Source organism: Mytilus trossulus, chromosome 7 (genome assembly GCF_036588685.1).
Source record: "Mytilus trossulus isolate FHL-02 chromosome 7, PNRI_Mtr1.1.1.hap1, whole genome shotgun sequence".
In the NCBI taxonomy this organism is placed as follows: Eukaryota; Metazoa; Mollusca; class Bivalvia; order Mytilida; family Mytilidae; genus Mytilus; species Mytilus trossulus.
Genome location: NC_086379.1, coordinates 57906117 through 58042129, shown reverse-complemented (window position 1 = coordinate 58042129; position 136013 = coordinate 57906117). Strand labels below are relative to the sequence as shown.

General features: G+C 33.0%; 1 protein-coding gene across 1 annotated transcript; it reads right to left on the bottom strand.

The window, feature by feature from the left end:
• Positions 1-52496: 52496 nt before the first annotated feature.
• LOC134727169 (CD209 antigen-like) lies at positions 52497-106656 on the bottom strand. Its single transcript, XM_063591550.1, has 6 exons — positions 106268-106656; positions 93622-93687; positions 90783-90851; positions 63831-63916; positions 54487-54574; positions 52497-52948 (listed from the first exon to the last, which is right to left on the bottom strand). Exons 1-6 carry the CDS (start codon positions 106602-106604, stop codon positions 52725-52727), a joined length of 870 nt encoding a protein of 289 aa, XP_063447620.1. The 5' UTR covers positions 106605-106656; the 3' UTR covers positions 52497-52724.
• Positions 106657-136013: the final 29357 nt, after the last annotated feature.

Below are 136013 nucleotides of genomic sequence, written 5' to 3'. Positions count from 1 at the left end.
TTAATAACTCACTAGTCAAAAGTTAAATCACAAAAATACTCCGAGAAACATTCAGAACGGAAAGCAGATGACAAAATCAAAAACCCAAACACATCAAACAAATGTTTAACAACTATCATAATCCTGATTTGGTAAGACATTTTTTAATAGTAAATATTGGATAAAACCTGGTTTTAAAGCTAGGTAAATTATCAATGATGTGTAATCAAAACAAAGACATAATATGGAAAATGTCACAAATAGGGGTACAGCAGTCAACAGTGTGTTATTATCTTAATCACGATTAACACAAACAAATTTGTAACAAAGAAGCACAATAATTAAGGCATGTAAACAAATCCCATTAACAAGAATGAAAGAATATAAAATTTAAAATAGCACTATAACCAGTGACGGGATATATAAGTACAGATCCACGTCATATATATCAACGAATCACAAAAAGGCGTATACACAAAGTACATAAGCAAAAATAAAGACAAGAATACAAAAGTTATCTGCGAGCAACAACACAATGAAGGATGTATAATTACAAAGACACGTCATATGTTTAAAAGAAACACAATAAGCCATATAGACAAAGCACATTAGCAAAAACGAAAGACAAGAATACAAAAGTTATCTTCGTACAACAACACAATGAGGGATGTATTCAATGTAGGAACAAAACCACATTATATGTTTAAAAGAAATACAAAAGGCATATAGACAAAGCACATTAGCAAATATCAAGTCAATATCCGAAACGATTAAATTAATGGAAAACAACTCCAAAAAAGAATATTATTTATTCATCTGACAATTCTTATGTCCAGTGCTTTCTTTCGTTGCACTTTATCCAAACTAAGATTTTAATGCATCGTTCTCACCTGTAATAGAATGCTTATTTGTGGATCTAATCAGTCAATCAAATGATTTAACTTGGTTTCACATTCAATGTTGACATTCTCTTCGTTTAAATAACTTTACACAAACAATTCACGTGTTATCTATTTCAAGCTAAGGGATTATCTCATAAATACGGATTCAGGGGTAAATTCAGTAAAAAATCTCCTATTGACTTTAATGCTAATCTATGTATGAAAATAAATTTATACCTGATTTACCTTTAGAAATTAAAATCTTTCATATATCATTCATGAAAGTACAAATGTAGCCCTATCTTTTGCAACAATAAAAACATAGGGTCATGCGGCATTTTTGGGCATTCACATGGCCTTGTTTACAAACAATGTAGATTCGCACTGAATTCCCATACTGACCCCCATTACTTTTCAACCCTGACGGGAAAAAAATTAGTACAGTCAGCCTTTTTTTTTTTTTTTTCAACTCTAGTTTTGATCCATCTACCAAAAATTATTTATTACAAACATTATCTGCCAATCAGAAGACCATATAACTTCAGTGTTATACAGAAAGCTCTCCCCTAAATGGGCGGTCCCTGATGACGTATATTTATTTACTGAATTTACCCCTTCAATGAGGTCGAAGTATTCAGTTGCAAGTGAATAAATCATAATCAATGTATTTTTGCTTATTTTGACAAAATTGAACATGGTTGACTACTAAAAAGGAATTATTATTTCACTATTTGTATTTCATTACTGATTGAGCCAAAAAAAAATAATATATTAGGATTTTGATATATCTCGTAGCTAGTGCCCCTTCAATCAGTAATGTGACTTTCATCAACACGTGACAAAAATGTAGACATCCTCATTTCCTACACATATCGAGATAACGGAAGGAAAACTTTGATCTTTAACTGCATGGAATATTGGATACTAGTATTTAAAATCTCATAAGCTAGTTACCCTTTTTAGTCGTACGGGAATTGAGATAACGTCATTGCGGAATATCAATTATTGTCTACTAGTACTACCCTGCAGAATGACGATTGAAACAGGAGTGCAGGCGGAACATGTATCTGGTAAAAGACGTCATAAAGGCGTGCAAAATTGACGATATTTTCCAGTAAAAGACACGAAAAAACCCAGTTGTTGTCATGACACGGGTTATGTTCTTCTCATATATGTTATGATGGTATATTACTAAACCCCTAACGGGATTGTGTCTGATATTCATATAATGAAATCATAAGCTTTCAATCAGTTTGAAGCCTGGAGCAGGCATTTCAGTTAAATGCTAGTAGTCTGTTGTTATTAATGTATTATTATCATTTTGTTTATTTTCTTTGATTACATCTTCTGACATCAGACTCGGATTTCTCTTGAAATTTAAATGTGCGTATTGTTATGCGTTTACTTTTCTACATTGGCTAGAGGTATAGGGGGAGGGTTGAGATCTCATAAACATGTTTAACCCCGCCGCATTTTTGCGCCTGTCCCAATCCAGGAGCCTCTGGCCTTTGTTAGTCTTGTATCATTTTAATTTTAGTTTCTTGTGTATAATTTGGAGTTTAGTATGGAGTTCATTATCACTGAACTAGTATATAGTTGTTTAGGGGCCAGCTGAAGCACGCCTCCGGGTGCGGGAACTTCTCGCTTCATTGAAGACCTTCTGCTGTTGTTTTTTCTATGATCGGGTGTTTGTCTCTTAAACACATTCCCCATTTCCATTCTCAATTTTATCATACTCTTATGTTATGTCTTAGTCATTGCGGTTATGATGGCAGATAAACCGCAACATAATGCAATGTCTTTTTGATGATAGTGATAGATTAGACATTTTTAGTTTATTCCACTTCGTTCTGTTCTTACAGGGTAAAGATGCAGTTTAGTTCGAGAACATCATCTATATAGCAGAAAGTAAAGTTAAAGAATATTGCTAACATCTTTTGTTTATTTCTAAAAAGTTCCTGCCTGAAGTCAGCCTCATACTGGCATTGTCACTATAGATTGAATTTAGAGTATGAACATTTGGGTACAAACATTCAAAGTTTTCAAATTGTTCTCAAAACGAGTCCTATTGAACGCATTGATCTCTGGAAGATAAATTGTATATTTAAAGTTTGAAAGACTAATTGAATGTGGCTTTTTAGCGAAATAAGTTTAAAACAAGATTGCATTCATTTCAGGACTGTTTTACCCGATTTCTGTATCAAGAGAGACATCTGTCCATTTCTAGCGTTCAAATTGTATACTAAGTTTACTTTGCCCACATACTATTAATTGTCAAGTCAACTGATAGTGTATCGTTTATGTGATATTTACGTCACACGACTTGATTAACTATATAAATTCGATAAGTAAGGTATTCAATACACATGCAAGTTTAAAGGTTTATACAGTAGTTCAATTGAATAGGATATTATATGCTTTTCAATGTTTGAATATATGCAAACAGGTACATGTATATATGCAACTTAATAAACAACACATAATATTTTCTTTTAAATTGATCCTCATATAGTCATACCACAATGGCATTTTCAGAAAATATAGCAAAAGATCAAAGTCAGTAGGAACGGTCGTGACTTCAAGACACCCATATCGGTAAGCTATTTCATTGATTTAATTAAGTGTGAATTACAAAGGTAAAAGATACATTTTACTTCGGGACATTTTGAATACTAGTATATGAATGCGAGGAGGTGCGGGTATGAATCAACGACACATAACAAAACCAATTCTTAAGGCTTATGAGGCCAACTTCATTCGGGAACTTCTTGGAAAGATTCAAAAGAAGTTACCAATATCTTTTAAAATTACTTTTCGCTATATTGATGATGTTCTCGTAAATAATTAAAAATTTGGTGTCTACGTTGAACTCATCTATCACATCGAACAAGAGATAAAGGAATTATAACAGATACAGTTAAGTTTGCTTCATATCTTGACATACATCTAGGAATGGACAATGAGGACCGGTTGAAACCAAAACTTGTCGACAAAAGAGATGATTTCAGCTTTCCAATTGTGAACTTGCTATTCCTATGTAGCAACATTCCAGCAGCGGCTGCATACAGAATATATATCTTCCTATTGATACGATATGACCGGGCTTGTATTTCCTTGATAGAGGGTTGCCATTAAAACAACCGTTCCAAGAGGTGAAGTTGAAATTATTCCATGGTGAATATTTCGGACGCCATCACGAGTTGGTTGACCGCTACAAAACAGCCGTAATCATACCACATCTTCTTTTTTTTTTTTTTTTTTTTTATAGTTTCACAGATGATATGGGATATGCAGATTTGTTTTTGTATTCCTATGAAGCAGAATTTATCCAAGGGCTTGTAAAGAAAGGTGAAAAGACATTAGCCCAGTATTCTAATTTAACCTTTCGGTATATTGATGATGTACTGTCTCTTAATAATAAAAGATTCAGTGACTTTTGGTCCTTAATGCTCTTCGACTTCGTACTTTATTTTGGCCTTTTTAACTTTTTTGGATTCGCGCGTCTTTTGTAGACGAAACGCGCGTCTGGCGTAGACTAAATTTAGTCCTGGTATCTATGATGAGTTTATTTACATTTAATATATCCAAGTGAACTTGAAATTAAAGATACTACCGACACAGATAAATCTGCTTCATATTTAGACCTTTTTCTCGAGACGACTACTGATGGTAGGTTAAATATCAAAATTTTTGACAAACGTGATGATTTTAATTTTCCTATAGTCAACTTTCCGATTCTGTGTAGCAACATCCAGGCGGCAAAAGCATTTGGAGTATATGTGTCTCAATTGATACGTTACTCTAGAGCTAGCTCAAAGTACGTTGATTTTGTTGAACTAGGAATACTGCTTTCTAAAAAAAGTTGCTTTTAAAGACAGGGCTATGAATCAATCAAATTAAGGTCATCACTCAAGGAATTTTACGGTCGCCATCATGAGCTGATTGGCCATTATCACAAACGTGTGTTAGAAATGATATCTGATATTCTTCCTCAGTCATAATAACCTTCCATCATTACCGAACTGAACAAAGAAATAACACGACGGGTGCCGTATACGTTGCAGGAAATTCTTACCCTTCCGGAGCACCTAAATTCACTCCCGGTTTTTAGTGGAGTTTGTGTTGTTTCTTAATTATTATTTATAACTGTTGATGTACAATGTAAATGTCCTTTGGTTTTTTGAGTCTTTGTTTACTCCTGGGTTTTGATTGTTACTGTCTTGAATTTTTTAAAGCTTATATTTAAAAGCGATTATTTATTTCTAAAGACCAATATTTCTGTGAAAGTCCCAGAACTATAACAAAACTGACAATCACACTTTCTTATGATATTATACACTAAAAACGTTATCCATTGATTCAGGCATAACAGAGAAAAAAACTGCATTTCATGGAATTTTATATGTCTTTTGGTATTATGAGTCTTTGTTAATTACTCCTTGGTTTTGATTATTATTGTCTACCTTATGTCGTTACTACAATCCAGTCGTACTGTTTTACTATTGCTTAGTCTTGAGTTTTCTATGTTGTGTCTTGTGTATTATTATTTGTATGTTTGTCATTATCTTTGTTAGCCTTGGCTTTGTCAGTTTATTTTGGATTTATGTGTTAGAATGTCCCTCTGGTATCTTTGGCCACTTTTAATTTTAAGACTAATATAAAAAAGAAGATGTGGTATGATTGCCAATGAGACAACTATCCACAAAAGACAAAAATGACACAAACAGTAACAACTATAGGTCACCGTACGGCCTTCAACTATGAGCAAAGCCCATACCGCATAGTCAGCTATAAAAGGCCCCGATAAGACAATGTAAAACAATTCAAACGAGAAAACTAACGGCATTATTTATGTAAAAAAATGAACGAAAAACAAATATGTAACACATAAACAAACGACAACCACTGAATTACAGGCTCCTGATTTGGGGCAGGCACATACATAAATAATGTGGCGGGGTTAAAACTGCTATTTGTGTACTTTGATATATTCTTGGTTACTCACCAGGCGTTGCATTAAACACTCCATGAAAATAAGAAAATGGAAGGATTTGTAAATGATGCACAGATGTTTTAAAATGCTTGTCCTAAGAGCGGAATTGTGTGTCAGCGAGTGTATATTTGCATCTTAAATTAATTTTAAAGACTACTTAAACCGATACCAGACATCACCCCTGAATTAGTTTAGTGCGATATAGTACCCTGACCGTCAAACACCGCGTACTCCGAGTTGTATAAACAAAGATATACAACAAAATTAATGTTCAGATGGCTTGGCATTGTATATCCAAATAAATGTTTTAGGCGTGCACTACAAGTACACATAAACTTTAGTGTATCCATGCTTTGTGTTCAAATGTATTTTTGCAATCTGTGCATTTTGTAGTCTTTTACGATTCGTTATCCCCTTTTATCATTCCGAAACTATTTGAGCATTGCTGAAATTCTGATAAACATATTTTGTAATATATTCTTCTGAACGTACACAGCTTACTAAAATGGCATACGTAAATATTTTAAAGTGGACGGTTAAGTATAAAACGAAATGACGTCATGTATGAAAAAAAGATCACTTGGTATAATTTCATTATGTTATCGGATCCATTGTATTAGATTAAATTCAAATGGAAGTTATTTATTATAACTCTACATTATGAGAATATATTTCTTTCAGGCTTCATTAAAAGCCATTTATGGAAATTTGTGTAATATGTCAAGACGTAATCACCGACGAAACAGTCTGTATACCATGTGGTCACAAGTTTTGTAATAGTTGTATTATACAATGGAATCTACAAAACAATACATGTCCATATTGTAGAACTCGTGTGATCTCTCTCTTATTATCTGTCAGTATATATAATTGGTTAAGACGTATATTAAGTAAGTATATGTTGCTTTGTAATTAAATTGAAACCTCACACATTTATGATTAGGGATGCTAGAGTTATCTCTCTTCCTCTGTAATTAAAGTTGAACTTGGACACTGAACAATAGGATTCGTATGACATGAAAAACTTAAATCCAGCAAAATACTTTCCACGTCAAGTATGGTTAACTATATGCACATGTGTTTGTTATTTGAAAATCTGAGTATATATAGTTACAAAGTAATAAAATAGCTTAGACTTCAGTGGCGGATCCAGGGGTAGGGTTCAACCACCCTTTTTTTGGACGATTAATCCATTTGAATGGGATATATAGTTGTAACCCCCCGTTTTTGGTCCTGGGTTGGGAACCCCCTTTTGAAATGGCTGGATCCGCCCCTGGACTGTCAAGGCTAATATGATCTTTAGTATGTTTTTCTCACTGATCTTTATTGTTTAAATTCCCAAAGAAAGAGATGTGTTTAGGAAGACATAATTATCAGTTCAGTGACACTTAATAGAAGGAGTATGATAAATCGGGTGCAATATTTACCCAACATGGTGTGTTGTATAATTACAAATTCGGATACTTTATTCCAAGACTAAGAACTTGAATATTATTTAAGCTATAATGAAAACTTAGGAAGAATCAGCTGTAACTGATTAAAGGATTTCTTTGTCCACCCGAGCATATATGAATACAGAAAGCATCGCTTATAGTAGTAGACTATGTTATTATCAAAACACACGTTGAACGCTCTTCGGATATCATTCATTGAGATTTTTATTCCTGTGTATTTTGTGAGATTCATTGATTTGTTGTAAACTTTCTGTAGAGCGAGATATTTTATTTATTCATTTTGAATATACTTCAAGTTTTCACATCTAGTAATTTGCTTCTTCGAATCATGTACAGGATATTTTTTTAAATGATTGAAGTTTTTCCGAATAACATTCTTTAAGTTTGGCGACAAAATGATCGGAGTGTACATAAACCAGGAAAACAAAAACTCAATGTCAAATAACGGGATTGCAGGTTCACTTTCATCGTAAAAAGGTTATTAACTGGATTTTACAGCCAAAACAAACTGAAATTAGCGCCCTTTTCATTTCAAGGGGTCAAATTGGTTGTAAATATATGCTTAGAGGAACAAAATAATACGTAATACAATTGTTAATTTGTTACCTGTTTTATTCTGTTATAATTTATGGTGGAATGATATCTAACGTATATTAATGATAACGATATTGACCTTTGATTAAGAACTGAAAAAGATTCTCTTCAACTAAAATACCGTATTAGGGGAATACTTTCAAAACTAAATTCTTTGATTAGTAAAATTTGAGCTGTACCCTTTTATCATAAGGTTTCTTCTCTTTCCGTACATCATCCATTGGTATTAGTTTCGTTACAATCAAGGAAGGGATAATTAATGGACGGACAAAAGCATTCATTTAAATCATTCTATTATCGTTCAAAAAGATCTGACGCAGTATTGTGTGAATACACTCATCATGAGAATCCGAAAACTGTTTTCGTTCTTTACAACCTTTTATCCTGAAATCTGCATATAATTAGACATATTTATATAGTGTTATACGCATACGTACACTTGTTTTTATCTTTTTCAGACATGGTTTACCGACGTCAATATGCCAATGAATCTTTAATCAGTAATCCGGCCATCATATTTCTTATAACATGCGCTGTTCCATTTTTCTTAGTATATGGTGATATGGGCATCCGATACATGTATTCCTTAGTATCCAAAGGATTTCAGTACACACTTCAAACCACGAGAAACGTCACCTTTGAGAAAACAGGAATGATGTTCAATGTAACACATGTTTCGGTACAAATATATCCGGTTTTACAAAATGCGGTTGAATGTTTTGAAATATATTTCCACGAGGAGTTAAGTCTGTTTTTTTCCGTTTTGAAATTTATTCAAGAACTCTACCACGTACTCTTACAAATGGCTAATTTAATAAAAGATGGACTCTTCAATGAATTGTTACAACTATATGAATTATTATCTCTTATTGCAACTGATTTGTATCACTGTTTAAAAGTAATAATATCTTATGTGGTTTACCTAGTGGTTGACGTGGTTTATGGATTATTGGATGTTATAAAAGTGCTATGGGAATTTGTGAAAAATGTGACTCCAGTAGTTGGTTGTTTTATAATTCATGCTTGCATGGTTGGATTACGCATGCTGATTTATTACAACATAACGCGTTTTTTACTCACCTGCTAGATTATATAGTTAATGCGTTTATCTGTTAAGAAGGTTGTTTACTTGCACGATCTTACAAATGGTTATTTTGCAGGAATAAAGAAGGTAGAATTTCGAGGAAAACGAAGATCCTCTTCTACTTCAATGATCGTTTAGGAAATGTATGCACTAACGGCGATTGGTATTCGTCAGACAATGTTGCAACCAAGGTTAGGCGTTCGTATGAAAATTCCGAATTGTACAATGCAATTTCCATATAATATATATTCCATATACTTGTACATAAATATCATAAGTATATTAATATATAGTTGTGGTCGATGTTATGAGTGATTTTTTGAATTTTGGTACTTAAAATGTATTCGTCTTGTTTTATTGTTATTACTACGTTGTACATGTTGTATGTGTGACAGGAAATGTGATATATTTTAACTAATCGATAGTCGTTCTTACGATATAACCACATGTAAAGTTGGGTTACTGCTACCATTGCTGTCTGTATTCATGCATGCTGTACGGACAAAGTTATTATTGACTCTTATTAGTTCTGTTTATAATTTCGATTTCACTCTAGGCGATTTATTATGTATTGAACAACAGCTTCAATCTGAATGGATTGTTTAGTTTGAAGCTGTTGTTCAATACGGTCGATGCCACTGCTGGTATCACCAGCCCAGTAGTCAACACTTCGGTGTTGACATGAATATCAATAATGTGGTAATTTTTATAAATTTCCTGTATACAAAACTTTGAACTTTTTGAAAAACTAAGGATTTTCTTATCCCAGGCTTTGATGAGTCTTATGTAGACGAAACGCGCGTCTGGCGTATAAAATTATAATCCTGGTAATTTTGATAACTATTTACACCACTGGGTCGATGCCACTGCTGGTGGACGTTTCGTCCCCGAGGGTATCACCAGCCCAGTAGTCAGCACTTCGGTGTTGACATGAATATCAATTATATGGTCATTTTTTGTAAATTTTCTGTTTACTAAACTTTGAATTTTTCGAAAACTAAGGATTTTCTTACCCCAGGAGTAGATTACCTTAGCCGTATTTGGCACAACTTTTTGGAATTTTGGATCCTCAATGCTCTTAAACTTTGTATTTATTTGGCTTTTTAACTATTTTGATCTGAGCGTCACTGATGAGTCTTATGTAGACGAAACGCGCGTCTGGCGTATAAAATTATAATCCTGGTAATTTTGATAACTATTTACACCACTGGGTCGATGCCACTGCTGGTGGACGTTTCGTCCCCGAGGGTATCACCAGCCCAGTAGTCAGCACTTCGGTGTTGACATGAATATCAATTATATGGTCATTTTTTGTAAATTTTCTGTTTACTAAACTTTGAATTTTTCGAAAACTAAGGATTTTCTTACCCCAGGAGTAGATTACCTTAGCCGTATTTGGCACAACTTTTTGGAATTTTGGATCCTCAATGCTCTTCAACTTTGTATTTATTTGGCTTTTTAACTATTTTGATCTGAGCGTCACTGATGAGTCTTATGTAGACGAAACGCGCGTCTGGCGTATAAAATTATAATCCTGGTAATTTTGATAACTATTTACACCACTGGGTCGATGCCACTGCTGGTGGACGTTTCGTCCCCGAGGGTATCACCAGCCCAGTAGTCAGCACTTCGGTGTTGACATGAATATCAATTATATGGTCATTTTTTTGTAAATTTTCTGTTTACTAAACTTTGAATTTCTCGAAAACTAAGGATTTTCTTACCCCAGGAGTAGATTACCTTAGCCGTATTTGGCACAACTTTTTGGAATTTTGGATCCTCAATGCTCTTCAACTTTGTATTTATTTGGCTTTTTAACTATTTTGATCTGAGCGTCACTGATGAGTCTTATGTAGACGAAACGCGCGTCTGGCGTATAAAATTATAATCCTGGTAATTTTGATAACTATTTGTACTTGTTTGGGTTTATAAATATTTTGATTTGAGCGTCACTGATGAGTCTTATGTAGACGAAACGCGCGTCTGGCGTACTAAATTATAATCCTGGTACCTTTGATAACTGTTAGTTGCCCCCTAGTGCTTGTGAATTTTTCACTTCCGCCTGTTCCTTTATATTCTTACTATAGCAAGCCTCTTTAAAATCGTGGTTTCTCATAATCGGATTAGTTCCCTTGTTTTACAATGAAAGTGCAACCAATTTCTTATATAAATTGACTCTCAACCGACGCAACGACGGATAGCTTGAATAAACGATTGTTAGCTATGGTTCGATACCACTTCTATAGGCACTACTTTAGTATACACACGTATATATAAACGCATTGTCAAGTTTCCATGTTGGTCTCTTTGGTAAAGCCTATTCAAAGTCCACTCCATAATTAGTAACTATTTTGATCTGATTGTCACTGATAAGTCTTATGTAGACAAAACGCGCATATGGAGTATTACTTATAAGCCTTGTAACTATTTACACCACTGTGTTGATGTAGTCCATTCAATCTAGCATAAATTTGACCCTAACTGGAAAGTAATTGCAACAGAAGATTTCAATCTTTAGCTTTATACCCCAAATATACACAGAAAAAAGTCCCATAAAATCTAACTTGGGGAAGACTAAAAAAAAATCACCTATGGAGATTTGCTTTGAAAAGGGAGATAACTTCACCGCTTCTATTCATCAGAATGTATTGATTCTTGATTTTTTAGCTGTCTTTAAAGTATAACAAACAACTTTAAAGGTGTTATTACATATTTTTTCAAGCTATAATAAGTTGATCAATTATTGAGTTTTTTAACATGTCAAGGTAAAGAATCTAAAATTTAATAAAAATAATTAAGCATGCATTATTCTGTTTGTGGTTTAAAGTTTCTTTAGATAATTAAGTTGCTGAAAAAATATAAACAATACCAAATTTTCACATTTTTGTTTCAAAATGGTCATAAAGCTTAAATTTGCAATTTCTTTAATGAAAAATGCACGAAAAAAAATAAAACTACCCATAACACTTCGGTTTTGTACATTTCATGAGCAGAAGATTATATAATTTAGTCAAAAACAAACTTATAACCCCATCAAAGTATCATACTTTACATTAATTTCACGAAAATCAACCAAAAACTGACCAAAAAAAGAGTTATCTCCCCTTCCAATGTTAGAAATGCTGAGTTTGAGTTTTCCTCCAGTTAGATTTTATGGGACTTTTTCTGTGTATATAAAGGGCTAAATGCTATAGATTAGAACTAAAACATTTTCTGTTGCAATTAGTTTGAGGTTAAGTCATAGTTTGACTGGAATTATGCTTCTGTTGGTGGACGTTTCGTTCTCGATTGTATCACCAACATAGAAGTCAGCACTTCGGTGTTGACATGCATATCAATCACAAGGTCATTTTTTTTTTTAAATTTTCTGTTTACAAAAGAAAACATTTTTTAAAATACTAAGGATTTTCCTATCCCAGGCATATATTACTTTAATTGTATTTGGCACACCTCTTTAGATCTTTTGATACGCAATGCTCTTCAACTTTGTACTAGTTTGACTTTATAACTTTTTTTATCTGAGCGTCACTAATGAGTCTTATTATGCGAAACACGCGTCTGACGTATCAAACTGTAAGCGTGGTACCTCTGATTACTACTTACACCACTGAGTATATTTGTGGATGTTTCGTCCTCGAGGATTTTATCAGCACAATACCTCAGTATTGACAATTATATGGGCTTTCTTTATAAATTACCTGTCTACAAAAGTATAATGTTTTCGAAAAACTAAGGATTTTCTTATCCCAGGCATAATCTTAGACGTATTTGACACAAATTTTTGGAATTGTGCGTTTTCAGTGCTCTTCAACTTTGTACCTGTTTTGCTTAATAAATAAAGGCAACAGTAGTATACCGCTGTTCAAAACTCATAAATCCATGGACAAAAAACAAAATCGGGGCAACAAACTAAAACCGAAGGAGCATTAAATATAAGAGGAGAACAACGACACAACACCGAAACGCAACACACAAGAAACGGACCAAGCATCAGACAAAACATCACGAGAATAACAAATATAACATCAAAACCAAATACATGAATTTGGGATAGACAAGTACCGTGCCACGTCTTATCTTAATATCTCAAAAATAAGAGAAAACACAAACGACTCAACGTTAAAATGCAACGCACACTGCTTAAAAACTATTTTGATCTCAGCGTCACTTGTGAGTCTTATGTAGACAACGTACATCTGGCGTGATAAATTATAAACCTGGTACCGCTGATAACTATTGTAACGTTTTGTTTTATTTCATGTGTTAGTGTGTCTTCAGATAACTCTATTCAAAATGACACTGGTGTGAAAAATAATGAGATGATATTTGACATAATGTCTCTTTTGAATTTGGAACTTATTTACGCACAGCATATAATGCTTACTTAATATTTTTGGATTCTGAACAAAATAACATATGCTTGTATAGAATACTTGATATCTGGCGTACGTGATGTAGACCGTTATGTCCAATTCAACACATTATTACTAGATTAAGAGACATCTTGCATTCCCTAAATCCTTCCTATAATTTGTATCCAAATTCACTTTATATTTATGATGTAGATACTTGTTTTGTTTCGTGGGTCTCTATCTCTATCGTGTTATACACGTATTTTACACCTTGAAAGATTGTTATTTATTTTTAAAATGAAATGCAGTAAAAAATATAGTGTGTGTAAATACAATATCAAACACAAAGGTTAAGGTTCATTCATTATCTTTCTGTGTACATGTAGATATTTAAATCAACTGAAAACAATATTCACGTTTACGTTTACTTTTTTTTACCTATTTCTGGAAAAAATATAGGAAAGATCGAAGTCCAAAGCAACATTGGTATTTGATAAATCGAACTTCTGTAAGGTATATCAACCAGAATTATTCTGTGTTTTCATATATTACGTACGGATTATACCGTTTTAACTGGTTTGGAGTTGGAAAGTTGAATAGTTTTCCACGAGTTATCAAAACGTAAATATATGTGTGTGCTTTTCTTCTTTTTTTTAATATATTACATGATATTATATATAATACCTAACCAATGGTATCTGCAATTTTTATTTTGATTGATTAATGTGTCCTTGTTTAAAAAATTAAACATTTGCATTATGTTCGTGTCCTTCAATTATCATTATGCAGTATGCTGCCTCATTTTTTAAAAAGTCATGGTCACTGAGGAGGTTGGACTCTACAACTGCATGATATATACATGTACATATATGTATATTGGTTTTTCTTTCTTTTTTATTTGTATGATGTATTGTAAAATTATTATGTTGATTTATGAATGCCGTAAACCTATATGGGTAAAAATGTGCATTTATGCAATAAACTGATTTAAAACATCCGGTATGAATAAGGCGGATTTTGTATACCCAAAAGCTAATATTTAAATGCTTATATTTTAGCACACATCATGTATCAATAATATTGCTTTTTTCACAATATGAACAAACTGTCATGTTTAACTGCATGTGCCGAATCTAATTCTTTGTCAAGTATGAGTACTCACATTTTTAACAGTCTGAACCAAGGCTAATATATGTCAAGTATTGATATTTAAAAAAAGATGTGATATGATTTCCAATAAGACAACTCTACCCAAGAGACTAAATGACACAGAAACCATAAAAAAGCACATTTTTTAGCACCATGTACCAAAGCTAATTTTTTTAAAGTATGAGAAAGCACATGTTTTACTGCCTTCAAAAAAAACGGGAGGGAGGGTGGGACAATTTTTCGATATGATTACCCTGACAAATTCTATTGTAATGACTAGGAAAAAGAATTCACTTTTAAAAACTAAAAGATGAAGTGAACACAAATTAAATCAGTTAAGCGAAATTATCAAACGATCGGCCAAAGGGGAGTAACTAGAATATATTTCACATCGTACTAGTTGGTTTAAAAAAAAACCAACAACCAGTTAGTGTTTGTTTATTTTCACAATATCTCACAAATAGTTCAGAGGCGACTCAAATATTGAATAGTGTCAAATAGACAATACTATAGACGTTACGCACGATATTGCGTCCCAATTGGTAACGTCAAAATTTGACGTTTTACGTCGGTAATCGAGTATACTTTGTTCGTTTTGATTGTAATCATTTTTGATCGATATGGATACTTCAAAGTCTTGAATATGTATGAAATATTTGCTACTGTTAGATACGCAATCAAAGGAACTTTTCGGACTTCTGATTCGGCTTGTGTTGTATTTTTCTTTATATTTATTGTAACTTTTATTTGTTTGCTCTTTTCTTTTTAGTTTCTTTATCTCTTTACAATATTTAATTCTCTCTGTCTCGGATATGAAATTCTTCTTTTTCTGTAATTAATATTTTACCTCTTTATTGAAAAATTACCAAATTTTTTTTTTTTTCATTTTAGATAATTATTCATTTTCTATTTTATTATAACTTCTTTTATATATTGCAGTTCTTATCGTGGTTTCTATAATTCTATCTATTTTCGAAATTTGTAATTTGGTTATTTTGTATTGTCCTCTGATATGATCTTAAAACATAAAATCGAACCGTACTTGTTATTTAAAAAAAACCAATGAAATATCGTTCATATATCATATGATAATACGAACTGCTTTAAAATTCGATGGCCTAGGAGGATGATTGGCCTAATTAATGAGTTCATATAAAGTGATAAAAAGCATGGTAATTTTAAGATACGCTCGTGGCGAGATTTGTTCGACTCCGATCCTAATCGACAGTTATTGCAACTATTTTAACTTAAGGTCGCCTGATGTCCGGCTTCTCCTACCTTTGATGACAGGTCAATAAAATACAACAAATGTCGCTTATACATGATGTGGTGTTTAACACCAAAACAAAGAACAAACTTTTAGAAATAATTTGAAACACATATATGTATAGCGTCCCGAATCGAAAACGTTCAAAACGTAAAAAAATTGCTCAGTGGACAAACTTGCAAGACATTTGATTTGTTAAAAAACGAAGTCATTTCGACTTAACAGCTTATCAAAAAGTATGTTATCGTAATGTGGAGTGAAAGCACAATTACGAAAAACCACTGTTTTATATGCTACAAATTGAATATTTAATAAAATGACGTTGAAACTGACAGTGTTTATGCAAAAAGCGGCGAAATTCGACATTGGACAATCTTGCAAGACATTTTCACAAGGCCAATACGTTTTTATTTGTGGTGCGAGTGCTGTAAAATTCCGGATTTAAAATGGTCTATCTAAGCACATTTGTAGGAACAATTTACAAAAACAAAATTTTATATCATCTGATATTTTAAAAAGCGATAAATTTTTATAACTTACCATTTTCAGAAACCTGACCATGGCGAGGAATATTCATTTTTGAAAAAATAATTTTTTACCGTTCGATCAACACAAAAAACAGCAATGGTGTCATAAATTATATTAGACGTTTATCATTCATGCGAATTTTCGCGGATTTTAAACTTTTTATTAGACCACAAAAATTCCTGCAAAAATTATTTTGCGAATAATTTGTTACGTCTGACACGCATATTTTTGACGTTTTGGTAATATTTGTATCATTATTTGAAACTATTATGAAAAGTTAAAGAATATTTTTAATATTTTTGGAAACAGTAATGATACCTAATCTATGGATATAACTTTCATAAAGCTGAACTAGTTAGTTTTCATAGAAGAGCTATTTATCAAATTGCTCTGTCGCATTTCACGGCATTGACGCAATAACGTGCTTAACGTCACAGAATAATCTAAGACTAAGATAAAAACCAACAGTAAATAACACATGGTCGATTTAGTCTAACTTGGTAACGTCACAGCATTTGGCGGGATTAATCTCTTTCAAAATTTGCATTGACTTCTGCTTTGCATATGTAGATAATATATAGTTAACCAATAAGACAAAACAAAAACGTGCATAGTGCATTTACCAAAAGAACTACCACGAGCTTAGCCAGAGAAATAAAAAGGCTCATGATTTGAAACAGTATTTATATGTCATTTTTGGTCTATTGTGGATAGTTATCTCATTGGCAATCATACCACATCTTCCTTTTTATATTTATAGTTTTTATGATATATTGTGTATTAAAGCTCACCTAGGCCGATTAAGTTTTTCTCCTCACTTATCGTCCGTCGTCTTTAATGTTTACCAACATTCCCCCTTCTGAAACAAATGTGGCAGATTTCACTAAACTTTTCCACAATCATATGGTATCTAGTTAATCAAATTGTGTCCGATGTCCAACCATCAGGGCCGACAAGGCTCCAACAGAACAAAGGGATAAAATGCAAGTTTGATCCATAAACGGCTATTTTTAGCGTTTTATATGAATTTAAATGACAATGGTCTTTTTCCTATAAAATCTAAAAACAATAATAGATAAAAAGAAACTTTAATTAACAACTAAAAACCATTTACATTGATGTTAGTTGGTGCAGATCTAACTCTGTATGAGCAGTTCATGTGACACCGTATGTTATCTTTCCTCTCAGTTCAGTATTTTTGTGATTTTACTTCTTTTATGAAATAAACATAAGTGTACATAATCCCTTTAGACTTGCCTAATTATCCACACAAGCACATTTAGGAAGGTGTACTTTGCCACTCAAAAAAGAAGATTTTACTTCATATAAACTTAATTCATGACCGATATCAGTTCCTCGTGTAAAGGTATCTTTTGCTACTTAATGGAAATTATAAATCATAGAATGAAAACGTGTTTAAATGCTTGTTCATTCGTATTCAGGGTTACATGATATAAGTTTTCATTAATCGTTTTGAAATATGTGCTAATATAAAGGTCTTCGAATATATCATCTTTTTGAATCTATTTTAAGAAACAGATTTTAACAACAAGTTTACATTTTTGAACTAGAAGCTATACTATAAGATAACTTTACCAATTGAGTTAATGATCAACACTATATATGATATAAGTAAATTATTCAAATTGTAAATAAGTTTTTTTTCAATTTGAATTGTTAGTATTTTAAAATATGAAGCTACGTACTTAGTACAATGTATATGTCTCTTTCAGACTTCGGTAGTTGGGATTTATGGCAACATGTGTAATATGTCTTGAGACCATCACAAATAAAACAGTCTGTATTCCATGTTATCACGAGTTTTGCAACAGCTGTATCCTTGAATGGAATCTTCAAAACAACACATGTCCACTTTGTCGAAAAAATGTGGTTAATGTACAAAAAGTCCCATCTTTTCTCTCTGCAAGTAATCAATTCTAAATAATACATTGAGACGTTTACGAAATTTAAGTAAGTATTGATAACTAGTATGTAAAGAAATGTTCAATAGTCTTAGTTTGCAGAAAAACGGTATATTTGTAATTGTTATTTGACTAAAAGAACATTTTAAGATAGCTTATATCTGAACAGCGCTTTGGTTCTATTTATTTTTTCTACAGCTCCGTGTATATTTATGACAACGTAGCAATTCCTTCTCTTATAGTTTAAACATACATTCCGTTCCTAATGAATTTATTTTTGTCTTTATTATTTTTGTAATTTGATATGAAATGCTTAAGAAATTACATCCTCAAGTGTCGGAAACTTTTAAAATAATCAATAAAACTTATTTGTTTTACACCCAGTTATTTAGTCCTTGTTATATCACAGATCGCTGATGATATCCGGGGGAAATGAGGACGTGGTTGTGGTAACGACGACGGGAACATATCTGTCGTCATTCGTGAATAAGATATTCCATTATTTTCCACCAACTGATAATGGCTTCCAACAAATAGTAAAGGAATAGTTTCAACTTCACCCGTTTAAACTTAAGCGTGGTTTTACAGCTTCCTTGTTAGCGGTGTTATCATCCTTATACTTAAAAGATCTTGATAGGAAATGCAAGCTATTGAATATCGTCAAAAAGAAGGGCGAAAAATACCCGAGGGACAATTAAACTCGTAGACGCCATGAACTGTCAACGCCATGGCTTAAAAGGAAAAAAAGCCCAAGCAGACAAGCAATTTACGTCTGGTTTGTGATATATTGTCGATATCTATTTGTTGCTGATTGGCGATGGTTTTATATATTTGGTCTTGTTTGTTCAATTTATTCGGAGCATTTTTAATCTTGCTATTTAAGCGTAGTCCGTTTTACTTAACCAAACTGTAACCTTCAGACGTCTGTTTTTTTAGATGCAAGGCGGGTTTCTTATGGTGATTATCTAAATTCTACACATATTCAGAGACTATAATACAAAAAGGTTCTCATTAATTTTCAGTGCAAAAAAATAATTTGGTTGCACTTTATTTGTTTCTTTTTTTTGCAATTCCATTTAATACTATGCAAATTATCCCTACCACTACATAAATTAATAATAAGAATTATGTACGTCCAATGGCAAATTAAATAGATATAGGAAGATGTGGTGTGAGTGCTAATGAGACAACTCTCCATCCAAATCTATACTATTAAACGAGAAGACCTCATTTTTGGTGTCGCTTCTCTTCCTTCCACAATACATCAATCATCATGCCTTTGTGTCCTACAGGTAACATGCATAGTCGCATTTGTCATCCATTCTTATGATTATTCAGATTGAGTTATTTTGGGAGAAAAACGACAAAAAAGGAGTCCGGATATGATTCCGTCATCGGACTAACTTTTAGTCATATATTAGATTTCCGGTTTGAAAGATGCACAAATACAACCAATCGTATGATTGATATAACTAAATTAGTCTCGATTACCCAGACGCATATCGTGAATATAGCGTCTGGGGTGATTAACCGGACTTGTCAAATATTTATAGGGGGCGTAACAAATAATTAAATATAGAACATATCTATAAATAGCAGTTCCGTTATCCCCAATATATTTTTTTTTAACAACAGTAAACAGTTAATGTACATGTATATATGACATTCTTGTAGCTCACTCTATGTTGGCCAACTTGCTGATGGGGAAGTTTTAATACAAACTCTTGTCTGCAACTGGATGATTTATAAACATGTAATAAACTAAAAGATCTATACTATAGTCAAAATTAAGCTTTAAATTGGCCGTACTTTATATTCAGATTTCAGATATTTTTTTCGTTGATTTAAAGTTTTACTCTTTTTTTTGTGTCATGGTTTCTATCGAACTAAGTCTTAATTGATCATTTAAAACTACTTTTTACTTTTCGACTGGTTGTGTCACCCCTGGTTTCTAGATTACCTGGGCACCGCAGACGGCGGCACACAAACGCCCGTTTCGTTTTATTATGAGGCCTAGTTACGACCCTGTGTAAATATTAAAGCACTCGTCATAGGCCCATTTTTTTCGTAGAAAAAATGTGGTTGATTATATAGGGAAACACTGTAGCATGAGTGAGTGTAGTTCCCCTCCCTAATAACAAGTTCTAAATCCGCCACTGTTCGTGTATAGAGGATACCAAGCTCTCTGCACGCTTAAAAAGGAGTCCCTAGGTGGACCGTTATACTTTGATCTTTATGTCTGCTTCGATACAATATACCCTTTTTTTTTAGTGAGTCGTAACTTCTCAAAACTGTATCCCGAACAGACTATAAATTAGGACCTCCTTTTTATAAATTTTGTTAACTTCTTTCGTCCTGAACATTATCAATATTTACCACAAGACGATAAAAAGCAACCCAAGATCAAACTATTCTTATATTATTGCACACCTGTTCACTTTTTCTCTGATCTTCATACTATAAAATACCACTATTCTCCATTCTTTGTATTTTATCACATCGTCCTAACTGACATGCATGGAATATTTGTCACTGGACGTTAAGCAACCAATCAGTATATTGTGTCACCGTAAGTCTCTATTCGTTATTTCTTTAACCATTTTTCCTTGTTTTGTCTCATTATTCTCAGTTCCTTCCTTTAAATATTTATCTGATGCACTTACCTTACAAAAAAGCACACATCAAGTTACGTCTATGTAAAGAAAAACATCTCATACAAATACTAAGATTGCATATGTAGAAAAACTTCCTTAATAGGTATAACTGGCAGATCAGCGAGATCACTGGTCACACAATGAGCCAACTCAATTTCCATTTACAAAATTAACTGATCTTAAAACTGCAAACGACAGATTAGTCTAAATGTTGTTCAACTATTACACCAATAATTGCCTAATCCTTTTGGGAAGAAAATATTTAGGAACAAAGCTTCACACAAAACCACTGTCATGACTGTGCCATTGTAGCCCGTGTCCATGGAGAAATACAGAACTTAACCAGTCAGTCATGAAACCCAATACTCTTTGAATGCATGTTTGAATCATGCACATGAGTCTACTCACATGTAAAAGATGGAATGGGATTTACCCCACACTGCATAGTAACTTGTGAAAAAAAGATAACAACTCAAAAGTGTATTTTACTTCTCTAACTGTTGTAATTTCCATCATGTATAAGCATGCAAAAAAGGACAGCTTCTCGTGAACTATAAATTCTGCATGCTGTAAACCTTTTATATAACAATAAGGAAATTGGTATGATTGCTAACGAGCCAACAACCCAGCAGAGTTCAAATGACATAGATATACGCAAATGTGAACACTGCATGGCCTTCAATATTAAGAAAAATCCATACCATATAGTCAACTATAAGAGGGCCCGACATGAAAATGAGATACGATTCAACCGTAAAAACTAACTTTTTAATTGTTCATATGATTTTTAATTTGTTAATACATATCTAATTTCCATAACATTTCTGACAACAACGTGATTCTCGATATTTGTTTCATTTAATCAATATACGTCTGTGTATTTTATTCGCTTTGTGGCGTCTGTCAAAATAATGTATACCGAGCATTTTTGGTTCTGTGATCTATTTATACTGATTGAAGCTTCAGTAATTAAAACTAGAGGCTCTAAAGAGCCTGTGTCGCTCACCTTGGTACATTTGTATATGTGAATATTCAACAAAGGACACAGATGGATTCGTGACAAAATTGTGTTTTGGTGATGGTGATATGTTTGTAGATCTAACTTTACTGGACATTCTTGCTGCGTACATATATCCCCATCTATAATGATTGGCCCAGTAGTTTCAGTTAAAAGTGTTAGTAAAAATTTACAAATTTTATGAAAATTGTTAAAAATTGACTATCGATTCGTCTGAAATTTTCAGGGCAGATAGATCTTGACCTGATAAACAATTTAACCCATGCCAGTTTTGCTCTTAATGCTTTTGTTTTTGAGTTATAAGCCAAAAACTGCATTTTATCCCATGTTCGATTTTTAGCCATGGCAGCCATCTTGGTAGGTTGACCAGGTCAACGGACACAATTTTTAAACTAGATACCCCAATGATGATTGTGGCCAAGTTTGGTTTAATATGGCGCAGTAGTTTCAGAGGAGAAGATTTTTGTAAAAGATAACTAAGATTTACGAAAAATGGTTAAAAATTGACTATAAAGGGCAATAACTCCTAAAGAGGTCATTAGAACATTTCGGTAATGTTGACTTATTTGTAAATCTTATTTTGCTGAACATTATTGCTGTTTACAGTTTATCTCTATCTATAATATTTTTAAAGATAATAACAAAAAACAGCAAAATTTCCTTAAAATTACCAATTTAGGGGTAGCAACCCAACAACAGGTTGTTCGATTCATCTGAAATTTTCAGGGCAGATAGATCTTGACCTGATAAACAATTTAACCCATGCCAGTAATGCTCTTAATGCTTTTGTTTTTGAGTTATAAGCCAAAAACTGCATTTTATCCCATGTTCGATTTTTAGCCATGGCGGCCATCTTGGTAGGTTGACCCGGTCACCGGACACAATTTTTAAACTAGATACCCCAATGATGATTGTGGCCAAGTTTGGTTTAATTTGGCCTAGTAGTTTCAGAGGAGAAGATTTTTGTAAAAGTTAACGCCGGACGCAGGACGACGACGACGGACGACGACGGACGCCGGACGCAAAGTGATGAGAAAAGCTCACTTGGCCCTTTGGGCCAGGTGAGCTAAAAAGCTTTCAGTTTAAATCTTGTTTATGCTTATGATATAATGAAAATCCTGTGTATTATATATATACATTTTTTTTTATAATTCTTCACATTTTACACATAAAATCTGTGTCCATAAATCATCATTGGTTTGTCTACAAAAGAAAGTAAATATTAAAATCATATCAATTTTTAGTCACCAGCATAGCATGTATATGAAAATCAAATTGTTTTAAAACATCAAACATCAAAGAAATATATTGTATACAATATTGTCCTTGGGCAAGCTGAATCCGACCGGCTTCAGGATGCAAGATTATCTCGCTGCATTGACGACCAAACCCATTGGTGGCATTTGGATGTTTACTGCTCTTTTGTCGGGTTGCCCAGTGTCTCTTCGACACATTCCCTGTTTGTATTCTCTATCCAAACCATGCATGAATTTTTCTCATTGTTGAAGGCCATACAGTTGCCTATAATTGCTCACATTCAATTCATTTGAACTTGGGTGGATAGTTTTCATAATGATACCGCATCTCATTATTTGTGTAATGTTGAACTTTTGGCAATTTTATCTTCAATTGTGTTTTAGTCTACATGATTAACTCTTCGTCATGATGATGTCTACTTTTCGTTATTTATATCATTTGGTTTACTAGTTGCTCCCTTATTGATACTTTTTTCATTGATGCTGAACATTTTGTTTAACTGTCTTTTGTTTTGCAGAAAATCGAATGTATAAATCATTTTGACCGTTTAGTTTACTGTGTAAAAAATGGCATCTTCTGGATACACTTTGTTTTTCTTTGAATGTGAACATCATTGTGTATCTCTCCTTCCCCCCCCCCCTTTTTTTTTTTTTTTTACACATATCAAGATGCAAATCCCCTTATTTAGATAGATACAACGAACTTATCTTGGATGTAGGTGATATTTCGGCGTCATAGCAGTTTTCCTTCAAGTATTTATAAATTGAACGGTACTACACATCAACCCAAAATGTATTTATAATATACGACTGTTCGAGTGGTCCCATTCAACATAACAATTGACACCTATTGTATAATTATCAACTCGTTTTTGTTGCACGAACATGCATGAAAGAATATAATAACTTGATGTATCAGGTTGCATTGCAACTAATGTTACAGTGCGTGTTGTTATAACATCTTACCAAGGTTGGATGTGCTGGTTTTTCCTTCGCGTCCATGCCCATGTAAGCCATGCTGTGTGGTGTTTTCCATGAATTGTATGTCGTCACAAAAAATATATAAATAGCGTTCAACAACAATCGGTACACTCGGGCTTTGTAATGATATTATCGTAATGTCATTTCTTCCGAAGTCAATAACCAACTTCTTGGTTATTCGTCTTGGACGTTATCTCTAACAACAAGTTAAAAAAGCCGATATTATTCCGAATGTCATAAATTACCATTTTTATATCACTTGTCATCCAGACGCTCTACTTTGAAAAAATAAGCGGCTGGATGATCGAGACTATAACTAAATATGAAAAATGAATAAGCCAATCAGAGCGTTCTCCATAGCATGGGGCACCACAACTATTATACCTCCTTATAGAGATACAAGAATTATTTTAAACTACGATTATGATACTTTAAATATATAGAGACTCTCTGTATTCTGTCTTCTGTTTTCTTTGAAATGTTTACTATTTAAGGGGTCATATACCAGTTGAATATATATATATTAAAATAAGTAAAATATTTGACACAAGTAGAACCAATCGTATGATGGATAACAAAAATGAAGAAAAAAAATAAGCCATTCAGAGCGTTCTGCATATCATGGTGTTTAGATCGCAAGAATCACAACTATTATACCTCCTAAGAGAGGACAATTATTTTTCGCGTTTCATATCATGGTGTTTAGATCGCAAGAACCACAACTATTATACCTCCTTAGAAAAGACAATTTTTTTTCGCGTTTATCTACATGTAAACTACGATTATACTACTTTAATATATAGAGACTATCTGTATTTTGTCAGGGACTTTCTATGTTAGTATAGAAAGTCGGCCCTGATTCTGTCTACTGTTTTCTTTGAAATGTTTACTACTTAAGGGATCATACCACTTGCATATATATTAAAATAATTAAAACAGGCTTAATTTCATCTAAAACTACCTCGACCAAAAACTTTAACCTGAAGCGGGACAGACCCGGACGGAAGGACAGACTAGCCTGAAAACATAATGCCCATAAATGGGGCATAACATTTATTGTTGAAAGGGAAAATAGTGATTTGGCAAAAATAAAAGTAAGGTAGAGATTAAAAGTAGGCGAGCATTTTTCGGGGCGTAGGGATCGTGTGTTTTAAGCTCGGGATTTGGGGATTGGTCCTAACTGGATCCGGGAATATATTTTTCGATTTCATGATTTCGGGATATGCACTTCTTTTAATTCTGCAACTCTGGATTTCATGGTTTTAAGCGCGGGATTTCGGGATCAGGACCCCTCTGACCACCCCTCAAATTAGCCTTAGTCATTTATACATGATTCATATCCTACCATTGACATCTTAATAAGGCTCTCAAAAGAAAAAGAAAAACACGTCCTAGAAGCATATTTTATTAGACTAATAATGGTCTATATATAAGCAGTTAGATTTATTTCATGTTTGAAATGGTGCAAATTGTTAATTTTATTTAACTTTTACCAAAATCAGAATTGTAGCAAAGGAGAAGAAGAATTGTGGTCTGAGGCCAGACACACGAAAATATTTGAATATAACAGAAAGAAAACAAATATCGGACTTTTGAACAAGGGAGAAAGCTTTTGATACCTTTTATGAAATTTCCCATACATACTATCTTTTACAAAAAATCATCCTACAACAGTCCACAAGCTCTATATGCCCGCGGCGAAATCGCGGGTGTGTTCTAGTAACAATTTAAAAAGTAAACAATTATAGGTTAAAGTACTGGCTTCAACATGGAGCCTTGGCTCACACCGAACAACAAGCTATAAAGGGCCCCAAAATTACTAGTGTAAAACCATTCAAACGGGAAAACCAACGGTCTAATCTATATAAAAAATGCATATTTAGGACGGGAACGTGTTAGTTAGAATGAACCTGAACCCTTGTTAGCACAATGGCGATACAATGAGCCTGATTTTTTATCATGATAGTTCACATGATAGAAAAAAATGTTAAACACCTTGACGCATTCTTATTCCAAGCCAAGCCGACCAGTCTTTTCCTCAACTTCGTCCTTAACTAAAAGTTCAGTCTTTTGTTTGACAGGCGAATTCTGAAGGAGTTGAAATTTATAAAAACAAAAGTCTACAAAATAACTTTTTAAGAAAACTGTGGTGCGGATTAATCTTATTTTGAATGTATACTATGTTGCATTATTTTGCCAAGAAAATAATCAAAACGCATAACATATAATAGCTTCTGTGGTGTTATCCTTTTTTAAGGCATTGTTTCATATTTGTTTGTTTTGATAGTGAGCAATATAATAACACAATGTGGGACTGCAGTACCCTTTTTTAAACATTTTTACCCATTATGTCTGTTTGTTCACAAATTGTTGTCCGTATGACATTTTTGGCGACTGTCCAACAAGTGAGAGGTTTAACTAGCTAACAACCCAGATTTAATACAACATTTTCTACATTATAAAATGCCTGTACAAATTCAAGAATATGACAGTTGTCCAGCCGTTTAATTTGTTTCAGCTTGTGATTTTGCAATTTGATTAGGGACTTTCCGTTTTGAATTTTTCTCGGAGTTTAGTTTGTTTGTTGTTGCTTTACTAATAACTCTTTTAAGTCGAGCTGATTGGTTTGTAATAGTCCAAACAATTAGTTTAGATTTTCCAAAACAGGATATGAAAAAAAGGAACATATACATAGAAAAAAGACCCCTTTTGTCTTCCTTTTTACTTTACGCTTAGACCAATAGATATAGCTCTCGATAAATCGAATCACCTTCTTTTTTTCTTTTCAGACACAGCTTTCATTTATCAATATCAGTACCATCTAAGAATGAGCGATGATTCGGCCATCGAATATATTATCATTTTCGCTTTAATTCCATTTAGTTTATGGAGACATGGGCGTCAGATATATGTATGAACCAATGTCCACTGGTTGTCGTTATGGGTTTGAATCAACGAAAAACGTAACACACGGAGCTGCAGATGTTTTTTTCAATGTGACCAATGTTACATGTATGAATAAGCTAAATCAGGATTTTCAGAAAGTTGAAGAATGGGTAGAAACATTTTTCCACGCGGAATTTTGTGTGTTAACTTCCATTTTCAAACTTGTTCAAGAACTTTACATTTTACTGTTACGGATTGCAAATTTGTATACAGATGGAATCCAGAACCTAGTTTTTAATTTATTCAATGGAATATGGGACGTCTTGAAAGAACTATGGGAATTCGTTAACAAAGTTTTACCAGAAATTGGCTGGTTTGTAGCCAATGCTTGCCGGGTAGTATTACGAATGGTGCTTTATTTCCATATGCATCGTTTAGCAATTTATTTGTGGGGATAGAAAAAAAACCCGTACATCTGGTGTAGATTTTGTTCGCAAAACTATAAAAAATATTTATGTTTTAAATTGAGATCAAGAGGCTTTTTTTTAAATCATGCACATATCTTTATATTGGTTGTTTGTTCTATGATTTACATGTTGTAATGTACTTTATATTATTTATGTATGCATTTCTCTGTACTGAGTGTTCTTGTGTTTATTTGTTTGTTTGTTTTGTTTTTGTTTTGAATTTATTTATTTGTTTTTTAATGACACGTAGTGTTGAACTTTAAGAGATATTTTTCAACAATGTCATTTTATTTGGAGGTTTGGCTGTCCATAAAGCTGGTGTTACGAATTTAAAGTTTATGAATATTGTAATATTTTTTCAGTTATGTATATTTTTATTAATTTATCTCAGAACTTACCATTTGACTTTCTTATCGATGAAAACGGCATCGAAAATAACATCTTGAAAATGCGTTGCTATAAGACGCCTCACCTGTAAAATTTCTGTTAGTGTGCTTTCTTCGAGTTCCATGTTACTAGTATAAATCAGATCATCACATTTTCCTATTATGTTAACTTACCTGAAAAAGGTTTGGCAGCGTATATCTACTAGTATGTCCCTTGTCAGTGATATTAAATGTAAACTTAGCCAAAAAGTCAATTAAGTTCATTGTCAAAATTATTTTACACATTTTTGGGGTAACAGGAACGAAAATGGCAGTAACAGGAGAGGCAAGGCAGCAACAGTAAGCAAACAAATATATATGTATATAAATTATTTTTTTTGGAATATCCTAGAGATAAAACACCAGACTATATGTAAATGAACTATCCTCCTCGTCTGATTCAAAGAAACAAATAATCACAGATGAAACATTTTATTTGTTGTTTCGTCGCTTACCCTGAAGTACTGGCAATATCTAGTTGCTCGAAGTCATAAACATGGGTAGAGGTTAGATGTCATTTTATTCTGTGATTAAGTGCTTTTACGACTTTGCTAAGTATGTTGGTCTTTATCTCGTAATCATATTATCATCCGGAACATACATTCAAATTGTAACTGTGCGCTTTCCAATCACCAATCCTACCTTCCGTAACACCATTTTAGAGAAAGTTAACAGTGTAGGAGTGCAACAAAAAAAACCCAGTTTCTTCTGTTTAAACCCTTAGTAAAACCTTTTAAAAAACACAATTAAACATTTGAACAAAAAGCCAAATAGAACATTTTCAATTGTCACTTTAGTCTTGCCAAAGTTTTTTTTACCATTTTCCCGGATCCATTTCATAATTACTCGAAGAGCCTACACCTTTCACATATCTTGACTATGGTGTGCTCTCATTATCTTCACCGACGAACCTGTGAAAAAACAGCTTCAGAGATGATTTCAAGTTCTCCCTTGTTTTTATTTATTTCATCAGGCTTGTTCATTCAAATAAGTGCACAAAGTGGTTTCGAACCCATAAGGCTTAGTTCGTATCGAAACGATCTGATTTCCACATTATGTACAACGGTTTATCGCAATCTTTTTTCAATGGTTGTATTCTCCGATGAAGATCTTTTCTTACATAAAAAGTTTCTGATATCACTTGCCAAAACAAACATCTGCCATATGCCCCCCGTGGAAATCTGGAAATTTCTTATCTGCATTATTGATGGTTGTATTCACCCGAATAAGTTGCTTTTCACAATGTTTTTATTCTGGTCATTGCTCTCAAAAGCCTTTCACAAGAAGTTATTAATTTGATAACTTTTATTTAGAGCTTTCTCTTTTCTGATAAGAATTCTGTTTGGTTTTCATCAGTAGGACTGTGTCGGCATTCACATGAACGTGTTAGGTTGGTTAATGAGTTCACGTTATTTGCTGTTACACTTTAGTAAATCTTTGTTGAGGTCAGCTATTGAAGTACGATGCTGTTATCCGACATAAATATACTTTTCGGATAATTAAGCGATGGATGAAGACCACCGACTAATCGAATACCGTTAAAAGAGGGTCGAAAGATACAAGAGGGACAGTCAAACTCATAAATCGAAAATAAACTGACAACGTCATGGCTAAAAATGAAAACTAAAGAATAAACAACACAAACCCCACCAAAAACTAGAGGTGATCTAAGGTGCTCCGGAAGAGTAAGTATATCCTGCTCCACATGTGGCACCCGTCGTGTTGCTTATGAGCTAAAAAAATCCAGTATATAGTCTAATTCGGTAGGTCACATTTATGAAAAGGAAGAGGATTGTAGTTACGACGTAAGGAACATATCCGATATCATTTGTGAAAAGGTTATTCCATAACGGTCAACCAACTCGTGATTGCGTCCGTAAAATTTACGAAGATATGATTTCAACTTTTCCATTTGGAACTTTTGGTTTGATTGATGTGCCGTAATTAGTTCTACTTTCGTTGATATAATAGTAGTTGTCTCAGTAGAGGTATATGAAGGAATGATGATATTCATTGCATTTTCTATTTCCTCGCCCATTTCTATCCGTGTATACATAGTGTTAAAGGAATCGATTCGTCTATTCAAAATTACATTTACATAAATCATGTATTGGTATTTTTGACCTAATTGTTACAGAATTAAGAAACGAGAGGATTACTTTAACATGCCAGAACAAGGTTTAACCTTCCATTTTTATCTTAAATGCCCTTTACCAAGTCAGGGATATGGCCATTGTTATACTATAGTTCGTTTCTCTGTGTGTAACATTAAATGTTTTGTTTCTGTTGTGTCGTAGTTCTTTAATATTTGATGCGTTTCCATCAGTTTTAGTTTGTAACTCGGATATGTTTTTTTCTCTATAGATTTATGAATTTCGAACAGCGGTATAATACTGTTTCCTTTATTTGAAATGTTTATCAATATAAATTGATGTTGGGTTGCATTTTGAAGTAGTTCACTATCATTAGTTAAAGTGTATAGAGATACCTCATATGGTTTTGAAACATACAGCCTCTACTTGCGCATAAAATTGCATCAGATCAAGTTATGGTCTAAAATTAACTTATTATAATAAATTAAATTAAATTAAAAGAAATATTATTTGAGAAAAACATACTATATTATACAATGTAGTATACACTGATAAGCGTCACTGTGAACAAGGCTTGTCAACTTATAATAAAAGAAAATGTGGTATGACTGTCAATGAGACAACTCTCCATAAGAATGTTCATTAATCAAAATACTGTGAATTGATCAAAGAACATTCGTTGCTCAAATACTATTGAAAAGGACTCTAGACTTGGAAAAACGATAAAAGTTTTATTTAAACATGGAAAGTGTTTACGAAATGGATCTTAAGCTTCCCAACATTAAAATAATTCATAAAATAAAAAATGAGACTTATTTGGTAAGTACTTTTCCTATAAGAACGTTTTTGTCAGCCAAATTTTTCTTTTAAACTGATGACGTGAGAAGGAAATACTCCAAGGATTCGAGTTCATTTGCAAAAAACACAAGGTTTGCGATAAAGGTCATTTATTCAGAAACCATAAAAACATAATACAACTGAATGTTATGAACAATTATGTAATAAACCAAAACTGAATAAATGACAATAATTTGCAAAGGTGGGGAATAAATACCGCCACCCTCAATAACTAAATTACAAAATATATAAACAAATAAATATAGTACAATAAAAGATTGAAATCATCAGCATATGAAATTCAAAATTTTTAATTTAAAAAATAATACCTATGAATATAAATCTGTTAAAGAATCAAGGGAGTAGGTGGGTGGGAAATTAAAAATCTTCACTTTTCTTGAGAAAATTAAAATGGCGTCCTCTAGCATTCAGTGCAATTGCGAGAATGCTGGCTAATCTAAACACATGTGAAGAGATAACATGCGCCTAATCCTCATTGGTCAATTAGATATCGTTAAACAATCATACTAGTAATTCATCTTGACCCTGATCGTGAGATAACCCCACTGATCTCTGCCTGTAATCAAAAACTTACAGACAACCCCATGCAAATTTACAGTTTCATATTACTCTTGATAAGAATAATTTCCTGACAAAAATGTTTTTATGTCCCATAAAATGATTTTTTGTCAGCCAAATTTTTCTTTTAAACTGATGACGTGAGAAGGAAATACTCCAAGGATTCGAGTTCATTTGCAAAATATCTAACACAAGGTTTGCGATAAAGGTCATTTATTCAGAAACCATAAAAACATAATACAACTGAATGTTATGAACAATTATGTAATAAATCAAAACTGACTAAATGACAATAATTTGCAAAGGTGGGGAATAAATACCGCCACAATCCCCAAATCACAGAGTTGGGGAGCCGCCACCCGAGAAACCTTGGAGATAAATTTTATAAGAGTTAAATTGATTGATATAAATGTTTGCTTTCTTTACATCCAAATGCAATCATTTCATTCAAATTAAGACGACATTAAAATGAAAAGAGAAAGAAAAAATATGTGTATAATATAAAGAATAGCTCCTGTCCATGTCTGGATATTAAGGTTATAAGATTATAAAAAAGCAGAGCAAGCCATGTTGACCTCTACCTTTTATGTTTGACAAGTACACATGCCAATGTAAGGCAAACTATTTTGATCCCTCCCTACATTTCCATAGCATTATGAATAAAAATTACAACTTCTTATTGTATTCAACCTATAAAAGGTTATTAAATATATTGAGAAAAAAAAAATTGATAAAAAATAAGACAAAAACGTTGATGTCAATATTTGTGTACGTAATGCAGAATGAAAAACAAAAACATTAATTGAAGACAAAATACATATGCATACATGTTTATACATGCAGATATAAGATAAGCAAAACAGATTTAAAGAACAAAACAATAATCTGTACATTGTTGTAACTATTCAAAACAAATTAATAAAGTGATAGAGCAAGCTCTGTTGACCTCTATCCATCGTCACATAAAAAAGAGTGATTTGCTGGTATTCTTAAAACCTTACTTAACTACTAGAGTGTAGAGCAAGCCCTGTTGACCTCTACTAAGAAAATTACTTTTTGGCAAAGCAAGCCCTGTTGACCTCTGCCCAAGACATGATATAAAAGTGTATAATTTAATATAATTTAATCGTGCGTTTATTCAATGATAACACTCTTTTAGCTGTTTAATAATGCAGCACCTAAGATCCTTGTACCATTCTGGACTTACGGCTTTAAAAATAAAAAGGACTTAACGGAAAACGCCCAATGATGTACCACATGAGAACTGAAAAAGGGGGCTAACTTATAAAATATTAATTCTGCTTTCTATTTCCAAAGTTAAAACCATGTTTCTTGGACCAGCTCAATGATAGTTTCAACAATTTTATATGAAACTGCCGTTTATTCAAGTGGTTTTCCAAAAGTAACATCGATACTTTCTCTTAAATAAAAGATTGGTAGTGAATTAACACGATTAAGCAAACAATCCGCTTTCCTTTTTCTTTTTCTTTTTAGAACCAGACCCAAGTGAAAGCAAATACATCAAGCAATATGACCTCGTACTCTGCCTTTATCACTTTTGCATATGATCGACTTAAGAGTGACCAGCACAGGATTTTCCTTGCACATTTATTGTTGGAGGGAAATGCTAATCTTCTTTAATAAGACTTAGTTATGAATTATTTTTAAACTTAAACCCGTGAATTATTTCTATTTTGACTCCGGTTATAGTCCAGGAAGGATGAAATTGTTCGATTTATTGTTATTCTGAATTGCATGCGACTTCTTACTTTTACGTGGGACTTAAAATTGATCAGTTGTTGTTGTTGGTATACTTGTTATTATTATAAAAACAGGATCATCCTTTACAACTGCCCAATCAAACTTCATCACTCTGAGTACCTCAAGAAATGTTCCATCATATGATTTTGCGATATTATTTTTGCCAATGGGCTAATAATTTATACATATTTAAAATGTGAGAAGATATTCCAGATATTTACATAATATAAAGACATAAATATCACAAGTTGCAGTACACTGATGGATCGACATTATTTACGTACTATGTTAAACCGCCTTTGATTCCAATAGTTGTCAATCATCTTTATCTTCACTGAAATTTGGAGAAAGGATAACTTAGTCTATAAAGTTATCAGCACAACTGTCTTTTTTTGTTTTTAATTCAAATTCAAGCCCAAGGGCAAAATCTTTGTTGAGAAGTACGTAACTGTCTGGCCTAATACAGAATTGTCAATACCTAAAGTTCGATCTTCTCACATTGGGGTTGCTGTGAGCGTAAAATGTGCTGAAACATATCGGTCTGATGTCACAGACGGTTCAAGGGAACAGTGTACAGCGTTTGCTAATGTTGTGAAGGCAACATTTATGTCTCTGTTTTTTGAAAATCCAGGCTGTGTTAAACTAATGTTGAAGCTACACATGATATACAATCTGTAATCTGCCAATGATCAACACGCTATCGGTTATACGAAAATAAAAACCAACACTTTTCCATTCAACTAAGCAATCACCGTCGCTGCCATTTCTTTAGCTGTTGGCTGTGTTATAAATGAGGATAGTGAATTGGGACATCTTACAAAAGTATCGTATGAGCTGTTGATCTTCGTAGACCATTATTATTTCGGGTCTGTTTTCGTCCTTTTCATTGAATCATACAAGCTGCAACTCTAAATCTCTCTGTCACATCTGTAATAGCAGTAATTCCTCTTACCCCAGCTCTCTCATATATCATCTATAAAGGAAACGAAATAGTGGCCCAATAAATAGTATCAATGACAAATACAAAATAACCATACTTGAAAATAACTAATACCATAGACCTCATAATTAACTTAAACAATAAACAATAAAACTGTATGTATAGTTATGGAAACATGTATATTACTATAAAATAAATCAGTGTAATTATTCATAAAAAGGGAGATGTGGTATGATTGTAAATTCAGACGACAACTACCCAACAGTGTCCAAATGAATATAATTAGAGCAACTTTACACCACCGTACAACCATCAACAATGAGAGCAAAAACCATATGTAAAATGATACAAATATAACCACAGAAAACTATATGTATATAATGATACATATATAAAATATAACCTATATGTATAGAGATGTGATACATATATAACCATATGAAACCATATGTATAATGATACATAATATAACTATATAAAACCAATATGTATAATGATACATATATAACCATATAAAACCATATGTATATAATGATACATATATAACCATATAACACCATATGTATAGAGATGTGAAACATATATAACCATATAAAACCATATGTATAATGATACATATATAACCATGTAAAACCATATGTATAATGATACATATATAACCATATAAAACCATAAGTATATAATGATACATATATAACCATATAAAACCATATGTATAATGATACATAATATAACCATATAAAACCAATATGTATAATGATACATATATAACCATATAAAACCATATGTATATAATGATACATATATAAACCCATATTTATAATGATACATAATATAACCATATAAAACCAATATGTATAATGATACATATATAACCATATAAAACAAATGTATTTAATGATACATATATAACCATATAAAACCATATGTATATAATGATACATATATAACCATATAAAACCATATGTATAATGATACATAATTTAACCATATAAAACCAATATGTATAATGATACATATATAACCATATAAAACCATATGTATATAATGATACATATATAACCATATAAAACCATATGTATATAATGATACATATATAAAATGTAAACCATATGTATAGAGATGTGATACATATATAACCATATGAAACCCATATGTATAATGATACATATATAACCATATAAAACTAATATGTATACTGAACATATAAAACCATATAAAACCATATGTATAATGCTACACATATAACCATATAATACCATATGTACATAATGATACATCAATAACCACAGAAAACCATTTGTATAATGATACATATAACCATATGTATATAATGATACATATATAACCATTAGTGTAAATGATACATATATAATCATATAAAACCAAACGTATTAAAGATACAAATTCAACCACAGACTGTAAACTGAAAAATGGTTTGTCTAATGACATGGAATACATAACTAATGATTAAACAAAAAAATAATGTTTTTGGCAAACTTGTACTTAATTAAATGCTAAAACCTCAAAAACAGACGATCTGCACTGCCAACAGCTACACACATATTAATTGTTGGTGTGTATATTCAGATCTATTTATAGAAATCAAACAGAAAATCTTTCCATTTCTAAAACACAAAAAAATAATGTTTTTTACGCGATTTCAGAGTTGAAGACCATAAAACCGACCTTTCGGAATACCTCGACACTTATCACATTCAATGTTCACGTAATCATACATAATATGTAGTCCGTGAATGATGCGAATATCTCGCGCCAATTTCTCTGATGCATTCCCGCTTACTAGATACCACTAATTTTAATAAAGATCGATACAGATATGAATTAAAGTGTGTCAGTGTATTTTGACTCGGATGCCATGTACCTCCACATAATATAAACTTGCAAATTCAACCTGAATTTGGGAATCGTCGAAACCCAAATTTTATCGGCCGTTGTCACTTTCACAATATGTATAACAAGATCATAACTCATGCACAATTGAATGAAAACTTTATAAATACTCAATGAACCATAAACTATAATGCACAAAGCTATAAAATGATTACGTTATAAATGAAATAAAAATATATTAAACTATGCCTATAAATTTATTTCAGATGGCTTTTACCTTTATAGTTATCTCTTATATTAATTGCTTCTGTACTTTCCAACATATGTAATCGTCTGACAAAAACTGCTTTCTGCGTCATTGCAGCATACAACATCGTTGTTAAAATTAAAAATCTTCACTTTTCTTGAGAAAATTAAAATGGCGTCCTCTAGCATTCAGTGCAATTGCGAGAATGCTGGCTAATCTAAACACATGTGAAGAGATAACATGCGCCTAATCCTCATTGGTCAATTAGATATCGTTAAACAATCATACTAGTAATTCATCTTGACCCTGATCGTGAGATAACCCCACTGATCTTTGCCTGTAATCAAAAACTTACAGACAACCCCATGCAAATTTACAGTTTCATATTACTCTTGATAAGAATAATTTCCTGACAAAAATGTTTTTATGTCCCATAAAATGATTTTTTGTGGTTGTCTTTGTTAGATTCAATTGTATGTTTGTTTCAATTTGGTTTTGTTTTATATCTATGATTTATAAACACAACTTTTTTTTGTTATTGGGTTGTTATTGGGTCCAAAATACTATCACGTCAACGTAATAGGTCAGTTTGTGTTTTCTCGAACAATTTTGTCAACGTATCGAAACTATAAGCAATTGTCATACAAGTGGAAGGTTGATAAAGCCGAACATTTAGTTTTGTCAGTTTAAATGGACTTCCTCAGTTTTAAATTTACCTCAATGTTCATTATTTTCTTTTTATCTGACAAACATCATGAAGATTAGTTATGTCTTTATATACTAGTGCAATTCACGACATAACTGCAAAATTGAGAGAAAACATTCATAAACCCTAAAACCATTTCGTATCAGTTATATCTTATGCATTTCTTACATATAAGATATATTAATTCGTTTCTCGTGTTCTTTTTCTCTCTTTATCATTTGAATCACGTGATATATTTGTTGCACGCTTTGATTCAATTTGAACCCACCCGTAGTATCGTGGGTCTGTGACTGAATTAAAGTATATAACTATGCGCAAGCTTTATTTTAGTATAAGTATTGTCATCTGATAAAGTCATGCCGATTATAAGATACACAGTTTTCTCTGCTTTCAAATCTTTCTGTTTAAACCCGTCGAACTGGAACTTATCAATTATTGGTATTATTAATTATTTGGAAAACAAAAGGTCCTGGAATGGAGTATTTTTAAATCAACAGCATTGTCCGATATAAGTTTTAAATAAAGTTGAATTCTTTAATTCGCTGTTTTACGTCATGCCTGCTAAAAAATTTAAAACTACCTATACGCCTTAATTTTAGTCCAGATTTTTAGTATTCGTATTGTTATCTTAGAAAGTCTTACTGATTTAAATACTACAATAGGTAACAATTTGACAATTTAGTAGTGTCAACCCTGTGATTATGACCCGTGTATATAGCATATTAATCCTGAATACACCTTTTGTTGGTGCGCCTGTCAGATGTGGAACGTAGAGATAAGGTAATAGGTAACAGGTGAATATACTATTGGTATCGGTATCGGACTCGACCCGGAACTTCTTAATTATTGGTAATATTAATTACGTGGTAAACAAAAGGGCCTGGAATGGTATAATTATTAATCTACACTTTTGTACTATATTAGTTATATAATATGGTTGAATTTTTTGATTCGTCGTTTTTACGTGATGACGGCTGACAAATTGGACCTCGTTATTTTTGTATTATAGATATAAATGAACTCATCATAGATACCAGGATTATAAAATTAAGTTTTATAAATAAAACTATATCAAACTAATCATTTTGTGTAAACACTGAAACTATTTACAAAGGTTCAATGTTCTTTGATTATCTGTCTTGATAGTGCTTATTTGTTTAAAGGGGCTACGTTTTCATGTGTACATGCATACACATTAACTAGCTGTACTGACGTTAAAGTTCACCTTGACGGACCTATGCCTATTTCCCGAAAACATAGTAATAAATGAAATCGAAAGCAACATTGGTATTTTCATAAATCAAACGTCCAGCTATCGAACGGGAAAAAAAATCTTTGTTAATACATAGGTAAGTATCGCACTCATATTTTGGGGGGAGTTGCACAGTTGAATAAACGTTAACGCCGAGAAATTAATATATCTACTTTTCACAATTTTCATTTAATATCACATTAAATATAAACCAAGTTTCTTTGGTACAGAAATTTGAAAATATTTTAATAGAACGAAATGTACTACAGTACTCATCTTTTGTGGAAGTACAAATGAGAAGAGATGTTGGTATACGTCAACGAGACGTTGATTAGCGACCCAAAAATGTGCATTGTTAATTGTTATTGGTTCAAAAAAGAATGTTATCGTTTTTAATAGTGTCAGATATATACATGATCGGATTGATTATACTTAAAGGCAAGTAAGAATTATTGTGAGTAAAAGTACCAGTACCTATGCTATTTCTTGAGTGAGGTTTTGTTTAACAAGTATATTTTCACAATTGAAAAGTATAACTAGAGTTACAAAAATTATTAAACAGTAAAATAGACCGTACCAACGACTCCTCTCAAACAATGAAAGACAAATAAAACAGCGAATAAGACATGCATGGTCCATGTTGCCTAACTTTTAAAAGTAAAACAAATAAGGTGGAAATAAGTCCATCTAATGTTGCATGAACTTTTCTTTTGTGTATCTAGACCATATGTTGTTAAATTATAATACATCATCAAACGTACAAAGTTCAGATACTTGTTTGTTTTGACTGTCATACAAGTGAGAGGTTTATCTAGATATAAAACTAGGTTAATCCACCATTTTCTGCAAAAAAAATGTCTGTACAAAGGCAGGAATATGACAGTTGCTATCCATTCGTTTGATTTTTTTGAGCTTTTGATTTTTCCATTTGAGTACAGAAACCCGTTTTGAATTTTCCTCGATATTCGGTTATTTTGTTATTTTACTACCTACTAACATGATGAACACTAGGTTGAACAATGAAATTAAAAAGAAGTCTCATAACTTTGGAGAAATAATGTAAAGCAGTCTTTACGTTTTGATAAGATATCGTGTAGTTGATTAAAAAAACAATTTTCTCTAGACTCTGCACAATTTATAACATGTCATAAGGCGTCAGTATTTTTGTGATTTGACTTTTTAAAGGGTTAAATATACCTTGAAAAAAAAATCAAATTGACAATTGATTATTGCCAATTTCATAATGCCAGATTAACATCCTCATATCCCTATCGTAACTTTCATTCTGCAGGTTTGAAAAAGTAAAAGCAGAAATTGCATGTTTGATATGAACTAGTTCTCCTGTCCATTAAAAAAAAAGCACGTATCTGTTGTTTTTATTTTGATGTGAACACTGTTAGACTATTCATTTTCTAATCAATCAAGGTAGTAATTACTTTAAATTATAAAGTCAATACAGGAACTTAATGGGTAACTTAATTTGTTTTATTCAACAGCAAGTTGAACTTTCTGCTGTTTACAATGAAACTTAATTATTTGATAAAAACAAATATGAAATTAATAACCAGGGTTGGTATTTGTCATGTATTAACATCCATCTAGTAAAAGATAATTGGTTCGAATAAATTGATTTTAAGGCATTTTTACTGCGAATTTATAGCATACAGACGACAATACCTACTGTCAACTTTGTAAAAGGACTCGGGGAACAGATGAAAATGTCTAATCACCCGAACATTTAGTTGAATTGGTTGTGTCTAAACTCATTCGTGCAAGCAACCAATAAACGTTAGCATTGGTGTGTGTTTGTGCTGATATAACTCTCTACGGAGAGTTTACATGTATAATACAGTACATAATATTGTTATTAGAAGACACAGTGGTGCACATTATCTTTATAGAATTGCATTATGATTTACATCAGTGCACGCAATTTATCACGTTAACTGTGTAACTTAAAAAAGAACATTTTTTAATGAAAACTTAAATCATCACGGAGGTCAGAGCATTGTGTTCAAATATCCTTAGTTATCTATGGAAAGTCACATGTATAAGTCATAGAATAGAATTTTTTTATAGGTAATGTTGTTCGTATTTACTCTAATATAAAGCAATCTTATAAGTTTTTCTTGATCGTTTAGGACAAAAAATAATAAAAAGGTATTTCATTGAAATCTCTTCTAAACAACTGACTTTAACAACCGAACACGTTTGAACTAAAATTTTCAACTGAGTATTGCACAACACTTTATTTGTTTATCATTAAAACATCAGTATCTTAATTTTACAGGTTCCCTAACATGTCTCTTTCAGGCTTCAGTAGTGACGCTATATGGCAACATGTGTAATTTGTCTCGACATTATCACCAATAAAGCAGTCGGTATACCATGTGGTCATGAGTATTGTAACAATTGTATCCTAGAATGGAATCGACAAAACGACACATGTCCAATTTGTAGAAGAACTGTGGTTAACGTTTAAATAGTCCCGTCCGTACTTTCTATCAGTGAACATAGGGTGAATACTAATTTGAGACATTCACAAAATTCAAGTAAGTATTAATTAGATAATCTTTAATGCAAAATGTCACCAATAAGGGCCATGCAATACAAACTATTAAACAGCTATTTGATTAAATACAATGCAGTACAATGCAATGAAAATACAATATAATAAAACCTATTTTAAAAGTTCAATTATCAAATTTATGTAAAATACACAATCATATTAAGCTTATCTGACATCTGAGTTCCAAAGACTGCTTAATAGGGACTCCAGTATAAGAAAAATGTTCAGTGGTGGGTTGAGAATGTGTTTTAGTTTATTAAATGTATCATTTATGTTTAAATAATGGTCTTTTAGATAAGCCAAAAAAAAAAAACCCTGAAAATGCAATGCTATAATAATGCCACAATACAAATAGAAATGAAATTCGTCGTTAATAATCATTTCATGAAATGTGAGTTTGATAACCTTTGTCAAGATGTGATACATTTGTAATGGTCTGTTAACCATTAAGGGACAACCTCTGTTAGTATTAACATCAGGTGGCCATGGTTATCTTCAGATATCATTCATATTTTGTAATTTTGTAAAATGTTAATTGCAACTTAAAACATATTTAAATTTTTATTAAGAAATCATCAATATTTCAATTCGGCGTATACCAATTTTGTACAAGTATGCGAGGGTATCACCAGCCCAGTAGTCAGCACTTCGGTGTTGACATGAATATCAATTTTGTGGTCATTTTTATAAATTTTCTGTATACAAAAGTTTGAATTTTCGAAAAAACTAAGGATTTTCTTACCCCAGGAGTAGATTACCTTAGCCGTATTTGGCACAACTTTTTGGAATTTTTGGTCCTCAATGCTCTTCAACTTTGTATTTGTTTGGCTTTTTTAACTATTTTGATCTGAGCGTCACTGATGAGTCTTATGTAGACGAAACGCGCGTCTGGCGTATAAAATTATAATCCTGGTATTTTTGATAACTATTTACACCACTGGGTCGATGCCACTGCTGGTGGACGTTTCGTCCCCGAGGGTATCACCAGCCCAGTAGTCAGCACTTCGGTGTTGACATGAATATCAATTTTGTGGTCATTTTTATAATTTTTCTGTATACAAAACTTTGAATTTTTCGAAAAAACTAAGGATTTTCTTACCCCAGGAGTAGATTACCTTAGCCGTATTTGGCACAACTTTTTGGAATTTTTGGTCCTCAATGCTCTTCAACTTTGTATTTGTTTGGCTTTTTTAACTATTTTGATCTGAGCGTCACTGATGAGTCTTATGTAGACGAAACGCGCGTCTGGCGTATAAAATTATAATCCTGGTATTTTTGATAACTATGATAAGCCTCCGGTTTGGCCACCCTATTTTCTCATTTTTAAGTGTTTTTTTTTTTGGTAAGCTACATATTATTTTGAATTATTCCCTTATTATTTTGAATTATTCCCTTAGGTTGGAAGTTTGTTTGGATAAACTTCAAATCCATTAGTTTTTCAATGTTCTCATTCCCGACAGCCTTATATTGTTATGTTTATTTTGATTTGTCTAACTAAGAAATATTTTCATTTGTTTTATTGTTTTTTCAGACAGTGCCTATAGACATCAATATCATCACCGTCCAAGAATGAGCAATGATTCGGTCATTACAAATGTTATTTTGTTCGCTTTAATTCCATTTGTCTTAGTTTATGGCGACATAGGCGTCAGGTATATGTATCCACGGATGTCTACCGGTTGTCGATATGTGTATGAATCAGTGAAAAACTTAGCATACGGAATTGCAGGAATTTTTATCGATATTAAATCTGTTATGAATAAACTAAATCAGGGTTTTGAAAAAGTTATGGAAGGTTTTGAAACATTTTGTCATGCGGAATTAAGGTTGTTTTCTTCCATTTTAAACCTTATTTGGGAACTTTACATTGTTCTGTTACGTATCGCAATTTTGATAACAGATGGAGTCCAGAATCTAGTGATTAGCCTTTTCTACGGAATATGGGATGTTATGACAGAATTTGTGACAAAAGTTCTATCAGAAGTTTGCATGATTCTAGGCAATGCTTGCTGGGTAGTATTACGAATGACGATTTATTTTAATATTAATCGTTTAGTTAGGTACCTGATAGAATAGAAAATAAATACGTATATCTTGTGTTAGTATGTTTCGTAAGAAATCCTATAAAACTATTCTTGTTTCAAATTGAGATCTAGTGGTCGTTCCCTTTAAATCAAGAACATATCTTTATATTAGTTGTATAGTTGCATTTAATGTTTTTGTTGATCTGATTAATTGATATAGTAATACGAAGAGGTGCTGTAGTTGCAAATGAGACCATGCAACTCTCGACACGATACCAAAATATTTATAGAAGTTTGCTTTAATGGTCACAGTAAACCCTTAACAATGGGCAAAACCCGTACCTACCAACAAGCAATAAAAGGCTCAAAATGACAAATTTAACAACAGAAGTTCTCATCTATAGCACTAAGCCCTAAATATAGACAGAAACAAGTCTGTGTATGTAACAATATTTTAGATTTTAACAAGAGAAATTTATGTATTACTGAAACATTATTACACCAGGGTTTTCAATATCACAAACTAGTCAAAGCATTTACTAAATTTTATCATCGGTACAAGGACATCTTTCGTCAATATAGCTCAACATGCAGACTTCTTATACATTCAGGTATTCCACATCCAATATTTTATGGAAATATTCTTTATAAAGCACAAAGGTGTCAGTATTCACCTCAGAAACTAACAAAACCTTTACATAGACTTATTAAGAAGGGACATAGTTACGATACTGTTGTCAGTTCATTAAAGATTGCATATTTTGGCGTTAATATTGATTCACTTATAGGGTTTTTGCATCGGAACTAAACCCATTTAAAAAAAACCGGTTGTTGGCATGACACGGATTATGTTCTTCTCATATATGTTATGATGATATGATACTAAACCACTAACGGGAAGGATTGTACCTGATGTTCATATGATGAAATCATAATCTTTCAATCAGTTTAATCAAAGTCTGGAGCTGGCATGTCAGTTAACTGCTAGTAGTTTGTTGTTATTTATGTATTATTGCCATTTTGTTTATTTTCTTTGGTTACATCGTCTGACATCAGACTCGGACTTCTCTTGAACTGAATTTTAATGTGCGTATTGTTATGCGTTTACTTTTCTACATTCGCTAAACGGTATAGGGGGGCGTGTTGAGATCTCACAAACATGTTCAACCCCGCCGCATTTTTGCGCCTGTCCAAAGTCAGTAGCCTCTAGCCTTTGTTAGTCTTTTATTATTTTAATTTTAGTTTCTTGTGTACAATTTGGAAATTAGTATGACGTTCATTATCACTGAACTAGTATGTATTTGTTTAGGGGCCAGGTGAAGGACGACTCCGGGTGCAGTAATTTCTCGCTACATTGAAGACCTGTTGATGACATTGTGGTGTTGTTTCTATACTATGGTCTGGTTGATGTCTCCTTGACACATTTCCCATTTCCATTCTCAATTTTATGATAAAATCTAACTTGAGGAAAACTCAAAATCAGCATTATTTATTTCCCTTAGAAAATCAACATTGGAAAGGAACGATTACTTCGCAATAATATTTTCCCCAGTTTTTGTAGATTTTCTTAAAATTCATGTAAAGCGTGATAATTTGATGGGGTTATAAGTTCGTATTTCACTAAATTGTATCATCTTCTGCTCGAAACGTACAAAATTTCTACTAAAAATAGGTTAAGAGTTGAATTGAAAAAAAAAAATATCAAGTATCAAGAGTCTGTTAGCTTTCAGGTTCATCATATTTATGTTGCTAATATGGCCGTATTTTCACCACAAATTCTATTCTTGGTGCAGACAAACCTGTGCATCTCGAGAAGTGTTAAGGCATGTCAGCTTCTGGATTATTAACCTTGTAAATGAATTTTATGTTAAAGAAAGTTTAATTTTTTTTTCATTCCTGCAGAAGGTGTAAAAATAACCAATTTTGGGAAAGGTTTGTGAAGCTCCCCTCATATAAACAATGTTGTGAGTTGGGTAGCAATGATTTAAATGGACAAGAAGTGGACAATAGACATCTGCAAACAATAGGTGATTTTGGTTTATTTTGTAATCTCCTACAGACTGGAAAAAATAAACATTGAAAAACATTTTAGATCTTAATTGCCTAAAACGTAGACTACAACTATACGTATCTAGGTCCTGCCATGTCTTAAAACGTTCCTAGATGCATAAGTTTTTCTGTTCTCGTAGTAGATTTTGTGGTGATCAAAAACAAACATATTTTTCAAATCGTTTAGATGAAGCTCAAAATGACACAAAAAGAGAAAAAACAACTAGTGAAATAGCGAGCTACTGCTCAATGACGATAAACCCGCCCAAATATTTCGGTAAACAGGTATAACAATCTCATAAACGACATTGATCTAAACATTTCGTTAACACACTTTTCCAAATTTAAATAACCGTATACATGGTGGCTGAGAACACGATTTACAAGAATTCCGCGATAGTTAAACGAGGGGCGAAAGAAATCATCCCTTTTGCGGACAAGTTTTGTTTTTTACCGACCCTCATTGTCAATTTCTATCTGAAAGTCAAGGTATGAGTCCGGTATCTGTTGTATCCTTTACCTCTAGTTCGATGGGAAAGATACGTTCAACATAGGCACCACATTCTGAATTAAGTGATAGAACCTCATGTTTACAGCGGAAAGTAAAGTTAAGGGATATTGCTAACTTTTTATCTTTTTTCCTAAGAAGTCCCTGTATGAAGTCAGCCTCATAAATTGGAATGCCGACACTCTTTTGAAAAACCCGTCCTCCATACGTAACAAATAAGTTGGCAATGAAAAAATCAAGCATCTTGATAATGTCAGTTTGATCAGTTGATTTAGAATTGTTGTCTTAATTATCTAAAAACAAACCAGATATTTTATTGTGAATGACCCATTCATACTATTCAACGATAGTACCTCATTTTGTGTGTGGTGTCTCTTCCTACCACAATAAATTAATCATCATGCCTATGTGTCCAATAGGTATCATGCATAGTCTCATTTGTCATCCATTCTTATTCTTAATCAGATTGAGTTATTTTAAAAGTAAAACGAATGAAGGAGTCCGGATATTATTTTTCCGTAATCAAACCGTCTTTCAGATAGACAAAACTTCCGGTTTTAAATTGCAATGATTTTCAAAAGAACTCGGAGTGAGAACAATTATTTTCGCGTTTACAGTGGCGGATCCTAAACATTTCTTAAGGGGGAACTACTGATTGACCTAAACAAGGGGGGGGGGTCAGTTATTTTGTATATAATCAACCAATTTTTCTTACGCAAGGGGATGCGGGAACCCCAGCCTCCTCCTCCTTGGATCCGCCTATGGTCCACATATATACTATGATTATACCACTATAATATATAGACATTCTATATAATTATAAAAGAGGCCGCAATGGATAAGAAATTTGTTCTCAATTATCATATGGGGTCATGCTTGGTAAGTATTATGTCTACTCTTTTTTTTCTTTACTATAGCTATTCTAGGAGTTATATCAGTTGCATATATATTGAAATAAGTTAAACATTTGGAAAAAAAATATTCTTGAAAGTGAAAGTAGTGAGAAGGCAAAAATGAAGGTAGGGTAATAATAAGCCTTAGTCATTCCTTCAAAAGTCAAATCAAACCATTGGTATGTTAATATGGCTCTTCTAAGAAAAAGCTTATTTTACTAGAATAATTGTGGTCTTAGGCCAGAAACACGCCAAAAAAATGGAATTAACCGAAAGGAAACAAATAACGAACGCCGGAAAAAAGGAAGATGGCCTTTGATACTTTTTCTAAAATTGGCCAGACATAAAATCTTTTACAAAAATTCATCCTACACCAGTTTGCAAGCTGTAAATGCCCGCGATTCCGCAGGTGTGTTAAAGTTAATATTGTCCAAGATGTTGACTTAAATGTTTAAATTCACATATGAAAGCATGTGTGTCTGAACAAAACCAGGCATGCCATTGATAGACCTCTCGATTTCCCTGAGCTTTTTGTAACGTGACACAATGGTCATTTTTATTTTGGGGCTGTCCTTCTGCCCAATCTGCTAATGATGTGTCTAATAATGTGTTTGATTTATCCCATCTCCATGGCCCGCCATTTGGTAGATTTGTCAGGCCAATCCAATAACGTTCTGCATCTGCTGTGAAAAGATAATAATGTTTTAATTTCCTGTATTTTATTTCACCCTTTTCGGTTGAAAGACCTATTGGTTTTGTTCTGATTATTTTTTTTTCTTCCGCCTAACTTTTTTCTTGTGAAGTATTGATTTTTCAAAAGATGTCGCTTAGATATTTGAAATATGATATCGTATAGTGTTTACGCTTTAAAAATCTAAAATACTTTACTTTGTAAGAGTTATCTCCCCGAACACTGTTTTTTTGTGGTCACTACTCCTTCGCAATCGTAAAAGATTACAACAAATCTATTTTACCAAGTTGCTCGTTACATCTTCAGGATAAAGATTTTAATTTTAATCGAAGCTATCCGGAGACTCCTTATGAGAGTTATCCCCCTTTTGTATATGATATAAGTGAAATGCTTTTTTTTTCTAACTGGAAAACCATAAGTGATAGAGACCTAGGGTCTTTTGATTTAAGATCCTTAGTTCAAAAAAAAAAAAGGAAAACTAGGTCAAGGTCAAAGATTAAGGTCAAATTCTAAATTTTGATTTTGGCTTATTTTCACTTATTTTCATTAACCTTATAAGATATCGACAAATTATTTTTTTACTAAATTGTTAGTTGCGATATGTCGTAACTTATAAATTTTAGTTAAAGGGTGCGTAGACACTACATAGGAGTTAACACCCCTCTTATATTTATAATTATGTGTAAAGTGATATTACTCATGAACCATACATATTAAGGAACTAGTGTCTTTTGATTTGAGATGTTTAGTCTATGGCCTTGAAATTGAGGTCAAGGTCATAGGTTAATTGGACGTTCTAGATTTTGACCTTTGCTTGCAATTAATTTTATACATCATAAAGCCATAGGAACTGACATTTTCACTTGAATTTTAATATTTTCATATCAAAATAGATCCTTATTGGTTGAAAGACCTTCTCTGAACAATTGGTTTTTAATTTATAAATTTTATCTGTTCTAGTATTTTAATATCAATGGCTCGGGCATCACGTAAATAAACTCATCATGGATACCAGGACTTAATTTTGTAATTGCGTAAAATGCTCGTTTGGTCTACGAAAGACTCATTAGTGACGCTCCAATCCAAAAACGTTTAAAAGGCCAAGGTTAAGAAACATTAATTGTAAAATTAAACACATCGTATACAATAAAACTAGTAATGTTAATGTTCTTTACATGACTTTGAAAAGATTTTCCGATTTCCCCCTTCAATATGAGAACCACATTAATAGTACCAAATTAATCTTTTATCTTTATTCACACACAATATCCAAGAAATACCAAAGGAATAATAAGGGGAGAAATCAATCAGGTATGATCAGGTATATAGATAATAAAAAATGAACTTGCGAAGAGCCTTTTGTTTGTCTTGTTAACGTATTCAAGTGGTTCACGTTGCACTGTATGATTTACTTATAAATTGTATTACATATATCTTTCACATAGTTTAAAATTCAATGTCTTTTAACATCCCCCAATAGTGATCACCATGCTTGAAACTGTTTTACTCTTTGACCATTTCACCCAACTAAATGAAACATTAACATTATTTAGTTCTATATCAAGCCACTTGTATCTTGTCGTTTGTTAATACAATAACAAAATGTAAAATATGCCTTAAGTAACAGCATACATGAAATATGGCTTCACCTCGTGTACTGACCAGTAATTGTAGAAATTTGTAAGTACATTGGAACATTAGTTTTAATTTCAACAAGATATCCACCTTGATTACTGCAAAATGTCTGAAAGAAAGATATCTTTAACTTTGAGCAAATAAAGCTGTTATAAAATAAGTCATTAATATATATCAACTAAAAAAAACCCTAAAACATAGTTTTCTTAAAGAGTCCAAAACCCTTAACCTATGCACATCTTCATCGATGGTCACATGCAGCGCTGAAGACGAAATTATTATTGATGACTAAAATCTCCTCTTTGTTGATAAAGTGCTTATAGCATTCGTCTATAAGCTCTTTTGTCCAGAACAAAATAGTGTAAAACCAAATCATTCGACGGCAATTTCTTTTATAATTTACCATGTCTACTGACAATTTTTGGTGTTCACTACAAATCAAGGTCTTGCCTTAAACATTACTTTTTTTCTGTTAATAGTTTGTTTTTGATTTCTGTCTGAATCTTTTCTTTCTGTTGATATAACTATCTTTATAACTGATGTAACAACAGCCACAATAAGGTAAAGATATATTTACAGAATTATACATCCTAAATTAATCAATCGAACACAATTGCATTTTTAAAAGGTTATCAAAGATTATTTTCATAAATAAATTATTTAAAACTAAATTCTTGGTGTTACAAAAGAAGGGTGTCACTTTCAAGAATTTCAGTTTTTTTTATATACAACTAGAACACACCAGTAAATTAAAGTATATAACTACGTGTAAGCCTGATTTTAGCCTGGATATTTAGTATTGGTATTGTTATCTGATAAAGTCATGCTGGTTATAAGATGCACAGTTTTCTCTACTTTCAAAGTCTTCTTGTTTGAAACCGTCGACCTGGAAGTTATATCAATTATTTGTAATATTAATTATTTGAAAAACAATAGGGCCTGGAATGGAATAATTTTTTTATCAACAGCATTGACCAACATTAGTTATAAATAAAGTTGAATTCTGTTTTTCTCTGTTTTGGTTCATGGCGGCTATAAAATTGGAAACTGTAACGTTACACCTTATTTTAAGTCTAAATGTTTAATTTTTGTAGTGTCACCTTTTAAAGTCACACTGATTAAATCACTACAATATGAAACAATGTGACAATGATAGAATCTAGTAATGTCATCCCTGTGATTATGACCGGTGTATATGGCAAATCCTAATTACACCTGTTGGTGGTGCGCCTGTCAGATGCGGAACGTACAGATAAGGTATAAGTAACATGTGAATATTCCTCCTCAATTCTCTTAAAGTTTGTACTTTATAAATATTTGATATGAGCGTTACTGATGAATCTCATGTAGGCGAAACGCGCGTCTAGCGTACTAAATTATAATCGATATCCGTTTGGCTGTGCGGTATGTATTAAGTTCGCAGTCACGTCCTGTCAGAATGGGGACGTTTAATCCGATGTCTCCTGTAAAGAGAGTGCCACGCTTTTTTAGACGTTAAGAACCCTTGCAACAACTCTTCAAGGGCCCGTATATGACCGTTGCAAGGCAAAATTTCTGTCCCTATCCAATATACCCTCATTTTCCAGTGGCAGTCTAAATTTCTCCGACCATCATCCTAAATGGCCTCTATTATGAGAACCTACCTATTGTGTTTATTGTAAACTTGTTCACGTCCTGAATATGCATAGAATATTTGCCACTGGACGTTAAGCAACCAACAATCAATCAATCAAAAGTGTCTGGAGTGGTGTATTTTTTTTTTATCAACACCAATGTCCTTTATTAGCTATACATAAAGTTGAATTCTTTTATTTGTCGTTTTACCTCATGACAGCTGACACATTGGATCTCCTTCTTTTAGTATTATAGATTGTTGTTTCTTAAAAAGTATATAATAATGATGCTTTGTGGTAATTTTCATGCTTGTATCATCATTTGCACAATTCCCTCGATTTTGTCTTCTAATATCTTCCACTAGGAGTTATCAGTTTCACGAGAAAAATCGTTTTCATGTTCATTTTGACCAGGATTTTGTTCAACGCTTTCAATATATAAGGATAAAATGTAACGCAAATAGAAGGAATAAAACATTTATGTTTTGATCAAGGCTTTGGAGAAGCGACAAGGAGACGACGAGAAATGAACAACGACAATTGGTAAGAAGAATTTCCGAAAAACAAAAATTATCTGATCCGGAAAAATGAAATTTACATGAATCAAATAACCCTATGGCTTCCCTGTATTGCTCAATACAGTTACCCATTAGGTAAAGTACAACAAACAATAACATATTTGAAATGTGTTATTGTCTAATACAAGAATATATATGGTTTAGGGGGGGGGGTATCTTGACCGTTTACAAGTTTTTAAATAAGAGGGGGTGGGGCGACCCCAAGGAACATCCCTTTTATTTCATTTGATTTGTTTTATTGTTCCATACAAGAATATATATGGTGTAGGGGTGGGGATCTTGACCGTTTACAAGATAAAAGCACATTCTCAAATTGAAGGGGGTGACCCCCAGGGACTCACCCTTTATGTCATTTCATTTGTCTCATTGTCGTGTGATCATTTCGAAAGACTGCGTGTGTCTATCACTTACAGTTTTCAAGTTATTGTCATTTGAAAATTTAAAAAAAAATCCCTTAGGGTTCTATAGTAAACACCTGCCTTCTTTATAGCCCTCAAAATACCCCAAAATAGAACCCAATGCACAAACGAAAGATTGATAACTCCCCTAGACATGTTATGAAACCCTAAGTAAATCTGACAAGTTCATTTTAAAGTGGCGAGACTTACAAATAAAGAATAGAGAAATTGCCATGTTTGCTATCGATAACACCTTCACATCAACCTATGATGTCTATTAGGGTTGCTCACTCTATTTTGTCTACATAATGGTACTATAAAAAAACGTCTCTTACAAGTGAGATAATAAACTATCTATGAAACAAGGTTCAACTTACTATTTTTGTCGGACAATGCCTATACAATGGCAGGAATATGCCCGCCTTATTTTTACTTATTCCGTAAATTGATAGCGTTTGATTCTTCAAAATTATCTCTCTAGGAGTTCTATTCATTTGTTCAAACGAAGTAACTTTTTCGTATTGTTGATATGTAAACAAAGAGATAAAAACTTACCGATAAACAAAGAAAAAAATACTAATTCACAATGCATATGAACACTACAAACTAAAAGAAATAAAATTCAACAGTCAATTTTCACAGAAGTTCACAAGTTTTTTTAACTTTTTTTCCAAACCATAACTTTATATTTGTATAACCGTTTTTAATTTTTAAAACGATATCTTTCTCCTTTTGTTTTAAAGCAATATTTAAACTTACAGATAAATTCAGACAAACAATTGTTCACAGTTAATACCAATGAAAATATAATTACAACGGACAGGCAATTAAGCCAAAATGATTTCCAACGTTTTTTACAGTCTGTTCTTATGTTGTGCTTAGGCTTATTTTGTTGTTTAGATTGTATCTATGTTTCACTTGTTGAGACTTGGATTTTGCTAATTGTTTTAAAAAGACCTTACGTTGACCTTTAGTTGCTTAAATCCACTTAAATCTTATATATGAAATTGAGAATGGAAATGGGGAATGTGTCAAAGAGACAACAACCCGACCAAAGAAAAAAAACAACAGCAGAAGGTCACAATGTAGCGAGAAATTCCCGCACCCGGAGGCGTCCTTCAGCTGGCCCCTAAACAAATATATACTAGTTCAGTGATAATGAACGCCATACTAATTTCCAAATTGTACACAAGAAACTAAAATTAAAATAATACAAGACTAACAAAGGCCAGATGCTCCTGACTTGGGACAGGCGCAAAAATGCGGCGGGGTTAAACATGTTTGTGAGATCTCATATATATCTATATATTATCGCGAATAAAAATTACAAATATTCTGTGACAATCAATCTTTACTTTTTGACTAATGTCTCTAAATGATTCTATATTACAGAAAGACCGCACAAAAAAGCTACAATGTGGTCTAAAATGGGACTTTGAATGAAATTGTTGTTAATTGAATTCCCAAAAAGGAAAATCGAGCACAAAATCATTCATCAGAATAGTTTCCAAAACTGTTTTTTTCAAACACACTTTTTAATATGTAAATGACACGTTGACCTTTTGATCCTTATCCTTCATGTCCTTCATGTCGATTCAACGCGTAAGTTAATATTGACATATGAAAGCATGTGTGGATGAACAAAACCAGTCATGCCATTGATAGACCTCTTCCTTTGTCTTTTCTAACGTGACACAATCTTCATTTTTATTTTCAGGCTGTCCTTCTTCCCAATCTTCTAATAATGGATCTACTAATGTATTTGATTTATCCCATTTCCATGGTCCTCCATTAGGTCGATTTGTCGCGCCAATCCAATAACGTTCTGCATCTGCAATGATAAATATAATTGGCTTTGATCCTTCCCAAATGAGACAGTTGTACATAGCTAACATTCCTTCTCCTAATCTCGTGCATATTCCTACGGTTTGTTGGTGAATTGAGACAAATAAAATGAGAATGGAAATGGGGAATATGTAAAAGAGACAACAACCCGACCATAGAACAAACAACAGCAGAAAGTCACAAATAGGTCTTCAATGCAGTGGAAAACTCCCGCACCCAGAGGCGTCCTTCAGCTGACCCCTCAACACAAAGTATGAATGTAAGTTGGGGGAAAATCAAAGTACAGTGAAAAATCAAATGTCCCTCCAACTCGATTTTTGTATATTGTGTTGTTCGTTGTGTTGTTCACGAAAATAGTCCCTAGTGTTGACAGTGGGTTACTTGCCATTATTTATATACTCCTACAAGCCCAGTAGTCATTACTTTTTGTGCTGACATGAATTGTCATTGATATGGTTATATTTATAAATTTACTGTTTACACATTTTTGTAATTTTTTTGAAATACTAAGTCTTTTCTACCTCAGGCATAGATTACCTTAGCTGTATTTGGCAAAACTTTTAGGAACTTTGGTCCTCAATGCTCTTCAACTTCGTACTTTATTTGGGCTTTTTTTTTATTTTTTTTTAACTTTTTTGGATTCGGGCGTCACTGTTGAGTCTTTAGTAGATGAATCGCGTTTCTGACGTATATGCTAAATTTGGTCCTGGTATCTGTGATGAGTTTATTTCCAAATGTATTTCTTTATGTTTTTTGCTTCAAATTGTAAGTAGGGGGTGAAATTAAACTGTATACAAATTTAGGTCCAGAATTTTACAGGAAAGTAGTGATTTGGTTTAGCTGAAAAGGGTAATTAGCACTTTGGAAGCTGTCAAAAGTTTTTAAGACACCCTAAACACAAAATTGTCAAAATTTTGAGTTAGAGCCGATGATTTTTTTTATAATTTTGATATAATTTGTCCAAAAGTAGAACAACACACTGGAAAAATTTCATTGAGAAAGCGGGGGTGGGATTTTTTTAATTTTCATTTATGTTCTAAAAGAAATGCACTACGACATAATAAGTGTGGTCTCGGACCAGTAGTAGTTCAACAATTATTTCATTGTTCAATTATCGTGTTGTCTTCTTTTATCCTTAGAATGCTGTGAATCCCCAGTCATCGTTAAATAAGATTGAAAAACTGCAGTTAAACATTTTCTGCCCACATGCATGACATCCATATTGTTAACATCAAAATATATATGAAAGGGGAAATAACTCTGTAAATGATGTTTTTTACATAAACAAAACAACATAATCTTCGGAAAGGATTTTTACCAAGCAGACAAAAAAAAATCCTTTAATAAACGTATGTTTTAACCTTTGCTTAGTATTTATATTTGTTACTATATGGCCATTTCTACAGACTCGCGAAAATACACAAAACCACTTTAAGCCCGTCATTATTTAATACAAAAACAGATTGTGATACTTAATTTTACAAAAATATGTTACTTAATGGAACACTTCAAATAGGGCTATACCTCCTGTACTTGCTAGTAACTGCAAAAACTTGTAGGCAACAGTTGTTTTGATTTCTACAAGATATCCCCTTCGATTTCTGCAAAATGTCTGAAATAAAGATATCTTAACTTTAAACAAAATAACGCTGTTATATAATAACTTTAATATTTAACTAAATAAACTAAAAATTAGAGGTTCTCAGGAGCTCGCACCCTCGATATATGTACATCCTAATCGATGGCCACATACCATTGCTGAATACTTGAATTTTATTCACGACTTAAATTGCTTCTGTGTTTATTATGTATGGCTGATCGTTTTGTATTATTTTCAGTATCTATCAGAGTCTCGGCAATTTTACGTCTAACATAAAAGTGATAAAAAACCTTATTCGACGGCCAATTTCTTCTAAAAAAAAATGGCAATTGGTGGTACTGCAAATTTCAAGATCTTGTCTTAAGGTGGTATGGGAGTATAAATTAAAAATGATTGAATTTGTTCATATTTTGCCAAGTTGTAGTATTTATTGATGTTCAAAAATATAAAAAAAAGATTGGTCACCGCGCATTTTCACAAACTACTCAGTTAATAAAAATCTGGTAAGATTTGTACACATGAGAGCACTCACAATGCAAGTTTCTATATACTAGTAAATAATATATCGGAAGGTTTGTGTCCTGAAACATAACAATATATCTTTCAAATGTACCATAAATTGTGTAAAGCCAGAGTCACCACGGATTCTATTGTCGAAAAACTGATCGAGCATATTAAACATGTGGCAGATGTCCGATAGACAGAGGTTGAAGAACTACGGATACTGTCAAGGAAAAGGTCTCGAGGTGTATCTTGTAGGCTATCTTCCAACTCTCCGTAGTGAGCAGGGGACAACAGTTAAATAAATGTTATGATTGACAATTCATTACATTTGTACAAATGGCTAATGGAAGAGGTCTAAAATGATAAATGAAAAATAACATGAATTGGATTGAGAGTTCTCTTATTTGCACTCATACCAAATCGTCTTTTATCTATTCACCTGTTATTTACCTGTCAAAAAATTGGCGCAAATGAAAAACGCCGAAAAAGACCTTTCTCGCTACATTGAAGACCCATTGGTGGCCTTCGGCTGTTGTCTGCCCTTTGGTTGGATTGTTGTCGCTTTGACACATTCCCTATTTCTTTTCTCAATTCTATTGATACAATTTACGACGAAGATGACAACGACGGATACTAGTACGAATTTGAAGAGCATTTGAAAACTCAAATTCGCCGTTTCAGAATAAAATGCAACATGGTTAATATTATTTGGTGTGCGTTGCGACGCCATCTTCAATTTAACGCCACGTAGGTATAAAATTGATCGCGTTAGTTTTAAGCATTATTGATGATAATGAAATAGTATACACCTATTGACTGGGTGTGGGGGTAATAGCAAGTTTGTTGTCCCTAAGATACCAACTATTGCTCGAGGCAAAGCCGAGAGCATTAGTTGGTATGCGAAGGGACAACAAACTTGCTATTACCTACACAACCAGTCATTAGGTGTTTTATTATACTAAACACTGTCATTAAGTGTTTTTATATACCAAGTTAACTAATTTTCTAAAAGTGTACAAATATCATCTGAAAGAAAAGAAAAAAATGTCACATACATTGACATGCACAAGATGAACTAAACGTTATAACGTTTATAGTTCTTCTTGTATTTGTAAATATTTCATTAAATGCAATCAAGACCAGAGATATTTGTGTTAAATTTTCCGTGCATGTGATAAATTTGAGTACACCAAACGCACATTCACTTTTAGAATACCACGACCGAACCCATATTATGAATAAGGTACTATATTTTAGATCTTTAAAAATGCGCGCGAAGATTACCTCTCTTTTATAATTGCTTCTTTTTTTAACTAAAGTTTTTACTAGAAAATGTAACGGACGAAATAAATGATTTTTTTAGTCTTTTTACATCCTCTGAACTGTACAAATATTTTGAAATAATGGCGAGAAAAAGAGGAACAGACCTGAGTTTCAGAACTTTGAGTCGTGGTGCCAAAATATTTCATGCAGGCTTTGTAAAAGACATGGTCATTTCTCTTCAAAATGTTGCACCTTCAACAAGCTTAATAGTCAGCCACGGACTTTACATTAAAGCTATTATATATGCCTCCTTGAGAAAAGAAACACACGAAGTCCGCATTCAGATAAAGACATATCACCCGCAAAATCAAAACAAAGTCAAGATTACATATGCTGTTTGCTTGTGCAAAGACGGGTAAATGTAATACTAAATCTATGTGTACTAAATACAAAGATCCTAACTTGATACAGACTTCTTTTTCTTCATCATTCTAGATTCACACATGTATACGGTTGCATTTAATGCACTATTTGTCTCATTAAATTTGAAAGAAAACACAAGAATGTAACAAAACAACACATTCCACTGTCACATGTGTAATGCATTGTACTTCTATACACATAGTCATAGAGTACATAAACACATTTTGAATTTACCGCCCAATCAACTTCCGAAAAAGTGGGTTAGCCAATCAGAAGCTCTTTGAACGAGACTAAATATTAGAAGGTGTTAATTAAGGTTTACAAAATTATGACAAGCAGAAATGTAGAATAGATAAGTTGACCAACAAAAACATCGTGAAAAAAGTTACAACGAATTTATAATCTTGAAGAAAGACAACTTGTAAACTCACAAAGTGGCAAACTTCAAGTTGTTTTTTTTCACTGATCTCGTCACGAAATTTTATGAGGAAAATTGATATCAAACTAATCTCACTCGTGGTAAAAAAAAAACCTGTACCCAGACAGCACGGTTCAACGCAATACGACCAGTCATATTTAAGGTAGGGGACAAACTATTGACGTTTCCTAGTTTTCCTGTATTTCAAAAGACTGGATTCGCATCTTTTCATGTCCGATATATAACCCGTTTGATAGCAGGGACACGTCCCGGTGATGTATAATTTTTTTTTCTAGAAATGCACAAAACTGTTTATATATCCGACAAAGAGACACATTATATGAATCAGATATAGGGGAATATATTACCCCTTCCACGGCTGACTTTCCAAAAAAAACATAGCACCAATGATGAGTTTATTTATTTACTATTCAGTTTTCAGTTAAACTGTTTTGCAAGTAATTATTTCTTGTGACCAACGTTTGAATACTGCATACTTAAAATAAGTTAATTATAGACAAAGGCTTAAGTTTAGAGCTAAATATCTTTTTAATGTTTTGGATTTTACATCTGCAGACTAACAAATGCTGTACACTTCCTCGGTTTCATTCCCCCTTCAATTAACAAATCGACCAAACCAAGCACCAGCTCTTCGTCATATTCTCCGTCGTCAATCTCATGAATGTCAGGGTGACCGTCATTGACGTTTTGTTTTGCAATGGGCTCAGGTAGCAATACACAGTTAGGAAAAAAACTTAAAATTGACACTCATAATTTTTAAACACCCTCTTTCCCCTCCTGTCTAACAAAGAAGGCTTTATATGTGTGTTATGCATGTATATACTTGTAGAAAGAAAATCTTCCATAGATTTGATTTCTAATGGTCATAAGGGTGAAATATAAACCCTTTTGAGTGTAACCATGGCAACAATTTGCATTTCTTAGATACAAAATATAGCAAAAAAGGGGGGGTGAACATGTCACAAAAGTCTCCAAAATTTGGTCTAAAGGAAAATTTCAATGAATTACAGTGATACCTTTCCTGAATCCATAGGTTTATATCTATCAAGTGGTTCCAAAAAAATCATATGCTTTCCTGCTCGTTTTTCCATAAAATTAAATTGAAAAGATCGAGCGCAAAATCTTTGTTGATAAACACTACAATAATTTATGGACCTATGAACGGTACGGATAGGAAAATACGGACTGTCAATCATAGAAATGGCCTATAAAACATGCTAAAATCAATCTAAATGTTCATATAAACCCACTAAGAAGGCTATATTATTCTTCAATTATCTAAAAATCAATTTTATTGTACAAAAACTTTCATATTAAAAAATTTCACAGGGGCCATAATGCGAAACTAAACTTCTAACTGTGTATTGCTACCTCAGCAATGTGAAATTCTTCTATGTTTTCCTTTGTGTTTTTTTTTCGATATCATTTACTAGTAAAAGCTGTTTGCAAAATATTTCAATGAGCACTTTACGGTGAGAGAAAATTAGTGACGAATGAACGTTGGAAATTTGTAAGGTAAGCCATGTTTTGTATGTGTATTGAAGCCAATTGAAAAGATGAAATCCGAATTATCCTAGTTAAGAATCTATACGATTTTATTTTACCTATCGCCTATTCTACAAATATGCGGATAGCTGCTATGTGCGTTGTTTTTTTTAGACCTGCTGATTCGTTTTTTTTTTTTATAATTTTAATGGCAAAAGGTGGAACGAGAAGTTGTGCATTCTTTCTTGAAACTGCCTCTGAATGGGACCATGTCGGCCACGTATACCTCGCCTGTTTTAATGTTATCCATTAGGCCGGACTTTTTGAACATTTCAACATCTGTTGTACTGCCAGGGAATAAGTCGGAGATGAAAGATAAGAACACCCATAAAGTACAACCAACTAATACCTTTGCTGTATGACGACTCCAATATTCGGACCAAAATACTGACGGTTTAGAAAGCTCACTAGGCTCATCGACCTCAAATTATGTCTAGTCCAAAATCATAACGCAGTTTGGAATTTTTTTTTAGTATATCAAGCGCATAATGTCTGCAATTCGTCCATTGTAGGGTTCGTATTAATTTTTTGAAAATATTGGTTTGATGTGACAGGCCCATGTTGACAAAATACATTTGTACATGAAACAGTAGATATTGAAACATTGAACAGAGGCAAGAACGGTTCTTGTCGCAGCCTCAATAAATACATTTAAAAACTCTTCTTGTGCTGATAAAGCTTTGTGTCTACCAAAAATTACATCTAAAATCTTCTGGTCGTAAGACAAGTATTGTTTATTGGGCGCACTACGTTTGCGCGCAGCTTTTGATTACATTTGCGCACATTCATTATACAGGTTAACTAAGGTAAAAATATAAATAAAAATTAAATTTAATTATAATTGACTATATATTTTTTTTTATTTTCATAATAAATATGACTATCAATAATTAATTTTGAAAATATTTCTTAATTCAAATTATATATAATTGTTCATATTGAATTATAAAACCGATTATAAGGTGATCATTATAAACTCCGTATTATAGCTTAATATAAATTTATAAATTGCGAATATTTCAGAGTGAAAAGTATTAAACGAATAGTGATCGTTTTTAAATAAGTAAATAATTAAAGTTAGTTGGTAAAATTACACCAAGTCACTAACATGGAGTTTCGACACGTACCTACATGTAAAGTAATGAAACTATCAATACTTTTAACTTTAAGATTAGCTATGTTTTAGCAATTTTAACATTTTATCGGTACACATTTCTAGGATTAAGTGCTTGTGCATAATATAACGGACTTAATATATTCTCACTTACACCTCATCGTTATTGAGTAGGAGACTAAGAATAACGGAATGAGTACATTTACTTGTAAATAATTGAACTAATTTATTATAAATAAATAAGTATTATTACCTGTATTTTACCAGAGTTTACCTGTCAAAAAATGCGCGCAATTGTAATCAAAAGCTGCGCGCAAACGTAATGATTTTGCGCGCAAATGTAATGGTAATGCGCGCAAACGTAATGCCGTGTTTAGGTTTGTCAAATGATGTAAACAGAATCTCAAATATGTGCCTATCAGGTAATCCGGTTAATTATTTTATCTTTGTATTCCTGTTCTTAAAACTATTATATTTGAAGAGTTTATTTCTGAGCATATTTTTTGTATTTGATAAGTTAGTGTTTTCTTGTTTTAATGCTTTTTATAGATCTCCAAAAATGTCCAACCCATTATTTTTTTTTTTTTTTTTGCACCAGCTACGGTAAGCGTTGCGGCGTCCTTAGAAACAAAATGACGGCGCAGGGTACACCAAAGAATATTACCCATGATGCAATAGATTTTGAAACGGCGAATTCCGAAAGTGTCATCTACTAACAAAGATCGGTGTACTGGATAAATAAAAAAAATCAAACATTCTTGTGAAAACATCCCACAGAGACAAATAATTAAAATTATTGATATTTTTTTTTGTAATATCTCATTAAAATAGATACTTTATTTCAACTAGTAAAAAAGGCTGCCAGATGGACAGCAAACCTGATTTTCCTAATCTGTACCCCAGAACAGGATCATTATACACAATAAACGAACTTTTGTAGGGTTCAGAAAAAGTACGCAAAATAATATTCAATATATCACTTTTCGCTACAACTCAACAATGATAAAAGCTTAAATCATGAAAATCAAATTTAACCTTCAGTTTGTCGAAAGGAAAAGGCACATGACATGAATTAGAATTTCAATTGTTTATAACATAACTAAACATATATTATTACCACTAGAAGGGTCTTATATCGTGTCAATACCAGTCCTTTTAGATGAAATACACAAGGTAGTGATTTTTTTTTTATAAATTTAAAAAACTATTTTTTCAACACTTCCCAATAGTACTGCGATTTCGCTGGCATCTTCAAGTTTGACCTATTAGAATCGAAACAATTCCTCTTCTGCTTGCTCTTTTCTCATTTTAACATGAATAGACATAATATTTGACCTTATTATGGAATACCTGTTTCACAAATGATATCGTATATGTTCCTTACGTCATAACTACAATCCCCTTCCCTTTCATGAATGTGACCTACCGGATTTGTAATCACATAAGCAACACGACGGGTGCCACATGTGGAGCAGGATCTGCTTACCCTTCCGGAGCACCTGAGATCACCCCTAGTTTTTGGTGGGGTTCGTGTTGTTTATTCTTTAGTTTTCTATGTTGTGGCATGTGTACTATTGTTTTTCTATATGTCTTTTTCATTTTTAGCCATGGCGTTGTCAGTTTGTTTGCGATTTATGAGTGTGACTGTCCCTTTGGTATCTTTCGTCCCTCTTCTTTTACACCCCGCAAACGCGCCGTGTAAAATTTAAATATCGACGAATATAATGCCTACCCATGTCAAAATGAGCAAATAGCATTACATGAAGGAAAATAATTTAAATGTTACAATACACTTTCGATACGTCTTATAAGATATAAATTGATGTTCGTACGTTTGACAAAAACGTATTTTCAAAATGTGCAGCAGTGGCATTCAAAGGGGCGCATTGCATTTTCGCCAATTTTGCAATCTTTCATTTGCGCCAACAAATAAAAACTTCATTTGCGCCAATTTACAGGTAATTCATGTAGGCAATAACGCAACGTAAAATATTCATAGCTCTTAAAAGTTTCACTCTACAGTAATTCTCTGGATAATGAGTTCAATGCCACAATGATTTCTGAAACTGAGAGTCACTAAGTTTTTTAATTATATATATAGTGTTCACATGTTCGAGGTGTCTAGATGGAAATTTTCAGTTTAGACATACAACAGGAGAATTAAGTGTGTAATATTTTGATGACCACACTTGTAGTTTATTATCAGATCCTACGTTCTGAAAAATGGAGACCAATTCATTTATTGGTAGCCCAAATAAATAAAACCTTGCAAAGCCAGTATAACAACTGAAATGGACTGCAGTTCATGAAACTAGAGGCTCTAAAGAGCCTGTGTCGCTCACCTTGGTCTATGTGAATATTAAAGAAAGGAAGCAGATGGATTCATTACACAATTGTGTTTTGGTGATGGTGATATGTTTGTACATCTTACTTTACTGAACATTCTTGCTGCTTACAGTTATCACTATCTATAATGAACTTGGCCAAGTAGTTTCTGTGGAAAATGTTACCGGTAGTAAAAATTTACAAATTTTATGAAAATTGTTTAAAATTTACTATAAAGGACAATAACTCCTTAGGGGGTCAAATTGACCATTTTGGTCAAGTTGACTTATTTGTAAATCTTACTTTGCTGAACATTATTGCTGTTTACAGTTAATCTCTATCTATAATAATATTCACGATAATAACCAAAAACAGCAAAATTTCCTTAAAATTACCAATTCAGGGACAGCAACCCAACAACGGGTTCTCTGATTCATCTGAAAATTTCAGGGCAGATAGATCTTGACCTTATAAACAATTTAACCCATGTCAGATTTGCAATAATTGCTTTGGTTTTTGAGTTATAAGCCAAAAACTGCGTTTTACCCCTATGTTCTATTTTTAGCAATGGCGGCCATCTTGGTTGGTTTGGCGGGTCACGCCACACATTTTTTTAACTAAATACCCCAAAGATAATTGTGGCCAAGTTTGGATAAATTTGGCCCAGTAGTTTCAGAGGAGAAGATTTTTGTAAAAGATATATAAAATTTACGAAAAATGGTTAAAAATTGACTTTAAAGGGCAATAACTCCTAAAGGGGTCAACTAATCATTTTGGTCATGTTGACGTATTTGCAAATCTTACTTCGCTGAACATTATTGCTATTAAAATTTCAGGGCAGCTAGATTTTGACCTGATAAACAATTTTACCACTGTCAGATCTGCTCTAAATGCTTTAGTTTTTGAGTTATAAGCCAAAAACTGCATTTCACCCCTTTGGTCTATTTTTAGCCATGGCGGCCATCTTGGTTGGTTTGGCGGGTCAAACCACACAATTTTTAAACTAAATACCCAAATAATGATTATGGCCAAGTTTGGTTTAATTTGACCCAGTAGTTTCAGAGGAGAAGATTTTTGTAAAAGTTAACGACGACGGACGCCAAGTGATCACTTGGACCTTTGGGCCAGGTGAGCTAAAAAACGGACGTTCTTTTTTTTTATCAATATGTATGCACTTGAGAAGAGGAATGTTCCAGACATGAATACATCAGGGCCGTCGCTAACAAGTTTGGTGCCAGGGTAGACGTATAACTTTACAATAGTGCATTATGCTTAGAATATAATAACTTTAGTGTGACCTGTTTTCTTTCATGTTTAATTAGGTGTTATGATCACGTTTATTTATAACAGAACTGTGTTTTATTGTGTGGTTCAATATCAACTGATTTCTGAAGAATATATTTAAATGCAAAGAAAAACTTTTATTATGAATTTTTTTTTTTGAAATATGTTTTTAATACTATTTACCAGTAATATTGGCGCAAATGAAACAATATGTATATGAAAAAAAACGAAGAAAAAAAATGCGTTCATTCATCCCATGGAAGTACTATTTCAATATTACTTCCATGTTCAGCCTAATGTTACACGATTACGAATTACTGTGATTTAATATCACATGTATATCCAAATTAATATAAATTAAAAAATATAACCTGTGCGTTTGCAAAATTACTAGAGTGGTTCGATACCCAGTAATAAACACCTTGAAATCGATACCAGTCACATGAACAACCAGGACCTGTGAAATAAACACAATAAAGACGTGTTAGTTTATATAAATAAGATGAAATTTATTTATATGTTATATTTATAAAACATAAACTTAGTAATACTATGAATAAATCCAAAAAGAAAAGTTTGATACATATAAGTTTAATATATGCAATAAAATATCCTTCACTGACACAAAATACATAAACGTAAAGTTTTCTTTTGTATCTGAAACAATAAAAAGTAAAATCACAAAAAGTACTGTACTCCAAGGTAAATTCAAACTGGAAAGTCCCTGATCAAATGGCAAAATCAAATGATAAAACACGTCAAACGATCATATTTCTAACTTGTTCCAGGCATTTTCAAATGTAGAAAATGATGGATTGAACCTGGTTTTATAATGCTAAACCTCTCACTTGTATGACAGTCGCATCAGATTCCATTATATTTACAACGATGCGTAAACAAAACAGACACAATAGGTTAAATTGTCAAAATAGGTGTACAGCAGTCATCACCGTGTCGCAATCTCAATTAGAACAAAAACAAACAAGTATTTGACAATTCAAAGAAGCACAAAAAAATATATTAAAATTTTACAACCACATTCATTGCATACTTATAGAGATATAGGAAGATGTGGTATAAGTTCCAATAAGACAACTCTCCATCTAAGTAACAATTTATAAAAGTAAACCATCATAGGTCAAGGTACGGCCTTCAAAACGTAACTTTGGCTCACATCGAACAGCAAGCTATAAAGGGTCCCAAAAATTACTGGTGTAAACCCATTCGAACGGAAAAACCAACGGTCTAATCTATATTAAAACGAATAACGAGAAACACTTACGAACCATATATACAGACGACAACCACTGAACGTCAGATTCCTGACTTAGGACAGGTGCAAACAATTACAGCGCGTTAAATGGTATCAAACCTTCTCCTTTTTCTGAACCAATTGTATAACATCACAACATATAAATACACACTATAAAATATCAAATGAAATGACTGTACTCAATCAAAAAACTATAAGGGGTTATTAAAGTAAAGTATAAAACCGCTGTGAAATGTTAAAACAATTTAAAAAAAACATCAACTTTGAAAAAAATTAAATCAGATTATAAACAGATAAATGAAAGTTTTGTTTCGTTAAGTATACTTAGGAATACCAAGATATATCTTGTATGTCAATCAAACTAATCTAAAACTTGTTACATGTGGGATAAACATCAGTCATGAAACTATACAAATTATGCTCGATAAAACTCCGTGTTCTTCATGTAAATATGCCGGAACAGTATTTAAGAAGAAAGAAATATTTTTGATGTTCATAGTACGAAGAATTGACAATTTTAAGTACTTCCAAACAATCAAAGCTGGAATATAGACCAGATACATGTTAACATTAAATAACAAAAACGCATTACAAATAGTATCCACAGGTCAAATAAACAAGACAGTACGATTTGATGGAGTAAAAGAAGACATGACTTGTGCAATGCCAAAAATGTATCGACAAGGAGTAGGATAGTTTACAGGAATTTGCCTCTTAATAATTAAAATGAACGTGATCTATACATCCCGTTTGAAACGAATACAAATTTAGTTTTGTTTTAAATTGTCAATGACAAAATCGATATAAGTGCGAATGTAAACTATATTCAAAGACTTAATTACAACATTTGTAAGATAAGTAAAAAGTGGAGCGGCGGAGAGGACAATTTCAGAAATTTAAATTACCTAAATACCTCATGGGATTTTAATAGCTCATTGGAAAGCTGAAATCCTGTACTTTTTGAAAATATGTGTCGTAAATATCAAATCTGTTACAATAATATCGAAAATCAAGGTCAATGGTCATCACTTAAAAAAAACCTACTTTCATCTAGAGAAACAATACATTGATATTTTTCAAAATTAATAATCTATTCAATAAATAATATGAGAAGTATTATGTAGAAACGCGTTAGTTCATATAAAATCTGTTTCATATTTGCACATGACGTCAGAACAACGTTTTATTTAACCTTCTTGGAGGTAGTTCGTGGTATACCGATTTTAATGCCTATTGGAAAACAGGAACATACTATCCTTGATAATTGACATCGACAAATAGCATTTCTTGAATACTTTAAAAGTTAGAAAGTTTTTCAAAGAGTATCTGAAATGCATAGTTAATAAATTGAACAAAATATGCAGTCATGAAACATTTCATTTCAGTTTTCAAGGATTCGACGTGTCACTGAGTTTTCTTAAAATGAATTCAAACTATCTCAATACAAGATTCTTTTTTTATATAATATAGTTATTTCAGTGTTATATATTACTCAATTAGTGCACGCGTGTTGTAGAACAAATTCCTAAAATTGAGACATGACCGTTATGGTATCTATTAATTGATGAGTTTATTATCGTACCAAATGAAACGTCGAAAACATTATAGCAAATTAAAATAAAGTTAATAAATATTACTAATTTCATACCAAATGAAACGTCGAAAACATTATAGCAAATTAAAATAAAGTTAATAAATATTATAAGAACTATTTTCATGATATTTCATCTGTGTCATCAGCTATGTTGGCTGATACTGCCTGGACATTGTTACAACTACCTACATTTTGACAAAAACACAAATCAGTGCACGGAAGACCCTGTTCCTTGCAAACACATGCTGCCTGGCATGTTTCCCCCCTTACATGAACAAATTAGATCTTGTAGAGTAGAAAGTCTGATGCCATTTGTCCCTCAAAGAAAACTGGCTCTAACTTGTCATTTTGCGCAGTTTTCCAACAAAGGCACATAGGGAGTCATTATTTCGGTTGGTTAGATTTACCGACAACCATACTTTCTTTGCCACATTGTACGTAGTACGTGTTGCTTAAATACGAATTCACATGCCGAAAGCTTTATAAGGCTTTTATCTTTATTGATAGCTAACTGATGTCTCCGCAAATTTAAATCGTTGTGATAATTCTTAAATTTGTATTTCGAGTCGTATAAATCAGCTTCAAGCATTCTAGCAGCAACTACAGATCTATCAACATCATCGTACGTTAAAGGCTGCAAGATTCCCGAAACGGCAAAGTTTTGTCCTAAAGAGGTTGAATACCGACTTTAAACCGATTCCAAAAAAACTTGAAGTGGAGTCACACCCACCCAGACCATGAACGACCGGCATAAAAAGACTATAAATGGAGTAATTATGTTATTACAATTTGACACCAGGCACTCTGCGAGAGCAGCACATTTTCTCCGAATGTCATGCGAAATATTCATTGATACTGAAGAAAATGTGTCAAGACTTTGTCAAGAAGCCAAGTAACAAAACTTATCAAACAGGTTGGCAACATTGCTTCTGATATTCCCAACGATTTACTTGGTTATTTGCAGGATAATAACCCCTGGTTATTATAAACATTTTTCATTTTTTTTGTCATAATACTGAGGCTGCTTTATAAAGTACATGCATATCGATTTGTTTGTTGGGTTTGGTGGAGCTACATGTCGGCTTTTATCTCAAGCATTCTAATTCTGCTTAGATGTTATTCGCTGTCGTAACAGCCTCTCCAATGGAAATATCGCTAGCAAATACAATGCTAGATTTATATTGTGCTTGTTGAGCAAAAAAGGCAATGACATCCCTGTAGTACCTCTCAAGTTTAGCATTATGTAAAGAGGAATTACAGTCACTTATTTTATCAGGTAAAAAAGACTGATACCTTGTCAAAAGTGATGACAAAACAAGAGACTTTTTGTCACGAATAAGGTCTCTTGTCTATAATTTAAACTACAGTACTGCTAAATGCCAAATCATACGCAAGATTGATCAGTGGATTCTGGTCTGTATGCCAAGTATGTGGTTAGACATGCTGCATGATACACTGCATTATTGAGCAAACTATCTTGCTCTATTCGATTAATCATTTCATCGTCGCATGCTCTGTAAGCAGCATCTTAAAGATTCTGTAAGCAGCATCTTAAAGATTAACTAACCTTTCAGCAGATGATTTGTATGTAATGTTTTCACCCTTTTATATCTTTTTTTTGCAAATTATACACTTTTATGTATTGTGATATTTTGTTTTCAGGCACCTAACAATTAGATAAATCGGAATCTATATATGGTGGTTCCTTTTTAGCTGATACTGATTTTAAATTCTGCCTAATTGTGTTGCTTTTATAACATAACCTATAATACCTAAATACGGGTAATTCACTTGCTGTTTCATTGCAGAATTCGTTAAAATAACTGAACAAATTATCACGTCTTTTTGCTGCAACAGTAATCAGACTTTTTCTTCCAGATTCTGTTGATGTTTTTAATATTTCACCAACAACAGAATCGCAGATAATGCATTTGTCAACACAAACCCCCACTTTCCTTCTTTTTTTGGCATCTAGCGGGACCAGTTTTAACGAGACTGTTAAATTGTCCATTTGATTGAATAAAAAAAAATTCAAACACACCTGAAAACCAATCGAACCCTACAATGAAATTCACTTTCCCAGTTAAATTCAACAAAAACGAATATACAACAATACCAAACAACATAACTTAATCACAAGACTTTGGAAATCATAAAATGAACAAGAAATATGCTTAAAAATGACTACAAATGACCTAAATCGCTGAATGTGAGACTATAACTAGAAACCACAACAATGTCGGTAAATCTGTGACAAATATTCGGACTTGAAATCTGGATTAAAAGCAGACATTTAGCCAAATATTTTTCTAATTAGGAATAAACTTCAAAAAGTAAATCGGGTCGATTGAAGTATTATACGGCGGCTTCACTGTTGTGCCTTAAAAATATACGTATACTGCACGTGCAAATAATGCTAGATGAAAGACGATGATTTTTAGAGTGTTATTTTCAACCATATTCAGATGCATTAAGCATTATATAGAGGACTCTTTGGAAATGCACTTACATTGTATGATGTTCACGAATAACTGTATTTACCAATTTCATTCACAAATTATTTTCTTGAACGGGTTTGTTGTGAAATTTTACTACCGAATCAACAGTGGGGTATGCGATGCAAGTTGGGTAACGTCAGTAAAGGCTAGTTTAAAAGTCATTTGTAACATAATTGATATTTACGACAAATATTTTTCTAAAGCTGAATAATCGATAAACAATTTTAGACCTTAAATATCCATGAGGTATTTAGGTGATTTAAAATCGTTAACTTAAGCGACTTTTTCAACATTCGCCGCTCCACTATAAATCCTTACGTACAAGTTTGTTTAAAGGTTCAATAAGTTATCACGGACCACATAGTGATTTTCTCGCTTTTAGTACAATATAACCGTAAAATGTAGGATGTGAAAACCCGTTTTTAATAAGTTCAGCCAAATCTTTGTATCTATCAAAGGTACCAGGAATATAATTTAGAACGCCAGATGCGCGTTTCGTCTACATAATAGTTATCATAGGTACCAGGATTATAATTTAGTACGCCATACGCGCGTTTCGTCTACATAAGACTCATCAGTGACGCTCAAATCAAAATTAATTATAAACCCAAACAAGTACAAAGTTGAAGAGCATTGAGGATCCAAAATTCCAAAAAGTTGTGCCAAATACGGCTAAGGTAATCTATGCCTGGGATAAGAAAATCCTTAGTTTTTCAAAAAGTTTAAAGTTTTGTATACAGGAAATTTATAAAAAGACCACATTATTGATATTCATGTCAACACCGAAGTGTTGACTACTGGGCTGGTGATACCCTCGGGGACGAAACGTCCACCAGCAGTGGCATTGACCCAGTGGTGTAAATAGTTATCAAAGGTACCAGGATTATAATTTAGTACGCCATACGCGCGTTTCGTCTACATAAGACTCATCAGTGACGCTCAAATCAAAATTAATTATAAACCCAAACAAGTACAAAGTTGAAGAGCATTGAGGATCAAAAATTCCAAAAAGTTGTGCCAAATACGGCTAAGGTAATCTATGCCTGGGATGAGAAAATCCTTAGTTTTTCAAAAAGTTCAAAGTTTTGTATACAGGAAATTTATAAAAAGACCACATTATTGATATTCATGTCAACACCGAAGTGTTGACTACTGGGCTGGTGATACCCAAAGAAGAACAAAGTTGAAGAGCATTGAGGATCCGAAATTCCAAAAAGTTGTGCCAAACACGACTAAGGTAATCTATGCCTGGGATAAGACAAATTAAAAGATTTGCAAACAGGAAATTTATAAAAATTACCACATTATTGATATTCATGTCAACACCGAAGTGTCGACTACTGGGCTGGTGATACCTTCGGGGACGAAACGTCCACCAGCAGTGCCATCGACCCAGTGGTGTAAATAGTTATCAAAGGTACCAGATTTAGGAAAAGTTTTGAGTAATTTACGGCACAGGCGCTTGGGTCTATGAAACAGATTTTTTTTTTTTTTTTTTTTTTTTATTAAAATATTCAATTTTCTATATTTATAATTCATATCTATCACTTCTGTGCATGTTTCACCAAGTTTCGAGTGATTTAAACGACCCAGAGAAAATACCCAATTTTACTATCCATACTAAGAAACAAAAAGGCAACTAACTCGACGCCATTTTTCTGCTATCTATAAATAAATAGATTGACCTACCTGGATTCCCCAACGATTTCTCTGGGAAAACGTGCCTTCCTTGCCGTCAGATCGCACACATCGTTGATATTTATCAAATTGGTATTGTTCGTAACATTTTTAGTCCATCTCCAGCATATAATGAAAAGATTTAAACTATTTTGACTAATTTCAAATTTACGTGCTCGGAAGTTGACTGTTTTTCCCGAACTTTTGTTAAAGGGAAGTAATATTTTCCCGGACTTTTTCGGAACATCTCTCAAAGTACGTAAGAAAATAACAAAGTGATACGATGACTTCCGAACTAATACTATATGTTAACAAACAGATATGATGAACAACGAACAATATCAAGCCCCTCATTTGATTGTTAGCGTTCATAATCTTTTAATTTTCAAAAATCACACAGTTTTGATTTTATGTTAGAAAGGGGAACTGCAAAATTTGTAAATATTGCCCCCCCCCGTTTTTTTTTTACTTCAGTTAACATGACCCATGTTTTGTAATAATTAAAACAAAGTTAATAACATTTTCGTGGAAAAAAAATATAAGTCAATTTCCTTGCACCCCCCCCCTTTTCCACCAAATAAAAAAAAATATCAGATCAAATGGTCAATGGCTTAATTTTTTTTTGAATTCCTCTCATAAGTCAATTATGTGTTAGTATTTGTATATTCATAAATTATCATGAATCAATGTTTTTATGAGTAACTTCCTTTGGTTGAATTGTCATCATTTCAGACTAAATATGATGACAGATTCTTTTCCGGCAATTGGAAAATTGCGCCATTTTTTGTAAAAGTTCGGAAATCATCGTACCACTTTATTATTTTCATACGTACTTGGAGAGATGTTCCGAAAAAGTCCGGGAAAATATTACTTCCCTTTAACAAAAGTTCGGGAAAAACAGTCAACTTCCGGGCACGTAAATTTGAAATTAGTCAAAATAGTTTAAATCTTTTCATTATATGCTGGAGATGGACTAAAAATGTTACGAACAATACCAATTTGATAAATATCAACGATGTGTGCGATCTGACGGCAAGGAAGGCACGTTTTCTCACAGGGACTCGGTTAGCAGATTAAAATTTTGTAAATCAATGTTTTTAATTTATTTTTTATTATTTCCTGTCTATTTGCATTACTATATTAACGTATTTAAAGTTGCCATCACTATTTCTTTGTTTTCTAGCAATGTGCAGTTTACTATCCATATTCATATACTGAAAAAACCTAAAGGGATCTAAGTCGACATCTTGAATTGCCTTCCCTACTTTAGATAAAAAATAATTAAAAATATTAATAAATTATTATATATTTTACAACAGCCCTCATTTTCTTCCTTCACATGCACATTTTGATTTGTGGATTAACAGAACCCTTACGCAGTTTCAGTTGCATTCGTGTCAGAATATTCAAATTTCCCTGCGAAAGCAACGTAAAACATTCGGAAACTTCCGGGTTGATGCGTTTACCACAACGATAAATCCTTATAAACAGACGAGTGATGTCCCTTTACTTCATACCTACGCCACACCAAGATATCCTTCATATAAATTAAATATCAAATAAAAATGTCTTTGAACAGTTAGTGCATGTGTTGTTTCATTATAAGATTATCCTCCTATCTTTCCGCCCATTGAAAATATCAAATGATTGTCCTAAACTATCGGGTTGTATTTCTGACATCGTCATGATATTTTTCAAATCATGGATTTATGCAGTACAACACTTATATAATCAGAGGAGTATGTATGTATATGGAAAAGGGGCCTTCTGATTGAACTTCATACATGCATGTATGATAAGTTAAACTTTTTCAAAGTATTACTCCAAGTTGACCTACAACCGGCCCTCCCCCCTTTTTTATATCCTGGTACTGTTAGTGAACCTTATAAATCCCATTGAACGTGTCAATATTTTAAGCAGCTTAATTCTTCATTTTATTGATGTGTCTACGAAAAAGTCAATGATTTATGTTACCCCGTTTGAAGAAAGGTTCTATTCGTTAACATGGTTAATAATGTTGCGCTCGATATGTAATAAAAAATCAGGGGACAGCACTCGTCTGTTTATAAGGATTTATCGTTGTGGTAAACGCATCAACCCGGAAGTTTCCGAATGTTACGTTGCTTTCGCCGGAAAATTTGAATATTCTGACACGAATGCAACTGAAACTGCGTAACGTTTCGTCTACATAATAGTTATCATAGGTACCAGGATTATAATTGAGTACGCCATACGCGCGTCTCGTCTACATAAGACTCATCAGTGACGCTCAAATCAAAATTAATTATAAACCCAAACAAGTACAAAGTTGAAGAGCATTGAGGATCCAAAATTCCAAAAAGTTGTGCCAAATACGGCTAAGGTAATCTATGCCTGGGATAAGAAAATCCTTAGTTTTTCAAAAAGTTTAAAGTTTTGTATACAGGAAATTTATAAAAAGACCACATTATTGATATTCATGTCAACACCGAAGTGTTGACTACTGGGCTGGTGATACCCTCGGGGACGAAACGTCCACCAGCAGTGGCATTGACCCAGTGGTGTAAATAGTTATCAAAGGTACCAGGATTATAATTTAGTACGCCATACGCGCGTTTCGTCTACATAAGACTCATCAGTGACGCTCAAATCAAAATTAATTATAAACCCAAACAAGTACAAAGTTGAAGAGCATTGAGGATCAAAAATTCCAAAAAGTTGTGCCAAATACGGCTAAGGTAATCTATGCCTGGGATGAGAAAATCCTTAGTTTTTCAAAAAGTTCAAAGTTTTGTATACAGGAAATTTATAAAAAGACCACATTATTGATATTCATGTCAACACCGAAGTGTTGACTACTGGGCTGGTGATACCCAAAGAAGAACAAAGTTGAAGAGCATTGAGGATCCGAAATTCCAAAAAGTTGTGCCAAACACGACTAAGGTAATCTATGCCTGGGATAAGACAAATTAAAAGATTTGCAAACAGGAAATTTATAAAAATTACCACATTATTGATATTCATGTCAACACCGAAGTGTCGACTACTGGGCTGGTGATACCTTCGGGGACGAAACGTCCACCAGCAGTGCCATCGACCCAGTGGTGTAAATAGTTATCAAAGGTACCAGATTTAGGAAAAGTTTTGAGTAATTTACGGCACAGGCGCTTGGGTCTATGAAACAGATTTTTTTTTTTTTTTTTTTTTTTATTAAAATATTCAATTTTCTATATTTATAATTCATATCTATCACTTCTGTGCATGTTTCACCAAGTTTCGAGTGATTTAAACGACCCAGAGAAAATACCCAATTTTACTATCCATACTAAGAAACAAAAAGGCAACTAACTCGACGCCATTTTTCTGCTATCTATAAATAAATAGATTGACCTACCTGGATTCCCCAACGATTTCTCTGGGAAAACGTGCCTTCCTTGCCGTCAGATCGCACACATCGTTGATATTTATCAAATTGGTATTGTTCGTAACATTTTTAGTCCATCTCCAGCATATAATGAAAAGATTTAAACTATTTTGACTAATTTCAAATTTACGTGCTCGGAAGTTGACTGTTTTTCCCGAACTTTTGTTAAAGGGAAGTAATATTTTCCCGGACTTTTTCGGAACATCTCTCAAAGTACGTAAGAAAATAACAAAGTGATACGATGACTTCCGAACTAATACTATATGTTAACAAACAGATATGATGAACAACGAACAATATCAAGCCCCTCATTTGATTGTTAGCGTTCATAATCTTTTAATTTTCAAAAATCACACAGTTTTGATTTTATGTTAGAAAGGGGAACTGCAAAATTTGTAAATATTGCCCCCCCCCCTTTTTTTTTACTTCAGTTAACATGACCCATGTTTTGTAATAATTAAAACAAAGTTAATAACATTTTCGTGGAAAAAAAATATAAGTCAATTTCCTTGCACCCCCCCCCTTTTCCACCAAATAAAAAAAAATATCAGATCAAATGGTCAATGGCTTAATTTTTTTTTAATTCCTCTCATAAGTCAATTATGTGTTAGTATTTGTATATTCATAAATTATCATGAATCAATGTTTTTATGAGTAACTTCCTTTGGTTGAATTGTCATCATTTCAGACTAAATATGATGACAGATTCTTTTCCGGCAATTGGAAAATTGCGCCATTTTTTGTAAAAGTTCGGAAATCATCGTACCACTTTATTATTTTCATACGTACTTTGAGAGATGTTCCGAAAAAGTCCGGGAAAATATTACTTCCCTTTAACAAAAGTTCGGGAAAAACAGTCAACTTCCGGGCACGTAAATTTGAAATTAGTCAAAATAGTTTAAATCTTTTCATTATATGCTGGAGATGGACTAAAAATGTTACGAACAATACCAATTTGATAAATATCAACGATGTGTGCGATCTGACGGCAAGGAAGGCACGTTTTCCCACAGGGACTCGGTTAGCAGATTAAAATTTTGTAAATCAATGTTTTTAATTTATTTTTTATTATTTCCTGTCTATTTGCATTACTATATTAACGTATTTAAAGTTGCCATCACTATTTCTTTGTTTTCTAGCAATGTGCAGTTTACTATCCATATTCATATACTGAAAAAACCTAAAGGGATCTAAGTCGACATCTTGAATTGCCTTCCCTACTTTAGATAAAAAATAATTAAAAATATTAATAAATTATTATATATTTTACAACAGCCCTCATTTTCTTCCTTCACATGCACATTTTGATTTGTGGATTAACAGAACCCTTACGCAGTTTCAGTTGCATTCGTGTCAGAATATTCAAATTTCCCGGCGAAAGCAACGTAAAACATTCGGAAACTTCCGGGTTGATGCGTTTACCACAACGATAAATCCTTATAAACAGACGAGTGATGTCCCTTTACTTCATACCTACGCCACACCAAGATATCCTTCATATAAATTAAATATCAAATAAAAATGTCTTTGAACAGTTAGTGCATGTGTTGTTTCATTATAAGATTATCCTCCTATCTTTCCGCCCATTGAAAATATCAAATGATTGTCCTAAACTATCGGGTTGTATTTCTGACATCGTCATGATATTTTTCAAATCATGGATTTATGCAGTACAACACTTATATAATCAGAGGAGTATGTATGTATATGGAAAAGGGGCCTTCTGATTGAACTTCATACATGCATGTATGATAAGTTAAACTTTTTCAAAGTATTACTCCAAGTTGACCTACAACCGGCCCTCCCCCCTTTTTTATATCCTGGTACTGTTAGTGAACCTTATAAATCCCATTGAACGTGTCAATATTTTAAGCAGCTTAATTCTTCATTTTATTGATGTGTCTACGAAAAAGTCAATGATTTATGTTACCCCGTTTGAAGAAAGGTTCTATTCGTTAACATGGTTAATAATGTTGCGCTCGATATGTAATAAAAAATCAGGGGACAGCACTCGTCTGTTTATAAGGATTTATCGTTGTGGTAAACGCATCAACCCGGAAGTTTCCGAATGTTACGTTGCTTTCGCCGGAAAATTTGAATATTCTGACACGAATGCAACTGAAACTGCGTAACGGTTCTGTTAATCCACAAATCAAAATATGCATGTGAAAGAAGAATAATTTCGGAAGAAGATGAGGGCTGTTGTAAGGTATATCGTAATTTATTAATATTTTTAATTATTTTTTATCTAAAGTAGAGAAGGCATTCAAGATGGCGACTTAGATCCCTTTAGCTTTTTTCAGTATATGGATATGGATAGTAAACTGCACATTGCCAGAAAACAAAGAAATAGTGATGGCAACTTTAAAAACGTTAAAATAGTAATGCAAATAGACAGGAAATAATAAAAAATAAATTAAAAACATTGATTTACAAAATTTTAATCTGCTAACCGAGTCCCTGTGCGTTTTCCCAGAGAAATCGTTGGGGAATCCAGGTAGGTCAATCTATTTATTTATAGATAGCAGAAAAATGGCGTCGAGTTAGTTGCTTTTTTGTTTCTTAGTATGGATAGTAAAATTGGGTATTTTCTCTGGGTCGATTAAATCACTCGAAACTTGGTGAAACATGCACAGAAGTGATAGATATGTATTATAAATATAGAAAATTGAATATTTTAATAAAAAAAAAAATCAAAAAAAAAAAAATCTGTATCTTAGACCCAAGCGCCTGTGATTTACGGTAACGAAATCCACAACTTAAAAATTTACCAGTGATGCATTGATTAGGTTCGTTAAATCTATGACATCACTATACACACGGGCATAAAAAACGAGTTGGAATATATAAACACCGATTGAGCCAAAGGAACATCGCCGTCTAAAAAAAAGAATATTAACTGTTGCTGTTTATGTTAGATTTATTTAGAGTAAGTTCTTTCGGATAAATTTCGATATGCTATTATATTTAGTGAACTCTTGATTATATAACGAAAATTTTTAATCCAGATAAAGGTATTGTTGAATGTATCAACCAAATGTAACAATAAATCAACCCAAAGAGGATTGAATTATTTGAAGTCATGTAACTGAATGGCAAGATTCACATCAACTCTGAGAAGAGTCGCGTGTATGACGTCAGAATGTAAACGTCACACTAAAAGAAATATAAAATAACTGTGTCGTTCAAAGAATTTTCAAATTTACAATAGACAAATTATAACATAATTGCGGATTGTTTAAATGTACCACAAAAACACAAAAGATCACACGTACAGAACATACCAGCAAAAATGAAAGATAATACAAACACATTGACGGGATGTATAAGTACCGAGCCACGTCAAATTGATATCACCGAAAACAGACCAAACAGTAAAAGTAATATTAGTAATAGAACTAAGAAAAATAATAAAAATATATAACCCGTTATTAAGATGACAGACAACGTCAGTACGCAAAATCTAAACACCAAGACATTATTTGTGAATCTTATACGAATTATATATATATAAACAAGGTCTTGGTACCTTCCAATGCACTTTTTTAGAAAAAAGGACGAGACGTTCGTTAACATACCCCTTGTTCATTAACTTTCTGCTCAGACATCGGTGACGTTTTACAAAGTCTGAGTAGCAAGCTCTAGAATATCGAATAAGTTTACATTAACCATATGCTGGTGAAGTTGGTATATTGTTACTAAGGTGGGGCAGGTATATATATAGTCTAAAAATGAGGCGAAGGAAGCAGTACCTGTTATTTCTTCAATGTCTAGGTCTGGGGAATATATTAATTGAGCCCAATCAGAAAAGTTCGGATTGTAAATAGAAAGAACATTATCAATATATCTGAAAGTGAAATTTATATTCTGGCTTCTTTGATCTTCGTGTTTATGACAAGTATCTGAAGGAACTCCCGATTCATTTGAAAATAAAAAGAGGTCGACAAGGAGAGGCGCACATTTCGTTCAGGAATGACGACAATATGTTGAAACACTCCACCTCGAAATTCAACAAATATGTTGTCGATAAGAAACTCAAATATACTGATCGCTTGTTCCTCTCTATAGCATGTTTAACCTTTTTGCTATTTAATTTAAAAAAAAAATATGCCCATGCTATTACAATGTAATGAATTTAAAGCGTATGCTACCATTTTTATGTTGAAAGGCATTGTGGATTATTTCTTTCATGCGATTTTTTCATTTCACATGGGGAATGGTCTTAAACAGGGCTGAAAAATCAAAATTTTTAATAGAACTAATTAATTTTAAAATAAACAGGCTGTTTTTTGTTGTTGTGTAAAAATGCAGGATGTGACATTCCATCCCCCCTAACAAAAGTCGTAAAAAGCGCGCGTTTGTTGCCAAATACATGATTTAATATTCAGTGGTGGGGACAACCTTTTTTAGGATGATCAATGCGTTTAAATAAGGACATAAAGTTGGACCCCCCTGTTTTGTCCTGGATTTCGACCTGGATCCGCTTGTCTTATTTTAATATATATTCAGGCATAATATACTTTAATTTTTTAAACTGACGTTCGTCTCTAGATCTGTAAGTGTTGTTTGGGAATTAACACGTGTTACATTGTGATCAAATCGCAGCTTACCGCCCACAATTGATGACATTAACATGAATGATTTTCTTCTAGATTTGTTGCTTATTTGGACGTGTATAACATGGATTCTTTTTGTTTATAGGATCAATCGTGTATTTGTGGGTTGATAGGGATTTCATTTTTTAATAAGATTTGAATTTTATTTACTTATTTTCGGTCTTATTTTTATTGAAATTACACGTTAGTATCGTCATTTTTTTACTTTCAGCATTGTCCAAAATACTATTCATATCCATATATTGAAGAAAACATTTATTGACCGAATATTTTCTTTAACAAAGGGGCGGTATGTTTTTTTTTTTGTGTATTAACTATTTACTTTTCAACGCCATCACCCATTTTGTTTGGTTTAAATTAGCACTATTGACGGTATTCGGAAAATCAGGATTCATGCAAAACATTAATTTGTCTTTTGCTTGACCCTAATATTTTTTTTCTCATAAAATTTGGGATCAAAATATCTATTTTAGGAGAAAACAATACCCCCCTTTAGAAGTTAAATGTCTAATCCCTTAGTGTATATGATATGAAAAGTATTTTACTGGATATTGCTGCTAACGTAAATATTTTGTTCAATAAAAAGACAGGAACTAAGTCGGTGAACCAAAAAGTTGAAATCTAATTGAAAGTTAAAGTGCCCATGAACTCACTGATCATGCACGAGTGATACTGTTCATAAAATGTGACCGTGTAACAACTAAAAAGAGTCCTTGTAACTCCCGTTAATGTAATGTTTTTCTATAGCTCTGCAGGGGGCAAAGTCGTTCAAAATGAATCAGTCATGTGAGTGTTGGATCCTGCCGTTAAATAGTTTTGTTTTAAAAAAATCAAACCATCACAAACTACTGACTTAAAAAGTCACTTTAGTGACGGTTCATTATTATGGATACAGAGAGGAAATAACGGCGCACTTAATTTTTAGATATGGTATAAATACAACTTATCGCTATTTGTCCGCCATTACTGGATATCACACAGGTTCACGTACAATTTTGACGTCATAAAACAAAATATCTGACGTCACAATGGAAAAGTGATTGTTGTATGCTTCAAAAGTTCAAGTGGCCGGTCAGGTGGGATTGATAAAGTGTAAATATGTTCAGTTTTGGTTGATGCAGACAAATAATGTTATTAAAACGACTCAGTCTGATATATCGAAACTAGTGAAATTTGTTAACAATTTAATATTTTGAATAAAAAAAGGACTTGTTGATACTTTAAATTGATTTTTTTTGTAGCCATTGTGTTCCAATATTGCTGTCATTTGATTATGCAATCCATTGTGATATGTAACTATAAGTGATTTACTATGCGGCTATATACATATTAAGATTTACATAATAAAGTGTAAATATGGTCAGTTTTGGTTGATGCTGTCACATATGGTCAGTTTTGGTTGATGCTGTCACATATGGTCAGTTTTGGTTGATGCTGTCACATATGGTCAGTTTTGGTTGATGCTGTCAAATATGGTCAGTTTTGGTTGACAATGATTGATGCGGACAAATAATTTTTATATGAGTCAGTCTGAGATATCAAAACTACTGACATTAGTTAACAATTCAATATTCTGACTAAAAAGAGGATATGCTAGCACTACAAACTGATGCGATCATAAGTTTGTTTTCCAATATTGCTTTCATTTATATCAAACAATCCATCCTGATATAGAATATAAGTGATTTACTTTGCGGCTATTAGATTTTACATTATGTACATAATAAAGTGCAAATATGGTCATTTTTGGTTGATGCGGACAAATAATTTTGTTATAACAGTCAGTCTGAGGTATGAAAACTACTGATATTTGTTTATGATGCAATATTTTGAATAACAAGAGGACATCCTGGCACTCTAAATTGATGCAAACGAAATTATGTAGCATTGTGTTCCAATATTTCTATCATTTGCATTATCATGATTATACAATCCATCCTTACATAAAAATATTACAGATTTACTATGCGACGAAATGCGGTGAAACATCAAATTCAGAAAACAATTGTTTTTTTTTTTGTCTTAACTGATCTTTTGAAATAATAGTAGCCACATTTCAATCTTTTTGGTGGCAAAATGTCACATATTGCAAATTTAGAGCCTAAAACTTGAGTTTGTGCTATTTTTAGCTTTTCTAACTCTTAAAATATGCTTTTATATAAAAAAAAATGTCCTATTTTTTTATGAATTCACCAAAAATTGTTTCTGTGGCGTTAAACATCAAACATAGATTGTTTACTTTCCCCAAACTTTTGTCATGAAGATTTAATAAAATGATTTGATTTTTACCCTTACATCATTGCGTCATACTATGCACTTGGCAGATAGCATAGCCTAATGTAAACACTGCAGAAACTCACAAAAATACCATTTATTATTCCAAATGAAATTTTATATCTTAAATTTTATTAACTGATGTAAATAAAAACAGCTACATGACCATGACTGCACTTTTGATCAATTGGTAGTACTTTACTGACACCAGATGAAAAAAAGGGGAATATTCCTTGATACTTCAATACCTTGGATTTTGAACTAAATCCATTGCAACAATTGTTGAAAGTTTTTAACGTAGTAGAACAAACAAGGAAAAATCAGCAAAAACTGATCTTGGTATTGAAAGTTTATGTTCCTGTAGCCCAAAATGAATTTTCAAGTATTTTCTATCAAAGTCATACATTACAGTTAGTTTTCATTGAGCTGAGACATTTTTAATATCTGTCGCATAATGCCCAGAAAGGCTGTTTTAACTACAAATTGACTAAGGTTTAAGAAAAAAGCAAAACAAAAGATTTCTCATAATTTTTTTCGTCTCTTTATGTGTCATACCACCGATTACTCTCTCAAATTTAGAACGTATGTGAAAGTAGGCCTACTCGGACAAAAAAAACAAGTTCATATGATGTCATTGTTCACATAAACTAACCAACAAAGGACAAGGTATGATAAGAGGCGTTTTTGGCCCACCTCCCATATAAGTTTATAAATACATCATTGATAGCCTTAGGATAGAAACTCTTAAAAACTATGATTTTTTTTTATGTTTCGATGAAAGGAAGGTTGCCTGGCAACGGTTTTAATAAAAAGCCAAATTATCACATATGCATTGCTTTCTCATTACACATTAGCATAATTCAAAATAGTATTGTTTGTTTAACAACAACTTGAGTTTGTGAAGGAAAATTCACTCCAATTTCAGTTTAAAAAAATGCTTAGCAACAACCTAGCAACGGTTCGAAAATTTGTAATTTCGGCCATATGAGGTATAAATATAGCAATATCTGAAGATTTAGCTACCAGAAATGGTTTTTCATTCATATATATGCTGTCTGAGTCACCATTATTTTTTCAAGAAAATGATATTGACCATAGCAACATAAAAGTTGCTTAGCAACAGCCGAAACGGATGGAAATCAAATTGAACTACAGAAAACCCTTTATATTTTTAATTGTACAAATTAGAGTAAAATCAGGTTTAAAGAAAGGTTAAACATGCAAGAATAACTAAAAATAAGAAATGAAAGTCAGTCAATTGTATATCATGCTGATAAAAAGATTAGCAACAAAAAGCAGTGCTTAGCAACGATTAAATAGTGTTGTTTTTTTTTTTTTTTTTTTTATACCGCAGTAGGTTTTTTAGTATCATATTTATATCTTATTGAAATTAATATTAAATCATATGCTGTTACCAAAAACAGGGTTGAGATTTCAAAAAAGATTGTTTAACCCCTCAGCATTTAAGTCAGGAACCTCTGACCTTGGTTTAATAGTTTTTTTTATGTTTTTTAATTTTAGTTTCTTGTGTATAAGTTTAGTATGACGCCAAAGATATTACCTTTATCTTCACACTCAATGATATCGGCTGTAGATGTCACCAAGTTCAACCTTTTTGGTATTGAATAAATATTTGAACTAGCTAGAAGAACCTTATCTATTGCATGAGGGACATTTAACTGTAGTACTAGTAGTGCAATTTGTGTCTTCAATAATATATATAGCCTGTGAGAGGGAAAACAAGTTCAACTACCGTTTTTGGTGAATATTAAACAACTACCCTTATTGTTTTTTAAGTAGCAAGAAATATTGACTTATCCAAAAGCCTGACATTTTTAGAATATTTGAAAAATAACAAAAAAACAATAAAGGTATTAAAGCTGCATCTCAAAAACTGTAGGATAACCCAGTGTCGGATCCACTGGCTTCCTGAGAGGGGGCCCGATTTTGTCACGCTTCAGTGATTCCCTCATGTAGGCAACCATTTCATTTCTCAGAAGGGGGCCCCTGCCCCTCCCTCCCTCCCTAAATCCGCCTCTGTAACCGACTATATATATATAGCTTGTACCAAAACAGTAAATGTGTCAATATACCGGACATTTAAATAAAATTTTATTAAAAAAAAATCCAAACCCTGTAGACATATACACCTCTTAGTATTATAGATAAAAAGCTTTTTAGGTCATAAACTGAAGGAGTTAAATAGACGTATATGTCCGGACAAAAACAAACGGACGGATGGATGGATGGACGTAAGGACAGATCTAAATTAACGAACGTGCTCGACATTAAAAAGTAAAATATGTCAAAAGTAATTTCGCTAAAGCATGTTTTATTTGAAAATCCAAATAGGATCTGAGTCAATTGAATGCTACATGTGTACTTTTATTTTATGGTTACAGCTTGTCAAAAGAGTGCTCTGACACATATATAAGAAAAATCATTAGTGTACCGATATATGAAAAGGCTGGCACACATAATTTAGAGATTAATATAAGTTTAGTTAACTTAATTTCAGTATCAACTGCTCTTTACATGGAATTATGTTTATAATTACATTTCATACTTTGGATACTGACGCATATCGTCTCAGTTTAGTACTAATATCACTGGGGTAAAGCTGATGACCGTAACTGCATTCACGGTCATCCCAAGATGTCAGCTGAAAATTAGGTCAGTATTTTTATTGTCTGTTAAAGTGTTTCTACATCATTTTCTTTACAAAGCATACTTTGATACGATGTAAATTTATAAAAGATTCACACGGAAGTCACAAATCTCTACCGAGGAACGTGTATAAAATGGGAATTTGGATTTGAAAAATTCGCTAGGATGACCGTAAATCGTAATCGAGATGACCGTAACAGGATTAGCGATTCATAACAAGGCTGACCGTAATTGGTTAAAAGATGACCGTTAATTGTTAAGGATGACCGTAATTTATAAAGAATGACTAAATTTAAAAGGATGACCATCAATTGAAAGAAATATCCATATTTGAAAGCATTGTTTTTTGTTGAGTTTGTCGCAATAGGGGATCGGTTAGTTCTTTTTAACTATTTGGCGTATTTTGAGTTTATATGAAAATGATAGTAAATAGTATAATCGATGTTGTGAGTAGTTTTGATTTAAATGGACACTAGAGACAATAGACACCTGCAGACAATATGTGATTTTAACTGTGTAACTGAGTGGACCGTATTAAATGAAACTCGTATGTCTGTTTATTTTGCTATCTTCTGCATATTTAAAAAAAATGCAACTCAAAAACCAGGTAAGTTATTTTTTTTTCTCAAACATAGACTTTATATAACTTTTACATATCTTAAGGGTCTGCCATGCTTTAAGGTTTATGTACCCTTCTGTAGCAGTTTTTGTACGATTTTTTTTTTAAAACATCAATTGTATCAAAACTACAGATATAAATGATTAATAGATACAGTCCATTTTAAACATATACTAGGGGAAACTTGATGCAAAACATTATTATTTACTGTTGCATTGCATTTAATAGAAAAAGAGTACTTTGTGGCAAATAAACCAAGATTTTTATAGAAAATCCACAGCCTTTAATGATCTTTAATAAAGAGATTGTTATTATAAAATTTGAAACATAGATTACTCACTTGCTTTTCTATGATGTGCTAGTGTTTATTTTTTACAAAAAGTTCTAACCAACCTTTACGGGAGAAAGGTAGAAAGACCATTCACAATTGGTTTTACATTCGTCTTTTCTCTTTTAATTAAATAAAAATAATAATAAACCTTTTGGACAAATGTAGAGTTCATAAGATAAAAACATTCCCTGTGGAACACCTCTCCGCCCCCCGCTTTTTGTACTGTGTATTTTCAACCCTCGAATTAAGCTTTCCAATCTAATTAAAATTAAAACCTTGCTTTATAACCAATCTGTTCATGTACCGGACCGGAAACTTTCTTTATTCAATACAAAAATCTACAGTGCCGTTAAACACATGCATTTTGTTTGCTTGGAGTATACGCCCCGAAAAGAAAGGAATAGCCTAACTCCAAGATACTATATTCCTGCATCACCTGATTTTTACCACGTGGAGCTTACATTAGAATAAATACCGAATATGGAAAGTGAAACTTCAATTCAAAACATAAAGTCCGAAGGCACAAAAGAGAAAAAAGAAGGGTTTTTTGGCAAAGGGTGCCGGGATAATTTTCTCTGTGTTCAAAATGTACTTGAAATGTTTGCTACTGCCCCTTTTTTGTTCTATAAATTCTAACCCTGAGTTTTCTATCTGCTACTCCATGCCAAGAAATCCTCGCTAAAAATTCCGGTCGACCTCCTACGGCACCCATTAGTATTTAAAGATTTGATTTCATTCAACAAATTAATTTATGACCATATGTCGCTTAGAACAAAGCCATATTCCAAATGGTCAATATTAATCATCCATATAATTTGCACTATGGGGTGTTTGCAGAATTTCAAAAGAGGCAATTTCTTGGCATGAATTTCAAAATACCTCGTGCAGAGTAACTAAAGTCGACCGCACCCTAAAAGGTGTACTTGATTTGGTCCATGTTTTTATTTGTTCTAACCAATAACTACATTAATAACCTTGTTTTAAGGAAATCAATGCTAGCACTGCATGTAATAATCTTATATCTATCGGTCATCAAATTTTTTGTCTACCTTTATGATAATTTTGTCTGATAAATACGTCTTACACCAACACGATTAATTATTTGATACAGAAAAGGTAATACAATTAATACGGATATTTCTTAGAAATGACGGTTATACTATGAAAGTTACGGTCATCCTTTATAAATTACGGTCATCCTTTCGAAATTACGGTCATCATTTTACCAATCACGGTCATCCTTATTATATGTTACGGTCATCTTGAAAATATTTTAAAGATGATTTACGGTCATCTTATCGAATTTTTAAAATCCAATTTCCCGTGTTATACACGTTCCTCGGTAGAGATTTGTGACTTCCGTGGATCTTTTATAAATTCGTATTAATGTATGCTTTGCAAAGAAAATGATGTAGAAACACCTTAACAGACAATACAAATACTGACCTAATCTTTCAGCTGACATCTTGGGATGACCGTGAATGCAGTTACGGTCATCAGCTTTACCCCAGTGAATATAGGCTTTTGTCTACCAACAAGTAATTGTAATATTTTAAATTTAATGTCCTACATTCTGCACCATGCACATTTATTTATCATAGCGCAATGCACATTTAAAGTTTTCATAGAGCTTCCAGCATCCTTTAGTTCAAAAAATAGATTCGATACATAATTTTTTTCTTCTGTAGATGGTTAGATAGAAAACTTCAAAGTTCAAAATATATAAGTTTTGATAAAATGAATTTCTTCAGAACTACAAAAAGATTTTGAATATATTGTGAATTTATTGTAAAATTCATTTGTAAGATTTCGTTGAATATTTGAAAATAATAATGAATAAAAATTAAATCACCATATTTCAAGGGAAACAACTCTGTATTTAGCTGCACAGTGTTAGACTATTCTGATTTACATGGTTCTAATTTCACGTACAACATATTTCTTTAACATGTTTAAGAGAGTGACATGTCTTGATGACTGGACCGGCGTAATACTATCCGTACGTGATATTCTGATCGATTATGTATCCCGGAATAATTTCTTACCCGTGCCGTTCCCTATGACGTATTACAATGACTTGCCAAAATAACGTAAACAATCGGATTATTTTTATGGTATACTAATTTAAGATTTCCAGAAAAACAGGGGTTATTTTAAGTGGTACCTCCTTTCGGGAGCTCTCTTCTTTCTTATATGATTTTTAATGTATGTTGAAAATTGGCATCCAGAAAGGTGACACCTGTCCCATTCAGGATATACCTAGTTTCTATGAAGTTAAACATAAGGTAAAATAATAAGAAAGCTGTGAAAATTGCAAAATTTGGTTGAACAGATAGGGACTTTTAATTGGTGGTATAATATCTTTAAGAGTTACATAAAAGAGAGCAACAGTTACTATGGTCAGTTTTGGTTGATGCGGTCAAATATGGTCAGTTTTGGTTGATGCTGTCAAATATGGTCAGTCTTGATTGATGCAGACAAATAATTTTGTTACATGAGTCAGTCTGAGGTATGAAAACTTCTGACATTTGTTTCTGATTCAATATTTTGAAGAAAAAAATAGAAAATGCTTGCACTCTCAATTGATGCGAATTTTTTTTTGTGGTCATTGATTTCCAATATTGCAGTTATTTCCATACTACAGTCCCTCTTGACCTAAAATTGTAACTGAATTACTGTGCAGCTATATAGATTTATATATATAAAAAAAGCAAATTTGGTAAGTTTTGGTTGATGCGGTCAAACAATTTCATTACACGACTCAGTTTGAAGTATGAAAACTACCGAGGTGTTCCGGGGGTTGGAACCCCCATTTTTTGGACGATGAATGCAATTGAATAGGAGCATATAATTGGAATCCCCCTTTATATTTTTATGTCAAGAGGGACTCTAATATACAAGTTACAGCAAAATTGGAAAACAATTTTGTTCGCATCAATTTATAGTGCCAGCATGCAGGCTAATTATTTGTGTTTTGTTTTAAATCCAGTCCATGAGTTTTACCCACAGATCTGCTATTTTATGGCATGTCCAAAATATGTGTTCAATATCTTCGGTTACTTCATTGCAGAAAGTACATTTATCGCTTTGTTTTATTTTTATTTATGTTTTTATTGCCTAATATTCTGTGTATTATTCTATATTAGAACCAGTGGAGTTTTGAGCTTTTAGTGGAGTAAAAAAACTCAACATATATACCAGGACTAAATTTAGTATATATGCCAGACGCGCGTTTCGTCTACAAAAGACTCATCAGGGACGCTCGAATCCAAAAAAGTTATAGAGGCCAAATAAAGTACGAAGTTAAAGAGAAATGAAAATCAACATTATTAAAAGTTTTGCCAAATACAGCTATGCCTGAGGAAGAAAAGCCTTAGTATTTCTAAAAAATTAAAGTAAATTAAACGGTAAATTAAATATAACCATATCAATGACAATTTCATGTCAGCACAAAAAGTGCTGACTACTGGGCTTGTAAAGACCTATTATGCACACCACCATTTATGTTTTATATAATATACTGATATATAAAATAATATACTGTTATAAAATAATATACTGTTATAATGTAATATACTACTATATATATAATACGTTTCGTCCCCGAGGGTATCACCAGGCAAGTAGTCAACACTTCGGTGTTGACATGAATATCAATGATGTGGTCATTTTTATAAATTTCCTGTTTACCAAACTTTGAATTTTTCGAAAAACTACAGAATTTCTTATCCCATGCATATATAACCTTAGCCGTATTTGGCACAATTTTTTGGAAATTTGGATCCTCAATGCTCTTCAACTTTGTACTTGTCTGGCTTCATAAATATTTTGATATGAGCGTCACTGATGAGTCTTTTATAGATGAAACGCGCATCTGGCGTACTAAATTATAATCCTTGTACCTGTTACCTGGTAACTATTATATGTTGTTTATTGTTTTGTGCCTAAAATAGCATGTACATTCTTAAGTATCTGTTTTATTTATTTAATGTTGTATCTTAAGAAAAAAATACTGCTGCCAAATCCAAACTTCAAGAATTTTTTTTACTTTTTTTTTTATAGGTTTTCTTTTTTTGTTTTTGTTTTGCAATTGTTTTTTATAATTTATTTATTATTTTCTCTTGGCAGTACACCACTAATTCATGGTCCCATTGCTTTCTTTGTTAAATTCTTCCGTTTCAAGCAGGCACACCTCTTTTATTTTAAGTTCAAATAAAGTGGCAATCATTAAATTTCAAAGCAACACTATATGATGTCTTGTACTGAAAAAAATCATCATAACATTAATGGCATATAAGAAAGAACTGGTTCCCAGAACTTAAGATGTACCAAAACATTTATATTTAAAACTGAACTGAAAGGAATTTCCTATATTTATCCTTTACAGTAAAGGTTCCCATCACAACATATACTGGCCTGTCTGTATATTTGAATAAATGAGTTTATGCATCCCTTGTCAAGTGTACAGGTATATGTTAGCAGCAATAAGTGAAATTAGACATTAAGCTTAAATCCTAAGCTAACGCCTAGGCATAAAGTTATTGCCTAAAATTTTCAGGCATTAAGCTTATTTCATGAAATCTGAAGATGATTTTTCATCCTATTGCCGAACATAATTTTAGGCAATACGTAAACTCTGGATATTATGCATATTTGGTGATTTATTCTTGATATAAAGTAGTCCCTAATTATATTTCTAATATAACATGTATAAATATACATTCAATTGACAGATCTTCAGATTTAGTAATTTATTTAGTAGTTTTAGCAGTTAAAACAGAATTAACTCATTCTTTTTTCATGTTTCTGTGGTATTGAAAACTAATCACTGCTCTACAACTTTGTTCTTGTTTGGCTTTATAAATATTTTGATATGAGCGTCACTGGTGAGTCTTATGTAGAGGAAACGCGCGTCTGGCGTACTAAATTATAACCCTTTACAACTTTGATAACTATTTGAAAGATTTAAAAAAAAAAAAAGTGATTGTATGCAAATAAAAAAGGGGGAGAATCTATAGATAACAATAATATGTATTTGAAAATTTGTACACTTCACTAGTCCAGCTGGTTTGAACTGGTCAAAAGTAGACCAAAATAAGATATTATGATTTGATGCTCACATCATTTCCCCCCCTTTTTTTATTGAATAAGTAAATTTTCTTTGTTAACAGTTCCACAACTTGTAATAACAAAATGATTTTCATAAAATTTTCTATCAAGCTTTCGTATTTTTGTGGACAATTTTTCTCATTGGCAATCATACCAGATCTTCTTTTTTATATTTAGGATGAGACTTGGCCCTGTAGTTTGCATCGGTAAAATTATATTTAATTCTTCTTTTTAATCATATTCAAACGTATGTTAATTGCAGTAATAAAATAAAATAGTTACTAAGTAAGTACTAAGTATTTAAATGAAAATGCTCGAGACTTGCCTTTGAACTTTTAAGAATGAAACCGTGACACATAGAATTCATAAGTCCTTAAAAGCATATAATGATTTTACCGATTATATATTTAATTTTTTATTATTTCCAGTTCGTTTGTTCAATTCTTATATAAAACGTAGTTATGTTTTTTTTAATTTATGTTTTGTTTCAAAGAGTTAAAATGTACAATTATAATTATCAAAATTATTTATTACCCTTTAATTTAAAACTAATAATTATTTTCTAATAACTAATCGGTTTTTAAATTAAAGTTGTTGGTTAAACTGTATACACTATTTCAATTGCTATTTTTTTTAACGCCAATACTTAAGACAGTGGTAAGGACATCCTACCTAAAATAACTTCCTCAGAAAGCTTCGATGTGCATGACATGTCGTAAGTTTGTCCTAACTTTCAGAATTTCTGTCCTAAGAATATCTGATAGGACCGATCTCAGAACAGTTTTAGATAAACATGCCCAAGCTGTCATAATGTTTTAGGTAACACATATATTTTTATTTAAATGAATAAATGTCTTTTATTTACTCTCATTTATATTTTAGGCATTAAGCTTAATGCCTGCACACATTTTTCAGGATTTAAGCTTTAATCCTAGGAGTAAGACTAATGCCGATAATCATTAAGGCAATAGACTTACTGCCTAGGCTTTAAACTTAATGCAGAATTTCACTTATTGCCGCTAACATATACATAATCTCTAAAACGTATTAGAAAATTAACAGGCAGTGAAAAAAAAAGTTCAAATGTTAGGTAACCCTAGAGGAAGATGAAGGAAGGAAGGAAGAAATGAAATGTAAAAGAAGATAACCAAAGCTCCCAGAGGGCAATCTTGAAAATAATATTATTATACGCGTTTAACATTTTTACCAACTAAGGACCCTTTTCGAAAAAAATAAGAAATTTGAATTTCAGTTCAACTTACGCTCAATCTTCGTGACTTTCGAATATGTGTCAACCCCACCAGAATACTTTTTGGTTGTCCCAGGTGTATCTACAACGAGATTTACAATGTAAATTATGATTTCAAACATCAATTGAATTTTCCAATGTCAATCGATGTTATAAATTCTACATTTTTAACGAATTACATCAATGACTCATGATATTTCAAATTGAATAGAAACAAATACCTCTTACATTAATTGCTTTCTGATCACAATAATAGTTGACAATGTCATCAAAGGCTACATCCTTTCTAATCATGGTTGAAGGCCGTACGGTGATCAATAGATGTTAATTTCTGTGTCATTTGGTCTCATTGGTAATTATATCACCTCTTCTTTTTTATATAAGTACATCACCAGCTTACTTCTTTGTTATTCCTGAACTAGTCTACTAAATCTGAAGCTTCTTCCTCCCAAAACCCTTTACTAATAGTCGATTACATTACAAGCTACTACTTCTAACTGAATCCTATACTAGTAGATAAAACATCAAAAGCTACCATTTTCTAACCCATTACGATATACACAACTAACTTGTTAGTTGCATTCTGTCTAAACCCCTAAATAGTAGAGCAACACCATAAGCTACGTTCTGCGTACACCCTACACTTGTATACAATTACATCAAAGGCTTAATTATTTTTAAACCAATACTTGCAGTCAACTACATTGTAACCTTCTTTCTGTCTTAACCCTGCATCAGTAGACAACTGAATGCCAAGCTATGGAGTGAATCGTATCCTTACTATCTACTGTTTCAGTATTAATACCAACATTGTCTGCTCCTCCTTAAATGAGGTTAACCCTCTAATACGATGAACATATACATTTCCGAAAATATGTCCCATGCTCATGATAGTCTAAGCTAGTTGAAGCCCGTCTCAGCTCGTTGAAAGAAGCACATAACCTATGACTATGCAGGGTTTCGATCCGACTTATAGAATCTTTAACATGATGTGTTTGTAATGCTAAATCAATATTATAAGACGTGAACAAATTTCTATTAATTGCAATAATTGCTTTCGCTAAGGCTTAACCTTTTCGCAATTTGCCGTGGTTATCACTGTCTGTATTAATTAAAACCTGAAGCGGAACAGACGGACGGACGGACGCACAGACCAGAAAACATAATGCCAATAAATGGGACATAAAAACGGTTTTATATTGGCTTTAAACAGTTAGCTGTATTTACGGCTTCAGAGAGGGAAATTAAGCTGCTGTAAACAATTTAAGACATTCTTCGTCCTTGTCGGTACTATATAATAATAGCATTTTCCAAAGAATATATGTTTTGCATTTTTGTTCAGGCCGTTACGTTGTGTTACTTTGCAGCACTTGTTGGGGGATGAAAGGTGCAAATTAATAAAGTTAACTGTTCATGTAGAATACCTTCTTATACACAAATAAATCTTCCTGGATTTTCAATAAATTTTGCGAAGACACTTTCATGCTCTAACCTTGAAGGTTTGTCAACTCTACATTTAACCAGATTTCTCATCAAATACTTTGTGATGCTTGTTGAGTGGTATTAAATAAGCATTGTCTGCTAAACTCTTTGACGTTATTTTGTAAAAAATCCTTTAACTGTCTGAAACATTTTTTTGCAGTACGCATAACACATTGGATTCTTTAGGCCGCGCGATGATACTTTTTGTGATTCTTTTTTATCGTGCCTGAAATCTTTGTATTTACAAAATATTCAAAACACCAATACGGTCAAACTATCAGAATGCCCAAGGGTATTATTGTACATGAAATTGTAGATAGTCTGTCCGAATTATTGTCATTTTTTTTTTTTTTTTTTTTTAAAGTTTAATGAACTTTTAACAATCTCCGGCGCAGAGTTCATATCCGTTCCATATACGCTATACTGCACTTAATATTAGTGTAGTGTTACAAAGTATTGAACGGAACGGATATGATCTCTGCGCCGGAGATTGGACTTTTACAAGCTTTATAAAAGAACTACTTTTCATTCTTAGTCGCGCATGAGGAATTTGGCCTTTTCGACATCCAGCATAAAAGTATAACTTGATCGTTCCGATTACAAACTATGTTTCTTAAATATTATGTACGGGTTGTAAAGTTTCAGTGTGAGAGTATATGCACGATTTTAATTTAATTGTTACAAATATTTCAACGTATACGATTTAACTACCGGTAAAAAAAGTTATAAAGATAGTCATTTATCACTTGTAAAAAAAGCAGGTGTAAGGTGGGTGCATTCAAAGCAAAAACTAAGGGTCCTTCCAAAAATGTCCCTCGCATAGAAAGGAATTTTCTCATTTCATCCTGTAAAGTGTCAGAATTTACTGGTTTAAAAGGTTATAAAAAAGTAAAGTCACAAAAATACTGAACTCAGAGGAAAATTAAGTTCAGTGGGAAGTTCATAATCACATTGCAAAATCAAATGACAAAATACATTTAAAAACGAATGGACAACAACTGTCATATTCCTGACTTGGTTTAGGCATTTTCAAATGTAGACAATGGTCGATTGAACCTGGTTTTATAGCGCTAAACCTCTTACAAGAAGCTACATTACAATTTATAACGACCAGTCTGAATATTGTAGAAAATGAGATTTTGCATCGCTTGTGAAGGGCAGAATCTCTCTAACATTTTATAAAAAAAACAGGCAGTGAAAAAAAAAATAGTTCTTGTGTAATCTAACCCTAGCGGAAAATGAGGATGTGAAAGAAGGTCATCAAACTCCCTGGGAGCGATTTAGATCACTGAATTATTTTTCGCCTTTAACAGATTATTTTACACTCATTTTCCCCAAAAATTTAAAATATATATTTCTGTATAACTTACGATCAATCTTCATCCTTAATCCCGAATCTGTATCATTAGAATACTTTTCCGTTGTCAAGTACGTATCTAAAATGTATATTCAGTGTTCACTCTTAATTTTAAACCATTACATAAATGGAAACCTATTTAATGAATATTTCTAGTGCATTATATTAATGACTATAATATTTCTAATTGAATTGCACAAATATTATTTGCTTTGTGGACCTACTAGTCAACAATGTCATTGGAGGCTACATCCTTCCTAAAAATATAATAGTAGTCAAGTACATCACAAGCTAACTTTTTTCAAAACCATATACTAGCAGACAACTACAACACAAGCTACTTTTAAACCAAATTCCATTCTCGTTTTTTTGAAATGTTGGTTTTCCAGTTTGAATGGTTTTACACTAGTCATTGGTGAGACCCTTAATAGCTTGCTGTGAGTCAAGGATCCGTATTGAAGACCGTAATTTGACCTTTAATGTGGTATGGGTGTCTTTCGCCATCTTGGATTATAAAAAACAGAGAATCTAAGGTCCATATTTTCTATCAAATTAGCAAAATTTGATGCAAGTATGCAGATTTTTCATGTGTTTTTACATTTAAAAGATCCAATTTATAAGAATATAACTTATAAATATAAATATATGTACAAGTGTAGATTATTTTTGTTTGTTTTTAAATATTTTGAAATTGTCATTTTAAGGGGAGGTAACTCTAAAATAGTGCATTTTCTGTTGGATTGTTCATGGAATTTTCCTGCTTTGTATTTTAGCCGGAAAAAACGCACGGTGACCCTATCTTTTCTTTTGATATTATCAAAGCATTGTTTGAAAGCTATATTTTCCTAATTTATTTTACAATTATATCATTTCGTTTAGTTTCTATTCACAAAATGGTGTTTTTTCCGGTATAATCCATACAAAATGTGTCATTTTGTCACGACCCGTAGCTTGAAAAAATGCACGGTGACCTATCATTTTTATAATATTTTTTAACATGTATCAATAGATACTACATTTTGGCAAAGTATGAACAAATTCTATCATTTTTATTTTAGACTCCCATACCACCTTAATGGTTTACTTTTATAAATTGATGGATATTTGTCTCATTGGCAACCATACCACATCTTCCTATATCCATTTACTTGTGGTCAATAACTTCACAAGTTCCTGTATTCCTAAATCTTATACTAATAGACAATCTAACCAAAGTACTAAAATCTAACTTTTTTCACAACATTAAACTATAAAACAACTATATCACAAACAATTTGTTTTAACCTATGACGTAGCAGACAGCTACATCATTAGCTACCTCCTTTCTCAATTCTATTAAAGTAGACCATTGCATACTAATCTACTTTCTGTCTAAACCATATATCCAGTAGTTTCTGTCTAAATCCTTTAAAAGACACCTACCTACCTTCTGTCTAATAAAATTGAGAATGGAAATGTCAAAGAGACAACAACCGAAGTTCACCAATGTACACTGTACACTAGTTCAGTGGTAATTGACGTCTACTAAACTCCAAATTATACACAAGAAACTGATCATGAATTTAAATGATACAAGAGTAACAAAGGTCAGAGGCTCCTGACTTAGGACAGGCGCAAAAATGCGGTTTGGTTAAACATGTTTTTTGATATCTCAATCCCCTAGACCTCTAGCCAATGAAGAAAAAACAAGTTTGATGTCAGAATTGAAAACAATAGAAAATAACAATAATACATAAATAACAACAGACTACTAGCAGTTACTGACATGCCAGCTCTAGACCTCAATTAAACTGATTGAAAGGTTATGTCTTCATCATATGACTATCGGGCATAATCCCTCCTGTTAGGGGTTTTACCATTATAAAATATACGAGAAAAAACATAACCCGTGTCATGCCAACATCTGGTTTTAGAATAAATGTGTTCAATTCAGATGTAAAGTAGATGTGTCAAGGCGACACGAATGGCCCCGTCCCAAAAAATTGAAAAATCTACAATTTCAATATAAACACATGTGGACACAAACATTAACATGATGGTAGTCTCACATATAAAAAATCAGCTCAAAATCTGGAGGGGAATAGAAAAAAATCCGTATAACTGGTTTTCAATAATTTATAAAAGTCCAAAGCCCGTAATTTCAGCGAAAATAAGCGGAGCGGAACGGAACTTAAGTTTGACCTATAACTCACAGTTAACTCACATACCAACAATCAGCCTAATATCTGAAGTCGTTTAGAAAAAAATCCGAAACTAACAAAACCTTTGAATATACTTATTAAAAAGGGATATAGTTACGATACTGTTGTCAGTTCATTAAAGATTGCATATTTTGGCGTTAATAGTGATTCACGTATAGGGTCTTTGCATCGGAACTAAACAAATTTATTAAAAAAAAAAAAACAGTTGTTGGCATGACACGGGTTATGTTCTTTTCATATATGTTATGTTGGTATGATACTAAACCCCTAACGGGATGGATTGTGCCTGATGTTCATATGATGAAATCATAATCTTTCGGTCAGTTTTATTGAAGTCTGGAGCTGACATGTCAGTTAACTGCTAGTAGTCTGTTGCTATTTATGTATAATATTGTCATTTTGTTTATTTTCTTTGGTTACATCTTCTGACATCAGACTCAGACTTTTCTTGAACTGAATTTTAATGTGCGTATTGTTTTGCGTTTACTTTTCTACATTGGCTAGAGGTATAGGGGAGGGTTGAGATCTCACGAACATGTTTAACCCCGCCGCGTTTTTGCGCCTGTCTCAAGTCAGGAGCCTTTGGGCTTTGTTAGTCTTGTATTATTTTAATTTTGGTTTCTTGTGTACAATTTGGAAATTAGTATGGCGTTCATTATCACTGAACTAGAATATATTTGTTTAGGGGCCAGCTGAAGGACGCCTCCGGGTGCAGGAATTTCCCCCTACATTGAAGACCTGTTGGTGACCTTCTGCTGTTGGTTTTTTCTTTGGTCGGGTTGTTGTCTCTTTGACGCATTCCCCATTTTTATTCTCAATTTTATTTATACAATACTATATATGATGATACCCTTTATGACCCCCGAACACCATTAGTAGATATCAAATAATGTCAACTCTCCCCACTTTCCAATCGGCCCATACTTTATCGCCACTTTATAAATAAAATCGCCCATCTTTTGTTTACCGAATCGCCCTACTTTTGAAAAAGAGTAAAATCAAATTGAACAATCAGTCTGACAACTAACTTATTAACGAAAAAGGTTTTAACCCCACTAAACAAAGCTCTGCCAACTCGCCCCACTTATGTTGACTTACTTTTAGTTCGTATCAAGTCGTCCTGGTGTAGTTGTATGTGTCGTGGCTTGATATGCTAAAGATCTTGAGTTCAAATCCCAGCGTATACCGAAAATCAATTTTAAGTTTTACAGTTGATTTAATATTCCCGCCAAAATGTTACAGATCAAAGGAAAGCATGCAAAACAATGAAACTCAAACTGGGGTGATCTGGTAGGGCCGATCCGGCTCAGATCACCTCTGTTAGAACAAAAGAGCTGGGATGTAACTATAAAACTTACAATTAATGATGCGGAAAAGACTATCTATCAAAATTCGCGTAGAAAAAATCCAGTGTATATGCTGAGATTCGAACTCAAGACCTGAAGCATCTCAAGCCACGACACATACCACTACTCCAGGACGACAGGATACGAACTAACAGTAATTAAACATACTTAAAGGAAGCAAGATCTTTTAATAAGTTGGGCGAGTTGGCAGATTTTTATTCAGCGGGTTTTAAACCTTTTTCGTTAATAAGTGAGTTGCAAAACTGATTGTTCAATTTGATTTTACACTTTTTTTTTTTAAAGTGGCGATATAGTATTATATAAGGTATATTATAATGGTTGTGTAGCGTTCTAAACTAGATTTTATTAATTGTAAATGGTTTTTCGTCTGATATAATACAGCTTGGATGTTAAATAGTTATCCTACTCGGACTTGAAGTGTCAGTGTTAGATCACCCTCTGGCCATTGGGCGATCTTACACTGACACACCGCATCCTTGTGGGATAACTATTACAGAATGTTCTTATGCAAATTAAAACGTAAACTCCGCCTGATCAGTTGAGATAACATTGGTAATATATAAACTCTTAGGGTAAAGATAAACAAACCTTGAAGTGTCCCCCAAACCCGTCATCATCAACGATAACAACAAACAGGTGGATTGGACGAGAAGCATAAAAAGTGCAGTTTCGCCCGTGAACCATTTTTATATAATGAACACAATTAAAACTTCAACCATGAATATCAAAAAATAAATTTGTAAATTTTAGAAAAAAACTGTCACATTTGATTTGTATTCCTATTGATTAAAATTAAGAAAGGAAATGGGGAATGTGTCAAAGCGACAACAACCCGACCATAGAGCAGACAACTTTGTTTTTCACATGAAACACAGAACAAGAAATAACATACAAAAAATGAGATGGCAACTTTTAAAGAAAAGAAAATCCCTCGGGAAAATCCATACAAGTAAGCTGGGAATAATGCACTTTAATTCCAGAATATATTAACAAATAAATTTTTCTTATAGTTGGAATATAAATATTAAACAGCAATCAAACATGAGGTCTGAGGATTACTTTGCTTTAAATATTACATGAAAAAATAATCCATAAAAAGCCCTGAAGCATCAAGAAAGTTACAAATAAAAACGAATGCAAATATTATTTATATCAATTTGCCTTTTTCTGACAACTGTAATAGATGTGCTTTGATGTGCCTGATTAATTCCCCTTAATTTGGACAGATTAATTATTTAGTATTTAAATGTTTATTTTAAGTTAAATTTGATTTAAATATAGTAAGATAAAAGTAAGGATTATTTATTTAACTGTTTTAGTATTTAACTTTTGATGTTTTTATAATGTTTTAAGAATATTCATTTATTTAACTTTTCTTCAGTACCTTTTATGTTAAAGTTCTCCTGATTAATGACAAGTTTAGGATATCATTTGATATTCAGTCGGAGTCGGCCTTGCACAGGCCTCCAAATACTCGCCGGAACTAATATAAGTACTAATCGAGTCTAGAGTTAGCCACCACTTCGGTGCAGTTCGCCAGAGTTAGTCACCCCTTTTTGGTGCAATTTTACCACTTTAAAACACAACGCGAAGCAAATTTACCTTATTTTATTTAAAAGACTAACTCTGGGAACACTCTATTTTTCATTTTACATTTGAAATTACTTTATTTTCGAACTCCGCTTAAGAAAGTTTTCTGACTCCTGTGTTATCCGACTTTGTTTAAATTCATGCAATTATTGTACATTTGTGAATAAAATTATAGTTTCATTTGATTCATTGTCTGTTGTTCAGCCATAATCTGATATCAGGTATCCCAATGGTCGAATAGGGGCGAAGTACTGGCCGCTACACGTCCCGGGAGGTGTCGTCACCGACCCCCTCCGTTACAAATGGTGCCGTGACCAGGATACCTGATCCCGCAGTTTTGGTTTGAATATTTTTATTACATTTATTTTGATTTTGTTCAATTTTTTATTTTAAAAATGATAAAGTTTGAACAGAAACCTTGTACTTTTGACGGTGTTAGTGCCGATGTACAAGATTATTTTATTCAATTTGAAGCAGTTAGTCTTTGGAATAACTGGAATTTATCTGAAAAGGCTCTTCAGTAAGTAATAAACTTAAGAGAAGAAGCACGAACTATTTTACGTCTTCTTACTCCAACTCAGTTGCAAAGCTATGATTTTTTGAAAAGTTTACTTTTTCAACGCTTTCTTCCTAAGGAAAGGATAGCATTTTATAAATTTCAACTGAATAGTTGTTTAATTTTGTCAGATGAATCTGTGTTCGATTTTGGACATAGATTCAAACTTTTATGTCATCGTGCATATCCAGATAATTTTCAAAGTATGCAAACTTATTTTATGGATCTTTTTATTGGAAAGTTAGAGAAGAGAATGGGAAAGTTTGTCCATTTTAAGCATCCTGCAACTTTTGACGATGCTATATTTTTGGCTACAGAGTTTGAGTCTTTTAATTTGACAGTTGAAACTGTTGAATGTGAAATTAAGGAAAGTGAAGAAAACTTCGATTTTAGTTGTTTGAAGTCTGGTTTTGATCAAATTGTCAAAGTTCTTAAAAAGCTGGTTTATAAGAAGTTTAAAGTAAAAAAAATGTTTTGATTGTTTGGTAGTTGGACATATCAGAGCTAATTGTCCCAGTAAAGTTTGTAAAAGTGTCAATTCTGTTCATGTTGTTGAACCAGACAAACCAGTTTCTACTTCACTTCAGAAAGTGAAAAAATCATGCAAAGTTGTCAACAGAGTTCAGAATTTATTTCCATCTGACTTGGTTAGATTTTCATCTGTTTATTTTGGGGATGATAATGTGCAAACTTCTTGTTGCAAGACAGGAAAAGTTAAAGTTTTCATATAGTATGTTTTATTCGTTTTAATTTGTATATTTAGTATTTTACTTATTTTGTCAGTTTATATTATTGTTTAGTAGGTATGGTTTCAAAGTTGTCATTGAATTTGTTGTTTTTCTTGGTCACGTTAATGATCCGGTTATGCCATCAAAACCACCCTCAAAAACGTTGTTTGATTTGATTGTGTTTTTCTTTTGATGTTGGTTTGTTTAGATTGTGGATCAGTTTCTTGTTTTAATAGGTTTATTTATGAGTTTGCTCATTTATTTGGATTTTAACCTTTCTGAACAAGTTTTATTGTTTTAAATTTGTTTAGTTTTGTTATGGTAAAATTGAGAATGGAAATGGGGAATGTGTCAAAGAGACAACAACCCGACCAAAATAAAAAAAAAAAAAAACAACAGCAGAAGGTCACCAACAGGTCTTCAATGTAGCGAGAAATTCCCGCACCCGGAGGCGTCCTTCAGCTGGCCCCTAAACAAATATATACTAGTTCAGTGATAATGAACGCCAAGTGTTCCTTTTGTGACTTTTATAAGTCATGGCAGAAATCTATAGAGTGGCAGAAAGATGGAGTGAAGACAACCAGCTGATAAAGTAAGCAGTTCTTGTTATCAAGAACACCTTTCTTACTTTTTGTACAACGTTTGAACATTGATCATCTTGAACCCGGAATCACATGTTATACGTGATTCCGTGAGATCTACAATGGTGGACTTAACCTGGTACAACGATGGACTTTTTAGAACCCGAAAACACACGTTTAAAGTGTTTTCGTGAGAACAACAATTGGTGGACTATACCTGGTATAACTTGGACAATGCAGATTATCCGTATTAACATTCCGTTTCCGTTTGAATCTAGAACTGGGTTTTATTGACTGCTGTATAACTGTGTCCGTTTACATTTATATTCTATGGACCGTACTTTATAATTTGTGTTTACCGCCTATTCCTGGACATTTATACCGTGTGGAACTTTTCCGATGGTTGGACCGTGTGTTTATATGACATTTTTGTGACATTTATTGACATTTTATGTGCATTGATTTATATTGTTAATTGTTTTCAACACATCTATTTTAAATAGTTCTTTTCCCAAATATTAATTTCTTTAATATTTGTCCTAAGGTGGGAGGATTGTAATAGATGTGCTTTGATGTGCCTGATTAATTCCTCTTAATTTGGACAGATTAATTATTTAGTATTTAAATGTTAATTTTAAGTTAAATTTGATTTAAATATAGTAAGATAAAAGTAAGGATTATTTATTTAACTGTTTTAGTATTTAACTTTTGATGTTTTTATAATGTTTTAAGAATATTCATTTATTTAACTTTTCTTCAGTACCTTTTATGTTTATTTTGGGGATGATAATGTGCAAACTTCTTGTTGCAAGACAGGAAAAGTTAAAGTTTTCATATAGTATGTTTTATTCGTTTTAATTTGTATATTTAGTATTTTACTTAGTTTGTCAGTTTATATTATTGTTTAGTAGGTATGGTTTCAAAGTTGTCATTGAATTTGTTGTTTTTCTTGGTCACGTTAATGATCCGGTTTTGCCATCAAAACCACCCTCAAAAACGTTGTTTGATTTGATTGTGTTTTTCTTTTGATGTTGGTTTGTTGAGATTGTGGATCAGTTTCTTGTTTTAATAGGTTTATTTATGAGTTTTACTCCGGGAACACTCTATTTTTCATTTTACATTTGAAATTACTTTATTTTCGAACTCCGCTTAAGCAAGTTTTCTGACTCCTGTGTTATCCGACTTTGTTTAAATTCATGCAACTATTGTACATTTGTGAATAAAATTATAGTTTCTTTTGATTCATTGTCTGTTGTTCAGCCATAATCTGATATCAGGTATCCCAATGGTCGAATAGGGGCGAAGTACTGGCCGCTACACGTCCCGGGAGGTGTCGTCACCGACCCCCTCCGTTACACAACCATCTATAATTTGTGGATTATGGTCTATTTGTTTCTTTAAAAAGCTTCCATCAAATGTGTTTGGTGTTTTTAATTTAACTAATATGAAATGTATTTCTCTTCTACATGTATCTTCAAAATTAGATAATTGTTCTTAAATAAAAAAATACATCTAAGAATACTATAACATAGCATATAAGTGTGTCATAATCAGTATAGTCCAGAGAGATTGAAAAGGGCAATAAAAATGATGTAAAAAAATGGAAATTCTTTCTAGAAGGCTGCACAAGAATTTAGCATACATATTTCTATTAAAGAAGAAATTTAAAGAAGGGAAACACCAACTTTCCAACGTGTGTTTTAAATAACGAAGAAGAGCAGAGCCTAGTCACATACATAGAATACTGCTATCAGAGAAACTTTTCCATAACACGACCAATGATTAAATTGTTTGTACGACAAATAATGAAAAAGATGGCAACAGAGATGCCCAACCAAAAAGGGACATCCAATAAATGGTATATGAGCTTTTTAAAAAGACACCAAGACCTGTCAATAAAGAAGCCGCAAATAATACATGGAGGGCGCAAGCGAATGGCAAATCTAACTGTAGTGAAGCAACACTTCGATCTTCTTGAAGAAACTTTAAAAAAAGGCTGTAAGTCATACAACTAAACCTATGGTTGCATATAACATAAAAAAAAGTAATAACTGAGACCCTCATGTGGTGGTCTTAGTATTCTCATAATTACAAATGCATTGCCAATGTAATCACGTAATCCCTAATTACTTTTTCAATAATGCACTGTTGTAACATATTTTTTCAAATTAGGAACTGTTGTAAATTTTTTTTACAGGATTTCATTTGTATTTTGGGAACATATATTTTTCTTTTATCTTCTGCCAATGTTTATATGTATATGTCGTGTACAAGTTGCAATTTTGTACAGGTTATAACATGTACAAAAATGTTGTACATGTTTTAACTTGTATAATGCAAAAATACAAGTTATAACATGTACAAAAGTACCTCGTACATGTTATAACCTGTACAAAATATTGCTTAAAAATGGTTTTAACTTGTACAAAATTTAAGACAAATCTTTTGATCTGAGCGTCACTGATGAGTCTTATGTAGACGAAACGCGCGTCTGGCGTATAAAATTATAATCCTGGTATTTTTGATAACTATTTACACCACTGGGTCGATGCCACTGCTGGTGGACGTTTCGTCCCCGAGGGTATCACCAGCCCAGTAGTCAGCACTTCGGTGTTGACATGAATATCAATTTTGTGGTCATTTTTATAAATTTTCTGTATGCAAAACTTTGAATTTTTCGAAAAACTAAGGATTTTCTTACCCCAGGAGTAGATTACCTTAGCCGTATTTGGCACAACTTTTTGGAATTTTGGGTCCTCAATGCTCTTCAACTTTGTATTTGTTTGGCTTTTTTAACTATTTTGATCTGAGCGTCACTGATGAGTCTTATATAGACGAAACGCGCGTCTGGCGTATAAAATTATAATCCTGGTATTTTTGATAACTATTTACACCACTGGGTCGATGCCACTGCTGGTGGACGTTTCGTCCCCGAGGGTATCACCAGCCCAGTAGTCAGCACTTCGGTGTTGACATGAATATCAATTTTGTGGTCATTTTTATAAATTTTCTGTATGCAAAACTTTGAATTTTTCGAAAAACTAAGGATTTTCTTACCCCAGGAGTAGATTACCTTAGCCGTATTTGGCACAACTTTTTGGAATTTTGGGTCCTCAATGCTCTTCAACTTTGTATTTGTTTGGCTTTTTTAACTATTTTGATCTGAGCGTCACTGATGAGTCTTATATAGACGAAACGCGCGTCTGGCGTATAAAATTATAATCCTGGTATTTTTGATAACTATTTACACCACTGGGTCGATGCCACTGCTGGTGGACGTTTCGTCCCCGAGGGTATCACCAGCCCAGTAGTCAGCACTTCGGTGTTGACATGAATATCAATTTTGTGGTCATTTTTATAAATTTTCTGTATGCAAAACTTTGAATTTTTCGAAAAACTAAGGATTTTCTTACCCCAGGAGTAGATTACCTTAGCCGTATTTGGCACAACTTTTTGGAATTTTGGGTCCTCAATGCTCTTCAACTTTGTATTTGTTTGGCTTTTTTAACTATTTTGATCTGAGCGTCACTGATGAGTCTTATGTAGACGAAACGCGCGTCTGGCGTATAAAATTATAATCCTGGTATTTTTGATAACTATTAATGAAGTCAAATATACATTTAAATTCACCAATGCATAAAGAACAACAATACATAGGTCAGAACGTGTCTTTTTCTGTAGAGGACAATGATCTCAAAGTTTAAGAAATATATGATTCATGACTTATTTTGGCAAATGTGTTTTCATGTAATTGTATGTTTTATGCAGTCCATCATTGCTTAAATAAGTGTGACACTATTTACTAAAAGCCTGCATTTCCTCAATGACCATTTCATTAAATACTAGTACAGGAAACTAAAGTCTTCCAAAATTTAAGAACAATGTCTAATAATTTTGGGTAATACTCCTCCCTCTCATTTTATAGCATGCAAAGACTAAAACAATTTCTCATAAAATTATGCTTATTCTGTATAAGCAAGAGAGAGCTGAAATAGTTTTCATTGGACCCCGCTTCATTATCAATATATTTGGAATAAGTTTGGATCTACTCTTCAACATTGTTGGCCTTTAAGTAGCATGACTTATGTAAACACTGGTAAGTTTATAACTCAATTTTTTTTTATAAACTATAAGATCATTGCTTGTGGCTCATGTCATTTTGATGTTTTAAATATATATCCTCTGCTTTTAAAACATGTATTTGTGGCCTTTGTATGTTGTCTGTAGACATATACCCCATTTCAATTTTATTTGTAGACATATCTATCCTGGCTATCCTCTTATGTCTTTAAGTGTCAATTATAATGAAAGTATTTTACTATTGCCTTCAAGGTGGACACTCACATTATAATTCATCAAATAAAGAAAAGATATGTCCATAGATAGTCATAAGAGGATCATAAGGCATGTCCTAAGATATATCTTATGACAGGTCTTAGGAATGCTTAGTAATACCGACCCCTGACCATTAATTGTATCAAAAAAGGACAAAACGCACTAACATAAGGGAATAATAAAAAAAAGTTATGAAAATATTATTTAGGTTAATAACATCTGTTGCGATAATAGAAACATATCCTTATTTTTTCGATTTTGTACAAGTCAAAACCATTTTTGAGCAATATTTTGTACAGGTTATAACATGTACGAGGTACTTTTGTACATGTTATAACTTGTATTTTTGCATTATACAAGTTATAACATGTACAATATTTTTGTACATGTTATAACCTGTACAAAATCGCAACTTGTACACGACATATATATGCAATAGCAATTATAGTATACATTTTGTTTGATTACATTTTTAAAAGAAAGTAACTAATAAAAAGCGCCAAACTATAATAAGGTCACTTTACCCTACATAATACACATTCAAGATTGTTCATACTAAACATCTTTAGCTATCTTTGATAAAAGAAAATCATTTCAAAATGGTCGAAACATTATTTTTGAAATCCACTGTGTTAGACAAAGTTTGCACATCAAAATCATCACAACCTTATACAAAAATGGTCACAGCTTCACAGCACACACCAGCTGTTGTATGTCGTGTTACTTTGATCCCAATTTAAACAAAAATCCAGCAATAGCCTTTTTAAAAAAAAAAAAATTTCAATATCGTGGTAACGTCTTTCAGATTTCCATGGATGAACACTTTTTAAGAAAGTGTCCATGAAAATATTCCATGTGATGTCAATAATTTTTCGTACAATTTTACCAATTACACAATCCCCCTTTGCATTTTTTTCTTCTTTTTTTTTCGGATTCCTTATTGGAAAATAAAATAAAAATAGTTGAAGTCTATTGTGTGTTTCTTACCTCAAAGTAAAATAAATAAATTTACTTGTAAACAATCTTTAAAAAAAGTTAATCATAAAATTAATCTTCCTTTTCAAATCAGATTTTTTTTTAAATTTCATACTACAACCGTTACGATAGTTTAAATGTTCATGTGGTGAAGAAATCAACAGTATCAAATATTATTTCTCCATCTGTTATATCCTCTGATATTTAATGCGTTTCCCCTCAGTTTTATTTTTTTACCCCGATTTTGTTTTTTGTACAGAAATTTACTACTTTTGAACAGCGGTATACTACTGTTGCTTTTATTTAAATTCAAAATAACACTTTACCTAAATTTTCTTGGTTAAGCTCCCCTTCTATATTAGATATAGACGTGGAATACTTCAAAATCAAGAAAACGACAGCACCTGAAATCAAACTTCCAATAAAAAGTCCAACTAAAACTCCAATAACCATTCTTTTGTTACGATGAATCAAACGCGTATGTTGTACATCCCCATTATTATCATTGTTTGCAAGTGAAATTCTAGTCATGACTTGGTCAAGATCTTCATAATGATTATTCAGACCATCGCTATTTGTGTTTGTAACATGACAATGTTGCGTTCCTTTCTTGTGTTTTCCTTGATCATATGGTTCATCGTAAATAAAAGTATTAGCGGCCATCTTTTATTAACGTGACAAGGACTAATGTTAAAAAATGGGAGTGATATCTGAATGTTTAAGTACCTACTATTGTTTATTACAAACTTGAAATAAATAAACAAAGTAGATATATTTAGAAACTGTTCACTTAGTACTATGGTGCATTGTATTTAATTTGGGTTTTCCCGACTGAAACAATAAACTAAAAGCCGTTCTACAGGAAATGCATTTTTGTGTTGTGAACAACAAAACTTGCTTAATTGAGGAAATATAAAGTCGGTCACTTTTAATTTTTGGTTACGAAAGGGAAAATAATAAGACGAAACCTTGAATATAAATTGTGTTTCTCGGATACTCTAGCTGCCCGGATATTCACCATAAAGAAAGGCAAAAGTAGTATACCGCTGTTCAAAACTCATAAATCCATGGACAAAAAACAAAATCGCGCTGTTCAAAACTCATAAATCCATGGACAAAAAACAAAATCGGGGTATCAAACTAAAACTAAGGGAAACGCATTAATCATAAGATAATCACACAGAAACAGTAGCAATAGACAAACTTATGAGAACAACAAACATAACATCAAAACCAAATACATGAATTTGGGATAGATAAGTACCGTGACACATCTTATAGTAATGTGAATTCACACTCAAAACCAAGAGAAAACAAAGTACACCACGGAAACACAGCGTTAAAATGTAACAACAACAGAAACGAACTATAATAAAACAATGACCATATTCCTAACTTGGTACAGGACATTTGAAAAATGGTGGGTTGAACATAGTTTTGTGGCATGCCAAACCTCCCTCTTTTATGGCCATGTGAAATATAACATTAAAATGACAACACAACATTACAGGACTACAATATAAATAAAAAGGAGAACACAATTGACAAAGAAACACACGGATAATAGCTAACCAAAGGCAACAAGTTTAAAATTTTAATACGCCAGAAGTGCATTTTGTCCACACAAGACTTACTAGTGACGCCAAGATACAAAAGTTTGAAAGCCGGAACAAGTACAAAGTTGAACAGCATTGAGGACCAAAATTTCAAAAAAGTTGTGCCTGGGTTTTCTGTTAGGTACCAGAACATCTCTTTTATTTAGAATAATTTATATTTTTGCAAAAAGTAAATTTTATAAAATGACTATACAAAAGATATAATGATAAAACTGAAGTATTAACTAATTACAGGAAACAAACGAAATACATTACAGAACCCGAAAAAATAGACACAGCCGATTAAGTTCAAATCTCATCGCCAAGTGTCGTCATATTTGAAATTATAAAAAATGACGTCACATTTGAATGAATAAGATAGATTTATAAGTTATATTTGAACTAAATACTAATATTACATTTAATAACAATGCACATGGGTCGATGCCACTGCTGGTGGAGATTTATTTCCCCGATGGTATCACAAGCCCAGTAGTAAGACCTTTTTGTGCTGACATGAATTGTCATTGATATGGTTATATTTAAAAAATTTACTGTTTACAAATTTTAATTTTTTTTGAAAAAACTAAGACTTTACTACCTCAGGCATAGATTACCTTAGCTGTATTTGTCAAAACTTTTAGGAATTTTGGTCCTCAATGCTCTTCAACTTCGTACTTTATTTGGCCTGTTTAACCTTTTTGGATTCGAGCGTCACTGATGAGTCTTTTGTAGACGAAACGCGCGTCTGACGTATTTACTAAATTTAGTCCTGGTATCTATGATAAGTTTATATTCAATACTTATAAATAGCAAACTAAGGTAGCAATTGACTTTATTATATAGCTATGTTCGGTTTATTTTGAATTTAACTTCAAACGTAAAACATCGTAAAGATTACGTTGGACAAAATGAAATCTAATAAGTGAAGGCGGCGATTAATTTCCTTTATCATAACACATAAATAAAATAGAAAAGACGTGAACACATTTGGCAAAAACCGATGAAAATTACAAATATTATAATAAACACTTAAACTAAATACATGAATTTGGGATAGATAAGTACCGTAACACGTCTAATAGTAATGCGAATTCACACTCAGCAAAACAGTCACAATCGGGAATAAGTCACGTTTGGTATTAAAGATAAGACCACGTAATGACAAAGCACAATCTACCATGTGGAAAAAATGTCCTTAGCTACATTGTAGTTTGGTCAAAGACACATCCTATGGATCTACCAATTGTTGATTGTGTCCATAAAATGTACGGAGTGTAAATTTTAATCTGTCCTCCTCATAACTTTGTTGGAGCAGTTTCTGCGTAAGGAGCACACTCCTGTATATAAAGTCCGTATAGTGTGAACAAGCACGAGAATAACGTATCAATTGTGATATGTAAACACCATACGAAGGGGATGAGGGTACGTTACTGCTGAGAAATGGGAAATTGATCAATTGGAAGTTGAAATCGTCCCGTTTATCATAGATTTTCGTGTGAAGTCGTCCATCTGCGTCAATATTGAGGAAGATATCAAGGTATGAAGCAAACCTTCTAGTATCAGTAGTATCCTTAATTTCAAGTTCACTGGGATATATGAGATGTAAGTATTGGCTGGAATATGGGTTATTCAATGATAGAACATCATCAATATATCGGAAAGCAAAATTAAAGAACTTCACAATGTGCTTTTTCTTTTTGTCTTTTAGAAGGTTCTTAATGAATTCTGCTTCATATGAGTACAAAAACAAATCGGCCAGCAGGGGTGCACAATTAGTATCCATTGGAATTTCGACTGTCTGTTTAAATGTAAATCCTCTAAACATAACAAATATAATGTCGATCAAAAAGTCCAGCATTTTGATATCATCTTCAGTATATTTTTTGGAAGATTCAGTGTGATTCTTCACAAAATATGAGTTATTGTAACCCAAAACAAGAATTTTTTTATCTACGATTCCCATTTTTATAGAAAAAGCTCTGTTTTATGAGATGGTGAAATCTATCTTTCAACTGAGCATGGGAAATAGTAGTATATAGCGTAGAAAAATGAAAAGTTTTTATGTAGCTGCAAAATTGCAAAGATTGTGATCGAAGATTAAATAGTAGTTAGTTCTTTAGAAAGGTGTGTAGTCGAACATTTTGAAGACCTAGCTATTCATCGTTCTTTATATGGATTTTTGTGTAATTTAGGTATCCAGTATAATGGAGGCAAGCTTTTTTCGTTTTCTTTTATGTTTATACTAAAAGAAACAAGGTCGTATTTATGATTTTGTAAAATTTTGTCCCTGATAAATGATGTTAAAGAATATGTAGGGTTACCAGTAGTTTTATTTATTCCTAGCTCTGTTGTGAGACATTGCAAATAATGTTTTTTTTACATAGACAATATTATTGGAGGCTTTATCTGCTGGAACAACGAGATATTTGTCATGCAAAGAGGATAAGGCATCCACAATATCCGGATTCTTGAAAGGCATGTTTTGCTGATTGATAAATGTATAAATGAAAGAAATTAATTTCCAAGATAAATTCAAGGAGGGATACATTCATAAAACTGACAAACCCAAAAGATCGACTATTTAAGTCAAAGCCACGACTGAAAAACATGTGTCATATTTCTAACTTCGTTCATGCATTACCAATGCAAACGGTGCGTTAATTATATTCATAATAGAAAAACAAAGGATATGGGGTATCCATCCTTGACAAACAACAAATACATGCACAGTAAAACAAAAAGCAACGGAACAGCGCATTTATTGTTTTTGGTGGGGTGTTGTTTATTCTTTAGTTTTCTATGTTGTGTCATGTGCACTATTGTTTTCTGTTTGTCTTTTTCATTTTTAGCCATGGCGTTGTCAGTTTGTTTTTGATTTATGAGTTTGACTGTCCCTTTGGTATCTTTCGATCCTCTTTTATTGCTGTTCTTCATCTCAAAGTTCCATAGCTAGCTCAACCTCCCACTGGAATGCCAGTTGTACGCGGATCTGTTTTTCCATTTTCACTAGGGTCAATAAACTCATCATAGATACCAGGACTAAATTTTGTATATACGCCACGTTTCGTCTACAAAAGACGCTCGAACCCAACAAAGTTGAAAAGGCCAAATAAAGTACGAAGTTGAAGAGCATTAAGGACCAAAATTCCTAAAAGTTTTGCCAAATACAGCGAAGGTAATTTTCGTGCAGTTACGTATCTAAGATGCCGGACGATGTTTCTGGAGAATTTTTCTTTTGTCAATTTTGAAATAATAATGTATTATATAATGTATTTATTGATAATTCAACTGCTACATGGAGATAAATTGTGAGTGATGTACCCATGATTATATATGAATCTAAAGCTTTTTACAAGAAATGAAATGATTTTTTTTTCAGATGGAAAAATATTTCTAAATAGAGATCATCTGATAGGACAAGAAATTTAAGTTGAGTGAACGACAAACTATAAAATTTACAGGGAGGATATTGCGGATGTGTCAAAGCGACCTTCAGACTTATATTCACCAGATAGTCCCTACTGGTAAATTCCAATAGATTGCAGAAGTGGTATATCTAACAAAGAAGAGGGATTTGGACAGACTAACAAATCATAGTGTAAGGAAATATGGTGCTGAAACTGCACAACAATTAGATACACATATCATACAGATTTCTGGCCATAAAATTTTTGACATCAATAAATATTTGATATATTTTGAGTTACCCATCTGAAAATGTAAATGTAGCTGACCGAGCACCTGTTTGTCCTACTTCTACTATCTTTGTAGCTTACCTTATTAACTTGGTACGTCTGCAAATCTCCAGTTTCAAAACTTAAACGTGTTCATTTGTAACAAAAAGAATCAACCGTGCATGAACAATCAAAACATTTTTGTCTCATATTGAATAGTGTTCTGTCACTTTATTTTACGGTTGAAATTATTCGATATGTTGTAGTAAATAGTTATCAAAGGCACCAGTAAATAGTAAATAATAATGTGTATTGAGACGTAAACTGTCTTGTACAGCTTATCCCTGTCAGATTCCTAGATAACTGGATAGTGTTCAACATTTCCCTATCAAGATTGTTTCAGTTCGGCCCTTGCAACATCAACGCTCATGTATGGTTATCGAAATGCTGCTTCTTTTATAATGTTTAAGTCCTTATTGTTTGGATTTACTTTAAGATTGCAATTCAACCCATGGGTGTAATTGATTCAAAGCATTTTATACATGAAACCATCTGTTTCTCCAGGATTAAGATAGAAATGTGATAACGCTTCGTCAAAACGTTGTATGTTAAATTTTTGAAAGTCAGTTCGTGAATTTTACTTGTTTGATAATCCCTGAAAAGTTTTGTAGATGGGGTGTTACTTTTTTGTCTTTTCAGAGTAAATGTTCCGATTTTTATCGTCAATGTCTTGACGTGTTGACGTCCCTAATATCTCAATGATGTTGCAGACGAAAATATAGACCTCACATGATGTTTGAGACGGGAGATAACTGGTTAATGGACTGAATTTATATACTAATCAACGGGGAACAACGCACAAATGATAAATCGATGAGGTATTGCGTTTACAATATCGTTTTAAACATTTCAAGCGGCATATCAGTCAACTCACTTTGCCGCCATCGGGGGTTTGCGGTCACCAAGTGACGGCTTCAAAACTTAACATAATGTAACTATTTACCTAAGATGCGATATAGTCATTTCAAGTGTCATTCCTTCTATTTACTCGAGAGGCGATATAGTCATTTCAAGTGTCATTCCTTCTATTTACTCGAGGTGCAATATAGTCATTTCAAGTGTTATTCTTTCTTTTTACTCGAGGTGCGGTATAGTCATTTCAAGTGTCATTCCTTCTGAAGTACGAGGTTTCTAGGAAATAGTTCAAGATAAAAATATTCAGTAATCCAGCCAAAACTAAAATAAAGCAAAATTAAGCTGTATGTATTTCTAGTATGAAATGAGGACAATATCTGTATAGGCCAATTTTATGTTTTTAATGCTAGCAAGCTCTCTCATAAGTCATCAAGAGCTCCTTTAAAATTAATGCCTGATAGTATGCATCATTAAAATGATTAATAACCGATTTCTCATTTCGCTGAGCTATATCTCCTGATGAGTTTATTTCCTAGATGCAATAGGTTGCACATAATATACCACTAAGTAAGAAAGTAAATATTTCCCCTTCAATTACAAAACTGTTGCTGTTAGTTGGACGTGAAGAGTCAAACCGACTACCTGCAAGAGGTTTGGCAAACAATAAAGAAGTTGAGATTGGAAACTTGAAGCCACACGTACACAAAGAAACGTCTAAATTTTTAGTGGAGATTGTGCTGTCGCTCGTGAACTGGTACGTGTATCTAGATGTACACGGAAGAAATTTCTTGTGCTTGCTTGATTTCTTTTACGCGTACGGATACTTGTATGACTGAATTGCGTTTTTGAAATCAACAATTTCATTGACTGGCCCATTCGCTCAATAAACTCATCATAGATTCCAGGACTAATTTTTATATATACGCCAGACGCGCGTTCCGTCTTCAAAAGACTCATAAGTGACACTCGAATCAAAAAACAATTAAAAAAAGCCGAATAAAGTACAAAGTTGAGGAGCATTGAGATCAATAATTCCTAAAAGTGTTGCCAAATACAGTTAAGGTAATCTATGCCTGAGGTCAATATGTCTTCTTTCGAGATTACCTTGTTGTCTGCTATTGAAGATTACGACGAGTTCGTCCTTATTTCAACTGAAATGAACTAGTCTCAAGCCAATGTATACAGTGGAGAAAAAATTATTTGAGGTTTGCACTAAAGAACAATGCAGATTTATGTTTCGATTTGAGAAACAGGGCATTGATAGACTGCGTGTTGCTTTGGTTATCCCACCAAAAATTGTATGTCACAATGGAACAGTGGCCAGTGACATAGAAGGGCTTTGTATCGTTTTGAGAAGACTTATAGACTTGAAGATATATTTGCAAAAGCCGATGTATGAATTATCTAAAATTCTTGACTTGACGCTAGACATAATTTATGACAATACCAGTCAAAGGCTAACTTCACTTGATCAAGAGTGGCTGTCTGAAGAGTACCATCATACATTTGCAGAGGTCATTTTTTTCTTTCTTTTTTTTTTTTGGGGGGGGGGGGGATTTGAATGCAGGAGACATCACTAGGTTATGCTGCGCATATCATCAGTCCGTGTTTCTTTTAATTGGACATTTGACAAAATCCTTTTCTTATTTTAAATCCATTCAGTAGTTTCAGAGGAGAGGATGTTTGAAAAATTGTTAACGACGACGACGGACGTCAAGTGATGAGAAAATCTCACATTTCCTTTTAGGAAAGGTGAGCTAAAAAAGTATTGTTGAAAGGGTCAATCCCTAAATCCCGACCTTAAAAACACCTATCCCAGAGTACCGATAAAGGTCATATCCACCCTCTTGTGAGGAGGGGGTTTGGATGAAAGTTGAAAAAAAATCTTTTCTTATGTGTTTTGTACCCCCTTAAGGTTACAATACACCATTAGATTTAATGGGCGAAGCCATTATATGAGCATACCATGGTATTCAGAATTAAGAGTATGGCGAATCCTGAATGGTCGATATGTGCGCCCGTTATTTTTTATTATTAGAGATTTCGTGCATTCTGCTTTATACAAAAGGCAAAATTAAAATCATTCCGTAACCCTAAAGGCACTGAGATGACTTTTCAACGCTAGGACAAAACACGTATTTTTAAGGGCAAAATTGATAGGCATGGGAGATAAGTACAAAATACGATAAGAAAAGCAACGCGAACCTATATTTATTTTTTGGACCAAAAAATACTGTCCTAATAACTTTTCTTTGTTTCTAGCAAGGTTTCGTTTAAAAAATCAACTTTCTACAGTCTGTATCTCGAAAAAGGCTAGCATTGTCGCCTATGGGGAAATTAATTGTTTTTTTCAATCGTAAGTGCTCTACATAGCTCGAGCTAATGTTCATTATGTTTATTTGTACAAAAAAATCCCGATTCTAAACATATATTACTTCTTTTACTTACCATAATTATTACATTTTCTCTATTGTTTCTCTATTTTAATACATTTAGAATGAAAACATGCAATTTGGAAAAAAAAGTATAAACTCATTAACACTCTACAATCTACACGAACTTGTTAGTGGAGAGATGTTCCCACCAGTCTTGCCATTTTTATTGGGAAAATCAGAGGATATTACAACATTCTCTATACACTACTGAAGTTTGCTTACTCAAAAATCAGATTCCTTTTAACCATAAAACTTCTTCATTGATAACAATCTGCTGTTTCATGCACATGGAACATTCAGACTCAACAGCAAATAAACACCTCATTTAGTCTTAGATGCATGCTTTTTTATTATTTGTTAATCGCTTTGTAACTGCTAGTACTCTGAGATTGTCATTTTGGTTTTAACACATACAAATATACGGCAACGTCCACACTGTGTTTTTGTTAGATGCATTTCTATGTGTATCCATTTGATGAGTTAAACCTTTTTCAACTGTTTATAGTTCGTTCTTTTTATTTACTGTTACAAAACTGTCCCAGGTTAGAAGAAGGCTGGGATACCGCTAACATGTTTTCCCCGCCTCATTCTGTATGAATGTGTCTGTCCTAAGTCAGGAATCTGTAATTCAGTGGTTATTGTTTGTTGGTGTGTTACATGTTTGGTTTTCGTTCATGTTTGTTTCACATGAATTTGACAGTTAGTTTCTCGTTTGAATGGTTTTACATTTCTTATTGCGGGGCCTTTTATAGCTTACTATGCAGTATGGGCTTTGCTCATTATTAAAGTCCGTACGGTAAATATAGTTGTTAATTTCTGTGTCATATCGTCTCTGGTGAACAGTTGTATCATTGTCAATCATATCCACATCTTCTTTTTCATATCAAACACTACTGTACACGATACTGAACTACCTTGCAAAAATTGCCTCTTATTTGTTACACTTGGAATAAATGTGTTAGGATGTTTATGTTATGTATCGTGCATGCTTTATTGTTTAACTTATGTATTTCGTGTGCTTTTTTTTTGTACTTTCTGCATGGTATCTGCTTTTATGTGTCTAATGTTAAAGTCGTATGTTCGCTTTATAAAATTAATTTATCATTACGTTTGCTATTTATATTTGGTTGTTTATTATGTGTGCTAAAGTGTACCTTTTTAGTAGCATTTATGTACAATTGATTAAAGTGCTTGGAATGGGCTGTTTTAAGACTCGTATCATATTCTATGTTTGTGATACTCCAATGGTACCTACTATACCCATTTGCAAAACAAGTTATGTAAAAATTAACATTTGCTCAAGTATATTTCATATTTATAATTAACATTGAAGGGTAACCTGTAAATAATTGCTAAAAACTTTAAAAACAAATTAATCACTATAAAAACAATCCCAAATTGTGCCACATTTAATTGGTTATCAAAGGTACCAGGATTATAATTTAGTACGCCAGACGCGCGTTTCGTCTATTTAAGACTCATCATTGATGCTCATATCAAAAAGTAAAATCACAAAAATACTGAACTCAGAGGAAAATCAATTTGGAAAGTCCATAATCACATGGTAAAATCAAATATCAAAACGCATAAAAAACGAATGGATAAGAACTGCTATATTCCTGACTTGGTACAGGCATTTTCAAATGTAGAAAATGGTGGATTAAACCTGGTTTTATAGCGCTAACCCTCTCACTTTAATAACAGTCTCATCAAATTCCGCTACATTTACATGATGCGTTAAATAAACAGTCACAATTAATAAAATAGTCAAAATATTGGTACATCAGTCATCATCGTATAACAATTTTAAAAGGAACAATTTAACAGGACACAAAAACATCTACTATCTACGAACACATGGCTTGATTTAAGTGTCTGACGTCAGAAAAATTATAAACGTCACATAATAGTTATCAAAGGTACCAGGATTATAATTTAGTACGACATAAATTTGTCGTTCAATGTGCAAACAACCAATTTTAAAATTTTAAAATATTTTGCCCATTTATGAATGGGCAAAATATTCATAAAGCCAAACAAGTACAAAGTTGAAAAGCATTGAGGATCCAAAATTCCAAAATACGGCTAAGGTAATCTATGCCTAGGATAAGAAAATCCTTAGTTTTTCGTAAAATTCAAAGTTTTGTAAACAGGAAATTCATAAAAATTACCACATTATTGATATGCATGTCAACACCGAAATGTTGACTACTGGGCTGGTGATACCATCGAAACGTCCATCAGTGGTGTAAATAGTAAACAAATGTACCAGGATTATAATCTATTACGCCTGACGCACGTTTCGTCTACATTAGACTCATCAGTGACACTTATATCAAAATGTTTATGAAGCATACAAATGTCTTGAAGGCTGAACATTGACCTATAATGGTTAACTTTGTTTTAATTTTGGAGCCCTTTATAGCTTGTTGTTCGATGTGAGCCAATGATCAGTGTTGAAAGACGTGCATTGGCCTTTAATGGTTTACTTTTTTTTTAATTTTGGGCCCTTTAGAGCTTGTTCTTCAGTGTGAGCCAATGCTCCGTGTTGAAGGCCGTACATTGACCTATAAAACTTTACTTTGTTTTATGTTTGGGGCCCTTTATAGCTTGTTGTTCGGTGTGAGACAATGATCCGTGTTGAAAGCTACTCACTTACCTATAATGGTTTACTTTTTATAAATTTTGGGGCCCTTAATAGCTTGTTGTTCTTTGTGAGCCAATGCTCCGTGTTGTAGGCCGCAATTTACCTATAATGGGGTTTTTTTTACTGTTGGGGGCCCTTTATAGATTGTTATTCGTAGTGAGCCAATGCTCCGTGTTTAAGGCCGTTCATTGACCTTTAATGGTTTACTTTTTTTAAATTGTTATTTGGATGGAGTTTTCTCATTGGCATATTTACTTAAAACTTTACTTAAACTTCCCAAATGTCCCACAAACATCTGCCCGATTCTCCTACAAAATTTCATTACTTTTTTTTACCTGTTTTTTTTTAAAAGTTGGACAACCGATAAGACACCCTACTGTGTATAGAAATAAGCCCCTCCTACTGACCTTATATGGAACTCTACGAACCTAATATGGATTGATTGATTGTTGGTTGCTTAACGTCCAGTGGCAAATATTTCATGCATATTCAGGACGAGAACAACTTCACAATGAATACAATACAGGCCATCTGGGATGATGGTCGGAGAAATTTGGACTGCCACCGGAAAAGGGGGGTATATTGGATAGGGACACAAATTTGCCTTGCAACAGGCCACCTACAGACCCCTCAAAGAGTTGTTGCCAGGGTTCTTAACGGGAAAAGAGCGTGGCACTCTCTTTACACGAGGCATCGGATTTAACGTCCCCCTTCTGACCGGACTTGACTGCGAACTTGATACATCCCGCACAGCCAAACGGACGCCCCACTTCGGCAAGCGTTTTACTGCCGGTCGGGAGAATACCAAGTGACTATATTTCTATACCCGAGTCACCCTTGGGGATTCCTAATATGAAATATAACGGTCTCCACGCGTTTGCTATTACACAAACATGTTCCTAGAATTGTAAAAGGATGTAAGATAGATGTATATATTATGAAGACAAATAAACATTCCCAGAATAATCAACATTTGAATGTCCTTTTTACATAGATACAGAATCATAATGGCATTTAAGATTTTATCCCAATATCATCTTTTAAATAAAATAATTGCTGCTATTAGTAGTTTGTTTATATTGACTTTTTGTGACATGAACTTCTCCGTTTTACATTTTATATCGCTTAAGGATAAAAATATATGTTCTTTGAATATGATTTTACAATATTTACCATTCGAAATCATCTTAAGTTTTGCATTTCCCTTTATAAAGAAAACAGACAATTAATATACAGTAGTACCAAGTGAGCATTTGACCTCAAAGTCTGAAAAATCATTGATTACATTAAATGATAATAATATTAGGGAATATGGTATAATTTCCACTGATGCATATATTCTCATGTGACTTAATAAATTGGATTGGATTACAAAAGTGTGTGCATACTGTTTTACCTCTGTCTATCCATTTGTCAGTCCAATAATCTGTCTGTCAACCCATCCATCCGTTCGTCCGTCCGTCCCTCCCATGAATATTTCTTGTCATAGTTTTCTCATGAACTGCATAACAAGGATTTCTGAAATATGGATTCAGGGTTTATTTAAGTCAGCTTTACAGTGTGATACATCACATTTAGTTTTCAGCTCTGATTTGGTTCTCTCCCTATCGATTAATGAATTTCGAACAGCGGTTTACTACTGTTGCCTTTATTTACAGTGTGATACGTTTTCAGATTCATCACTCAACACCTTCTGGTTTATCTTCAATTATTTGGGCGGTGGTCTCATCATTGAGCAGTACCTCACAGTTTCGATTGTTTATTAATCATCAATCATTAATTCCCTTAAAACAATGAGCAATACATATATATAAAAAAAGATAAAGACTAAACCAATGTGACGCTTTAAACGTAGACCTCAAAAGAATGATTCACCCTCCAACATCGTTGTCAATCTTTCTCAACACAATTTAACGGAATCGGAAACATCTCTTCTCTCTCGAGGCCTTAATTTCTGTCACCTATCTGCTCCTGTCATTGAGACCAAATTGTCGGAAGACCTTGACAATTTTGCCAGAAGTCTACGTATTAAGTAATATTTCGCGTCGAAGGAGGATAAAATAATAAGCTCGGATAGGCAATCAGAAATTTCAGAAAATGAGAACCACTACAAATTGATTAAAAAGAGTTCTTGGATCCCTAAACCGAGCTAAAATGGTACCCTGGAATCATTTATTGATAACTTTAAGTCGGACATTATTAGAAATACTAAAAATAACAATAAACCTTTTGACAATCTCACCAATGAAGAACGAATGAATGCACTGAAAAACTTACGACCTAACAAAAATATAGTCATCAAACCTGCAGACAAAGGCAGTGCAGTGGTTGTAATGGATAAATCTGCCTATCTTCAATAGGAAATTACTGATAGTTTGGTACAAATGCATGACGATGGTTTCATCGAAGACAAATCTCTTGAATATTTGAAACCAGAAAATCCAAAACCGGGCAGATGTTACCTTTAACCTAAAATGCATAAGGCCAATAACGCATGAAGACCTAGTTTCAGCGAACGGTCATCCGACGGAAAAAATATTGGAATTCGTTAACTTTCATCTCACAACAAAGATACTACCGATTATCTTAGAAAAATGCAGGCCTTAAATCCACTCCCCTCAGACACGAATCTTGTTTCAATGGATGTCGCCTCCCTCTACACTAATATTCCACATGCAGATGGCATCGATGCGTGTAAAGAAGTTTGGAATTCCAGACCGGTGAAATATCCACCTACTGAATGCCGGGTCAAAATGCTCACGCTGGCACTTAAGAATAACAACTTCACTTTTGATGAAAATCATCATTTGCAAGTTTATGGTACTGCCATGGGCACCAAAATGACTTCGTCGTATGCCAACACATTTATGTGTAAATTTTCCTGGTTTAGATTTATAGATGATGTGGAAATGAAATGGAATAAAACCGACGAGGATTTAGATACATTTTTTGTACTTTTATCACTCATGCCAAGAACATACATCAAAGTATCAAATTTACTCATGAGAAGTCTAAATCCCAAATCGCATTCCTCGATACTTCAAGTTCGCTCACAGAGGGCATCATATCTACAGATTTATATTCTAAACCTACTGACACTCATCAATATGTGTCCCCTTAAAGTTGCAATCCTGCTCATCTTACCAAGAGCATCCCGTACAGTCAGGCATTAAGAGTCAAGCGAATATGTTCCAACACGTTCTGAAACAACTAAAGACAACTACGTCAACTTGAAACTCGCTTGAAGAACAGGAGCTACAAACACAGAAATATAAAAAAAAAGCTTGCAGAAAGCAAAGTCGATTCCGAAGAGTGAACTATTGGAATACAAAGTTAAAAAGACAAATAAAAGGACTCTTCTTTTTTTTCTTTCTTTACCCTATAGTCTATTGTCATAATTGTTACTGTTGCAATCTCAGATTTTATTTATTACTGCATTTATTTTTAGAAATATAAGTTAAATGGCTTAAATTTTTAAGGACAGTCATTTCGGGGCCTTAAATAGCTGACTATGCGGTTTGGGCTTTGCTCATTGTTGAAGCTTGTAAGATGACCTATAGTTGTTAATTTCTTTGACATTTTGGTCTCTTGTGGAGAGTTGTCTCATTGGAAATCATACCACATCTTCTTTTTTATACTTAAGAATACTAACTTTATATGATATTTCAGTGATCCCCAAAGATTCTCTATAGGATTCATGTCTGGGCTTTCTGGTGGAGTTGTACCCAATGGTTAATGTCATTATTCTGCACGAAAGCCTTTGTAGATCTGCTAACATGTTTTGGATCATTGTCCTGCATGAAACGATGGTCATTTGGATACTGTTGCTGTATAAATGGAACCAGTTTCTGTGTTAAAATGCCCTGGTACACAATACTGTCCATTATTGATGTAAATATATACAGGCCAGTTGCTCCACTCCTAATAATGCCTCCCCCAACATGTACCTAAATTTAATTAAACACTTTAAGTCATATATCTTTTTTTTTTAAATAGAATGTTATACATGTAACATTTTTTTTTAAACATAAATTTATAATTGTTCACTATCCTGACTGCAGAGTAATAGCAAAATCAAATTGTAGATGAAATGCATTACTAAGAACTTTATTGCTGACTAAAAACCTATAAATATTGCAAGACTACATGTATAATCCAGGGGAAGGCTACTTGTTATGTAATCAGTGGTAGAGATGAGCCGCTGGAATAGGTGACTTTTACAAGCTTCATTATATATACACATGGAAAAAAGTATTGCAACACCTTGATTTTTTAAAACTTGAAAAATCAGTCTCTTATTTTGGATGGAATATGATAAAATATTTGTAAAATAATATTGAAACATAGTTAATGATAAAATTGGCTTTAAAACGAACAAAAAATGTATGAAAAAAAGGCTTGATCGAACCAAAGTTTTTATAACAAAATGAAGTGTTTTTTGTACAAAAAAATGCGTTTTACAAGTTTTACTGTAAACGAACTTTACAATGTTAGACATTTCAAAATTAATCTTTAGAAGATTGCTCACATCATGGTTGATCGTTATACGCCAAAGAATTAGTATTTTGTGCGCAGCTTCCATTCAAACGGATAACAGCATCTTAATGTCTTCTGATTCCTGCCATAAATCGACTCATTTGTTGCTAAGCTAGCAGCAACCATTCTTGACGAAGGGTATTGTTTATTTCATGACCTGTTTGAACTGGGGTGTCCTTTCGTGCACTTTACGCCTAATAGTTTCCCATATATGCTCGATATGGTTCAAATTCGGGCTATGATAGGGCCAGGGTAGATAAACCGAATTCCTTTGGAACAATGGATCTTCATCCACGACGTTAATTTCCAACTTTGGCGAGCTCTTCACTATATAGGATACGGGCATCTGTTTGTCTGTTCGTAGGCAAAGGTCCCCGAAATGGTATTTTCGCACGATAACCAGTTGCGATGAGCCGATCTTGAACAGTTCTTGTTTAAAGGCTTCTGTATGGTCGTTATCCTCTTTTTAGGATTGTATTGTTTGCAATGGGTTTCCTTCTAACCAACCTTCATTATGCTTAATTTTCCCTAGCAGATGTTATAGAGGGTCTTCTTGACCTCGAAAGGTCTTTAACGTCGTTTCTTGCCTGATTTTTATTCCTAAAATGACTTATAGTGGAATGGTGATGACCAACAATACGTGCAATTATCACAGCAACACTCCTGCTTCCCTCATGCTGGATATCTGCCATCTTGCTGCAGTTATGAGTTGTGGATGACCAATTAAAAGGTGTCAATAACATAATAACATAATTTTATAAACTTGGTTATTTTAAGTGTTGAAAACAATGAGGATTAAAACCTCTGTTTTAGTGTTTACGAGCATGTGCAGATAAAAACTGATAGAGTCGATATTTATTGATTAAACTCTGTGATATTTAAATAATGTTTAACTAGTTCTATTTCAACAAATTATTTAACAAAAAAATAAAAAGTATTTTTTTAATTTGAATTATAATTTGGTGTTGCAATACTTACAGGTGTATATATATATGAAAAGGGTGCAACATTTAAATTAATATATTAATTCGACAGGGTTTTCAACTTGCCTTGGAGGATTACATGATATCATAAGTGTCGGAAAAATTAAAGAAGTCAGAATCTTTCGGGTGTGGTTAAAACCACAGTTGTGAATGTCAGTTTATCTCTCTATTAATTTTCATCGGTTGAACTATTCTACTAGTGTTGATGCTGTTAATCACATTTTTAACTCTTGCACCTAACTGTGCAAACTTAAATTCAGAAATGTAAACAGGAAATAAGATTACAATTATGAATAGGAATCTCAAAAATGTCAGCAAGTTTTGAAAAGGAACGGCAATTCATATTTTATCCATTTATACAATGTATGTATATGTCTATTTGTTGCTCATAAATATACGACAGGGTACATATTTTGATATACATGTCAGATATACAAAATATATGAAAACGTTGGGATGCGTGATGTGTCAGCTACTCAAACACCCCTACCAAAACATATTATAAGTTATACGGTTAACTACTGACCCCCTACGGATCCATAGAGGGTAAGTAAAATCCATAGGGGTAAGGCCGGAGGCTGAAATCTCCCTGTTGGCATGGATTTTTTCGTCTATAAAGACCAAGTGTCTATCTTGCAGGGTTTTCCTCCTACCAGCTGCATGCCTTTGGTGGATCACTAAGAGTGCCATTTGCACGGAAATGGGTATAAAATTTCCCGATGGCCTCTCTTGAAATAGAAACTCCCTAGTGTCGGATAAAATACTGGAAATCTTCACATATGATTTTCCACTTTGGCGCATATTAACTATTCGCTGTCTCAAATACATTGAAATTCGGTTTACTTTGACGGGAGGCATTTTGCGTGTGGCTTTATCAACGATAATATTAACACTGAATGGCCACTTCAGAGATGCCCTAACTGCAGTGACGTCATTTAGAACTGTTCTACAATCCTGACAGGTTTGGTCAGTTCTACGGTTATAACTGATTTAGTCAGTTCTGCTGACAGTTCTACGTTTAGAACTGATTTGGTCAGTTCTACCTAGAACTGATTCTGACAGTTCTACTTAAATCAGTTCTAGGGTAGAACAGTTCTATGACAGTTCTAATGAGAGGTTAGAACTGATCTCCACTGTACATGTACTTGCACGTGTTGAAAACTGCTAATAGGATTTTGTTCAATTTTTTTGTATGATTGTTTGTGACCAATCATCACTTTTTTAGATTATAAAATGCCTGTAACAATTCAGGAATATGACAGCTGTTATCCATTAGTTTGATGGGTTAGAGCTTTTGATATTTCCATTTCATTAGGGACTTTTGGTTTTGAATTTTTTCCGGAGAGTTCAGTATTTTTTTTAATTTTATCTGTCATACCACTATTTTAACTGGACACATTTAATTGTAGTTTTAAAAATAAAATGGTTATGTATCTTCAATACAATAGGAATAGAGAATATGTCTACATGTATAATGTAGCAATTTGTTTTTAATAAGGTCCATTCCTTTGTTGTAGGCCAAAGGGGTTCGGTAAAAAGGTATTGCCATACCTCCAAACAATCTACGATAGTAGAGGGGCATTATGTTTTCTGGTCTGTGCCTCCGTTCGTTCGTTCGTCCGTCTGTGCGTCCGTTCGCTTCCGGTTAAATTTTTTTGTAGTTTTTGAAGAAGTTGAAGTCCAATTAACTTGAAACTTTATACATATGTTCCCCATGATATGATCTTTCTAATTATAATGCCAAATTATAGTTTTGACCCCAATTTCATGGTCCACTGAACATAGAAAATGATAGTGCGAAGTTCAGGTTAAAATTTTTGGTCAGGGTAGTTTTCGATGAAGTTAAAGTTACATCAACTTGAAACTTAGTACACATGTTCCCTACGATATGATTTTTTTAATTTTTTATTCCAAATTAAAGTTTTGACCCCAATTGTCACGGTTCACTGAACATATAAAATGATAGTGCGAGTGGGTCATTCGTGTACTATGGAAACACTCTTGTTTTTAAATAAGCCATTACTGTTAGGATGTAAATATTTGCACCTTGATGATGCAGCCAATATTTTTAAAATTTGTGTACATGCAACTAGTCTATATGGTACTTTTTTTATGAGGAAAATGAGATCAACTTCGAACTTCAACTAAAGCGAAGAAGTTTTGGACCAGATTTTGCATATTTTTAATCATGTCAGTAAATCATCTTGTTGGATAGATGTCAATGTTAGCAGACTGCTATCAATGGGTTGAACACTTGGGCGGTTTATACCCATTAATTCTCTATCCACATCAGTCTTCTGCTGAGTCAGAATAGTCTATAAATTTTGTTGGTTTTTTCTGTTTCTTGGTATGGTATTGGATGAATGATTCCATTTCTTTCTGGCTTGGTTTCTGTGCCTCATTATCAGCCAGCAGTCCTGGGACATTCTTTTCTAAAGATATCTGACCAGCAGATATCAGGTTGAACGCCCTTTTTCTTATCTGAAAAAGGCAAAATGAATAAAAAAATATTGTTTGTTTACCTAATTACAAGTTGTTTAAAAAAATCTAATTTCTGTTTCATGGATGTATAATTGTACAGTGCAGTTTCATTATGAAACACCATGACAATAATAGCGTTCATTTCTGATTGCTTACAAAACAAAAACAATAAATCCCAAGGGCACAACACTATGACCAAATGTAAGTTGTTTTTCTGTCAATAATTTAATTTTGGATGTAACACGTCTTCCTTAATTGTAAATTATTGTTATGTTATGTTTAATAAAAAAAATCTATGAAATATTGTTCCACTTAAAAAGTTTCCAGTAAGTTGGATTCTAGCTCTATCAGATTTTAATATGTAAGGCAAAATTATTTAAATTCAACCAGAGGTGAGATAGTTTTTACATGAAAATTTGCATCTTAAAATTGTTTTGGAGAGTTGTATATTTTGAATAATATCCATTAACCAAGTCTATTTGGTCTACCAGGACTTTAGAAATGAGACAAACTGAGAAAAAAAATATTGAAGTAGGTTACACTCACAGATCTTACAAAAAATGTAATGTAACCTCTGGTTCTTTCACTGAGTTTGTGTTAGGGGGGGGCTTCCCATACAAATGTAGCAGGTACATGTGTACCTTTAAATTCTATTTTCCAAAACCCAATGCTATCAGCATACATAAGGATTTTTACTATAAGTTGACATCTGTGCCCTGATTTTGCCCTCTGAGTGCTCCAACAGACGGAGGAACGAACATTTAGACTAGTAGCCACTTCTTTATCTGACCTCCGTCATGGGTGAAAGTCCTACCGCAGAAACACACATCTTATTTATTTTACAAACAATAATTGGTTGATTTAAAGATGTCCCTGCCTTAAATGTTAAAACTGGTATACTATATATATCAAATAAAACGAAAATACGTTTGGGAATATAATTTGATACATTTAATAAAATAAACTTGCCTTCCAAACACTCGCCAAATCCGCCACAGGCTCTCTTACAATTCCCCTTTCCATTACAAAGAGTGGTCTCTCTAGCCACCCAGATTTTGGCTGAAGGTAGGTTGACCTCTTGTTGTCAAGCTCGGAAAGTGTCCGTAAGGTAGCCGTTTCCCTCTTTTTTCTATCGTGATATATTTTGACTTGGTCCTCCCTTCCTTATCATCTCCGCTAATTTAAAGGTCTGGATCGACTCGAGATATGTTTTTAATTCGCTTTGGTTAATAATCATGGCCATTTTTTTTAAAGATTGAAGGTGCAAAGATGTCAAAGTCTGCATCAGCAACCTCACGTGACACAAATGTTGAGATTTCAACATCTGGTACGCTTATTAGTTTGGATGCAAACTTGGGTACCTTTATTAGTTTTGGGCATATCAAATTATCATTTCAATTCTTAAACGTACCCTGGGTACTTTGATGTAGTACCCAGGCCGACAACGACCCCTTCAGCGTGAGGCATGTGTAGAATTTTCAATTCTACAGGAAGCTATGGAAGCTATGGGCTTCCAGCCGGACATAGTCTATGTGAGTTAACATACAATTAAACATATAACAATTTCAATTGAAAATATATATAACCAATTTCTTGAATGTTCTTACATTCTTCTCTTGCAGAACATGGACATTGCATATGAATACTTCAATTTATTAGATCACAACAAGGAGGATTTAGATACTGATGAATTGTACGGTCACATGCAGGAGAGGATACGACATGAAAACACACCTTAAGGAAGTCCACAGAGAAGAAGATAGGTTAAGAGTAGAAGATCCTGCTTGCAAGTGTGAAAAAAATCGTCATGGAGAACAGGGGATATTTTGATCTAGGGTTTCTGATATTTAAAGGCAGAACTATTAAGTCAGTTCCGTCTACTGCTTCTTCGACCTCCTCTTGTCCACCTGTTAAGTCCACCATCAATACCTTATATATTGCCACAACCAACACTACAACTACCTCAACTGCTTTGTCGAGCTCCCTTCATACTGTCCCGTATTTTTCATCTCTCATTGCTGCCACATCAAACACATCTGTTTATCAAGAAGGACCAGAGTACACAGTCACCGTGCCTTCCAAAAATCCATCCAGTAATATTATTAATCTTCAAGATTACCGTCACCGGGAAAATGCTCCATCCATAGATACCATACCGCCTCACATTAGAATCATACATTATAACACATAATTCGGTATTGCTGCCAACTCACAATTTACAGATGGATCTTGCCAAACATGCTCGATTATACACCATTAAACATGTTTTGCTGATTGCAGAAAGCATGTATGAAATAAATTAACAGAACTTTCAAGATAAATTCAAGGAGGGATAAAATCATAAAACTGACAAACCCAAAAGCTGGACTATTTAAGCCAAAGCCACTACTAAAAAACCATCTGTCATATTTATAACTTTGACAAAGCAACGGAACAGCGCATTTAATGCTATTCTTCATCTCAAAGTTTCATAGGTAGCTTAGTCTCCCACTGGTATGCCAGTCATACGCAGTTCATTACAACAAAATGCGATCAGCCAAAAAAACAACAACATAATGGGTTAATGTAAAATACGTCTTATACGATATGCATATACATGTATATAAATACTTGAATTTTTTTCTTGATTTACATTTCGATAGACTATTTTGCCGAAACTATGTTTGTTACCATCATTATGTTTTATGCAAGTATGATACGGATCCAAGGGATTATTATGTTCAAGGGGTTCATTCAATTACTAGTATATATTATTTCTATTCTAATGCATACTAAAAAGAAACGATACAATAAAGCTTGGAAAATATATAAATTTGCAAGAAAAAAAACCCGCGACATTTCGTGAATTGACGTCATGGGAAATAAGAATGAAAAAAGAGTATTTCGTTTCTTATTGATTAAAATTTAAAGGAAAATAGAAGCCAATGTACCAAATTTTTTCAATAAAAAATTGCAAATGGTTGGATTAAGAATAATCAGGTTTAAAAGTCCGAAGGATTCAGTTGGTAAGTTCATCGCCTTAGTTAAAACAGCATTCTGTCTTTTTTCAGTTTGAATACTAAACACCTAAGTTTACATCTTGAAAAATGTGTTAAATGTGTCAAATTGAAAATGAGAATCAGCAGCCAAAATTTAGTGAACATACTCACACGCCTCCTCACATTTCATTGTAGTTAATTTCAAATCTAACAAACATCTGTTAATAGTTCATACTTTTTTTTATCATGAAATTTTCTCGATTAAGTTCAAATTAAGTAAAATATAAAAGCAAGATATTGTTGTCAGGTCATTAAAGATTGCATATTTTGGCGTTAATATTGATCCACTTATAGGGTCTTAACATATCTATAATACTAAAATTACGAAGTCCAATTTTTCAGCGGTCATCACGTAATAACGACGAATCAAAGAATTCAACTTTATATTTCACTAATATAGTACAAAGGTGTAGATTGAAAATCACACCACTCCAGGCCCTTTTGTTTTCCACGTAATTAATATTGCCAATAATTAAGAAGTTCCGGGTCGAGTCCGATACCGATACCAATAGTATATTCACCTGTTACCTATTACCTAATCTGTACGTTCCGCATCTGACAGGCCAAACAGTGTATTCAGGGTTATTTAATATGCTATATACACGGGTCATATTCGCAGGGTTGACACTACTAAATTGTCAAATAGCTACCTATTGTAGTATTTTAATCAGTAAGTCTTTCTAAGATAACAAGACTAAAAATGAGGAACAGTTTTCAATTTGTTAGTGGGCATACATGACGTAAAACAGCGAATCAAATAATTCATCTTTATTTATATCTAATATAGGACAATGTTGTTGATTAAAAAATACTCCATTCCAGGACCTTTTGTTTTCCAAATAATTAATATTACCAATAATTGATAAGTTCCAGTTCGACGGGTTCAAACAGAAAGATTTGAAAGCAGAGAAAAACTGTGTGTCTTATAATCGGCATGACTTTATCAGATGACAATACTAATACTAAAATAAGGCTTGCGCATAGTTATATACCTTAATTCAGTCACGGACCCGCGATATCACGGGTGTGTTCTAGTTTATTTAAAAACCAGTTGTTGGCATGAAACGGGTTTTGTTTGTCTCATATATGTCATGATGGTATAATACTAAACCCCTCACTGGGAGGATTGTGCCTGATATTCATATGATGAAGATATAACTTTTCCGTTTAATTGAAGTTTGAGTTGGCATATCAGCTAACTGCTAGTATATCTGATGTTATTTTAAAATTATTGTCAATTTTTTTGGGTTACATCTTCTGACATCAGACTCGGACTTCTCTTGAATTGAATTTTAATGTGCGTATTGTTATGCGTTTACTTTTCTGCATTAGCTAGAGGTATAGGGGAGGGTTGAGATCTCAAAAACATGTTTAACCTCGCCGCATTGGTTTTAGCCTGTCCCAAATCAGGAGCCTCTGACCTTGGTTGTCTTCATTATTCTAACTTTTAGTTTCTTGTGTACAAGTTTGGGTCTAGTATTGCGGTCATCATCACTAAACTAGAATAAATTTGTTTAGGGGCCAGCTGAAGGACGCCTCCGGGTACTGGAATTTCTCGGTGCATGAAAGACCTGTTGGTGACCTTCTGATGTGGTCTACTCTATGGTCGGGTTGTTGTCTTTTTAGCACATTCCCTATTTCCATTCTCAATTTGTGTCGTTTGTTTTCTCTTTTTTTTTTAGTGTATATTCACATTGCGATAAGACGTGTCACGGTACTTGTCTATCCCAAATTCATGTATTTGGTTTTGATGTTATATATATATTACATTTGTTATTCTCGTGGGATTTTGTCTGCTGCTCGGTCCGTTTCTGTGTTTGTTACATTTTAGTGTTATGTCGTCTCTTATATTTAGTGCGTTTCCCTCGGTTTTAGTTTGTTACCCGATTCAGCACCATATGTTCTCGTTGGGGTCTCGAAAATTATCAAATAACACCCGGAGGTAAATTTTGTCCATTGTTAATATGTTTCTTGCATTCTGTTTTTCTAAGAATTTCCTCACTCCATCTGCCCCTCTCGCGCTTGTCTTGACCGCCCCCACCCTCTGGGGATATTGTCTTTATCTTCCTGAGTCTCAGACTCTGTCTTTGTATCTATTTAAATATTTACAAGCAAGTTCATTTACTAATTTAAACTTGTATAGCTATCTATTGATTTGCTGGTTCATACGCTGTAGTCCATTTGTCCTTTATTTTGGTTTGTCCCAGTAAAACTTATTCTCCTATTTGAAATGTATGTTCCTGAGTGTTTCTGAACTCATATTTTTCAATTTTCTCCTAATATTGTTTGTCTCTTTTACTAATATCCTCAAATATGTTTTCGTTCTTGGTACCTGAGGGTATCACAAGCCCAGTAGTCAACACTTCGGTGTTGACATGCATTACAATAATGTGGTCATTTTGTACAAATTTTTCGGAAAGCGAAGGATTTTCTTATCCCAGGCCGTGTTTGGCACAACGTTCTTGAAATTTTGGACTCTCTATGCTCTTCCACTTTGAAATATCTTGATATGAACGTCACTGATGATTCTCGTTTATACGAAACGGGCGTCTGGCGTACTAAATTATCATCCTGGAACCTTTGCTAACTATTTGTATATACCCTATCTTGTTTATAATAGTTCTGCTCATATAAGCTTGATAAGGTGATATCCATGTAGCTATTTGAGGTGTTGAACGGTAACCCATAATCATCTCCTGTATAGCTGTTTACTGTCTTTAATTTGTAGATTGCTATTTTTTCGGTTTTGGTGATCATTTCATAAGAACTTCTAATTTTACATTTACTCTTGGATGTCCTGTGTAACTCGGTGTTGTTTAAAATCTTGTTCCATAGCGAATTCCGAAAATTCCCCTCAGCTGAACGATGGTCCATTGTCACTCTCTTAGTCATCTTGATATTAAATTTTTAAATTTGTTGCAAAATTCTTGATAAAGTTTTCCTTTGTTTGCAAGCTGTTGTAGACTTTGAGATAATGTATGAGTCATGAAAAGATGAAGCTGACCCGCTAGACTTTTTGTCAAGATATTATATGCTTGAGCAAGAAAACGATGCTACTGAGAGGCTAATTAAAGCAATTATTTACAATGAACATGATGACATGTATGCTGAACGGTTATGAGAAGAAACTAAGAAGGATGAACAATTACTGAAATAAAAGGATTGTACATCCCAAACTAACTAGGAAAGAAATAAGAAAGCCTTCAGAAATGGAGCTGATTTTTGGTATGTAAGTTAACTATAATGAGTTGCAGATCAAGTTTAAGTTTCGTTCCGCTCTACTTATGTATGCCGAAATTACGGGCTTTGGACCTGATAAATTATCAAAAATCAAAGTTATACGATTTTTTTCTCTTTTCCCCTCCAGGTTTTGGTCTGATGTTTGATATGTGAGGCTACCATCAAGTTTGTTTCCACATGTGTTTATGTTGATATTACAGATTTCTCAACTTTTTGGGACGGGACAATTCGTGTCGCTTTGACTCATCTAGTCTGTATCTGTCATACAACGACTAATAAAATGAACTGGGATAATCGTGCAGACAGTGCCTCATTGAAACTTCTGTTAATGCCTTAATATGTATTGACATCCCCGCTCAGTATATCATGTCTTGAATATGGCAATTTATATATTATAGTTCGTTTTTGTGTGTGTTACATTTTAACGTTGAGTTTCCGATGTTTATTTTCTCTTATATTTGAGTGTGAATTCACATTACTATAAGTCCTGTCACAGTACTTTTTTATCCAAAATTCACGTACTAGTATTTGGTTTTGATGTAATATATGTTATTCTCATCGGATTTTGTCTAATGCTTAGTCCGTTTTTGTGTGTTACATTGTAATGTTGTGTCTATGTTCTCCTCTTATATTATGTTGTCATTTTAATAATATATTTAACATTTCCATTAAAGTGCGATGTTTGGCGTGCAACCAAACCAGGTTCAACCCACCATATTTTCCTTGAACAATGTCATGTACCAATCAGGAATATTGCCATTGTTATATTATAGTTCGTTTCTGTGTGTGTTACATTATAACTTTGTGTTTCCGTAGTGTCTTTTGTTTTCTCTTATATTTGAGTTTGAATTCACATTCTTTTTAGACGTGTCACGGTACTTATCTTTCTCAAATTAATGTATTTGGTTTTGGTGTTATATTTGTTATTCTCATTATTCTCATAGGATTTTGTCAAATGCTTAGTTCGTTTTTGTGTGTGTTACATTTTAATTTTAGTTTGTTACCCCAATTTTGTTTCTTGTCCCTGGATTTACGAGTTTTAAACAGAGGTATACTGTTGTTGCCTTTATTTGATTCAAACAATTTGGTATATCTCCAAATATTCTGTACATTTGTTCATCAAATAAATCATGTGGACTTTTTGTTCCAAATATAAGTCTGTTTGGTCTCATGTTTCCCTAAGGCGTACTGAAAGTTTTTTTTTCTGGATTCTGGATCTAACATCAGCTGATGATGAAAGAGGGACGAAAGATACCAAAGGGACAGTCAAACTCGTAAATCTAAAATAAACTGACAACGCCATGGCTAAAAATGAAATGAAAAAAGACAAACAATAGTACACATGACACAACATAGACAACTAAAGAATAAACAACACGAACCCTACCAAAAAACTATGGGTGATCTCAGGTGCTCGGGAAGGGTAACCATGTCATAATTTAAGTTTGGAAAATACTTTGCATATATGGAATTTGTATATAAAATTCTTTACCACTGGGCTCTAGATAACCCTGTTCCGTTCCATGAATTAATTTAGTATCCTCTAGTCGGCACGTGCTCTTATAATACGCGATTCTAGTTTATCCTTATCTACATTAGTCCAGCTGATTCGTGCATATTTTCAAAAGAATTGTGGGTTTGCTGATAAAAGCATGAAACTTTGCACAAAGGTTAACATGTATATGGTGGTCAATTAAGGCTATGGACCCACTCTGAAAAATACAAAATGGCGGACAGATGCTATAAATTGCACAAATTTTTAAAAAACAAAGCAAGGAAATTTGAAACTTTATCTTTTTAGAGAAAACACAACACACGAAATCATTTCAGACTAATGCTATCACCATTTCGAACTATTAAATGATTTTCAAAATGGTGGACATTTTAAAAATGGCCGCCAAAACATTTTTTTTAAATGCACAAAACCAAAACTTTTCTTAATACTTTAACAATTTTTTTTATCAAATTCTACTTCAAAGTTTAAACACATTTCTTCACGGAAGTAATCACACTTCTTCAGTTGTGAAATTATATCCATAATAGATTGGCCATCAAGTGGCTGTTATATTCTACACTTGTTATATTCTACACTATTTTGAAAAAAGTGCTGTACATAACAGCATGGCCTTCATACAATTGTATCGTCCACAACGTCCATTTTCAATTTTACAGTCACACTTTATCAGCTCATTACAAAAGACCAAAGCTTATTGCAATGATGTCCAATCGCGTATCCACATCTGTGTTTTGTCTTTCTGCCACCCCATTCACTCGGTGAATCTGTTTGGGGAGATGGTTCTAGACATTTCCCCAAACAAAGCTTGCCGTGTAAACATCTCGTTTTGGATGTTCTAGTAAAGCAGATTACGATGGAAGAAAGTTATGTATTGCCCTTCCTTTCCTATTGAAAAAGATCTTTCCGTGTTGTTCACCTTCGTATATTCACAAGTTTTATCATACATCAGTATAGCATATCACTCTATCAGAAGCATGAAATTGGTAACAACATTTGGTATGCTATTCTATTTAATGTTTCAAACACAGGTGTAATATCTTCAAAAGAAGTCCAGGTATCCGAAGCAGTTTTCTTTCCTTTGATAGCAAACGACGATACTTGATCACAACCTGAAACTCTCCAAAAGAAATCCAAAACTCATTAACCTCAATTTCATTGACAATAGAACAATAGAACAATAACTACGACATCCGTATCAACAGTCTGCAATACAACTCGTTTAAGACTATCTCCTACAGCATCATCACACACATGCAGCATCATCCGTGTACTACTTCTTCATATGTGCACGGTGATAATTTACTTTTAACTTTTGGTAATCTGCCTAGAACATCAGTTCCTTTCGTAGTTATCAAACTGTTTTTGTTCATATACCCTCTTGCTGAAGCTACTAATTGTTCAGCTAAATATATTAACAGCGGAACTCTTGAATCTGGTAGGACACGTCTTCTCACACCTTTGCCTCTTTTACATCTTGTTAAGGCTTTCAATCTATTTGAGAAATACTCATTCAAAGCTAAATCAAATTGACTTACAAAACGCAACTGATCATGTATGTAAGACATGAAAATGTCATTGAAATATTTTTTTCAAATGTATTACTTCCACGGGGTTTCAATATATTAATGATTGCTGCGCCATCTATGACCAAAAAGTCTGCATTTGGTGCCTCCTTGACTAGCACTGACAATCGTTCCAATGGAACTAACAGGTCAGATTTCGATTGTAGACACATTTCTTCAAAATGTGAAAGAACTGGAGGATATGATTGGTTGCCATGTCAAAAGAATTCATCTGAGTCATCTTTTCTTACTTGGCATGACACATATAATTGTGAAAACAAAGAACAGTAAACTGTTTTGCTTCAATGATGTCATCTGCTGTTTATCTTTGTTTTGGTCTTCGGTTGTTTTTGACTTAACAGCAAGAACTTGGTTTGTTTTATTGGTACATAGAGCGACTTTGATCTTTTTTCGAGTCTTTCAGTTACAAACTGATGGTATTGTTCTTTTCCAAGATTTTCTACTATTCTTATAGTCTTACAAACACGTGAATCAACAATGTCTCGTGTACTAGTATCTAGAATCAGCAACACTTCGCATTTGCTCCTAAAAAGGATTGCCCATTTTCTCAAAAATGGCACTCAAAGCTTTACTTGGTTTGAGAAAGCTGCTTGTTTCTTTTTCTCTTTTGTTTGTTCATGATGACGAATATCAGCTTCTTAAATCTGATCTCTTTTGATCCATTCTTGTGAAGTTTGGAATTAGTTGATTACTCTAGCCATTTCCAGTCCAGACACCATCCAACGCTGAAGTTGTGCCATATTTCCAGCCAAGCTTTCTCCTTTGACAAGTTTATTGTTTGGTTGTATGTGTGCTTGGTCTATATCAATAGAGAAAAATTTACTATGCGAGTTATGCAACACAAACTTGCAATTTCCAAATTATGTTGCAACACTTGGGGCTGTTTCGTTCAATGCCATCATATCCCGTACATGTACTGGAAGCCACCTTGCATAGTTTGAATGGTTGAAAGCAAAGAACCATGGAATAATCTGTGGCATAGAATCTTTGTATAACTTGAAGTTCACTTCTCTTAATGATCTTAAAAACAGCAGAATGTACAAACCCAATGACCAAAAGTGAAAAAGTAGACTTTCAATTTCTCTCAGCTCACGTCATTCCTCAAAAGTAACATCAATATCTACTTCAGGGTTGCGTGCTTCCATACACAGCCAGTATGATCATGGCATAAGACTGTACTGTACACTTGCAGTTACCTCATGGACGTGTCGTGTTCTAGAGACATTAGACGCTCTCAAAAACGAATCTGCTGTTACTGATGGTGCTATGTTCGCTTGATTGAAGGCACTTGTCCAACCACTATTTTCTAACCAATCGCCTATGGTTCTAAGCGCTGCTATTTCTATGTGAACACCTCCAAACAGGACTACAATTTTTTTTTTCAGAAAATATATTTGGCCAATTTCACTGAATCGAATTCGCAAGT

Excerpts from the sequence above, each read along its gene's own strand:
- LOC134727169 (XM_063591550.1), bottom strand. The coding sequence starts at position 106,604 with ATGGCCGCTAATACTTTTATTTACGATGAACCATATGATCAAGGAAAA. Across the intron at positions 93,688-106,267 it reads GCTTAACCAAGAAAATTTAG|ATACGTACTTGACAACGGAA; the intron begins GTAAAGTGTTAT and ends TATACATTTTAG. Across the intron at positions 52,949-54,486 it reads GTTACTAGCAAGTACAGGAG|ATGCAGAACGTTATTGGATT; the intron begins GTATAGCCCTAT and ends TTATCATTGCAG.